The sequence below is a fragment of the Mustela nivalis genome (genome assembly GCF_964662115.1).
Source record: "Mustela nivalis genome assembly, chromosome: 8".
Taxonomy (NCBI): domain Eukaryota; kingdom Metazoa; phylum Chordata; class Mammalia; order Carnivora; family Mustelidae; genus Mustela; species Mustela nivalis.
The window spans coordinates 23,408,430-23,509,876 of NC_139027.1; the positions used below are offsets into that span (position 1 = coordinate 23,408,430).

At 46.5% G+C, this 101,447-nt stretch overlaps 3 protein-coding genes, 2 long non-coding RNA genes and 3 pseudogenes across 17 annotated transcripts; 4 read left to right on the top strand and 4 right to left on the bottom strand.

Annotated features, from left to right (window-relative positions):
- Positions 1–3,036: 3,036 nt before the first annotated feature.
- LOC309871817 lies at positions 3,037–5,529 on the bottom strand. 2 transcript variants are annotated; one of them, XR_014315493.1, is made up of 5 exons: positions 5,485–5,529; positions 4,508–4,663; positions 4,273–4,341; positions 3,870–4,006; positions 3,037–3,247 (listed from the first exon to the last, which is right to left on the bottom strand). It is a non-coding gene; the product is annotated as an uncharacterized lncRNA (long non-coding RNA). The 2 variants fall into 2 exon arrangements; XR_014315494.1 differs by lacking the exon at positions 5,485–5,529 and having other exon boundaries at positions 4,508–4,966.
- A 1,082-nt stretch (positions 5,530–6,611) lies between these two features.
- LOC309870610 (fibronectin type III domain-containing protein 4-like) lies at positions 6,612–8,989 on the top strand (the record flags this gene model as incomplete). The annotated part of the gene is made up of 6 exons (XM_082742995.1): positions 6,612–7,059; positions 7,252–7,396; positions 7,477–7,592; positions 7,829–8,033; positions 8,479–8,568; positions 8,859–8,989. The coding sequence occupies exons 1-6, from the start codon at positions 6,964–6,966 to the stop codon at positions 8,987–8,989; spliced, it is 783 nt and encodes a 260-aa protein (XP_082599121.1). The 5' UTR covers positions 6,612–6,963.
- A 2,677-nt stretch (positions 8,990–11,666) lies between these two features.
- LOC309870611 (intraflagellar transport protein 172 homolog) lies at positions 11,667–101,181 on the top strand (annotated as a pseudogene). Its single transcript, XR_014316507.1, has 31 exons — positions 11,667–11,751; positions 14,408–14,550; positions 74,319–74,430; positions 74,866–74,905; positions 75,194–75,262; positions 75,472–75,551; positions 75,757–75,844; positions 76,894–77,108; positions 78,006–78,129; positions 78,527–78,620; positions 79,958–80,119; positions 80,755–80,858; positions 81,034–81,119; positions 81,488–81,506; positions 84,670–84,744; positions 85,580–85,747; positions 88,994–89,130; positions 89,297–89,404; positions 90,792–90,868; positions 91,156–91,248; positions 91,765–91,842; positions 92,065–92,313; positions 92,494–92,572; positions 92,766–92,886; positions 93,062–93,197; positions 93,955–94,044; positions 94,632–94,729; positions 94,857–94,993; positions 95,078–95,193; positions 95,511–95,653; positions 96,504–101,181. The product of XR_014316507.1 is annotated as an intraflagellar transport protein 172 homolog (transcript).
- On the top strand, positions 14,844–17,901 carry LOC309871798 (intraflagellar transport protein 172 homolog). The gene is made up of 5 exons (XM_082745246.1): positions 14,844–14,887; positions 15,333–15,569; positions 15,671–15,739; positions 15,951–16,030; positions 17,717–17,901. The coding sequence occupies exons 2-5, from the start codon at positions 15,501–15,503 to the stop codon at positions 17,853–17,855; spliced, it is 357 nt and encodes a 118-aa protein (XP_082601372.1). The 5' UTR covers positions 14,844–14,887; positions 15,333–15,500; the 3' UTR covers positions 17,856–17,901.
- LOC309871751 (elongation factor 1-alpha 1 pseudogene) lies at positions 22,357–23,980 on the bottom strand (annotated as a pseudogene). The gene has a single exon. The product of its transcript is annotated as an elongation factor 1-alpha 1 pseudogene (transcript).
- LOC309871787 (intraflagellar transport protein 172 homolog) lies at positions 26,653–47,261 on the top strand. Of its 6 annotated transcripts, none has more exons than XM_082745227.1 (6): positions 26,653–26,782; positions 27,496–27,589; positions 27,702–27,766; positions 27,893–28,022; positions 28,132–28,315; positions 41,656–43,684. In XM_082745227.1, the coding sequence occupies exons 1-5, from the start codon at positions 26,775–26,777 to the stop codon at positions 28,147–28,149; spliced, it is 315 nt and encodes a 104-aa protein (XP_082601353.1). In that variant the 5' UTR covers positions 26,653–26,774; the 3' UTR covers positions 28,150–28,315; positions 41,656–43,684. The 6 variants fall into 6 exon arrangements, with proteins under 6 accessions (XP_082601353.1, XP_082601348.1, XP_082601350.1 ...); XM_082745222.1 differs by lacking the exons at positions 28,132–28,315; positions 41,656–43,684 and adding exons at positions 29,991–30,310; positions 32,862–32,952; XM_082745224.1 differs by lacking the exons at positions 28,132–28,315; positions 41,656–43,684 and adding an exon at positions 46,996–47,261.
- On the bottom strand, positions 61,441–63,524 carry LOC309871924 (glucokinase regulatory protein-like; annotated as a pseudogene). The gene is made up of 6 exons (XR_014316508.1): positions 63,479–63,524; positions 62,858–62,925; positions 62,380–62,476; positions 62,103–62,200; positions 61,923–62,005; positions 61,441–61,452 (listed from the first exon to the last, which is right to left on the bottom strand). The product of XR_014316508.1 is annotated as a glucokinase regulatory protein-like (transcript).
- LOC309871818 lies at positions 66,931–70,779 on the bottom strand. 4 transcript variants are annotated; one of them, XR_014315496.1, is made up of 4 exons: positions 70,489–70,779; positions 68,787–68,942; positions 67,454–68,619; positions 66,931–67,031 (listed from the first exon to the last, which is right to left on the bottom strand). It is a non-coding gene; the product is annotated as an uncharacterized lncRNA (long non-coding RNA). The 4 variants fall into 4 exon arrangements; XR_014315497.1 differs by having other exon boundaries at positions 67,454–67,525; positions 67,892–68,942; XR_014315495.1 differs by having other exon boundaries at positions 67,454–68,942; positions 70,668–70,779.
- Positions 101,182–101,447: the final 266 nt, after the last annotated feature.

Sequence of the window (101,447 nt, forward strand, 5' to 3'; positions counted from 1 at the left end):
GAGCATTTTTTCATGTTTCTGTTGGCCATTCCGATGTCTTTTTTGCAGAAATGTCTGTCCATGTCTTCTGCCCATTTCTTGATTGGATTCTTTGTTCTTTGGGTGTTGAGTTTGTTAAGTTCTTTATAGATTTTAGATACTAGCCCTTTATCTGCTATGTCATTTGCAAATATCTTCTAACATTTTGTCAGTTGTCTTTTGGTTTTGTTGACAGTTTCCTTTGCTGTGCAAAAGCTTTTGATCTTGATAAAGTCCCAGGAGTTCATTTTTGCCCTTGCTTCCCTTGCCTTTGCAGATGTGTCTAACAAAAAGTTGCGTGGTCAAGGTTGAAGAGGTTGCTGCCTGTGTTCTCCTTAAGGATTTTTATGGATTCTTATCTCACAGTTAGGTCTTTCATCCATTTTAAGTATTTTTGTGTGTGGTGTAAGAAAAGGGTCCAGTTTCCTTCTTCTGCATATGGCTGTCCAATTTTCCCAACACCATCGGTCGAAGAGACTGTTTTTTTTTTTCCCCATTGGACATTCTTTCCTGCTTTGTTGAAGATTAGTTGACCATAGAGTTGAGAGTCCATTTCTGTGTTCTCTCTTCTGTTCCATTGATCTATGTGTCTGTGTTTGTGCCAGTACCATACTGTCTTGATGATGACATCTTTGTAATAGAGCTTTAAGTCTGGAGTCGTGATGCCACCAGCTTTAGTTTTCTTTTTCAACATTCTTTTGGCTATTGGGTTTTTTTTTTTTCTGGCTCCATACAAGGAAGGATTTAGGATTATTTGTTCTAGGTCTGTGAAAAGAGTTGTTGGTATTTTGAGAAGGACTGCATTGAATGTGTAGATTGATCTGGGTAGCATAGACATTTTATCAGTATTTGCTCTTCCAATCCATGAACATGGAATGTTTTTCCATTTCTTCATGTCTTCCTTGATTTCTTTCATGAATGTTCTATACTTTCCTGAGTACAGATCCTTTGCCTCTTTGGTGAGGTTTATTTCCAGGTATCTTATGGTTTGGGGTCCAATTGTAAATGGGATCGACTCCTTAATGTCTCTTCTGTCTCATTGTTGGTGTATAGAAATGCAACTGATTTCTGTGCACTGATTTTATATTCTGCCACTTTACTGAATTCCTATATGAGTTCTAGGAGTTTTGGGGTTTCTGCATAGAGTGTCATGTTATTTGTCAAACCTTTTATTTCTTTTCATTGTCTGACTGCTGAGGCTGGGGCTTCTGGTACTATGTTGAAAAGCAGTGGTGAGAGTGATTTTCCCTCATTCTGACAAAGGTAGTTGGAAGAAAGGCAGGCCTTCAACGGCCTCATACCCTAAGAAGAAACCACCCTTAAAAGGATTTTACACCACCCTGGAAGGAGCCCTCCACCCTTTCCCACCTGATAGGTGGATGACAAAAACCTGATGGAGTGATGGGCACAGTGAAGGTTAATCAGATTGTAACAGGCAGTGAATAAGCTCATAAAAACCCCTAAGTCTAAACACTAAATGAGCAAACCTCTCAGATCCCCTCCTTCTTTGGGAGCTTTGTACTATCACTACTGAAAGTTTGCTTGGCCGCCGCCACTCCTCTGGTCTACCTCTTCCTTCTTTGAAGCGGTGCCACTGAGAGCCATGGGCACTGAAGGAAGAAGGAAATCCGGTAACAGTTTTGGCCCAGCCTCCCTCCAGCTGCCCTGGCCCTACCCCCCTCCCCAACCCCCTGCCCCGGGGCCTCAGCTTCTTCCTCTGAAATGATGCAGATAATAATACTTACCTGGCAGGCCTCATAGGGTTGATGTGACAAATAAATAGAGGACATGACAAACTACTGAAACGGAAACAGTGGAAATTCAGTCAGCAGTAGTGTGGAGGCCCGGGCAGTTACAGAGGTGGCTTTGTCTGATTTAAAGGTCCCGAGAGGCTGCTGGCCATTCCTTTGTCTTCATCTGCTCTTCAGTTGGGCCCTGGAGCTCTGCCTTTATTTATCCTAATCTTTTTTCTTCTCTCTGGCCATTTAGCTCACAGTGATTATCTGCACAATTAACATAATAAAGCAAGTCAGCGAGGCTCTTTCGGGTCCCTGGAAACAAAGACTGGGGGTTATTACTTGAGGCCCAGTGCAGTGAGCAGGACTGAGCTCCAAAAGCAATCAATGCTATGCCCCACCCACCCCTGGAGCACGGAACAAGGGCTCCTTGTACTTTGGGGACCAATGCTATCCTGGTGACCTGGGGTTCTTATCCACACCCCCACAAGTGGGTGCCCCTAGAGTTCCCCCATGATAGCCTTGAGTAAGGGATAGGCGGGGCTTGGTAAGGAGAGACCAGGGGGTGGGGGGTTGGGGGGGGCATGGGATCCGGCTCACAAAATTCCAAAAATGCAGAGGTGGAAGGAAGCCAGAGATAAGGAAACAAATAAGACCATCCTGTCTCAGGTGTCCAAGGTGGGGTCTTGCTGTGACAGCTACTTGAGACCAACAAAAAATTACCTGACCCTTGGCTATTGTGGACAGGCTGTCTTCACACTCACAGAGAGTCCCACCGAAATGCCAATGACAATCACCCTCTTCTTCCCAGCGGCCACCTACAAAAGGAGGGTGGGTGAGACAGTGCCACCAGGATGATTCTAGGATACAAACCTATTGCATGGAGATGTCAGGGTCAGGACTGGGGAAGAGAACGGGCTTTGGCTGGAAGGGGACTTTTGTGTCCTCGTGAGAAGGAACAGACAGAGACGTCTGGTTGACTATCAGGGGAAAACACAGACCTTCTTCAGTTCTTCAATCCCGTGCAGGGCACTATCTTCTGTCCCCTCCCTAGATGCCACCACAGACCCAGGAGGACAGACTCAAAGTCAGTGGCACTGGTTGGAAAGCAGAAGATTATGGTATACAAGGAAAGAAAAGGGAATGCTTTAAGAGAAGGGAATGATGGAAAGATATCATTGACTGAAACACCTACTATTTGCTAAACACCATGATAGACGCTTTCTAGAGCTAAAAAATTCCAATTCCTACAAGGGCCAGTCAGGTGACATGAGTATGTGAAGTGGGCCAAGGTTAAGGCAATAAGAAATGATGGGGACCAAATCAAACTGGGCACGATCTCCACCTGAAAGCCTTAAAATTCTATTTCTAGAAAACACTATCCAGGCCAAAGAAAATATTCACGGGCCAACTTGGCTTACCTGTCACTGCTTGCAATGAGGTAGGTGTAGAGGTTTCTGTCCTAGACCTTTCATCAGCTGGTTGAAGGAGACCTGTCAGCGGGGAAGGACACGGGTTAGTGATGAAAGTGAAGGGAGCGGTAACCTTGGAGTGTGAGGATTCTCTCAGGCCAGCGCTTAAGCCAGTCCTGCTTGGAATCTGGCACGTCGAAAGCTACTTGCAGATGACGGCTTGGGGTGCATGGGATGTAGAGACACCCTCAATAGATGGAGTGGGGCCCAGGTGGGTTCCGAAGATACGGGGTTCCGTGGTGAGGTCTAACTTTGAGAAGAGAGGGAGCCAGGCCTCAAGAGGGCCACCTAGGAGCTTAGCTATGATGAGCTTTATGGTCCTGAGGGTTACCCCGAGAAGGCAGAGGAAGGAAAATCGGGGACCAGGGTACTCACCGACATGAGGAACGCCATCCTGCCAGAGTTGCCCCCTCCACTCAGCACCACCAGCTCCCCCTCAGGTTCCTGAGAAAGAAAAATTCCCAGTGTCGCCAGGGCCTAGCTCCTAGCTCAGCTTGGGGGAAGCACATTCCTTCTTTGTCAGCAGCAGAAGAACTCCTGGGGAGACTCCTTAACCCTCCTTAACCACAAAAGGGAACACAAAGATGCCTGGATTTGAGAACGAAACTTCAGTCTGACTCCCAACTCTGGCTGAGCTACTTACTCCAACCTTACTCATTCCAGAAAGAACCAAGAGCAGCTTTGTCATCCACCAATCACTCAATAAAAAGCAGAGCTACCCAGCAATTATTAGCTGGATATATTTGGGCCAGCTACTGTGATTGTCCTTTGTTTTCCTATCTGGGAAAAAAAAAATGGAGACAATCACACTCATTTCACAGGTTTTTGCAAAGGTAATGAGAGTGAAAGCACAATGTCAATTACAGAGTGTGATGTAGATAATAGTTATTATAATTACTGTTGATTAATAAGATGACAATAAAGAGGCCAGAGGGAGGACTGGGAGAAAGGAGAATGGAGATGGAGTAAAATGAGAAGTGGAAGCCAAGAAAAGAGAAAGGGGGGAGGGAGAGAAGTTAGGAGGGGAGCAGACAGAGAGACTGTACCTTCAGCACTTCCTGCACTTTGCCAGCCACTTGGACCATGGTGGTCAGAACTGATTCACTATACAGTCTCTGTAGGGAACAGGTGGGAATCAGAAGCCAAGAAAAGGACATGGATTTGGGGGAGGGGGAGGAATGAATGGTGTGGTGGAGGGGCTCTCAGGTCTCAAACACGAAGGACCATTGGCATGGAGCTGGCATCTTTATTTTCAGTATCCAGGGGATGAGTCTGGGTTACCTAGTCTGTGGGCATGACTTGCCCCTCCTCCTGGAAGATCTCAGTATCACATTGTCCCAGCAATGGAACAGTTTGCTCGGCATCTGCTTTGTCGAGGTCCTGGGTCAGTGGGTTTGACTCCTCTGTGATTGGCAGGGCTGCCTCATACCCAGACCTCTAGAGGGAAGGGGCACAAGGATGCAGACAGGAAGCCCAGGCCTCGCTCACGCCTCTGGATCTGGAGGTGGGAGCGGCAGCAGGCACAAGGTTTGGGGACACACACACACACACACACACACCATCCAAGGATTTAGCCTGAACTTGGTACTCTGGGCCTAATAGGGGAAGGTCAGGAAGGAAGATGGGAAGGAGGAGAGGGAAAACAGAAACCCAGGGTGGAGGGAAGTCCAGAAGAGAAATGATTCTAGGAATCAGTGCAGAAGACCAACATGGAGAAGTGGGGGGGTGTCTCACCTCCCACTTGCCAGGCTCTGGGGTCTCAATCACCTGTTGAACTGTTTTGTGCCCGGCATGGTCGCACGCTGTGGACACCATCGTGCCTGCGTCTTTAGCCACACAAACCCTCTGTCACGCTAACTCTGCTTCCAGCTGGCGGGGCCTTATCTGAGCCACAGTGATGATTAACCCAGGTACCCTGGCCTCTCAGAGCACCGCCCCCTCTGAGTATCTCTCCACACCCTTTCCTGATCAGTTGGCCCCCAGCCCTCGGGGCACCCCAGGGAAGCTCCAGGGGTCCCTCTTTGCATGCATGCACACTACCCAGCCTCTGCTTTGCCCCATGAAGGGGGAAACCTGAGGTTCATTACTCTTAACCTTTGGACACAATGACCTCTTCTCTGGAGGGCCTGGAGCTCAGAAGTGCAGGGTAATACCCAGTCCCAGGACAAGGAGAATCCCTGAGCAGAGGATTCTTCTGGGACCAGGATGTAACAGGAGGCCAGAGATCAGGGTCCTCAGGGACAGCAGAGGCAGAGGACCTGAGCCGTGGCTTGATCACATGTCCAGAACACACAGTACTCCGGGCCCCTCTTGCTCCATTTTACTCTTTCATCTCAGAAGGAAGGTAACAGAAGCTTTGGAGCCCCAGGGGGGACACACGCTGAACTGAATATTACAGGAAAAAAGTGCCACGGAAATAGAAATGCTGCAATGAGAATTAGAAACCAAAGTATCTGCCCTAAATACAACATGAGCCAACAGTTATTTACACTGAACCATGCACTTCTCACATGCAGTATCTCACTGGGTGCATTCCCACTAAGGAGACCACACTGACACCCTCGTTTTGCAGATGGTAAAGCAGAGGCTCAGAGAAGTTAGGTCATTGCTGAAGATCACACAGTTGACAGAAAGGGGACTCACACCAGGTTTTTACTCCAGATCTCATGAAATAGTTTAAGGATTTATGTGTGTTAAACGAATGAAGTAACTAAAAGATTGGTGCAAATAATGATAATCCCTCGCTCACACAGTGTCATAAGATTTATAAAGACATTCCCCAACATTATCTCACTGGATCCTGCCAACAGCCCTATGAGGTTCTGGACGCTCTGGTTTTAGGAAACCTGACACTTAGACGACCAATTTCTGCACACCAGGCAGGAAGAAGAGCTAAAAACCATAGGTTGCTGCTCTTTATTTAGACTTCCGCCGCTATAAACCCAGCCTGCTGTCTTAACCGCTGGACTCCAGCTCTTCCCGTGCCCAGACACCTAGGTGACGCTCAATAAATATTTGTTTAATAAATTAAAGAATGAATGAGAGCGAAGAGAACCAATATCAGATTATGAATGGGGAAGAGATTTAAAAGTTGACGCAGTGTACAAGTGGAGATTTTACATCAATTATCTCGCCACTACGTCCCCTCTGGCAGGGGAAGTGGGATTCCTCCTCCCAACTTGGCTAATTCTACCCGGGCAGGGAAGGGGCCCTCCCGGGAGCCCGAGACCCTCGCACCTGCGCCTCTCTCTACGGCCCCCCCGCCCCCCGCAGGCTCCTTGGACCGAGCCAGGATCAGAGGCAAGGGGACCGGGGAGGCCGCCAATGGGAGGGTCGTGGGAGGAGCCCCGGGAGAACGGGGTCAGAGGAGGGGGGTGGGGGATGACGGCGGCGAGAACCCCGGCGGGGCGGGGCGGGCCGGCACGTCCCGGTTCGGCTGCGGCGGAGCGAGCGGGGCCAGCTCTGCAGAAGGCGGCGGCTAGCTAGCCGGGACGGTCACATCCCGCTGCAGGGGCCGGCGGAGCAGCCGCACTGCCTCCCGCACCGGGACTCCGGCCAGCGGCCAGGCCGCGCCGGCACCGCTCCCCCCCCCCCCCCCCCCGCTCAGGGACAGACTAGGCGGCCCGTCCGAGCTCTGGGGTCCCCCGCAGCCCCGCGGCCCGCTCCCGCTGCGCCTCCACCTGCCCTCTGTCCGCAGCCCGGTCCCGCGCTGCCCGCCGCGCCGGGCCCGCGTCGGGATGGGGCAGGGGCAGCGCCACGGAGCCGGGCGATGGGCCGCCCTCTGGGCACCGAGCAGCCCCCGGAGGCCTGACCCACCGCGAGGACCGGCGCAGGTGGGTGTGGGCCCGGCAGAGCGGCGCACTGGGGAAGTCCGGGTGATGCAGGGATGGGGAAGGCGTGGGGAGAACGGGGCGGGGGGATCCGGGGCTGCTGTGGGCGGTGGGGAGCCGGGGAGAGCTGCTGCCACGCGTGCGTTCTGGGCAGTCCTAGACAACCCCCCCGCCAACAACTCCTGCCACCTCCAGGAGCCCCGCCTGGATGTCAAGCGGATGCCCCAGTGCCTCCCAGCGGACTCGGTGGGGACCATGGCTTCGCTGATGCTCCTCTCCCCATATTTAAGCCCTATGGTCCTCCTGCTGGTCAGTTGTGACCTGGGCTTTGTGCGAGCAGGTGAGTAAAGGGGTAGTGGGGTCGAGCAGAGCTAGTCCGTACCTGGGACCTGTTAACCTATTCACTCTGGCAGCCAGCAGACCGACCTCGGTCTCCTGTGAATGTGACAGTCACTCACCTTAGAGCCAACTCGGCCACTGTGTCCTGGGACGTCCCAGAAGGCAACATCGTCATTGGCTACTCCATTTCCCAGCAAGTACGAATCACCCTTCTGCTCCCCAGCCTGTGTTCCCGCCTGTGTTCTTGGAACTCTGAGCCTTCCTTCTGTTAACCCCATCGGGGACCAAAGCTCCCCTCCCCGTGGTGGGGGAATCTGGGAGCTGGTGTCCCCTGGCTCAAGCTGCCCTTGTCATCCTACTCCGTGGAGTGCTTGGATGTTTGAGTCCTGGGACTGGTGTGAGACCACCCTCCTGTCCCATCATCTTCCCGCAGCAACAGAATGGCCCTGGGCAGCGTGTGATCCAGAAGGTGAACACCACCACCAGGGCCTGTGCCCTCTGGGGATTGGCTGAAGATAGCGACTACACCGTGCAGGTGCGGAGCATCGGCCTTTGGGGAGAGAGCCCCCCAGGGCCTCGGGTGCACTTCCGAACTCTCAAGGGTTCTGACCAGCAACCCTCCAACAGCTCAAGCCCAGGTGAGAGGCTCAGCTATCCTCCACTCCTGAAAGCTTTCGATTCTCTGGCTTTTTACCTGCCCTTCAGCCTCTTAATTTACTTCCCCCCAAACAAGCCACAGTCTAGCTTAGATGAATAAAAGGATGACTTAATTCAACATACTGCCAAGAAATGAGGAAAAAGGTTGGCAGGGGACTAGGTATAAACAGGCTGATAATGAATCGTTTGGGAGAAGGGCTTTCAAGCTTCCTTTTCCCCACCCTCTGTTCCCAGCCGCTGCAGTTTGCAGGAATACTTGCCCGCAACAGTCCTGCTTTTTTGGTCTCTAACTATCTGTCCACTGACAGCTTCCTAGAGAGGGGCTCTCAGGGGCAATCCTGGCACCAGACTCTCCATCCTTACGGGTCTGCATAGAAGAGCTCTGTGGCTGCTCCCCATAACCTAGAGTCTACTCTTTCTTCTCAGGTGACATCACAGTGGAGGGTCTGGAGGGAGAGCGACCATTGCAGACAGGGGAAGTGGTTATCATTGTGGTGGCGTTGCTCATGTGGGCCGGTGAGTGCGCAGCTGCACGGGGGACCAAGGATTGGGGGAGTGGGGGCTCAGTGAAGGTGGGAGGTCGTGAAGGCTCAGGAGAAAAGGCAGGGAGGGAAATGCAGTGGGGAGATGCTTAATTGGGGGTGAGCAGAAGTTTGAGGAGAGGAAGGCTAAGAGGGTGGTGCTCACATATGAGCACCAGAAATTCAAAGGTATTCTTCTAGAAATCATGTGGGTATCTCACTGTCCTTCAAGGCTGTGAGTGGGGAGGTCAAGATCAAGGTGCAGATTGTGTTGTTGTGTTTCAGCTGTCATTGGGCTCTTCTGCCGTCAGTATGATATCATCAAGGACAACGACTCCAACAACAACCCCAAGGAGAAGGGGAAGGGGCCGGAACAGAGTCCTCAAGGAAGGCTGGGGATGAGACAGGTGATGTGATGTGAGGCCGGTGAGGGAGGGAAGGGTGATTTTGCTTCTAGAAGCAGTCAGGGAAAGGGAGAAGGCCAGAGAGGGGCAGGAAGAGAGGGGAAATGGATATTTGGGATGGAGGAGGCTCTTACATTCCTGACATGAGACTCAAGACATTTTTTTTTTTAACAGAAAAAGTCACTATCCATCAACACCATGGATGTATGAGTGAAGAAACCAAACTCAAAAACAAATGCACTAACAACCTGGGGATGGGGATAGGATCAGGGAGAGCCTCAGTTGGTGATCTGCCCAAGACTGAAGGATACCATAATCTCCTAGAGGGTAATGACACTCCCACAATCTCAGGCCTGGTACCCATCCTCTTTCCACTGTGAGCAGGGCCAGAATGTAGGTCTCTTAGGGTCTGTGCCCCTGGGCCTGGGGAATGGCTATCAGATGGGAAATGTCCTTCCATTCCCCAGGTCCGGGGGAGAGACACTTGTTCAACTGTATCCCACTAGGTCCCAGATGGGCCCCCATTGCACCTGCATCAGGACTCTCGGCATCCCCAGGTGCCCTCACATCTTGCCTCTGGGTCTCAGAGGGGGGGTTTCTTTGGGTACTCCCCCTCCCCCAGCAACTCAAAGGAATTGTCTGGGTCTGGAGGCAGATGCTGCACCGCACTACCCCACTGTCTTCCATGGAGTCTCAGGGGCTCCCCCTCTCACCTGGTAGCCCCCCCAGCTGCTGGTGACCTCATCCCTTGGACATTTTTCCAATAAATGTTCTTGGACAAACTGGAGATGACTGTATGGAATCCTGTACAGTATACTGAAGACACTTCCCCACTGACCACAAGGGCCTCTCACACCACTACAAACTCGACAGGAGCACTCTCATTATTTTAAGGTGTTTGTTTTGATTCTATAGCTTGGAATGGGGGGGAGAGGACAGAAATGGGTGTAGAAAACTAGAGCCCTAGTTCCTTTTGTTTTGTTCAGTGAGAAGTGGGGGGAGAAGGAAAAGAACGGGGGGGGGGGATATAAATTCTCCTGCATCCGTGGAAACAAAGGTCATACCACATGAGAGGGGCCGGTAACCTTTTTAAGTTCACTGCCCATTTTGACACCCAAGCTTTTCACCATTGATTCCTCTGACTCCTCCATCAACCTCGAGTTAATTTCCAGAAAAGGACTGAACGGTGTTTTGGGACAAATGAAAGAGCAGCTCCACTAATGGATCCTTCAGTGCCACGTGCTCCTATCCTGTGCACTCCTGTACTCCTAGTCTTCCCCGCACTCACTTTTACTTTTGTTTCTGTCTGCCTCTGTCTCGCTGATTCGGTCAAAGTCCATAATAACTGTAAAGTGTAAATGACTTTATATTCACTCTCTGCCACTATATCCAGAGGAGGAGGATGGAAATAAAACTGAAGGGCTGGAACTCCCCTGTCAAAAGACTTATACTTTGGGCTCTGGGGCTACTTTCTTCCTGTGAAAATAGAGGCCTTCCTCTACTGTTTCCTAAATTCCAAGGGTGGGAAGATGGTGCCAGTGAGAGAAATACCTGTTGACGTCTGCAACCACTGTGGGGGGAACGCTGCAGAACCCAGAATCTGGACATCATATGCTATACTCTCTGAAGAATTATAGGTCTTCTCAACTTTGGATCTTTCCAGAGGAGGTGTATGAATGCTCCTTTTCTGCATGTCAGTCTCTCTGGCATGTTCCAAGAATTTAGACCAGTAATTCTGAAAGGGACCCCAATCCAAACAGATCAAGAAGTCATCATCCTTTCTACCTCACCAAGCTCCAACCCCAGGTATCACAAGACTTAACTTCATCCTATCAGATAAGCCCAGTTCTCATTTGCCCTCTGCCTTGAACCACAAAAGCATCCAGATCTGGGCAGCAGTCTTTGATCCACTGCTACCCAGTTCTGAAGTAGTACCTCTCACTGGCCACTGGCGCGGAAACACTCACATCTCGGACTCTGGACACCTCATCTCTTGGGATGGAAGTGGCACGGGGTATAGAAGCATGGCATAGATATAGGGAGCTACGAGTTCAGGCTGTTTCAATGCATCAGCTCTGGGTTGATTCCCAGTTACATCGTTTACTGTTCATTTGTTAAGGGACCCCTCTAATCCCGAGTCTCCTGGCATGTGAAATGGAACTAATAGTACCATCCCCTTCAAAAGCTGTCTTTGAGATTAAATGAGATAATGCATCTACAACCTTTTGCACGGTACCTGGCAGACGCATCCTGAGTATTCGGTTAGCTATCATTACTAGCCTTGTGATACCCCGTGCACATCATAGAGCCTATCTGGGTTCAACCCGGGCTGCTGCAAAACGTATGAAAGCAACCGCCCCGCCTTCCTCAAGGGTTGTAAGGATTAAAAGAAGTATTCAGCCACACTTTACTCACAATTCAGGAAGGAGTAAGACCGTGATTACTTAGGGCCTCGAGTTTGCTGAGGGCTTGTGGGCGTGGCTTGAGCTTGGGTTTGCAAGCAACGACAGGATTGGTTGAAGAGAGGAATCCAGTCCTCTCGGTCCGCCCTAGGCCTCACTGGGCCTGCGCATATTCTGTTTGCCTCACTGCCAAGCTAAGTGGTGACCTTGCGAAGTGTGTCGCGTAGTAGTCGCCTCTGCGTCAGCTGCAGTTGCTGCCATTGCGTGGCGGGTTGTCCAGTTAACGACGGGAGCTGTCGCTGACTGGTGGCATCCGAGAGACAGGTGTTCGTCATGCAGTTGAAGCACCTGAGGACCCTGCTGAGCCCTCAGGTGAGGAGTTGCGTGCCTCTTCCCTCCCCCGCCAGCCTTAACGTTCCCAGAGAAGTGGGGGGAACTGAAATCTCACGATGGTGAGCGCCTACTGTATGCGGAATCTCTGCTCGGTCGGTAGTGTGCAGTAGCAGGACGGACCGCTAACCGGGGTAGCTTTCATCCGTTTCCTTTAACATCAGTTGTGTACGAGGCCCCGTGCTGGGCGCACATGGAAACAGCGAGCCTAAGTCTGCGCCCGGATAAACAAGCGCTTTAGGTAAAAGCCCCAAAGACGGAGTGCGGAAGACCTCACGTTCGTTCTGATGATGGAGATCTCAGATTCGGAAAAGGCTGGGCACCGGGAGAGGAACCATGCTGAAGACAGGCTGGGTTTTGGAGCTAGGAGACCAGCACTCAAGTCCTAGTGCCAGCTGCACTTTCAATAAATGGTCCAATCCCGCTGACCTGAAGCCCTTGGCACACAGTCTCTGAGCGCCCACCCAGCGGCTTCATTTGGAAAATGGGAGTAACAATAATAGCAACCTGAGGGGTTTGGGGGAAGAGTTCGCAAAAGCCTTCGTGAACTAAAAAGCCCTGTAGAATCTGATAGACGAGAGAGAACATCCAAAATTCAAAGGATAGACTCAGACAAAGCTAATGATAGTATCTGCCATTAGTGAATGTTTGCTATGTAGCCAGACAGCATCATTTAAAGAGTTAGGATTGTGGTTTGTGGAGTCAGACATACGGGGATATAAATCTTGGTTCCACCCCCTTACGAACTGTGTATGTCAATTTGAGCCAATTACTTACCTTTTCTGAACCTCAGGTTCCCCATCTGTAAAATATGCATAATCATCTCTGTCTCAGCGTTATGATGTAAAAGGACAATGCATATTGAGCATCTATCAAACTGCCTAGTCTATGGAAAGATCTTGTTAAAGGTTAGTTTTTATTATTCTACTCCCGGCCCTCATTGAATCCTCAGGCAGTGCTATGAGGAATGAGGAAGGCTTCAGAGCGAATGTGGTATTAGGAGAATAGAGGGAAATTAGAACAAAAGAGAGAAGTGCTCATTGCTCAGGAAACTGCCCCCGAAATTGTAATTTAAAAATTCCTTTACCCTAATGGAATAGTTGGAAGTGAAAATTCCCTCAGTCTTTCAAAATAAGATGTCATGATGCAGGGTAGGGCAAAGGCCCAGGTTGGCAAAATGATGAAGGAAGATGATGAGCAAGGAAAACGAGGAACCCTCAGCCCTTCAAACCTAATTTAATCAAGCGGTGGATGGGGGGGGTAAAGGTGGTGGTGTGGCTATTTTCTGACTCTGAAGATTTTGATGGTCGGGAGAAAAAAATAAAGGCCTTTTAAACCTGGGACTTTGGAGGTAGGTGGATTAGGGGTGACAAGTAACAAAGTTTCAAACCAGAGCTCTGGAGCCCAAGTAATTAATCACACAATTGGAGCAGAGGCTAAATGTTTTATTTCAAGGAGGGAAGTCCCTAGTGCAGAACCGTTGATGACCAGGTGGTGGACAGACGTGGAAGAGAATAATCGACTGGGAGATGATCACTTCAAAATTGGACTTCAGAGCAGTGCGTAGTTTGGGGGGGTGATTAAAAAAAAATAAGCTGGTGGCAATTTCATCTTAAATCTCAACTCTGATTGTTTTACTCCCCATTCCAGAACTTTCACTGTCTTTTTCCTACCAAATAAGCCTAAACCCCTTGGCCTAATTTCAAAGTATTTTTGTACTGGCCTCCCTGTTTTTCCTGCCTTACTTCTTCTGTTCTATTTGCAAGATAGTTTCAGCTATATTAAATTACTGTCTCTTAATGAGATTTGCCTTTGCTCCTATCATTCCTTCTACTTCAGATAACTTCCCCCATTTAACTACATCCAATTCTTCAAACCTTAAAGTTGGTCATTTAAACATAAAACGATTTCAGATTTCAGGCTTTTCCAAACTATCATCTTGCTTTGTACAGGCCTCTCTAATGGGATTTTTCCTGTTTGCACATGTTATTAGTCTGGGGCCAGGGACCGTATTTTGCTCTTTGTCTTCCTCTCAGCCCCTGACTACATTCCTTTCTCAGTGTGGTATTCAAAAAATATTGAATGAGGAGTGCCTGGGTGGCTAACTCATGAAGTGTCTTCAGCTAGGTCATGATCCAGGGTCATGGGATTGAGTCCCACATTGGGCTCCCTGCTCACTGGGAAGCCTGCTTCTCCCTCTTGCTGCCCCTGATTGTGTTCCCTTTCTCGCTGTCTCTCTGTCAAATAAATAAATAAAACCTTTTAAAAATAATATTGAATGAAAAAAAAATGTATATATTGAATGAATGGCCGAAGACCAGAACCTATTAAAAAGAAAACTTATCAGACCAATTGAATTTATTTCAGTTGAGCTATGAAGGAGCAAGGCCATTGCAAGGGCACATTGGTACGCTTGATTCTGCGTGTCACCTCGAAGTGTATTTGCATTATGGGTTTCTAAAGCACCTTGTTCTCCTGGGCCAGAGTTTTATAGCCTTGGAGACCAGGATGCATCTTTTGTTTTAAGGACTATGATGTGGAGAATTGACCAAAGTCACAGTACAGCTAAAGGAACTAAAATGCTTTTGTCACTTTAGACGAACAGCTGCGCTTATTTTTGCCCCCTCTGCCTCTGCAGGATGGAGCTGCAAAGGTGACCTGCATGGCTTGGTCCCAGAACAATGCCAAGTTTGCCGTCTGCACAGTGGACCGAGTGGTGTTGCTCTACGATGACATGGGGAGCGGAGAGAGAAATTCTCCACCAAACCAGCTGACATGAAGGTGAAGAGAGTACTCTGTGTGTCAACCTGTTCATGGGGTCTTAGGAATCTGGAAAACTTCCTAACTAACTTCCCCAGCCATCTGCCCAGAAATGGCCTGCCCCATCTTTTCTCAGGATAAATCCCTCACGCTCAATACAGTCACACAAACATCTTTTCTCCTCTTTTCTCTCCCATGTGTGCTCATGACTTTTTTTTTTTTTCTTTTCCTTTTTTAACTCTTAGTATGGCAAGAAGAGATATATGGTGAAGGGCATGGCTTTTTCTCCCGATTCCACTAAAATTGTCATAGGACAGACCGACAACATCATCTATGTGTACAAGATTGGCGAAGATTGGTGAGGATAGAGACTTGGAGGTGGGGGTGACCTGGAAAAGAAGGGGAAGGCGGGAAGAAATGTCTCACTGGGGAAAGGGGAGAAGAGAAGATGATGGTCCAGGCTGGGACGTGGAGAGCAAAGGCCTTCCCGATTCTGTTGCTGCTTCCCTATCTGTGCCTGTCTTGTGTTGTGAGATCCCATCCCTGGGGGAATCAGCCTAAGGTCAGCATGAGGACCTGTGATAGGATCCCTTGGTGACACAGCATCTTTGTTCCTGTTCTAAAACTGCTCGGGCTCCATTTTATGCCTCCATTATGTTCCATTTTAAGCTCCTATGGAATAGAAGGTAACATTAGGGGGAGCAGGGAACGTATCTGGTCTTTCTTCCCTTCCCCCAGCATCACATGTGGCACTTTCTTTATGAAAGTGTTTTTAATGTGTTTTCCCTCCTTTTATTTGGCAGGGGTGACAAGAAAATCATCTGTAAGAAATTCATCCAGACAGTAAAGTTCAGACCTGTCTCGGGGAGATTTGGATGAGCAAACATATATCAATATAGCTACCTGTAAATGTAACCGGAAGTTGCATTTTTAACTTGTCCATCTGACCTTTCCAGCTGAGAGGATGGAGGATGGTGCTGCGTGGCTGCCCCTCCTCCTTGCTTTCCCCCCATGAACCCGGCTGTGTCCTCTTCTCCGCTGTAGGCGACTGGGGCGGTGGCATGTGGCGGGGGTTCAATTTGTTATAAATGCACTGGGCGACATGGACAGGGTTATCCTTTTCATGATTTCCTCCTTGCAGAGTACTGTCACCTGTCTGCAGTGGCCAGCAGAGCAGCACATCATTGTTTTTGGACTGGCTGAAGGGAAGGTAAAGGATGAAGAGAAACACAAGAGAGGTTGTGGTTGGGGATAACGGTTCTGGAGAGAGAAATACAGTTAAATGTCTCCCGTAGGGTCAAGTTATATATTGGGGGAGAAAATGGAAGGACCGGTTTTTTGTTATTTCTTTTTCTTTTCTTAGGATCTGGGTGGGATTGAAAGGAACCTAACCAGACTTGTATCCATTTTCCCATTTTCAGGTTTCTTTAGCAAACACTAAAACTAATAAATCATCTACCATCTATGGGACAGATTCTTACATGGTATCACTGACAACAAAGTGAGTAAGGAAGAGCAGTATCCCAAGCTGAGAGACATAGGAAGAAGCAATGGGGATGTCGGGGCTGGGAGACTATAATATGGAAGATGGGGAGGACTGGTAGCAGGGAGCCCAGGTAGGGTAATGTTTGACATAGAAGTGTGATTTCTTGGTGAGACAGAGTAATCTCTTTCTTCCTCTTCCTCTTCCTTTTAATTCACTCACTTGTTTAGTTCCTCTGGGAAAGGAATTCTCTGTGGTCATGCAGATGGCACCATTGTTAGGTATTTCTTCAATGATGAAGGCTCTTGAGAGTCACGGGTATGACTAAAGGATGCTGTGAGTTGGGGGTAAAGAAACACAAGATCGTTTTTAGGGGAGGTTGAACATTAAGATAGAGGTGGTTGGCCGGGTGCACATTTGGATGCAGCCACAGAGAGAATTTTTATTCAGGAGGCCACAGCCTAATATTTGTGGGCAAGGAGTTATGGAGGGGAAAGGATTCTGAGAGTAGGGGAAAGTGAAAATTATTCTTATCTATGTAAAAAGTGTATTTATATGTATAAATTTATTCAAAAAAGTCATTCTCAAGAGAGAAAAGGGAAAGGGTGGGGGATAAAAGGAATGTTTATGTTTTACTTTATGTAATTCTCTATTATCTGAATAACTTACCTTAAAAATTACTTGTAGAGGGGTGCCTGGATGGCTCAGTTGGTGGATCATGTGACTCTTGATCTCAGGGTTGTGAGTTTGAGTGCCACATTAGGTGTAGAGATTACTTAAATAACTAAAACTTTAAAAAAAAAAAAAAAGTAACCCCTTTCTCCTGAGTGACTTTCTCCAAACTAGGAGAAATCCAGCCTTAGCCTATAGCACTCTCCCCTGAAACTAGAGAATCTCTTCTTCCCTTTTGACTCCAAAATAAAAATATGACATTAAAGGCAGGAAAGAGAAATTCATACTTTATTGGGATCCAAAAGAGATTAAGAAAAAAAATTACTCATGTAATAATTGAATTTATTTCTTGTGTGAAGAAAGAGTTGTATGTTCCGTGTGTAGGACATGTCCCTTTTGGAGGCCTTAGAGGTGTTTACTAAAGAACTCAATATACAAGCCTTTTGAGGTTTCCTCTTGTGGACAATGTCAGACGTGTGTGTGTATGTCATACATACGTGTGTAAGAGTATAAAACCTAAAGACAGTTTGTGAACTTCTCTAGATTAGGATGTGTTGGGGTGGGAAAATGTTGGAAGATTTATACAGGGTATAAATTTTTCCTAGAAAGGAAGAATCCCTGACTGAGGCTGTCAGAGTCAGAGTGCCTGGAACCCTTTACTTCTGTCTTAGGGGAAGTCGGTTAGCCACCCATGCCCTCCCTATGCCTTGGCTTGGGCAACCAACAGCATCGTGGCTGCAGGCTGTGATCGCAGAATTGTAGCCTATGGAAAGGAAGGCCGCGTGCTACAAACTTTTGATTACAGCCGTGACCCTCAGGAGCGGGAGTTCATCACCGCTGCTGCAAGCCCTGGGGGCCAGGTTCCGTCCTTTGAACCTTTGTGTCCTCTCCTATGAGATTCCCTAGCATGTGTGTTCTCTCTCACTTCCTCTCTTCTCTACTACAGCGAGACTCATTGCCTTCTGTTACACACCCATTTCCACCCTTTTGCTCAGTCTCCATCTCTTCTGCAATCCACCTCCTCAATTTCAGACTTCGGGTACTCAACTGGAGCCCTCGAAGAAGCATCTGGGAAGAGGCAAAGCCCAAGGAGATTGCCAACTTATATACCCTCACTGCCTTGGCCTGGAAACGGGATGGCTCTCGACTGTACGGTGCGTTTTACAAGTAATCCCTTTCTGCCTGGGTGACTTTCTCCAAACTAGGAAAAATCCGGCCTTAGCCTAAAGCACTCTCCCTGAAATATAACATTAAAGGAAGGAAAGAGAAATTCACACTTTTTGGGAAGCCAAAAGAGACAAGGAATTCTGTAGGCAGGGCTGATTTCTCCCTTTCCTCCCATCACTATCCTGGCGTCCTGTGAGTGCCACCTCTTTCCATCTGGTACTTCCCAAAACTGCCAGCCCTTTTACTGCCAACTCTTTCCTAGATTCTAGAACGTGGGTTTCAAGGGTGTCTCCAGATATCCTTCCGATGCCTGTTACCATTTATGTTGTCGCTTTCCCTTCTAGGGCACACTCTGGTGGAGTGGAACAGTTTGACTGCTGCCTCCGGAGAAGCATTTACAAGAGTAAGTTTGAGTTGACATGTGTGGGACCTAGCCAGGTAAGCAGCTGATAGCCTGCTGCACCAAAATCTCCTTCTGGACACTGCCACAGTGCCAAATTGAACCCCTGGCAGAGCTGCTCTGGAGAACAGAGTGTATCAGGCAACTCTTTGGCAACTTTCCTGTTGTAGCCCTTCCAGCTTATTGTAAGAAAAGATTTAAACACCAAATTGAAGGGGTACAGAGATCGCCACTTCCATATTCCTGAATTAAAACTTTACTACCTGGGGCGCCTGGATAGCTCAGTCTTAAGTGTCGGACTCTTGATTTCAGCTCACGTCATGATCTCAGGCTTGTGAGATCAAGCACCCCGAGGGGCTCCACGCTGGGCATGGAGTCTGTTGAAGATTCTCTGTTTCCTGCTCCCTCTGCCCCACCCGTGTCTCCATCTCTCTCTAAAACAAAACAAAACAGAAAAAGCTTTATTACCTGTATGTTGTTAACTGGGGAGTTTAGAATTATGCAGGTGCATGACATTGCTTTAGGGCCTCTGAACTCACCGTGTATGACATTGCAAGGTAATTTCTTAGTTCCTGAGCCCACTTTTCTGTTTTCTCTCCCTCTGTCCTCTTTTCCTTCCATTTATTATTCATTGGTTCCTTCATTCTTTTTCTCTTTTTTATAATTTTGCTTACTTATTTGCCAGAGTGTCTGCACAGGATCAGGGGAACTCCAGAGGGAAAGGGAGCACTCGGACGTGGGGCTGAATATGGGGCTGATCCCTAGACCCCAAGATCATGACGTGAACTGAAGGCAGATGCTTAATCAGCTGAGCTACCCAGGCACCCCTCTTTTTTTTTTAAGATTTTATTTTTAAAATAACTCTACACCCCACATGGGGCTCAAACCCACAACTGAGATCAAGAGTTGCATGCTCCTCGACTGAGCCAGCCAGGCACCCCAGTTCTTTCATTTTCTGTCCATTCTCTATACATGAGCACTGTTAGGACCGAGAATACAAAGATAATTGTCTGTATTCTGTTGTTCCTTAATCAGGATCATTTTAGCAAAGAGGTATATGAAATGACAGTATGATCAGTATATACCACGATGAAGTAATCACAAAGATTTTCACAAGAGGTACTGGAAGTTAAGGAGAGTGATTAGTTTTACCCCGTATGTATTATATATTAGCATTGAAGGAGATAATCTCTGAAAACATTTTGTATATCGTAAAGCACTGTGTGAATGGGAGGTGTCATTTTTACCAACAATAGCCTAGGCTACGTGAGGAAACAAGAGACTAGCTTTGCTTAACCCTGTAGAGCTGGGCACGGCAGGTTCACCCCTCTTTGGGGTTGAGGGAAGCCTCAGGGAGCTCAGACTTGTACCTTACCAAGGTGATTGTGAAGAACCTGTCATCGGGGACCCGGGTGGTACTCAAGTCACACTATGGCTACGAGGTGGAAGAGGTGAAAATCCTCAGAAAGGAACGTTACCTGGTGGCCCACACGTCAGACACGCTGCTGCTGGGGGACCTGAACACTAATCGCCATAGTGAGGTAGGAACCCCAGGCAAAGGGGCGGGGAATGGAGCATCGTGAGCTGCTACTTCTGGGGAGCCCGGGTCCTTAAGGGGGAAGATCTCTAAGGAAAAGCTCTAAGATGCTGGCGTTGGGGACCTGGTGGACCTGGGAGTGAGACCCTGGAGATTTAGAATCCTGGAATGGGAATTCCCACTGTTGGACTGTTTTTACAGCATCTCTCAGAAGCCTAGAAGCCTAGGGCAGAATGTGACACAGCACCCCACTTGTGGAACATCAGGGCCTTCCTACACTCCTTCTCCCTGCTCCCTACCCCGCCCTTCTCTCAGTGTTGTCTTGGATACTTACCCACATTGTTCTTATGTCCTCTCCCTCTTTTACGGGTGGCTTGGCAGGGATCTGGTGGCAATGAGAAGTATTTCTTTGGAAATGAAAATGTGAGTAGAGCTTGATTGACTGACCATCACCATCTCAGTCAACCTCCTAGCTAAGAGAGAGCAGAGAAAGAAAGGAGGGCGAGATAGGCAGAGGAATAGAATAAAGAGAAAAGTGGGGGTCACTTTGCACTGACGAGACATCTCCCTCTACTACTGTTGCCCGTGCAGACTTCCTCATGCAAACTTCCCACCACGTGACAGTCCCTTCATCCCCAGGTGTGCATGATCTTCAATGCTGGAGAACTAACCCCGGTGGAATATGGGCGTCATGATACCTTGGGTTCTGTGCGTACTGAATTCATGAACCCCCACCTCATCAGGTAACCCCACAAGATTCTCTAAATTTTTGAAACCCAAAAGAAGTCCCTTCTAACCTCTAACTCCTGTATCCTCAAGATTAATCTAAAAACTTCATCCCCTATGGTACTTTGGGCCCTTGCTCAACATCCCGATGACCCAAGTCCATTCTGCCTTACCTCACCCTTCGTGTTTCAGTGTCCGTATTAATGAGCGGCGTCAACGAGGGATGGAAGACAATAAGAAATTGGCTTATCTTTTTGATGTTAAGACTATTGCTATAGGTAAGCCTCTCTCATAATTCTTTTTTTTTTTAACCATCCAAAATTTATTCTCCAAGAAGACAGCATCAGCAGGTAAAACTACAGGGTTTCTCCAAAGATTATACATTCACAAGGGCATTACTTAACTGTAAGAAAGGCTCTGGCGTGTTCTCTGTAACAATATCTACTTCACAGTGTAAACAGGTTACTAGCATTGTGTTCAACGTACAATTCCAGAAGGAAAGGCACAACGTGTCAAAAAAAATTTTTTTGGATCCTAAAAGACAGGTGCAATAACACAGACAAACTTTTGGTAACAGTCTTGATCTACTTCCCCACAAAGCAGGAGATTTCTCCACTCAGACATTATGGTCTTTCTCCTTCCTTTTTGAACCAGGAGAGCACGTTTCATCATTCCATATACAAAAAGGGTAAGGAGTTAGAAAACAAAAACAAACAAACAAACAAACAAAAAAAAAACCCAAAGAAACAAAAAAATATCTTAAATGTCTGGCGGCTCTCACCACATTAATCAATCAAGGTTTAAGACAGGGCATGAGAACACTTCAGCCGTCAGAAAATAGGAAAATAAATGCTATGGTTACAAAAATAAAAAAAATAAATGAGGTAGATAAAGCTTTTACACCCATGACTTGCCTGTTCCAACTTCGTAGCCTTCATGCAACACTCATAGTAACTTGGCATTAAGATGCACCAAGGACATTTTTGTACACATTAGTATGAGAACCTATGAGGAACATGCCCTTCTGTGACTTTCTTCTAGAACGAAAACCCAAGTTCTTCAATCGAGTAGGCACTGGCGAACCAAATGAAGTAACAGGAGGGTCCCTGCTCAGCTGCCCACCTCTCCTGGTGGCTCAGGAAGGAGGCATCTGGAAAGCAAGGCAGTACATTGGCACTCTTGGGGCTCTAACTGAACTGTACTTAAATAAGCAGCAACACACATCGAGTCCCTTCGGACTAAACGCAGTCCATTTGAGGGAATCCTATTTAAGGTTCCAAGGTTGAAGGAATTTTGTAATTCTACAACCTTAGTTTAAAAAACAAAAAGTACATTCAGGAAAAAAAGGAAGGAAGAATGGGTGAAGGAGGCTTGGTGGTCAAACACAGGTCCCTAAACAGCTCTCTCATAATTCTGATAACAAAACAGAGGTTTATAGATGCTTCCATATCACAGGGGTGTGTAGAGTGGAGAATGCAGAAATCTGAGAGGCACCAGGTAAATGTATGGCCCTGCTCTCACAGAGGATGTGGGAAGTGTTCTAATCCACGTGTGCTAGTCTGTGTCTAGCTGTAGAGATACAGATACACTGTTAGGCATATCAGCTTGTCCCTGTAATTATTCATGTTCTTTAGACATGTATCTTAGGGCTAGGAATTGTGAACTGTAGAGCAGAACCATCAGTAAATTTTTTTTTTTCTCATTAAACTTTTGTTTTAATGGGTCTCAAAATTCTGTGACAGATTTTTGGTCAAGTTGTTTCCATTAAAAAATACTGATTTTAAAAACTAATAACTTAAAACTGTCACACACACACAAAAAAACAAATGGTCCACAAAACATTCTCCTTTCCTTCTGAAGGTTTTACGATGCATTGTTATCATTAACCAGTCTTTTATTATTAAACTTAAATGGCCAATTGACACAAACAGTTCTGAGACCGTTCTTCCACCACTGATTAAGACTGGGGTGGCAGGTATTGGGGATAATATTCATTTAGCCTTCTGAGCTTTCTGGGCAGACTTGGTGACCTTGCCAGCTCCAGCTGCCTTCTTGTCCACTGCTTTGATGACACCCACAGCAACCGTCTGTCTCATGTCACGAACAGCGAAACGGCCCAGAGGAGGATAGTCAGAGAAGCTCTCAACACACATAGGCTTGCCAGGAACCATATCAACAATGGCAGCGTCACCAGATTTCAAGAACTTGGGACCATCTTCCAGCTTTTTTCCAGAACGACAATCTATCTTCTCCTTCAGCTCAGCAAACTTGCAAGCAATGTGAGCTGTGTGACAATCCAGCACAGGTGCATATCCAGCACTAATTTGGCCTGGATGGTTCAGGATAATCACCTGAGCTGTGAAGCCAGCTGCTTCCATTGGTGGGTCATTTTTGCTGTCGCCAGCCACATTGCCACGACGAACATCTTTGACAGATACGTTCTTGACATTGAAGCCCACATTGTCCCCAGGAAGAGCTTCACTCAAAGCTTCATGGTGCATTTCAACAGACTTGACTTCAGTTGTAACGTTGACTGGAGCAAAAGTGACCACCGTGCCAGGCTTAAGAACACCAGTCTCCACTCGGCCCACAGGGACAGTACCAATACCACCAATTTTGTAGACATCCTGGAGAGGCAGACGCAAGGGCTTGTCAGTTGGACGAGTTGGTGGCAGAATGCAATCCAGAGCTTCAAGCAGTGTGGTTCCACTGGCATTCCCATCTTTACGGGTGACTTTCCATCCCTTGAACCAAGGCATATTAGCACTTGGCTCCAGCATGTTGTCACCATTCCAACCAGAAACTGGCACAAATGCTACTGTGTCGGGGTTGTAGCCAATTTTCTTAATGTAGGTGCTGACTTCCTTAACGATTTCCTCGTATCTCTTCTGGCTGTAGGGTGGCTCAGTGGAATCCATTTTGTTAACACCAACAATTAGTTGTTTTACACCCAGTGTGTAAGCCAGAAGGGCATGCTCACGGGTCTGCCCGTTCTTGGAGATACCGGCTTCAAATTCACCAACACCAGCAGCAACAATCAGGACAGCACAGTCAGCCTGGGATGTGCCTGTAATCATGTTTTTGATAAAGTCTCTGTGTCCTGGAGCATCAATGATGGTCACGTAATACTTGCTGGTCTCGAATTTCCACAGGGAGATATCAATGGTGATACCACGTTCACGTTCAGCTTTCAGTTTATCCAAGACCCAGGCATACTTGAAGGAGCCTTTTCCCATCTCAGCAGCCTCCTTCTCGAATTTTTCGATAGTTCTTTTGTCGATCCCACCACATTTGTAGATCAGATGACCAGTAGTGGTAGACTTGCCTGAATCTACGTGTCCGATGACAACAATGTTGATATGAGTCTTTTCCTTCCCCATTCTGGTTTAGGATGAGCGGTGGTTTTCACGACACCTGTGTTCTGGCGGCAAACCTGTTGCGAAAAAGCCCATCAGTAAATTTTTGAACTTTCCTGTTTAGACTTAGGACATAGGATAATGGACTGTTTGAACCGGAAGGGGACTTATTTTCTGTAGAGTTTGACACTGGTAGCCAGTGAGGACAAAATTTATTTGAATTTCACAAGTGTTCACATAAATAAATAGATTTTATTTTACATATTAATAATTAACTCTGGGGACACCTGGGTGGCTCAGTCAGTTAAGAGCCTGCCTCTGGCTCAGGTCATGATCCCAGAGTCCTGGGATCAAGTCCCACATCAGGCTTCTTGCTCAGCAGGGAGCCTGCTTGTCCCTCTGCTTTCTGCTCTTCCTGCTTGTGCACTCACTCTCTCTGACAAATAAGTAAAATCTTAAAAAAAAATTAACTGTATCATGAAATGTTTCAAGCATAGAAAAATGTATTTAGAGCAGCACAGTATTCCCTATGATGTATAGAGAATAGCATATCTATATAGCGTCATTAAGAACAAGGGTCTAGAGTCAAACGTCCCCACTTCTGCAATTATACCTGTGCGATCTTAGGTCAGTTTCTTAACCTTTCTGTATCTCAATTTCCTCATCCACAAAATGGGGATAAAAATCGTACCTACCTTATATGAAAAGCACTTAGACTAATGTCTGGCAAATAATAAGCACTTAATAAATGTTAGCTATTAATAATATTATTATTACTTGTGTACCCATTCCTAGTTTTTTTTTTCTTAAGATTTTATTCATTTATTTGACAGATGAAGATATCAAGTAGGCAGAAAGGCAGGCAGAGAGAGGAGGAAGCAGGCTCCCCACTGAGCAGAGAGCCTGATTCAGGGCCCGATCTCAGGACCCTGAGATCATGACCTTAGCCAAAAGCAGAGGCTTAAACCCACTGAGCCACCCAGGTGCTCCTAGTTTGTGATTTTTGAGGTCTCGTTTAAGAAGTTTCCCTGGGGCACCTGACTGACTGAGCCAGAGGAGCATGTGACTCTTGATCTCAGGATCGTGAGTTTGAGCCCCATGATGGGTGTAGAGTTAAAGAAAGAAAAATTTTAAAACAGAAAAGGTTTCCTACTCCCTCCTATATTTTAATATTTTTAGATTTTGTTTTTCACTTGGAATTATATTTGTGCATAATGTGGGTGTGGCTCATATTTTACTTTTTCCACGTTGAACCATTTATTGGAAATACGTTCTGTACTCACAGATTCGTAATGTCCCCTCTTATAAATCAAGTTTCCAGATACATATGGGTCTGTTCTTAAGATACTTTTACAGTTCATGAGCTTTATGTTTCACTTCCAACTGTTGAGTTGTAATGGAAATGGTGTAGTGTGGCGGCCCATGTTCCAGGGGCAGTAATGAGCTGTGAGACTTTGGACAAGTCATCCCACTACACAGGGCTCGTCTTCAAATAGTATATAAAATAACAGAGTTCTTCTCTTACCTTTTTTCATTAGTGACCCCTATGAGGATCTAATTAAAATCATAGATCCAGGGGTGCCTGGGTGGCTCAGTTGGTTAGGCGACAAGTGGGGCAAGTACCAGGAGGTGGAAAGGTGAGCCGTGTCCCCAGAGGCGGCGTGCGGGGAGAGGGGTGCGTCTGAGGATGCGCGCCGTCTGCCTAGAGGGCAGTGATGCGGGAATCTGGGTCAGGAGGCCCCGGTGTCTCTCCCCTCCCCAGGCTCTACGTGACAGTGGAAGAGCCTGATCTTGCCATTACCATGTTCAAAAAGCACAAGCTGGATGATGATATGATCCACCTGGTAGGGAAGCACCACCCAGATCTCAGTGACACACACCTACACCTGGGCAAGGTGAGCCCTTCTCCGGTCTCGGCCATCTCTTCCCCGAACAGGCCCCACGTCCCCCTCGCCCCATCCTGACCCTCCTTTCCCCAGGAGCTGGAGGCTGAAGGCCGACTGCAGGAGGCCGAGTCTCACTACCTCGAGGCTCAGGAGTGGAAGGCAACAGTGAACATGGACCGGTCAATGGGCTTTGGGAGGAGGCTTACCGGGTAAGGAGTCCAGGTCACTCTGGGGACACGCCCGTGCCTCTTTCCCACTCTCAAGTGACACATTCTGAACTGGTCGTGGGTCTCTTTGAAAAATGTCCATACTGGGGCACCTGGGTGGCTCAGTGGGTTAAGCCGCTGCCTTCGGCTTGGGTCATGATCTCAGGGTCTGGGATCGAGTCCCGCATGGGGCTCTCTGCTCAGCGGGGAGCCTGCTTCCCCCTCTCTCTGCCTGCCTCTCTGTCTACTGTGATCTCTCTCTGTCAAATAAATAAATAAAATCTAAAAAAAAAAAAAAAAAAAAAAAGAAAGAAAAAAAAAAGAAAAATGTCCATACCGACAGGCAAAATTTCACATGCGGTAGGAGGGGTCTGTGGACTACCTAAAGTCCATCCTTGGACCCTGAGCAGGCTAACAGACCCCAAAACTGAGCCGTCTCCCTGTTCTAGTAGAAAGACCTGACCCTTGTCAAAGCTGCAGTCCGGTCAGCGGGGGAAGGGAGCAGCCCTGTGGCCCTGTGTGGGAGGATTGCCAAATGGCTTTGCTTCACAGGTGGCCCAGGGTCACAGAGGAGCTGATGCCCACAAGCACGTGGCCTATCTGTGGGCAAAGAGCCTGGGAGGAGCATCCTCAGTGAGACTGCTCACTAAGCTCGGACTCCAGGCAGCTGCCGTGGACCACGCTGCCCCACGGCTTCTCTCCACTGGCCGCTTTCGAGACAGAGCCTCTACATAGACAAGGAAAATGGCTGTATAGCTGAGAAGTGTTTCTGAAAATGGAGGCAGGAGTGAAGAAATCCTTGGAAGAACGTGATGGAGAGGCAAGGAATGAATCAGTAGCTCTGCCCCTGTTCCCCGGGGGCTCAGAACAGTGTTGAGCTGTTCTAAGAAGATGGAAAGTGATCCGCGTTTTTCCTTCTTTTTCAAAAAGACCTTTTTAAGCAATTACTATAGCCAGTGTGGGGCTTGAACTCAACCCCAGATCAAGGGTCCCTCATTCTACAGACTGAGTCAGGCAGGTGCCCCACAGAGAGGAGCTTTTAAAGTGAAGGTGCACTAAGCCAGTAATTGACTTCTGAGTAAGAGAAGTGGGCTTCTGTTAAATGCAAAAAGAGCTTTTCTTAGCAAATGTTACAAAGACCAGTAATAATCCTGCATGGAGTCAGATGGCTGAGGGTAGTCAATGTTTTAGAGAGACAGTTTTTCTGCTAGTATAAATGTGGCTCAGGAGGAGCCCTCGCTCCCGAGGCAGAGTAGTGCTGTGAGGCTCACTGCGGTCCCCTGCCTTGCGCCCATCCCATTCCTTTATGCCCACTGGTCGCAGGAAGCACAGGCTTTTCCAAGTGTCCCCTGACCCCCGTCCTCCTTTACGTGTCTGTGTGCTTCTGCGTCACTTCACATGGGTTGTCTTCTCAGTCTGTCCTTTCCCTCCCCTGGCCCCGTCTCTACCCTATTTGTTTTCTCTTGCCCTGCTCCCCCTCTCATAAAATGAAAGTACTGAGTAGGCAGACCTTACCTACACCTTCCATTTCAGCTCATTTGAATTTGCTTTTGAACTCTCCCGGCTGGCCCTCAAGCACAAAACCCCTGAGATGCATCTCCCATATGCTCTGTACCTGGAGGATGAGGTATGGATGTGCTCCTCCTCCCTTGCTTTTAACCTGGACCTCCTCCTGTCTCCCGGCTGCCATGATGGCAATCTGCTTCTGATCGTGTGCGGCTGCCCTTCTGTCCCTACAGGGTAAATTTGAAGAGGCCGAAGCTGAATTCATCAGGGCTGGTAAGCCCAAGGAAGCAGTCCTCATGTGAGTTACCCGTCAATTCCTTACACCCGTCCGCCCAGCCTACAGGGCTGGAGGTTGGGTCACAAGGTGTGCACGGGATAGGCCACGCTGCCCAGCCTGTCCTGGTCACGTGTACTCTCATCTCAGGGGCATGGAGGGGCTCGTGGACCAAGCTCACCAGTGGGAGCAGGCTGGAGAGTATAGCCGTGCCGTCGACTGCTACCTCAAGGTGCGGGGCTCAGGCAGCAGCAGCCTGGAGGAAAAGTGCTGGATGAAGGTGAGGCAGGCTCCACCCTTCCTGGCCGCCCACTTCCCGGACCGCCCTCACAGCCAACATTCCTCCTCAGAAATTGCTTTTTCCTCCTGGGCCTCTCATTTTCGCTCAGGCGGCAGGTACCTGCTGAGTGCTTGCTAGATGCTAGAGCCAGAACTATGAAAACTATAAAAGGGGATCTGAGGCAGAACGCCTAACAGCCTGAAATTGGGGGAAGTTGGACACCACTGTGGCTCAGCTAACTGAGTACCTCGGTGAAGATCAAGGACGTGATTTGAAGTGGAGTTCAGAGGCGGGTGAGGTCCCGACTGAGAGGGAGGGAGGCTCTGTGAGGGAGGGGGCAGACCCGGGACCAGAGCTGGAAGGGCAAATCCAGAGGCCAGAGCTGGGGCCAGAAGGAAGCCAGGAAGAAAGCAGAGCCTCCTCCTCTACACAGAAGCTCCTAAAGAGAAGAATCTAGCCGGCTAAGCCAAGTCAGTAGGTTTCATCAATTCCTAAACATATATATAATCACATTTTATTATCTTAGAATTTGGGTGGCATATAAAGTTTTATATATTTTTTTAAAATTTTATTTATTTGACACAGAGAGAGAGATCACAAGTAGGCAGAGAGGCAGGCAGAGAGACAGGGGGAAGCAGGCTCCCTGCTGAGGAGAGAGCCTGATGCAGGGCTCCATCCCAGGACCCTGAGATCATGACCCAAGCTGAAGGCAGAGGGTTAACCCGCTGAGCCATTCAGGCGCCCCTGCATGTGAAGTTTTAAATGATGTATCTGGGGTACCTGGGGGACTTGGTGGGTAAAGCATCTGACTCTTATTAATTTTCGGCTCAGCACATGATCTAGGATTGTGAGATCAAGTTCTGCATTGGGCTCTGCACTGGGTGCGGAATCTGCCTTAGATTCGCTCTTCTTCTCCCTCTGCCCCACCCCACTCGTGCTATCTAAAACAAAGTAAATGATGCATCTTTGATTCAGAGAAATACGGTATTAGGAGTTTGAGGGGGATGTGGAGTCAGAGCTGCAGATCCTAGGTCTCAAGGTCTGCATCTGCCTGGCAGCTTCAGAGGGGGCTGTGGCTGGAGTGAGTCACGTGACAGGACTCCCTCCTCTGAGACCCCGCCACGGGAAGCTGTAGGTGGGGTTTAGAGCCCCAAACATGGCTTCAGGGCCCCTTCCTCCCGTTCCATCCCTTTGCGTGACACCCAATATCCCTTCACCCTCCGTTCCCCGCTGCAGCACGACGAGTGGGCTTTCTAGGTGGAGATGAATTATCGCCCCTTTATTTACTTAGAGAAATTACAGACCCATTCCCGCCCTCCCTTCCCCCAGGTAGAGCGGCATTGAGGCTCTGATTGCTGAGGGTGCTGGTATCAAAGGCAGTGGCCAAGCAGGAAAGAAGCCACAAAAGGGGCAGGTCCGTGAAGGCTTGATCCAGTCAGTGAATAATGGGGACAAATCTCTTCTCATCTCTTAGCTTCAGGCCTCTAAACTTGGCCTCTTTTGGAGTATTTTGTGTGTGGTCCCTAGGAGATGTGTTTGAGGAGCCCTTGCAATCTTCAGACAGAGCATGTCTGAGCCTCTCCCTGGGGCAGCTGTGTTGGAGTCTCTCCTTAGCGGGACTGTGATGGGTTCTCGCAGAGAGATGCGTTTTCCCACACCAACTGTACTGGCCCCTTTCTAACTGGTTCTGTTGGTTCTGCTTAGAATGACTGTGTCTGTTCCTCTCAGAGGGACTGCGTCCATTTCTTTCAGAGGGACTACAGTGAGTTCTCTCTGAGGAACTGCGACCACTCTTCTCAGAGTGCCTGTGCTGTCTTCTCTCAACAGGGCTGTGTCCTCTCACCTCCAAGACACGGAAATGGGTTTTCCCACACAAACTGTACTGGCCCATTTCAAATTGGTTCTGTTGGCACTGCTCAGAATGACTGTGTCTGTTTCTCGCAGAGGGACTGTGTCCATGTCTTTCAGAGGGACTACAGTGAGTTCTATCTGAGGAACTGCGACCACTCCTCTCAGCGGGCCTGTGCTGTCTTTTCTCAGAAGGGCTGAATCCTCTCACCTCTAAGGGACTGTGATGTGTTTTCTGAAAGAGACTGCGACATCTCCTCTCACAAGGACTGCGACATCTCCTCTCACAGGGATTCTGATGGCTCCTTTCAGAGGAACTGTGATGTCTCCTCCGAGGACGACTTCGATGGCGCTTCTCAGAGGGACTGCGATAGCTCCTTTCTGCGGAATTACATGGGGTTCTCTCCCTTACGACGCTATGGTGGTTTTGCTTCGTGGGTGTGAGTTTCTCTGTAAGGTGATGGTGTGAGGTTCTCTTAAGGGAACCGTGTAGATTTCTCCCTCTGGCCTGAACTCTGGTTCCTGTTTTGGAGCTCTTGCACTCCTGGCTAGAGATTTCACATCTGGAAGAGTTTTTGTTACCTTTGCTGCTGTTGTCGTTTTGAACAATGACCACAGCCTGTCCAACTGAAGTGGTTTTGAAAATAGCACTTCTTTGGGAAACTATGGTCTTGGGTCGTTGGGTATGTCTATGTTGGAAAGAGCTACCTCTTTTTGGTTGATGAGCTGATGTGAATTGCTCTATTTCTTCCCATAACATCTTCTCCTGCTTAGTGGTTATGTCTTTTCGCTTTAGCTTACCTACTGACATCCTATCTCTTTTGATATCTCTTGATGAGGAATAATCTCTGGCTTTTCGTTTTGGATGGTGGTTTTTGCTTGAACACAAATGGTCTGGCCTTGACGTGTCCTCAGGCTTCTGTCCAGCAAAAGCCATAGTTCTGCGTGCTCTCTGGAATGCTTGTTTTAGACCTTGAAAAAGCCGTTGAATGAATTTGGGTTTGGAGGATTTCTTAGGTTGTCTTTTTGAAGAGGCAGTAGTTGTCTGAGATGCTCCATGCCTCTTCCTTCTTAACTGGTCTGGTAAATCCCGAGAAGAACTCCGTATTGTGGTTCTACCATTTCTGTAGAACTTTGTGTTTTGTGTTCTGCCTCCCGTAGTGATTCTTTTCTTTGGGTATATTGAACTATGGGTCTTTTTGGTTCTCCTTTTAGCCCATGTTTCATCCTGATCGGTTTCAGAGTCACTCTCTCGTAGAGAGTGAACTGGAGTAAACTCATAGTGCCCTGGCCCTCCAATTATCGTCTTTCCTGCTAGGGCAGGGCTTCTAGACTGTCTTTGCCTGATGTGGACTTGTACAGGAGCAGGAGACTGGGAAGATACAGACCGGAAATCCATTGTAGAAGTAGGACTCTTGGAAGCTCGAGTATAGGCTTTACCTTTCCTTAGTGGTAGTGATATAGAACTCCTTGGTGTGATGGATCTGTCTCTTCTGTGGTACTTTGGGACTTGGGATCTTTTCCTAGTTTGCAACCTAAAGCCAAAACTCACCTTAATCTCTCCATGGTTTTTGGGAGTACTTACAAGGTGGAGCTGTGGGTAGATAAGAAGGTAAGACCCCAAAGTGCCCTGTAATTGATGATGGCAATTAAGTCCTGCACATAGGCCACACTGTAGGCAGAAAGGGTATTTTAAAACCACACCTGAAGTTAGAGGTGGAGGTACATCGGGGGGTATCTGACTCCTTAACAGTTTTGCTGCTATTTTTAGCCGCAGATCTTGTAGCAACTGGAACTGTTCTGACAAGTCAGTCTTGGCCTGGGGAAGATAACTTGGCTTGAGACAGTGTTGGGGCTCAAAAATCCTTGTCTGTGAACTCTGTGAGGTCTTACTCTCTTCCATTGGAACAGAATCTTTCCTAGTAAAAGGTATATTGAAGGAAGACTCTAAATTTACTGGGACAGGAGGCTGGCCCTCTGTACATGAAACAGGCATGTGCTGAATGACTTCCTGGGATATATCACTAAGCTTCGAACTTTTCTTTATTTTCGCACTAGCCCCAGAGTGTTGCTGTATTATGGAGGACATGGAGCTACGTGTCCACATCCTTAAGGCTCTTCTTTGTTCGTGACCATGATAGGAAGTGTGTCTCTGAATGTAGTTTTCGGGCACTGAAGTCTGAGAAATACTACTTCGACTCTTCTCTAGTAGGCTCTTGGAAAGTTCCATCAGTTCCGCAGGAACCCCAAATAAATTCTGAATAGATTGACAGATATCTGCAGTGGCTCTTTCCGGTAAAGATGTTTGAGAACAAAGGTTCCTTTCCATGGTGGTTCCCAAGACTTTCCCTAACACTAGCATCTTGGAGAGGTATTTTCTGGGTAATCGCTGTCTCCAGGAGTGATTCTCCCAGACATTCTGTTGTCTGCTCAAGACAGACCCGTTCAGGCCTCTTTGAGTTCCTGATCCTGACTGGAAGGTCCTAGATGGTAATCTCCAGCTTTGCAGTGGATGTTGGGATAGGCGCTGGAGTGAATTCTCTAGCTTCTCCACCTGCTTCTTATCAGTCCTCTTAGATACGACACCCACTCCTGGGATCTCCAAATGTGGCATTTCTACAATGTGACCTATCTCATCAGAGGGTTGATTGTGAAGGGACAAGGGAAAGGTTGAAGTTTGTATCATAGTAGGGTCTATAAAGTATTCTTCAGACTGCAAAATATCTGTCCCAAAGTTATTTATATCCAAGGCCCTTGACACTTCTGGCATCTCCAGATCACAAAGGCTTCCTAATTCAGATGCTTCGACAGAGCTTGAGATGAGCGAGTTTGAAGAGTTCTGTAGAAATCTAGAGAAATAATTCCCTATTTGTAACTCCTCTCTTGACATAAAATCCTCAGATTCCCTATTCTGATATATCTGTACTAGATTCAAATCCTCACATTCCATGATTTGAGGAGGCCCTATTTTTACCCCCATTCCTTTCACAGCCTGAAGCCCTTGTTCATGAGTGAACACTGTCGATTCCTCCAAAGAAAATGCTGGCTGTGAGAGTGATTCTGACGATTTCTCTTCGATATTTGGCCTCACCATTAGTTCTACCATTTCTTGAAGATGTGGCCTTGGGAAGAAATCCAAACAATCCATTACTTCAGTAGCTGATCCTAAGGAGACTCCTATTGGTTCTACAATCTGAGGAATTGGTGGTGGTGCTAATTCCTCAGATTTTACAATTTGAAGTGGTGGCCGTGGGATTAAAAGAGTCTTTACAATTTGAAAGCCTGTCAGCTTCATTCTATCCAAAATCTGGTGTGTTGGCTCTGTGGTTAATTCCTTTGATTTTACACTTTGCAACCATAGCCCTGAGGTAAACTCAGAAGGCCTCACATCTTGTACTTTTGGAGTCAGTTTAACATAGTCTACCATTTGAGAGGTTCCCCCTGATGTTAATGGTACAGACTTTACAGCATGAAGTGGTGGCCCAGGAGACACTTTCACATATTCAACAACTTTTGGGGGGCTTCTTGAGGTTATTCCTATTGGTTGAGCAGCTTGAAGCTGTGTCTTTGTACATCCTGTGACTTGATGGAGCAGCTTTGGACTAATCCTCATAAGCTCTGTAATTTGACCCTGTAGTCCTGGAGCTATCTGTGAATATTTCATACTTTGATTCTGTGACTGTGTCAGCCCCATTGGTCCATCCCCTTGCTGCCGTGTTTCAGATGTGAGCTCTACAGATTCTGCATGTCCTGTAGCTTGATCTGTCTGCCTTGGGGACAAATCTAAAGATTCTTCCCATTGAAGCCACTGCTTAGAGGTTGAACCCACAGATTCAGGAACTGGATATCTTAGCCTTGGTGTCATCTCTGAAGATTCTGGGACATGATGTAATGACTCTGTAGTCAGTGCTTCTGATCCTTCCCTTTGCAGTCTTTTCTCGGAGATCGCCTCCACAAATTCTAGTGCTTGAGGATAGGGCCTTGGAGCGCTCTCTGTATATCCAGTGGTTTTACTTATTGGCTTTGGAGTCATGCCAAGGAATTCCTTCTCTGTTGGCCTTGCTTTGGGGGCCAACCCTATAGTTTCTGTAGTGTGATGCTTGGGCTCTAGTGTCATCTCTTCAGATCCTGTAACTTCCTGCACTGGCCTTGTATAGGATTCCCCCGAGTCCTTAACTTGAGGCCATGACTGAGAGAGCAACTCGAGAGTTTCTGGGATTTTCTTTAAGGTTAATTCTAAGGTTTCAGAGCCTTGATTCCTTAGCACAGGAGTCAGATCAACAGATTCTGGGACTTGAAGATCTAGCCTTAGAGGCACTCCTGAAGATTCCATGGTTTTACTTGTTGACTTTGGGGCCAACTCCACAGATTTTTCTACAGCTTCATTGCCTTGATAGGCCAACCTTTCTGTGGTATGATAAATTGGTACTGAAATCACATTTACAGATTTGGAGACTTGATGCTTTGGTGTTGGGATCACCAAATTCACAGATTTAGGGACTTGAGGCTTTGGTGTTGGGATCATCTCTGCACCTTCTACAAACTGATGCCCTGGCCTAGGGATTATCTCCGAGGAATCTGTGATTTGATAGCTCCTCTTTGGAGTTAGTCCCTCAGATTTTGTTCTTGGAAGCAGTGACCCCGGTAGTAACTCTACAGATTTCATATCTTGTTGCAGAGATGCTGAAGACAATGCCACATGTTTTGTACTTTGCAACTTTGCTTCTGGAGTAAACTCCAAAGGTTTCTCACCTTGTCGCTGTGATTCTGGAGACAAACTTGAAAATTTAACACTACGCACCATGGGTCCTGGTATGAACTTCTTAGTTGGCTCTGGTGCCAACACTGTTGGTTTCATACTTTGCCATCCTGAAGTCAACTCTTGGCAATTCATACCTTGCTGTGGGGACCCTGGTGTCAACCCCACCGATTTCACATCTTGAAAACATAGTTCCGGTGCAAAGACCTCAGAATTAACACTTGGTGACCTTAGGCATGAGGGAAACCCTGAAGAATTAGAACTCGGAGGCTGTAGCTGTAGCTTTGACTTCAAAGATGTCACATCTTGAGAACATGGCTCTGATTCAAACACCATAGATTTCTGCCTGAGGCAAGAAATCAAATCCTTAGAATTCACATCTTGAGGTTGTGGCCCTGGCTTCAACGCCAGAGATTTCACATCTTGAAAACACACCTTTGGTGCAAACACCACAGATCTCTCACTGTGCTGCCTGAGGTGTGAGGGCAACTCCCCAGAATTCATACCTTGAGCATGTGGCCCTGGATTTAATGCCACAGGTTTCACTTTTGTAAAACCTGGCTCTAGTGCAAACATCTCACATTTCAAGTCCTGCAGCTCAGAGCCTGAAGCCAGTTTCACAGAATTTCCACCACAAGACACTGGCTCTTTGTTGGTCTTCACAGACTTTACATCTTCAAGCAGTGGCTTTGGTAAAAACAACACAGATTTCATACCATTCAGCGAAGAGCCTAAAGTGAACACTGAGTGCACAACTTGTTGCTGGGACCCACAGTGATTCTCCAAAAACTGGATTTCTGGAAACTTTGTCCCTGGAATTAACTCAGAAGATTTTATACCTTGCAAATGTGGTCCAGGGCTGAACAGAATAGATTTTGTACCTTGATATTGTGACGTAGGATCCAAGTCAGAGGGTTTCATGCCTTGCATCTCTGGGTCTGGATTAAACTTTATAGCATTTATGCATTGAAGTTCTGACCCAAAATTCAAATCAGAAGAATTCACACCTTGTAGCTGTGGGCCACAGTTTAATTCTTGTGATGTTATACCTTGAAACTTTGTCCCTGGACTCAATTCGCGTTTCACATTTTGTAAATGTTGCACAGGGTCGAACACAAGAGATTTTATACCTAGAACTTCTGACCCCAGATTCAAATCAAAAGATCCCATACCTTGACATTTAACCCCTGAAGTCAACTCAAAAGACTGTATACCTTGCAAAGGTGGCCCAAGTTCATACCCCATAGAATTAGCACATTGTACTTTCGGCTCTGGATCCAACTCCAAAGAATTTACACACTTTGTCTGTGGCCCAGGGTTGCATTCCATAGGTGCTACAGCAAGAAACTTTGACCCTGGAATCAATTCAGATTTCAAATCTTGTAAATGTGGTTCAGCGCTGAACACCATAGATGTCTCACTTTGATTCTTGGACCCCGGATTCCCCTGAGATCCTGGACCTTGACCTTTTGTCCCTGAAGTCAATTCAAAGGACTGTACACCTTGCAAAGGTGGCCCAGGTTTGCACCCCATAGAATTTGCACATTGTAATTTTGGCTCTGGATTCAACTTAGAAGAATTTACACACTTCCTCTGTGGCTCAGGGTTGCATTCCATGAGTGCTATAGCAAGAAACTTTGACCCTGGAATCAATTCAGATTTCAAATCTTGCAAATGTGGATCAGGGTTGAACACCATAGTTGTCTCCCTAGGGGTCTCTGACCTCAACTCAGAAGACTTTGTACCTTGAAGTTTGGAAACTGAAGTTAATTCAGAAGGGTTTATACCTTGCAAGGGTGGCTCAGATTTGCATTTAACAGAATTTACACACTGAAGTTTTGGTTTTGAAATAAATGCAGAAGAATTCACATCCTGCAAAGGTGGCCCAGGGCAGAACACCTGGGGTTTTATACCTCGAGGCTCTGATCCAGAATTCAACTCAGATTTTACACCATTCAATGGTGGTCCGGTACTGAATGCCCTAACATTTCTACACTGAAGCTGTGGGGCTAGATTAAATTCAGAGGATTTCCTACCTTGTAATTTAGGATGATGCTTCGTTTCCAGAACTGGCTCATATGGAAGCTTCCTGTCTGTGCACAACTCAGGTTTTATCTCTTGTAACTGTGGCCCTGGATTGAACTTGAAGGATGGCAAACCTTGAAGCCTTGATCCCTGGCATAACTCAGAGGATTTAACATCTTGCCACTGTTGCTCAGGATTGGATTCCTCAGATTTCACATCTTGGAGCTTTGTCTCTTTGCACAATTCTGAAGATTTTATATGTTGCCAATGTGGTCCAGGGTTGTGTAGCACAAATTTCACACTTTGAAGCTCTGGCCATGGTTTCAACGTAAAAGACTTCTCTTCTTGCCGCTGCGTCCCAGCATTGAACTCGGAAGATCTCACATTGCCAATCTTTGATTCCAAGGCTAACTCATAGGGTTTTGCGACCTGGAACTCTAGGTCCTGGTTGACCTCTGTGGTTTTCATTATTTGAAGCTTTACAGACTCAGGAGATTTTGCACCTTGCAATGTTGCCCCAGGGCTGAATTTCAGAGATTTCATGCCTTGAATGTGTGATCCTGGTGTCAACATAGGCAGTTTCCTATTTTGTAACCGTGGGACTGACTCAAACCCCAAAGATTTCACATCTTGGGTATTTGCACCTAGAGTCAATTCAAGAGGTTTCATGTCTTGCCACGTGGGTCTGATAAGGAACTCCACAGATTCTCCACTTTGAAGCTTTGTTTTTGGTGTTAACTCCGAAGATGGCACACCTTGTAACTGCAGAACCGGTTTTAAGTCAACAGATTTCAAATCTTGGAGCCTGCCCTCTAGCATCAAATCAGATTTCTCACCTTGTCTCTGTGGTCCAGGTTTGAACTCCACAGATTTCACACCTTGAAGCTTCCTCCTCTGAATTAAATCAGATTTCCCACCTTGTAGCTTTGGACCGTGGTTGAACTCAGAGGGTTTCACTTGTTGAAGTTTTGACCCTGGGATCACTTCAGAAGATCTCATACCTCGCAAGTGCGATCTAGAACCAAATCCTGCCGATTTTTTATCTTGAAGTTTTATACCCATGATCAATTCAGAACATGGCACGTCTTGTAACTGTCGGCCTGCTTTCATACCTGAGAACTTCCTCTCCAGCGTCAGATCAGAAGATTTCTCCCCTTGTAACTTTGGATTAGCTTTCAGTTCTGCAGATTTCACACCTCCAAGCTTTTCCCTTGGGATCACTTGTGAAGATTTCCCATCCTTCAAGTGTGGTCCAGACTTGAAATTCATAGATTTTACATCTCGAAGCTTTATACCCATGATCAACATAGAAGATGTCACATCTTCCAACTGGGGGCCCGACTTGAAGTCCATGGACTTCACTTTTTGAAGCTTTGTCCCCTGTATCAATTCAGAAGATTTCACACCTCTCAGCTGTGGCCCAGGTTTGACATTCACAGATTCCACATCTTGAAACTTTGTTTTTGAGATTAATTTAGAACATTTCTCTCCTTGAAACTGTGAGTCAGGGTTGAACACCACCTGCACATTTTGAAGCTTTGGTCCAAGGGGCAGGTCAGAAGATTTCACAACTTGCACCTGGGGACTGGGACAGCTTTCTTTATGTTTTACATTTTGAAGCTTTGTCTTTGAGGTCCTTTTGGAAGAATTCACATGTTGTAACAATGGCCCAAGGTTGAAATCTGTACATTTGGTACCTTGAATCTTTGTTCCTGTGATCAGTGTAGAAAATGTTATACCATTCAACTGTGAACTTGGATTTAACTCAGTAAATGTCTTATCTTGGGACTTTATCTCAGGTGACAACTTAGAAGGTTTTAGATCATGCCACTGTGACCCAGAGTTGAAATTCTCAGATTTCATACCTTGAGGCTTTGTCTGAAGAGTCAATTCAGAAGACTTTGTGCTTGTCAAGTGAGGTGGGGAGTTCAATTCTCTACTTGTATTGCTTTGTAATTGTGACCCTTGGCTTAATAGCCCAGATTTCACACCAGGAAGCTGTGGACCTTCCATAAGCACCAGAGACTTCACACCCTGAAGCTGTGCTCCTGGGGATGACTGTAAGGGTTTCACTGCTTGAAGCTTTGGTTTTGCAGGCAGTTTAGTAGATTTCCTATCATGCATGCAAAGCCTAGATTCCAGTGGTATAAATTTTATATCCCAGAGCTTTGAACTTGAAGTCAGCTCACATGATTTCACACTTCTAAGCTGTCGACAAGGTTTCAAATCACAGTCTTGAAGCTCATATTCCTGGAGTGATGCCGAAGATTGTGTATCTTGGAGCTTTGGCCTTGGAGTTAATGTAGATGACTTTCTATCTCTGAACTGTATTAAAGGTTTCAACCCTAGAGACTTAACACCTTGAGACTGTAACCCTATAGACTTCACACCTTGGAAATCAGGTCCTGGTATCCACTGGATACACCTCACTCTTTCCAGCTGTGGCTCTTTTTTGAACTCAGTAGTTTTGACATCTTGAAGCTGTGGCTCTGAGGTTGATGCCCAAACCTTCCCTTTTTGCAGCTGTGTTCCTGCGCGCACCCCAGAGGTTTTCATGTTCTGCAACCGTGGCACAAGGTTGAACTCTGTATATATCACACCTTGAGATTTGGACCCGAGAGTCAATTCAGATGACTTCACATCTCTTAACTGTGTCGAAGATTTCAACCCTACAAATTTAACACCTGGAGACTGTGACCTGAGATTGAACTCTACAGATTTCACAGCTTGGAACTTAGGACCTGGGATCCACTGAATGCATCTCGTACTTTCAAGCAGTGGCTCTTGTTTCAACTCAACGGTTTTTACACAAAGCTGTGGCTCTGAAGCTAACTCTGAGCCTTCAATCTGGTGCAGTGGTGCCCCTGGGGTCAACTTAGGAGACTTTGTGCTTTGCAGCTGTGGTTCAAGTGGTTCAGGCTTGAATTCTTTAGGTTTTAAACCTTGAATATTTGATTCTGGAGTCAAGCCTGATCTCACACTTTCCAACTGTGACTCAAAATTGAGGTCTACTAATTTTTTACCTTTAGATTTTAGCTCTGGAGTTAACTCCAAAGACAGCCCATCATCTGACTTAGCCCCTCTCTGCAACTGCTCTGAATTCACACATTGATGCTCTGGAGAGATTACAGATAGCGTGCCATCCTGTTCTGGCCCAGACGTTAAATTCATGAGTGCCGTCTCTGGAAACTGTTGCCTTGGGGCTAAATCCACAGTTGTTACTCCTTCAAACTTTGATCTTCTGGTCGCTTTCACTGATTTTACTTCCTGCTTGTTTAGCCTCGGGGTCAACTTTACAGATTTTGCACAGTGTGGCTCTGAATCTGGAGTTTCCTCCACAGATTGTAAACTTTGATGCTTTAAACACGGGGTACTGTCGACCACTTTACTATCTTGGGTTTGTGGCTCTAAAGTCGGTTCCTTGGGTTTCACACCTTGCAGTTCAGACCCTTGGAGCAATGGCCCTGGTGCAAAAGGCACAGCTTTCTCACCTTCCATCTTGGGCTCAAATTTCAATTCCACAGTTTGCGCATCTTGCAGTTGGGTTCTTTGGACCAACTCCACAGCTTTGGAGTCTTGAATTCTTGCATGCAGAATCCTGTCAGAAGTTGTACCTTGAAGCTTGGTATCGTGGGTGCTTTTCACAGGTTTGGCATATTCTATCCATGGCACTGTGGTTATCTCCATAGATTTCTCACCTTCCAGCTGTGGACTGGGGGTTAACAAAGTAGATTCCGTACACTTTAGACCCTGTCCTGTAGTTAAGACCACGGGTTTCACATCTTTCAGCTCCGAGGTCAACAACTCAGATTTGACACCTTGAAGTTTTGAGTCTGGGGTCAGCTCCATTGGTTTCATACCCTCCTCTTGTGGCCAGGTCTCAGAAGCTAACTTTACGGATGCCGTGTCTGGACGCCGTGGTCTCGAAGTTGGACCCAAAGACGCCGTTGCTTGTAAATGTGGTTCCAAGCTTAGTTTCCTCGATTCAACATGTACGTGTGTTTCAGGAACCAACCTCTTAGATACTACCAGTGGTACACTTAAATCCACAACTTTATTGCCATGCATTAACGGACCTAGAGTTAACTCCTCAGGGTTTGTACTTTGGGGCTGCGGTTCTGGGTTCAGCAGCCCAGATTTCACACCTTGATATTGAGGTTCTGGGGCCAACTTCTTATAGTTCATAAATTCTGAATACGGTCCTAGATCCAGATGAACAAACTTCCTACTTTGGGACTCTGGGTTCAACACTTCTGGATTCATTCCTTGCATCTCTGATCCTGGTACTAACTCTGGAGATTCTTTTATTATGTGTTGAGGCATTCGAGTCTCCAAGGCCTTTATGCCTTGGAGCATTGTCTCAAGAGCACCTTGGAATGGCACTGATTTCGCCTGCATAGATTCTGAAGTCTGGTTCAATGGCCCTGGAGTACTTAAAGATGATTGTGTCAACTCCAGAGATTCTTTCCTGTGGTGACAAGGGTCGGAAGGCAACTCTACTTCTGCTCCTTGATATCCTGGCTCTGGGATCATTCCTGAAGATTCCAAAGCTTGATGCCATGGGGTTAATCCTTCAGGTTCTGTGGCTTGATGATTTGACTTGAGGTTCAGCTCTGCAGATATTACTGCTTGAATGTGTGCCCTTGAGATCGGCTCCTCATATTTCATACTTTCCACCTGTGTTCCAGGAATCACATTTCTACATTCTACCATTTGAGGAAATTTCACACCTTTAAGCAATAGTACTGGGGCTGTCTCCTTAGATCTTTCATCTTGTAACCATGGCTTTGGGGCAAACTCCATGGATTTCTTCTCTCCCTGGGTTGGTCTTAGGATCAGCTCCACAGCTTTTGTATCGGAAAACTTCGGCGGTAGGGCCAAATGAACATATTCCAGACCTTGCAACTGTGGATTGTGGGTCAAATCTAGGGATTTCCTATTTTGCAACTGTGGTGCCTGGGCTAACTCAGCAGATTTTCGACTTTGTTGTTGTGTTCCTAGGGTAAAATGAATAGATTTCACACCTTGAAGCTGAGACCCTGGTGCTAACTGTACAGAATTCCCACTTTCCAGCTGTGAAATAGGAGCCAACTCATTAGATGTTACAATCTGCAGTTGAAGTTCTGGGGCCAATTCTCTAGGGCTCACAGTTGGGATCAGCTGTCCATATTTCACCATCTGTGGGACCGAACCTGGAGTCATGTCTACAGATGTTACATTGTGCAGTGCTGGGGGTAACGTCATAGAATCCACAGTCGTAAGTTGTGGCATTGGCTTCTCCCCCAAATAATCTGCACCTGGAAGTAGAGACATGGTGGTCATTACTGCAGATTTTGTGACTTGATGCAGTGGCTTTTGGCTCATTTCCTTAGATGCTGTTCTTTGACCCAGTGATCTTGGGACTGTCCCTAAATGTTCCATTATTTGATGATGGGACAGTTTTGAATCAGTCAGATTTCTGGTTATGGGGTCAGAAGCCGACCCCATAGTTTCCATCATTTGATGGCTTTGCCTTGGACTCATCTCGGAAGATGCTAAGATCTGATGCCATGGGGTCAAACTTGGAGATTCCATGACTTGATGAGGTAGCCCTGGTGTTAATGCTGCAGTCTTTGTACCTTGAACATATGGTTGTGGAGTCAACTCCACAGAGTCTCGCACTTGAATCCATGACCCAGGAGTCAACTCCAGAGGTTTCCTGACTTGAGATACTGGCCTCGAGGTCAAATCCTGAGTTTCTGCAACTTGTGATTGTGGTCTTATGATCATTCCCATGGATGACCCCAGTGCTACTGGACTTACCTTTAAAGAACGTATGGATTGATGTGATGACATTGGAATCGTCCCTACTGATTCTGTGACTTTAAGTGGTCGCTTTGGAGGTAAACCCACAGATCCTACAACTCCAGGTGGACCAATAGTAGGAGGAGAGCTAGAAGATGTCAAACCAACTGATCGAGCTGCTCCTGGGGCCAAAGTTGCAATTTCAGACTGTGAATCTCCAGATTCTATAACATGTGACCGTGCTGGTGGAATTATTCCCACGAAATCCATAGCTTGTAATAGTGCCACTGGACTATGACTTGAATCCATGACTTGAAGCAATGCTGCAGGATTTACCGTCACATTATCTGTGACTTGATTCAGTGGACTGGAGGTCATCTTGGATTCCATAACTTGATGCTGAGCACTTGGTTTAGTGACTTGATATGATGGTTTAGTGCTGACACTCACCTTTTTTGTCGTTTCCATTGGTTTCCCAACTTTGTCTGGTGGCTGTGTGAACAAGCCCACAGATTCTATCACTTCTGAATGTGATTCTGGAATCATCCCCATTGCATCCATGACTTGAAGTAATGCTAAAGGAGTTACCTTTATGCTCTCTGTAACTTGACATGGTAGCCCTGGGGTCAATTCCACATTAGTCATGTGGGACTTATGCTGCTGAATCCCTTTTTCCAGAAGACCTAGGACCCTCTGTTCTATATTAAGTTCTAGAACGTGTTTTGGCTGCTCCTGCAGTCCAGTGGTCTTCTCTGGAATTACGTCAGCTCCTAAACTTTTGGGAAGCGGAGTGCCCAATGATGTAGCTAAGGGCCTGGATTCAAGGATTTGCGGGCCATCCCCAAGTTGTGACTGCTTACCTGGGATAAGTGACTGTGAAATTTTTGTTTCTGTTCGATTTAATCCAGATTCCACTCCAATATTCACATGGAGCTGAAATGATGGACAGTTTGGGAATTTATTGTAGAGACTTTGTTCAGTGCTTTGATGAATGGGCATAGATACCCGGATTTGAGGTTTCTGTGGTTCGGGAACTCCTCCTTGTGCCTCAGTTAAATAATTCAGCATTGCCCATGACTCCCTCACCGGCAGAGGCACTGTTTGTTCCCTCAAAGTATAAACCTTCCAAGCCATATGTCCCTCTAACTCCCACCTAGCCAAAGGAGAGAGCAGGATTGGAGCCCACCCCGAGAATCGTGGTCTTGCCTTGGTGAAAATAAAATCTGGCCCATGATCCAATGTCAAATGACTCTTGCTCTCTCCTCCACTCTTTGTTTTTTCTTGTTGGCAGAGATCTGGGGATTCGAACACAGAGTTGATCAAAGAGTTTTGGGATCTTAAGGGCGAAAGAGCTGCCAAATTCTGTAAAAGTTTTGATTTCCCAAACTCTGAGAGCTGAAAAGGAGGCAGGGCTGTGCCCTGGTTCCTGAACATGGAAGACTGGTTTCTGGGTAAAATAGGTAAACTATGGCTCTGGATTTGCCGGGTTGTTCCTTTAGAAAAGACAGGAAGGTGGGACAGTCTGGAGTTGCTGCATAATGATCCGGAGGAGCTGCTGTCCTTAGGAGAATGTTTTGCTTTCTTACAGCCACAACAGGGTAGAACAGGCTCCTGAGGCACAAGCACAGAGGAGGTGGAGGAAGAAATCGTGTCCTGTGATTCAGGCAAACAGAATTCCTTAAGAGCTGATCTAGGAAATAAAGAAAAGTTTCCATTTGCTTTGGGGCAGGAAAAAGTAGGAAAAGGGAAAGGTAATGGCTATTTCATATGTGAAATATTTTGTCCTGAGGGAGAACAATAACAACAAAAGAGGTTGTCTTCCCCAATCTCAATTACTTAAGTAAAGAATTCCTCTACGAGGAGAGGAAGGTATGGGTCTCCATTCCAATCAGAAATGATCCATGGACTAAACCTTTGGACCCCGAATTTATGCCCACTGCCCAAACTAAATAAATAAGCAACCAACTAACAATCTCTCTTTTCCCTCTCTTTTTCCCTCCCTCTTTCCCTCTTTCCCACCTCCCTTCTTCGGTCTCTTCCTCCCTCCCTCTTAAAAGTTCTACCACCTTTGGGGCATCTGGCTAGCTCGGTTGGTAGAGCATGTAATTCTTGATCTCAAGAATTCAATTCAATTCAAGTAGAGTTTACTTAAGACAAAAACAAAAACTTCCACCACCCAACCTCCTCCCAGAAACGACCTTCCCTGACCTTGCACATTCCAGATGTTGGAAGATCTGTTGAAGACTTCTCTCCATTGACCAGAATGCGTACTCCTGGGCCCATCCCATAGGGAGACCTGAAAATCTGGATACAAGAGTAGGTCAATGTCACTGAAGTGATATTAAAGTACTAGTAAGGAAACCAGTAAGAATAGTGACTTAACTTAGAAAAGGAACAGCTATCATTCTGAAGGAAGTAAAACAGTACTAGGTACCTTTCTCTTAATTACTACAGAGTTTATCAGTAGAGTAAGCTGAAGAGAGGAGGAATAGATAGTGAAGGTCAACTCTACTCACTGTGTCTCATTAGCTTCGGAGCAGCTCATCCTAAGATTTTCTTCCCACTGGGAAGCTGGGAGCAGAGATAAAGAAGCTTTTAGCACCCTAATTGTTGATACCACCTCTACCCTGTTCCACCCCCTTGTTGTACACATAAGAAAACAAAGGTGAAACCATGCCTAGGATCATTAAGTTAATTAGAGGTAGAGCTCAGACTTAACCCACGGCTCAAGTTTTTATATTTTGAACTCTACTATGCTGCCTTCACCGTGGAGTAGATGAAGCTGTTAAAAAGAGCAGGAACAATCATGCGAGTAGGGAGTTGGAGTAGGGGAACCAAAGTTCATAACACATATTATTTTCCCCCAAAGGATTCTATCCAGTGCCTATGACAGGGGAAAAAGTTATCGGAACTTCCTGCACCAAACATTAATCTCACCCAATTTCTTTCCTGATACTTTGAGTTCTACACAAAAGGAAAATTAGGCAAGAAAGCATGGGGAAAGGAAGCATAGGAAGAATTATCAATCTGTTTACATCTCTTTGGAAGTTGCTCAAAAGAATCTAGCATCTTTGGAGATGCTAGAAAGAATAAGCACATTTCTTTCATTTACATAATCTTTTTCAAAAGATTTTTCCTGCCCCAAAGCAAATGGAAACTTTTCTTTATTTCCTAGATCAGCTCTTAAGGAATTCTGTTTCATCTACTCCACTGTTATTAAAGTCTGGAGTCTTAAGGCAGACCCACAGTTGATTTGTCAGTAGCCTTGAGCTGAAGAATCAAGGATAGGATCTTTCTGACCTGTGAGTTTCTGGATCTTTTTGAATTTATGCTTCTTTGAAGTCTAGAGAGGCACAAAGAGAAAAGAATAAAATCAGAGAAAAGAATAAAATCAGAAAATGTTCTAGGTTAGAGAATCAAGAGCACATTTCCTCTTACAGACACAAATATTGATCCAGTTGGTGTCCATAACCACAGCACAACTGGCATCCCATTCATGTATTCATAGATCATTTAATGAGTGCTTACTAAGTTCTAGGCAGTAGCTTGGGTGCTGGGACTACAAAGGTAAATATGACCCCTGTATTCTGGGAATTCACATTAATAGGGAAAACAGATGTCTAAACACCTAAGTTATAATACAGTGTGGTAAATATAGAGCACATAAACCACATGCAAATAAATATAGAACAGAAACATCTAAATATATTAATAAATAAATTTATAACAGAAATATAAGCATCAGAGAATAAAAGCAGGGATTCACTGCCTGGGAGAGATGGGAAAAGTTACTCAAGAAGTGGCCATTTGTACTGGAGTCTGAAGAATCAGCAGAAAGTTTTTAGGTGAAAAAGGAGCATTCCAGGCAAGTCCAAGGCAACATCCCCAAGAAGATTATAAAGTCATGAGTGTCAGGTGCACATTTGCTAAGACAAAAGCTGAAAATAGAAGTGGAAGCCAGATTTTGCCAAATGATGGAATTTTTATTTTATCCTTTAGGGCAGAATTTCCCGATCAGTAACGTAAATTCCTGAGCTTTATGCAAGCACGTTTCAAGTCACTTTATTATTTATTTATTTATTTTTAAAGTATTTTTTAAAGATTATTTATTTATTTATTTGACAGATCATAAGTAGGCAGAGAGGCAGGCAGAGAGAGGGGAGGAAGCAGGCTCCCCGCTGAGCAGAGAGCCCAATGCGGGGCTTGATCCCAGGACCCTGGGATCATGACCTGAGCCGAAGGCAGAGGCTTGAAACCACTGAGCCACCCAGGTGCCCCTTCACTACTTTTCTTTAACATTGTGCTAGAAACGCCAACCAGAGCAATTAGGTAAGAAAAGTAAAACCATCCTTTCCTTTGAAGAGGAAAAGTTAAACAATCTCTATCTCTATTCACAGATGACATAATCTTATTTACAGGATATCATAAAGAATACACACGCGCACACACACACACACACACACACACACACACAAACCCAATTAGAACTAATAAATGAATTTAGCAAAGTTACAGAATGCAGTATCAACACACAAAAATCAGTTGTTTTTTTTTTAGTTGGCTCCATACTGGGCCCAATGGAGAGCTTGACCTCATGACCTAAGATCAAGATAAAGATCAATATCAAGACCTAAGCTGAGATCAAGAGTTGGATGCTTAGGGGTACCTAGGTGGTTCAGTCATCAAGCATCTGCCTTCTACTCAGGTCATGATCCCAGGGTCCTGGGATCAAGCCCCACATCTGGCTCCCTGCTCAGCTGGAAGCCTGCTTCTCCCTCTCCCACTCCCCCTGCTTGTGTTCCCTCTCTCACTGTCTCTCTCTCTCTGTCAAATAAATAAAATATTTTTAAAAATAAATAATTGAATTTAATTTTTTTTTTTAAAGATTTTATTTATTTATTTGACAGAGATCACAAGCAGGTAGAGCGGCAGGTAGAGAGAAAGAGAGGAGGAAACAGGCTCCCTGCTGAGCAGAGAGCCCGATGTGGGACTCGATCCCAGGACCCTGAGATCATGACCTGAGCCGAAGGCAGAGGCTTAACCCTCTGAGCCACCCAGGCGCCCCTGAATTTAATTTTTTTTTAAAAAGATTGAAAATAGAAACCCTGCCTAAGTTTACAGCCTGCCTCAAGAAGTTGGGGTTTATCAGCCTCCAGAAATATATTAATATCAGCTAATTTTTCAATCTCCCCCCCCAACTCTGTGTGTGTGTGTGTGTCTATATATGTGTGTGTCTATGTGGTGTTATAATAACACATCTGGTGTTTGTCCCAGACTCCTGACACATAGCTTCAAAAACACTGGGGGGGGGGGGCACCTGGGTGGCTCAGTGGGTTAAAGCCTCTGCCTTCGGCTCAGGTCATGATCTCGGGGGTCCTGGGATCGAGCCCCACATCAGCTCTCTGCTCAGCAGGTTCCTCCTCTCTCTCTGCCTGCCTCTCTGCCTGCTTTTGATCTGTCTGTCTCTGTCAAGTAAATAAATAAAATCTATTAAAAAAAAAAAAAAAGCAGCCTGGTCAGACACTTGTCTGGTGCTTTGTTTAAAAAAAAAAAAACACACTGGGAATTTCCTGAGTGATAGGAATGTCTTGGTTATGCTAATGAGGTAGAAAAGAAAAGTTACTTCTCCCTTTACTTTGGGAGGCTGAATTAACCTTGATTCTAGAATCTGATCAAGACATTATTAGAAAGGAAAACTCACAGGTCAGCCTCTTTCATGGAAACAGACACAAAATTCCTAAACTTAGTATCGGCAAACTTGATCCAACAATATATAAAAAGGATCATGAATAGTGTCACAAACATGTTATATCTGTTTCAGGAATTCACAGTTGGTTTAATACTTTAAAAATTGTCTTTCAGCACTTTAATAGAATAAACAAGAAAAATCATATGAACATCTCAATAGAGGCAGAAAAAGTGCTTGATAAAATTCAACACCCATTCATGCTAAAATTCTTAGCAACCAGAAGTAAAAGGGAGCTTTCTTCATCTGCTAAATAATATTTACAAAAGCCACACAGCAAACATTATGCATAAATGGTAAGTTAAAGAAAACCTTCCTCTACATAAAGAAAGAAGATAAAAATCCCCACTATCTACTCAACACAGTACTGAAATCTTACTCCATGCAATAAAGCAAGGAAAAGAAATAGAAGTCATAGGATTAGAAAAGAAGAAATAAAGTTATCATATGCAGACAATGGGACTGTGTAGGGAATCACAAAATGCCTTTGGAAAAGCATCTACCGATCCATTTTCAGGATTGATAAGCAAATTAAGCAAGATTTTTAGATAAAAGGTCAATATAGGAAACCTCCCCCCCTTTTTTTGAAAAGTCCATTTTATTTTGAGGTATTTATTATTATTTTTTAAAGATTTTATTTATGGGTGCCTGGGTGGCTCAGTGGGTTAAGCCTCTGCCTTCAGCTCAGGTCATGATCTCAGGATCCTGGGATGGTGGCCCACGTCGGGCTCTCTGCTCGGCAGGGAGCCTGCTTCTCCTCTTTCTCTCCCTCTGCCTGCCTCTCTGCCTAATTGTGATCTCTGTCTGTCAAATAAATGAATAAAAAGAAATCTTTAAAGATTTTATTTATTTATTTGAGATAGAGACAGTGAGAGAGAACATGAGAGGAGAGAAGATCAGAGGGAGAAGCAGACTCCCCATGGAGCTGGTAGCCTGATGAGGGACTCAATTCCAGAACTCCAGGATCATGACCTGAGCCAAATGCAGTTGCTTAACCAACTGAGCCACCCACGCACTCTATTTTGAAGTGTTGACATAATTTAGAAAATGCCTTTTTTTTTTTTTTAAGATTTTTTTTGAAATAATCTCTACACCCAGTGTGGGGCTCAAACTTACTATCCTTAGATCAAGAATCACATGCTCTACTGACTGAGCCAGGCAGGTGCCCCTAGAAAATGGCATTTAAAAGACCAGACCTGGGTGGCTCAGTGTGTTAAAGCCTCTGCCTTCGGCTCAGGTCATGATCCCAGGGTCCTGGGATCGAGCCCCGCATTGGGCTCTCTGCTCAGCGGGGACCCTGCTTCCCCCTCTCTCTCTGTCTGCCTCTCTGCCTACTTGTGATCTCTGTCTGCCAAATAAATAAATAAAATCTTTTAAAAAGTAATAATAATAATAAAATAAAATACCAGAATTGTGTCCCTCCTAATAATCATCATGACCTTTGAAATTGTCTCCCATCCCTCCAAAGTAATTCTGATAAGTCTTAGATCCAACTTCCCCATTTAAAGAAATAGAGAAGAAAAATGGAACATATTAAATAACAACATGGGTATTTAATCAGTAAAATCTTGCCTGCAAAACCCTAGAGGACAAATGATCCATTTGTTTAACATATAAATGGAAAGAATAAAAGAAAGATATGGAGGTAGGGAATCTACAAATTATAAGGAAATTAAACACACCATCCAATCTCAATATGTGAACCTTATTTAGATCTTGAGTCAAACAGACTGTAAAAAATGATTTTTATCATTTATGATACATTTGGTATTTGAATACTGATGGATATTTGATGGTACTCAAAGATTATTGTTAAATTTTTAGGCATATAATGATACTGTGATTAAGTATTTTCTCTTAAAAGAGTCTTTACCTTTTAGAAACACATATTTAATTAGGAATGAAATTATGTTACCCGACATTTGCCTTGTCAAAACAATGTCAGAGTTGAAGCTGGGTTATGGAATCACGAAGATTCATTATGCACTTTTTTTAAATATTTATTTTTTTATTTATTTGACAGAGATCACAAGTAGGCAGAGAGGCAGGCGGGGGTCAGGGGGGTGGGGAGCAGGCTCACTGCTGAGCAGACAGTCCGATGCAAGGTTCGATCCCAGGACCCTGAGATCATGACCTGAGCCAAAGGCAGAGGCTTAACCCACTGAGCTACCCAGGTGCCCCTGAGCCACCGTTTTTACCTTCAGATGCCCAAGATGAAAAGCAACAGTTACTCCCATGGTTTAAGAACCTAACCATCTAGGCACTTGGGTGGGTCAGTTGGTTGAGTGTCTCTTGATTTGGGCTCGTGTCCTGATCTGAGAGTCATGGGATCAAGCCCCACATTGGGCTCCATGCTCAGTGGGAAACCGACTTGAGGTTTCTCTCTCTCTCTCTCCCCTCACTGCCCCTCCTCACTGCTTGTGCACACGCTCTCCCTAAATAAATAAAAATAAAATCTTTTGTTTTTTAAAAAAGGACATGACCTTCCACCATTTTGGAAAAACTGTAAAAGCTCCAGAATTCCCATACAGTACAAAGGTTGGGGGAGGAAAAACGGACCCTGGGCTTTTTAGACAACCTAAAAGGCTTAAAGCAGATTATACTCAATGTAGACAAGGAACTATATTTGCCCTTTCTTATATCTAAGTGTTCTGGAACAATGCACACCTGTTAAAGTCAATGAACGTTCATGCCTCACCTGTTACATGGGGGAAAGTGGGCATTCGTCTTTTCCTCTTAAAAATGTTAAAATGAACTTTGCAACTTTAAAAAACATGCTGCTTTAAAATGAAAATATTATATATAATGTCACTTATCATGTATTATGAAAAAGAGATAAAGCGATGTATTAACTCCCAAGGGGTTGACAAATTTTGACAACGAACGTTTTGAGGGTCCAAACAGGCTGGGAAAAGCTGCTGCAGGTGGTGGGGTGCTGAGAGATTTTGTTTGTTGGCTCAGTCAGTTTTGGCGGAGTGACACAGTCAGCCCCGGGAAGCTCTGTGCGTGTGGTTTCTCTTCCATAAAGCCAGGTCTATGTTCTACGCTCTAGGCTGGAAAAAGTTGGTAGGAGACCAGCCAGCATACCATAAATAGATGAAGTCCTAGTGAGGACAGTAATACTCAAGTGGGATTGCTGTGTTTGAGAGATGTTTATGAGAAGAAAAAACACTGAAAGGAACTTTGTGGCCAAATATGTTGATAACTAGATCTACCTCCAAGATCTAGAGTATAGGCTAATGCTGTCCAATAGAATTTTCTATGATGATGGAAATATCCAAGATCTGCTCTGTCCAGTGTGATAGCCTCTAGCCACATGTGATACTTGAAACGTCCACAGTGCGAGTAAGGAACTGAATTTTAAATTGTATGTAATTTTGGTTAATTTAAATTTGAATGGCCCCACGTGGCCAGTGGATACCGGACTGGGTAGCACAGGTCTAGACAATTAATTTGAGCGGCAAGGTGAACATCTCCGCATAGATTTTATAAGCACTTCAAATGGCATAGTTCATTTTCAGCCTCCGACCACACAACTTCTGCCTAATGTTTCCTATGTTGTTCAGAATACCATCATCTTGTCAGTCACCCAGGGTTAAAATTGAAAAGTCATTTATTCATTTCATTTCACAAACACCCAGGGAGCACTTACTAAATGTCAGGGAACATTTTTCATGGAACTAGAACAATCATAAAATTTGTACAGAACCACAAAAGATCCCAAACTGCCAAAACAATCTTGGGGGAGGAAAAAAACACATCTGGAGGGGTCACAATCCCAGATTTCAAGGTATACTACTACAAAGCTATAACAATCAAAATAGTATGGTACTGGCACAAAAACAGGCACACAGATCAATGGAACAGAATAGAAAGTCAGAAATAAACCCATGATGATATGGTCAATTAATCTTTGACAAAGGAGGAAATATGTGATGGGAAAAAGTCTCTTCAAGAAATGGTGTTAAGAACACTGACTAGCTACATGCAAAAGGATGAGATTGGACCATTTTCTTACAAAATACACAAAAATAAACTCAAAACAGGTAAAGGACCTCTATGTGAGACCTGAAACCATAAAAATCCTGGAAGAGAGCGCAGGGAGTAAGTTCTCTGACATTGGCCACAGCAACATATTTCTAGATATGTCTCCTGAGGCAAGGGAAAGAAAAGCAGAAATAAACTGTTAGGACTACACCAAAACAAAAAGCTTCTGCACAGCACAGGAAGCAACCAACAAAACCAAACAACAACTTACTGAGTGGGAGAAGATATTTGCTAATGACATATCTGATAAAGGGTTAGTATCCAATATAGAGAGAGAAATTCCACAATTCAACACCCCAAAAACCAAGTAATCCAATTAGAAATGGGCCGAAGAGAGGTGCCTGGTTGGCTCAGTCAGCAAAGTGTCCGACTCCCTATTTCAGCTCAGGTCGTGATCTCAGAATCATGAGATCAAACCCCATGTTGGGCTCCACACTCAGGGCTGAGTCTCCTTGAGATTCTCTCCCTCGCCTTCTGCCCATCCCCCACACTCATGTTCTCTCTCTCTCTAAAATAAATAAGTAAAATATTTTTAAATATTTAAAATAAAGTTATATTATCCAGTAATTGCATTATTGGATATTTACCCAGAAACGTTGAAAACACTAATTCAAAAGGATATAGTACCACTATATATATAGCAGCATTATTTTTTTAAAAGATTTTATTTATTCAATTGAGAGAGAGAATGGATGAGTGAGGCGGAGGGACAGAGGGAGGGAGAGAAGCAGGCTCCCCCTGAGCAAGGAGCCTGACAGGGGGCTTGATCCAGGACCCCAGATTCATAATCTGAGCCGAAGGCGGACACTTAACCAACTAAGTCACCCAGGTGTCCCCAGAGTAGCATTATTTACAACAGCTAAATTATGGAAGGACTCCAAGTGTCCACTGATAGATGAATAAATAAAGAATATGTGATACACACACACGCACACACACACAATGGAATATTGTTCAGTCATAAAAATGAATGAAATCTTGAAAAAAATGAGCGAAACCTTGTCATTTGCAACAACGTGCATGGATCTAGAGAGTATAACGCGAGGTGAAATAAGCTGGTCAGAGGAAGACAAATTCCTCGTGATTTCACTCACATGCGGAATTTAAGAAACAAAACAAATGAATAAAGGAAAAACAAAGAGAGAAATCAAAAGAGAGACTCAAGTACAGAGAACAAACATGGTTCCCAGAGGTGGGGGGTGGGGGATGGGTGCACGGGATTAAGAGTACACTTATCTGGATAAGCACTGAGTGATGTATAGAATTGTTGATTTACTATACTGTACACCTGCAACTAATATAACACTGTATGTTAACTATACGGCAATTAAAATTTTAAAATAATAAAATAATATAAAAATTTCCTGTCTTAAAAAAAAAATGTGACGGGGCACCTGGGTGGCTCAGTGGGATAAAGCTCTGCCTTCAGCTCAGGGCATGATCCCAGGGTCAGGGGATCAAGCCCTGCATGGGTCTCTCTGCTCAGCAGGGAGCCTGCTTCCTCCTCTCTCCCTGCCTGCCTCTCTGCCTGCTTGTGATCTCTGTCAAATAAATAAATAAAATCGTAAAAAAAAAACAAACCTCGGACATCTTTTTTTTTTTTTTTTTTAAGATTTATTTATATCTGAGAGAGAGAGAGCTTGGAGCAGGGGGAGGGGAGGGAGAAAGGAGGAAGGGAGAGAGCCAGACTCCCTGCTGAGCGCAAGGCAGGACACAGGGCTTGATCTCACAATCCTGAGATTATGACCTGAGCCTAAATCAAGAGTCACAGACCAACTGAGCCACCCAGGAGCCCCCACATCTTCCCATTATATATAGAATGAATATATATATATGTATATATACATACATATATTTATGTATGTATGAACTCTTCAGCCTGGCATTGAAAGCCCTCTACAATGTCACCTCTGTCAATTTTCCAGATTTTTTCTCTCACTGACCTCCCTATACTTCTACATTCCAACCACATAGGTGTCCTCTCTTCAAACATATCCAACACTCTTCAGTTTCCCCTGCTTTTCCCCAATCCATTCCTTCCAACTGGAAAGTCGTCCCTACTGTCTTCCATCCACCCTATCCATGTCCAAAGCCCTTCTCTTCTTCTGAAGCACAATTCAATCCTGAGCTCCCTCAGAGGCATTTTCTAGATCCCCCTGCTTCAAAAGACTGCCTCCAACCTCTTCAGCAATATTTATACTTCTATTAACTCTTATCATTTTCTCTTTCATTATGTATATATCCATCTGTCTCCCCAGGTTCGCCTAGAGCTCCTAGAGGGTACTGTTGGGGTTTTATTTTTCTTCAATGTCTAGTGCGCCACCATACATAATGGGAGCTCAAGGTTTGCTGAAATAAACCGAAAGGAACAGGACTGAGCATGATTGACACTTCTAGGAAGACATCCATAGGCACTGTCTCAACTCCCCTCTTCCCCCACCCAGTTCCTCCCCTGGCCCAAGAGGTAGGCGTTTCCAGTGCTTCAGAGGCAGGGACGGGGAGCAGGGGATTTCCAGGGAAGGTTGCATCACATACCTCTGAGGCTCTCTTGGCTGCCACCTGTTCCCTGCTCTGTCTTCCAGAGAAGAGCAGCCAAAGCCTCCAAAGGAATAAACCAAGTAGTAGTAGAAGGCTGACACATGACGGAGGAGGTATGGCCAGCCGCCAAATCGGTGCCATTTCTCAACCCCCTGCCTCTCTCAGCCAAACAATATTACCCCTCAAGGCTGTGACTCCATATGACAGCACAATGGTCATTGCAATGTCAACCTGACAGGGCCCAGCCAATGTGCGAGCTGCTTGGGTCTCTTCTCTGAGATGTGTCCATCAGAGGCCCCTTCCTGCAGCTGCCCATGGGCTCTGCCTTGGCAGCCAATGCTCAGGGAAGACCTCCTTTAGCATTCTACTAGGATTGGGTTGGCCAAGTTGGCATAGAGAGTATGGAGGGAAGATTTCAAAGGAGCAGCCCCTCCAAAGGGCTTATCTTGTCCTATAAGCATCTTCTCTGGAACCTTTCACTCTCTAGAGGTCCAGGTCTGCTGTCCTATGTTCCCAACCACAAATTAGAATACTGAGGCAAGTACATTTAGGAAAGCTAGGCTATCATAAGAACAGATACTCTCAGGAAATGTGATTATACATGGTTTCCTAACTCCAAAGATTGACACATTTCTTAGTTGCTATAGTATTGAAACAGAGATGAGATGTCACTTAGGGAAATTAAATGATCTTAGAGGAACACTCAGCTCTAAAATCCATAGTCTCATTTTCTAGAAGATTTATTATGTCATTACACCCAGAGCTAACTGGATTCTCTATGGTTAATTCCCTATAAACAACATTTACAAAGAATCAAATTATGCTATAGTAAAGATTAATAAAATTGACCAGGCTTTTTTTTTTTTCTTGTAGGAATGCTAATTGGAAGATCAATTCAATTAAATAGCTATTGAATAGCAGGCACTGTTTTTGAAAAAGACAATGATGGTATCTCACCTCACAGAATTTTCAACCCACTGGGGCAGCCAAAGTAATATTCTCAGGAAGCCCATTATCAAGGAAGTGGTTAAAAAACACATGATATGTCCATATTATGAAAGACTTTGCAGTCATATAAAGATTATAAAGAATGATACTTGATAGGCTGAGCACACCTTCCGTGGCAGATTACTAGTATATGCCAGCCTGATGTTCTAAGGTTAAGGGTCAAGGTACAGCTTTGGTTCTTAGAACACGTGTGTACAATTTGACAAACACTTATAAAAGGATTTTATTTATTTATTGACAGAGTGAGAGAGAGAGGAGTCTCTAAGCAGGGAGAGGCGTAAAGGGAGAGGGAGAAGCAGGCTTCCCATTGAGCAGAGAGCCAGACACAGGGCTTAATCCCAGGACCCCAGGATGGTGACCTGACTCAAAGTCAGATGCTTAAGCACCTGAGCCACCCAGGTGCCCCACTTTTTTCTCTATGTGTTTAAAAATGTATTTTTTCAGGGTATCTGGGTGGCTCAATGCATTAAGCCTCTGCCTTCAGTTCAAGTCATGATCTCAGGGTCCGGGGATCGAGCCCCGCATTGGGCTCTCTGCTCAGCAGGAAGCATGCTTCCCCCTCTATCTCTGCCTGTCTCTCTGCCTGCTTGTGATCTCTGTCTGTGAAATAAATAAATAAAATCTTAAAAAAAAAACCCCAAAAACACCTTGGACATCTTTTTTTTTTTTTTTTTTAAGATTTATTTATATTTGAGAGAGAGAGAGAGAGTGTGGAACAGGGGGAAGGGAGGGAGAAAGGAGGAAGGGAGAGAGCCAGACTCCCTGCTGAGCGCAAGGCAGGACACAGGGCTTGATCTCACAATCCTGAGATTATGACCTGAGCCTAAATCAAGAGTCACAGACCAACTGAGCCACCCAGGAGCCCCCTGACATCTTCCCATTGCATATAGAATGAATATATATATATATATATATATATTTATGTATGTATGAACTCTTCAGCCTGGCATTGAAAGCCCTCTACAATGTCACCTCTGTCAATTTTCCAGATTTTTTCTCTCACTGACCTCCCTATACTTCTACATTCCAACCACATAGGTGTCCTCTCTTCAAACATATCCAACACTCTTCAGTTTCCCTTGCTTTTCCCCAATCCATTCCTTCCAACTGGAAAGTCGTCCCTACTGTCTTCCATCCACCCTATCCATGTCCAAAGCCCTTCCCTTCTTCTGAAGCACAATTCAATCCTGAGCTCCCCCAGAGGCATTTTCTAGATCCCCCTACTTCAAAAGACTGCCTCCAACCTCTTCAGCAATATTTATACTTCTACTAACTTTTATCATTTTCTCTTTCATTATGTATATATCCATCTGTCTCCCCAGGTTCGCCTAGAGTTCCTAGAGGGTGGGGTTGGGGTTTTATTTTTCTTCAATGTCTAGTGTGCCACCATACATAATTGGAGCTCAAGGTTTGCTGAAATAAACCGAAAGGAACAGGACTGAGCATGATTGACACTTCTAGGAAGACATCCATAGGCACTGTCTCAACTCCCCTCTTCCCCCACCCAGTTCCTCCCCTGGCCCAAGAGGTAGGCGTTTCCAGTGCTTCAGAGGCAGGGACGGGGAGCAGGGGATTTCCAGGGAAGGTTGCATCACATACCTCTGAGGCTCTCTTGGCTGCCACCTGTTCCCTGCTCTGTCTTCCAGAGAAGAGCAGCCAAAGCCTCCAAAGGAATAAACCAAGTAGTAGTAGAAGGCTGACACATGACGGAGGAGGTATGGCCAGCCGCCAAATCGGTGCCATTTCTCAACCCCCTGCCTCTCTCAGCCAAACAATATTACCCCTCAAGGCTGTGACTCCATATGACAGCACAATGGTCATTGCAATGTCAACCTGACAGGGCCCAGCCAATGTGCGAGCTGCTTGGGTCTCTTCTCTGAGATGTGTCCATCAGAGGCCCCTTCCTGCAGCTGCCCATGGGCTCTGCCTTGGCAGCCAATGCTCAGGGAAGACCTCCTTTAGCATTCTACTAGGATTGGGTTGGCCAAGTTGGCATAGAGAGTATGGAGGGAAGATTTCAAAGGAGCAGCCCCTCCAAAGGGCTTATCTTGTCCTATAAGCATCTTCTCTGGAACCTTTCACTCTCTAGAGGTCCAGGTCTGCTGTCCTATGTTCCCAACCACAAATTAGAATACTGAGGCAAGTACATTTAGGAAAGCTAGGCTATCATAAGAACAGATACTCTCAGGAAATGTGATTATACATGGTTTCCTAACTCCAAAGATTGACACATTTCTTAGTTGCTATAGTATTGAAACAGAGATGAGATGTCACTTAGGGAAATTAAATGATCTTAGAGGAACACTCAGCTCTAAAATCCATAGTCTCATTTTCTAGAAGATTTATTATGTCATTACACCCAGAGCTAACTGGATTCTCTATGGTTAATTCCCTATAAACAACATTTACAAAGAATCAACTTGTGCTATACTATAAAACTCGCCAGGTTTTTTTTTCTTGTAGGAATGCTAATTGGAAGATCAATTCAATTAAATAGCTATTGAATAGCAGGCACTGTTTTTGAAAAAGACAATGATGGTATCTCACCTCACAGAATTTTCAACCCACTGGGGCAGCCAAAGTAATATTCTCAGGAAGCCCATTATCAAGGAAGTGGTTAAAAAACACATGATAGGGCGCCTGGGTGGCTCAGTGGGTTAAGCCCCTGCCTTCAGCTCAGGTCATGATCTCAGGGTCCTGGGATCGAGGCCCGCATCGGGCTCTCTGCTCAGCAGGGAGCCTGCTTCCCTCCCTCTCTCTCTGCCTGCCTCTCTGTCTACTTGTGATCTCTCTCTGTCAAATAAATAAATAAATAAATCTTTAAAAAAAAAAAACAAAACACATGATATGTCCATATTATGAAAGACTTTGCAGTCATATAAAGATTATAAAGAATGATACTTGATAGGCTGAGCACACCTTCCGTGGCAGATTACTAGTATATGCCAGCCTGATATTCTAAGGTTAAGGGTCAAGGTACAGCTTTGGTTCTTAGAACACGTGTGTACAATTTGACAAACACTTATAAAAAGGATTTTATTTATTTATTGACAGAGTGAGAGAGAGAGGAGTCTCTAAGCAGGGAGAGGGGTAAAGGGAGAGGGAGAAGCAGGCTTCCCATTGAGCAGAGAGCCAGACACAGGGCTTAATCCCAGGACCCCAGGATGGTGACCTGACTCAAAGTCAGATGCTTAAGTACCTGAGCCACCCAGGTGCCCCACTTTTTTCTCTATGTGTTTAAAAATGTATTTTTTCAGGGTATCTGGGTGGCTCAATGCATTAAGCCTCTGCCTTCAGTTCAGGTCATGATCTCAGGGTCCGGGGATCGATCCCCGCACCAAGCTCCCTGCTCACTGGGGAGCCTGCTTCCCTCCCTCTCTCCCTGCCTCTCTGCCTACTTGTGATCTCTTTCAAATAAAGAAATAAAATCTTTTTTAAAAATATATTCCTTGTTGGGACGCCTGAGTGGCTCAGTTGGTTAAGCAGCTGCCTTCGGCTCAGGTCATGATCCCAGCGTCCTGGGATCGAGTCCCACATTGGGCTCCTTGCTCGGCAGGGAGCCTGCTTCTCCCTCTGCCTCTGCCTGCCATTCTGTCTGCCTGTGCTCGCTCTCTCCCCATCTCTCTCTCTCTGATAAATAAAATCTTTAAAAATATATATATATATATATTCCTTGTGTCTTGAATATTCACTCACCATTATGTTTGAGTTTTGTGATCTCTGTCAAATAAATAAATAAAATATTTTTTAAAAATGATGATATGGATATATTTATACTGAAAAGTGTTCTTATTTTTCAGTGAAGAGAAGCAAGTTACAAACAGCATGGCAAGGATGGTCCTATTTTTGTATAAGTATATTTACACACTTACACATGCATAAAAAAGCCTAGAGGGACGTTCTCCAAAATTTGTCTGAGTGGCTTTTTGGAAGAAGGGTGGGTTTTTTTCTTTTTTGTTTTAAACAGGTTTTATTTATTTATTTGACAGAGAGATCACAGGTATGCAGGGAGGCAGCAGAGAGAGAGAGGAGGAAGCAGGCTCCCTGTGGAGCAGAGAGCCAGATGCCGGACTCTATCCCAGGACCCTGAGATCATGACCTGAGCCAAAGGCAGAGGCTTTAACCCACTCAGCCATCCAGGCAGCCCATTCTAAGGATATGTTTTTAAAAAGGGAAACTGGGTGTTTTGTTTTCGTAACACTACAAAAAAAAAAAAAAAAGCATTTGTATCTGAGATTTATTCTTTTCCTTGGCACAGTCAAGGTCGAATTTAAGGAATATAAGCGATCCCTTAGATCCTTTAGTCTCCTGAGAACACTGGGGCTCAGTGAGCCCACTGAGCCACCCAGACGCCCCTGGAAGAAGGTTCTTATGGATGCTTTTCTCCTTTTGATTTCTGTATTTTCCAAAGTGTTTACAATAAAAATATTGCTACTATAATTATAATTTTCTTTAAAAACACAGATCTTTTTCAAAGATCACAGGTTAACATTCCCTACTATATCCCCTATCCCTGGAATAGGACTTGGCACGTGATAGGTACATAATGAATGAATGAGTAAAAGAATCTGGCTCAATTCATGGATATGGTTGAAATTTGTACTGTAAAGTGAAATAAACCGCGGACGCTACTGTAAAGTGAAATAAACCGCGGACGTTACTGTAAAGTGAAATAAACCGTGGACGTAGAGTCACCAGGCCAGGGTTCGAGTCCTGGCTCCTGCTTTAGCCACGTGGCTGTGATTACAATGCTTTAATCTCTTAGTTTCAGCTTCTTTATCTGAGATGGGGGGAATAACCTACATCCTACATCCCTTATGAACCCATTATGAGAAATGATATTATAAATGAAATAGTTTGTAAAGTACAGAGTCCTACGTGTGTATTAGGTATGATGACGGCACAGTGGAAGCTGGAAGAAGCATCTCACATCAAGGAGGGTTCTAGACAATGTGGGTTTCATCGGAGAGGACTTCTCAGAAGATGCAAGATGTCAAAGGAGACAACGAATGTGGAAAGTATGCCAAAAAAGTAGAGCTGTGACCAATGAACACCATTTGGAAGGGAAGACAAAGGTACGCACTGGAAGGAGCATGGACCCCCTGGCTCAGGGGGAAGGGCTTCCTTTGAGTTCTGAGTGAAGGTAAAAAAGCATGGCAGCTGTTTGGTCAAGTCAGGAAGCTTCCTGGAAGAGGTGATCTGCATAATGGATGAGACCACATCTCTCCAGCGCAACCCTTCAGGGTCCTGACGGTGCCCTTGGATGGTGGGCAGGAGTTAGGTGAGAAAACCGAGGAACCACAAATGCAAAGCTGCCTTCTTTCTTGGGCCACAAAGCACAGCTGAACTAATATTCAGATGTCCCAGTGCCCTCTCCAGATCAAAATGCAAAGTATATCCAAATTGATAATTATTTCTATGATTATTTTCAGTGCTTGTGCTGATAATGTATTGCTAAAGCATTATCAGTGCTTCAGTAGTGAAATTATAATTAGTAAAATTATAATTACAAATATAATCAATTATAATTAGTGAAAACTAGTGAAATTATCATTTCATTATATTACAGAGAATATCTGTATTTTGTCTGCAGTGAATTCAGCATAGTGACCTTGCAAGGATATAACCTTAAAGACTTTTGTATGGTGAGGATGACTATAACATCAACAATGAACCTGAAACAAGGGACAAATGAGTATCTGTCAGGTGACTGGTGGCCTGGTCTGTCTTTTTCATATATTCATGGGGAGAACTGAGCCACTTCCTTGGAATCACTGACCAGTGACCCGGTAACACAAGAACTTGCCCAGCTGGCTTTCTGGGAGTCCAACAAAGCTTTCCACCCTCCAGCCTTGAGGTTTGTTTGGTTGTATTTTGTTGTTGTTTTGTTTTGTTTTTAGATTTTATTTATTTATTTGTCAGACAGAGATCACAAGTAGGTAGCAGTAGGGGGCAGCAGGCTCTCTGCTGAGCAGAGAGCCTGATACAGGACTCAATCCCAGGAGCCTAAGATCATGACCTGAGCCAAAGGCAGAGGCTTAACCCACGGAGCCACCCAGGCACCCCAGCCTTGAGTTTTCTAATTTCTGGAACCCTTCCCCCTCTGAGTCCCTCAGCACAGAGAACACCCTCTCATTCCCCATACCTGGATGAAGTTCCCTTCGTATTCGAAGAAAAGCAGTGGCCACGTGATGCTGATGATGGAGGGAAGAGCTTCCTCAGAGGGGTCTGGAGAAACAGAGAGAGAATGAGCCAGAGCAGCATCCCCAGGAAGGCCTTGCTGTAACTGCCACCCCAGGTTCCGTCCCCAAGGCTGGACCCTCACCGGCAGGGTCTGCCCCACGGTGCTATGCGCCAGGGCCTGGATGTGGGCCGTCTTCTCCTTCACCTGCTCCACCAGCGCCTGCACCTCCGTGAGGTTGTCTAGGAGAGGGGAGGGCGCCAGAGATGAAAGCTGATCCCGTTCCCTGCGGTCCTGTCAGGACACGCGCCCCTCTCCCTCCCTCGGAGCAGGTGCTTTAAGACCCAGAAAAATGACAGCTCCCCTGAGTCACTCCCCTGCCTCCCTCTGCTCACCCCACCGCTCCTGCCTTCCCTCTCACCATCCAGGGTGAAAATGAAGACCACGGTGCCGATTTCTGTGAGGGATGGCAAGATGCACGTCAGGAGGTCCTCTTGGGAGAAGGAGAACTGGGGACCCTGGGCACGAGAAGATGGGGGGCCCCTCCCATGAAAAACTCCCGCACACAGACCTGGGGACCACAGAGAGCCTCACAGGACCTCTCACACAGCGTGTTTGTACACAGATGGAAGAACCGAGGTTCAACGAGGTCAAGTGTTTTGCCCAAGATGATGCAGCAAGTTGAGGGCAGAGCCCTGGACTAGAGCCAGCTTTAGAGGGAGAATCGAGCCTCCCGCCCTCCCTGTGCTACCCCAAAGCCTCCTGACCTCTAACCCATATTCCCTTCCCTGGACTGTCTGCCTGCTCTCCTCCCCCACCTGTCCCCAGCGCCCCTCACCTCCCACTCCCTGCACACCTGTCACCTTCACAACCTGCCCCATGTCCCGTCATCCCCCCACCTGGTGGAGGAGCTCCGTCCTCTGGTTAAACTTGTCACTGTGATCACCAGTGAGAAAGCCGCGGACATCTCAGTAGTCTGGAACGTTTAAGGACAGGGAGAAAGGTGTCATGGGCTTTATAGGAAAGACTGAATCTAGGCTTGGGGGAACGTTCATGGTCTTAAAAGAATGTGCCAAGAGGGGTGTAGGGTGAGGTGTCACACACACGGGAGGCCACAGCTAAGCGGGGCTGGAAGTGGAGGAACCAAGGCCTGAGTAGGGGTTCACAGCAAGGAGCATTTGACTGAAATGTCTATTCTTTTTTTTTTAAGATTTTAATTATTTTTTGGACAGAGAGAGATCACAAGAACGCAGAAAGACAGGCAGAGAGAGAGAGAAGAGGAAGCAGACTCCCTGCTGAGCAGAGAGCCCAATGCGGGACTCGATCCCAGGACCCTGAGATCATGACCTTAGCCGAAGGCAGCGGCTTAACCCACTGAGCCACCCAGGCGCCCTGAAATGCCTATTCAAACAGGACAGTCTGGACATCGAATGAGGAACCCCCATGGGCTGGGGATAGGGGTAGGAAATCGGTTTGCATTCAGGAGGAGCCAGGAAGAAAGTCTGGAACTGGGGTCCCACCGGCACTAAAGGTGTAGATACACTCCACTCCATCCATGATGGCCATGATGCCCAGGGTCTGCCAGCCAACCAGGTACACACCACCTTTTTTCTCCAGGCTGAGCACAGGCCAGAAGTCAGGACACGAGAGGAAATACGAAAGTGAGAAAAGATCAGGGATCAGAGCAAGATGCACACGGCCAAGCACAGGTGCAAACCAACAGAAAGGTTACCGCGCCCTCCACCACGCAGACCTGCTCCCCTCACCGCGTTAAGGAGTCCTCAGGGTCTCCGCTGTTCTCAGGACAGTCCCCCATCCACGCGACCTCCCCACTCCTAACACGTTTCCACACACCTGGTGCTGGCTTGCATCGTCAGGGCAGCGATCTTCGGGCTTTGACTCTAGGTCACCTGATGAGCCCGCTCTAATGTCCGCAGGATTTCCAGAAGGCACCTGGGAGAAAGGCCACCAGCTCCCGGGGCGGGCCCAGGGCCCCCTCTAGACAGCATGGGTACCCAGCCCTGCCCAGGGGAAGGCACAATTCCCTGACAACTAACTTCTGCTGCTCCCTAGCGGAGGTGCAGGGAGTCCTGTCAGAACGCAGGGCAGAGGACAGAAAGGACTTCCGGGAGCAGAACACAAGACCCAACCGAGGCCGAAGGACACGAAGAGAGCGGGGCGAGGAGGACGGGCTCGGAGCGGACGCAGAGGTCAGCGGGGATTCTGGGAGCCAGGCCAGAGACACAGGCCCCCGCAGAAGGAGTTCTTCCTGCACGACCTGGGCCCTCCCCCAGCCAAAGACTCTCTGAAACGAGGTGAGCTTTCGTGTCCCAGGTGGGCTCAGGGATTAGGTGTCCCAGGTGAGCACAGAGATCAGTGGGACCTGAGGAGCCCAGGGTCCCCAGGAAACAAGTGAGACTTTGTGTGCTAAGAAACCCAGGCCAGCTCTTTTCCCAGGGCCCAGGGTGCGGTGGCGGTGGGACTGGCCCTGAAATGAGCATCCACTGCGGCACATACATTTTTGGTGAAGGAGACTCCTCCATTAAAAGGAGCAGGGCTAACAGTATCTCAGACTCATTTATATCGTCACTTGAATTACGCTACAAGCCTGGAATCTGGGAGTTGAGAAAAGGACCTCAGAAAGCACCCGGCCGCCCCGCCCCCCAGGACCACCACTGCATGTGCAGAGCCGCTCTTGAGGAATCCACAAGCCTTCCTTGGAACATTCCAGCGACAGAGCCTTCAGCTTCATCAAGAGGCCCACGCCAATGGTGAAGTCAGCAGAGCTCCCCGCACCTGGCCGGGCACCAGCATCTCCAGGGGTGGTCTCAAAAAACAAGGTATTTCAGGGCCTCACCCCAAAGTGACAACATCCGAGTTCTCGTACAAGGGTCTACGAATCTACTTTCTTCTTGCTTTAACACTCCTGAGGCTGAACATCCAGGGAACCACACCTGAGCACTATCGGTTTCACACGCTGACCTCTGGGATCAAAGCGGCCATCTACATAGAGAATAAGGCACAGAGTTCTCAGGAAAGGGGGACAGGGTGGGGTTTGAGTAGCCACAGGGGGACCCAAGAGGAGCCTAGGATGACAAAGGAGAATGGTTGCTACAATAAGGGAGCTGGGCAAAGGGGAATCAGAGGCCACTCAGCACCCACGGCTCCTTTGAACAGATGCTTCTCTTTGGGGTCCGCATCGTCCCAACCCTATTCTATCTCCTGGGCTTTGTTTTCCTTGTCTCTTCATTCCTGTTTTGAATGTCTGCTTTCTGGTATTTGATGTGGCCTCTGTAAGCTGCCTTCAGTCCTTCCCGAAACAAGAGACTACATCAACCAGTGGACCAAAAAAACGAAACAAAAACAGAAACAAAACAAAACAAAAACCCACCAAAAACAAAATCCTTATAAGCTCAGGGACAGTCCGCATTTACTCTAATGTTCTGAGATGTGGTGAGTAAGACCATAGCCACCATGTCCTCCTCTTCGTGGCTGTAATGTAGATTTTGGTTTTGGTTATTTGTTTGTTTGTTTTGTTTTGTCTTAAATATTTTTATTTATTTATTTGGCAGACAGAGATCACAAGCAGGCAGAGAGGCAGGTAGAGAGAGGGGAAGCAGGCTCTCTGCAGAGCAGAGAGCCCGATGCGGGGTTTGATCCGAGGACCCTGGGATCATAACCTGAGCCAAAGGCAGAGGCTTTAACCCGCTGAGCCACCCAGGAGCCCCTGTACTGTAGATTTTGACAGGTTTCCTCTCAGCCTCCCCCAGGGGCCTGGCCCGTCACTGCCTTTCATTACAGTGGGCTCACCTGACCATGTTCACGGGCTGAAACCAACCAGGACTGGTAAGAAGGTGCCTGGGCTGTCCATGCCGGAGTCCACCTGGCCTGCCACAAAGGGAGCCTGATGGCAGGGGGAGAAAAAGGGCATGATGAGAGCGCAGGGGTTACTCTAGTGTTTCCTGAGGTGCAGGAGCATCAGAATCCCCGCAGTCCTTGTTAGAAATGCAGAGTTCCAGCCCCAGGGAAGATTTACTGGATCTGCCTTGGAAGGGGAAAGCTCCAGGCCTGTATTTTTAACATGGTCCCCCAAGGAAAGCCTCTGCATGGTAAAGTTTCAAAACTACCGGACTAAATTGTATGCTCCTTAAGGTCGGTGTCCTGCCCTCCTTGTGTGTCTCCTTCCGCATCTAGCATTGCTCGACCTGTTTCTCTTAGTGAATTGTTAGAATCAGTACACTGCAGTGGTGAGAGAAAATTGGGGACACCAAATCCAGTGCTTGGAATCTTGTCAAAATGCAGATTCAGACTCAGTAGGTCTTGGTGGGGGGCGAGATTCTACATTACTAGCAAATCTTTGGAGATACAGATGTTGCTAAGCAAGGACCATGCTTAAGTAGCAAAGGACAGGTCCAGGGGTCAGCTTCTTATGTAAAGAGCAAGAGAGTAAATATTTTAGGCTTTGGGGCCCCTGTGGACTCTGCAATACTCAACCCTATCGTTGTAGCATGAAGTGGCCATAGATCTTATGTAAACACAAATGGCTGTGTCTGAATAAAACTTTATTTACATAAACAGGCAGCAGCATGATTGGCCACTGTGGTTTGCTGACCCTGGGACTAGTCCATCTACCTTGCTTGTTGAATGGAGTGATACACAGGTATTCTGGAATCGGATCCTTTCCCTGTCATTCCACATTCATGCAGCTGGGTCTCAATTAGTGAGAGTAAAATCAAAATTCCTTGTGCGAACCCTTTCTGTTTTCTAGTACCCACTTCCTCAATCTATTTTCCATGCTGTTCTGCCCCCACCCCCTTCCTCCCTGTAGAATGGATCCCCCCAGGCTGTCTTCACACTCACAGAGAGTCCCACAGAAATGCCAATGACAATCACCCTCTTCTTCCCAGCGACCACCTAGGAGAGGAGGGTGGGTGAGACAGTGCCACCAGGATTCTAGGATACAAATCTATTGCATGGAGATGTCAGGGTCAGGACTGGAGAAGAGAACGGGCTTTGGCTGAATGGGGACTGTAGTGTCTTCGTGAGAAGGAACAGACAGAGACGTCTGGTTGACTATCAGGGGAAAACACAGACCTTCTTCAGTTCTTCAATCCCGTGCAGGGCACTATCTTCTGTCCCCTCCCTAGATGCCACCACAGACCCAGGAGGACAGACTCAAAGTCAGTGGCACTGGTTGGAAAGCAGAAGATCATGGTATACTAGGGAAGAAAAGGGAATGATGGAAAGATATCATTGACTGAAACACCTACTAGTTGCTGAACACCACAACAGACACTTTCTAGAGCTGGACACTCCAATTCCAACAAGGGCCAGTCAGGTGACATGAGTATGTGAAATGGGCCGAGGATAAGGCAATAAGAAATAATGGGGACCAAATCAAACTGGGCACGATCTCCACCTGAAAGCCTTAAAATTCTATTTCTAGAAAACACTATCCAGGCCAAAGAAAATATTCACAGGCAAACGTGGCTTACCTGTCACTGCTTGCAATGAGGTAGGTGTAGAGGTTTCTGTCCTAGACCTTTCATCAGGTGGTTGAAGGAGACCTGTCAGCGGGGAAGGACACCAGTTAGTGATGAAAGTGAAGGGAGCGGTAACCTTGGATTTTGACAACGAGTGTGAGGATTCCCTCAGGCCAGCGCTTAAGCCAGTCCTGCTTGGAATTTGGCACATCGAAAGCTACTTGCAGATGACAGCTTGGGGTGCATGGGCTGTAGAGACACCCTCAATAGATGGAGTGGGGCCCAGATGGGTTCCGAAGATACGGGGTTCCGCGGTCAGATCTGTCTTTGAGAAGAGAGGGAGCCAGGCCTCAAGAGGGCCACCTAGGAGCTTAGCTATGATGAGCTTTATGGTCCTGAGGGTTACCCCGAGAAGGCAGAGGAAGGAAAATCAGGGATCAGGGTACTCACCGACATGAGAAACGCCACCCTGCCAGAGTTGCCCCCTCCACTCAGCACCACCAGCTCCCACAGAAAGAAAAATTCCCAGTGTCACCAAGGCCTAGCTCCTAGCTCAGCTTGGGGGATGCACATTCCTTCTTTGTCAGCAACAGAAGAACTCCTGGGGAGACTCCTTAACCCTCCTTAACCACAAAAGGGAACAGAAAGATGCCTGGATTTGAGAACGAAACTTCAGTCTGACTCCCAACTCTGGCTGAGCTACTTACTCCAACCTTACTCATTCCAGAAAGGACCAAGAGCAGCTTTGTCATCCACCAATCACTCAATAAAAAGCAGAGCTACCCAGCAATTATTAGCTGGATATATTTGGGCAAGCTACTGTGATTGTCCTTTGTTTTCCTATCTGGAAAAAAAAAATGGAGACAATCACACTCATTTCACAGGTTTTTGCAAAGGTAATGAGTGTGAAAGCACAATGTCAATTACAGAGTGTGATGTAGATAATAGTTATTATAATTACTGTTGATTAATAAGATGACAATAAAGACACCAGAGGGAGAACTGGGAGAAAGGAGAATGGAGATGGAGTAAAATGAGAAGTGGAAGCGAAGAAAAGAGAAAGGGGGGAGGGAGAGGAGTTAGGAGGGGAGGAGACAGAGAGACTGTACCTTCAGCACTTCCTGCACTTTGCCAGCCACTTGCACCATGGTGGTCAGAACTGATTCACTATACAGTCTCTGTAGGGAGCAGGTGGGAATCAGAAGCCAAGAAAAGGGCAGTGGATTTGGGGGAGGGGGAGGAATGAATGGTGTGGTGGAGGGGCTCTCAGGTCTCAAACACGAAGGACCATTGGCATGGAGCTGGCATCTTTATTTTCAGTATCCAGGGGATGGGTCTGGGTTACCTGGTCTGTGGGCATGACTTGCCCCTCCTCCTGGAAGATCTCAGTATCACATTGTCCCAGCAATGGAACAGTTTGCTCGGCATCTGCTTTGTCGAGGTCCTGGGTCAGTGGGTTTGACTCCTCTGTGATTGGCAGGGCTGCCTCATACCCAGACCTCTAGAGGGAAGGGGCACAAGGATGCAGACAGGAAGCCCAGGCCTCACTCACGCCTCTGGATCTGGAGGTGGGAGCCGCAGCAGGCACAAGGTTTGGGGACAGACACACACACACACACACACACACACACACACACACACAGCATCCAAGGATTTAGCCTGAACTTGGTACTCTGGGCCTAATAGGGGAAGGTCAGGAAGGAAGATGGGAAGGAGGAGAGGGAAAACAGAAACCCAGGGTGGAGGGAAGTCCAGAAGAGAAATAATTCTAGGAATCAGTGCCTAGAACTAGAGCCCTAGTTCCTTTTGTTTTGTTCAGTGGGAACGGGGGAGAAGGGAAAGAAGGGGAGGGATATAAATTCTCCTGCATCCGTGGAAACGAAAGTCATACCACATGAGAGGGGCCAGTAACCTTTTTAAGTTCACTGCCCACATTGACACCCACGCTTTTCACCATTGATTCCTCTGACTCCTCCATCAACCTCGAGTTAGTTTCCAGAAAGGGACTGAACGGTGTTTTGAGACAAATGAAAGAGAAGCTCCGCTAATGGATCCTTCAGTGCCACGTGCTCCTATCCTGTGCACTCCTGTACTCCTAGTCTTCCCCGCACTCACTTTTCCTTTTCTTTCTGTCTGCCTCTGTCTCGCTGATTCGGTCAAAGTCCATAATAACTGTAAAGTGTAAATGACTTTATATTCACTCTCTGCCACTATATCCAGAGGAGGAGGATGGAAATAAAACTGAAGGGTTGGAACTCCCCTGTCAAAAGACTTATACTTTGGGCTCTGGGGCTACTTCCTTCCTGTGAAAATAGAGGCTTTCCTCTACTGCTTCCTAAATTCCAAGGGTGGGGGGATGGTGCCAGTGAGAGAAAAGCCACAGTGGGGGAAAAGCTGCAGAACCCAGAATCTGGACATCATACTCTCTGGAGAATTACAGGTCTTCTCAACTTTGGATCTTTCCAGAGGAGGTGTATGAACGCTCCTTTTTTGCATCTCAGTGTCTTTGGCATGTTTCAAGAATTTAGACCAGTAATTCTGAAAGGGACTCCAATCCAAACAGATCAAGAGTCATCATCCTTTCTACCTCACCAAGCTCCAACCCCAGGTATCACAAGACTTAACTTCATCCTATCAGATAAGCCCCGTTCTCATTGGCCCTCTGCCTTGAACCACAAAAGCATCCAGATCTGGGCAGCAGCCTTTGATCCACTGCTACCCAGTTCTGAAGTAGTACCTCTCACTGGCCACTGGCGCGGAAACACTCACATCTCGGACTCTGGACACCTCATCTCTTGGGATGGAAGTGGCACGGGGTATAGAAGCATGGCATAGATATAGGGAGCTACGAGTTCAGAATATAAAGGCTGTTTCAATGCATCAGCTCCGGGTTGATTCCCAGTTACATCGTTTACTGTTCATTTGTTAAGGGACCCCTCTAATCCCGAGTCTCCTGGCATGTGAAATGGAACTAATAGTGCCATCCCCTTCTGAAGCTGTCTTTGAGATTAAATGAGATAATGCATCTACAACCTTTTGCACGGTACCTGGCAGACGCATCCTGAGGATTCGGTTAGCTATCATTACTAGCCTTGTGATACCCCGTGCACATCATAGGGCCTATCTGGGTTCAACCCGGGCTGCTGCAAAACGTATGAAAGCAACCGCCCTGCCTTCCTCCAGGGTTGTAAGGATTAAAAGAAGTGTTCAGCCACACTTTACTCACAATCCAGGCGGGAGGAATACCGCGATGCCATAGGACCTCGAGTTTGCGGAGGGCTCGTGGGCGTGGCTTGAGCTTGAGTTTGCAAGCGACGACAGGATTGGTTGAAGAGAGGATTCGCCTCCTCTCGGTCCCGCCCTAGACCTCACTGCGCCTGCGCACGTTCTCTCGGCTTCACAGCGAAGCTATGTGGTGACTTTGCGAAGTGTGTCTCGCTGTACTCGCGTCAGCGTTAGCGTCAGCGACAGCGCGTCAGCGGCAGTCGCTGCGGCAGCGTTACGGGTTGTCAAGGTAACCAGGGGAGTTGTCGCTGATTGGTGGCATCAGAGAGACAGGTGTTCCTCTGGCAATTGAAGCACCTGAGGACCCAGCTGAGCCCTCAGGTGAGGAGTTGCGTGCCTCTTCCCTCCCCCGCCAGCCTTAACGTTCCCAGAGAAGTGGGGGGAACTGAAATCTCACGATGGTGAGCGCCTACTGTATGCGGAATCTCTGCTCGGTCGGTAGTGTGCAGTAGCAGGACGGACCGCTAACCGCGGTAGCTTTCGTCCGTTTCCTTTAACATCAGTTGTGTACGAGGCCCCGTGCTGGGCGCACATGGAAACAGCGAGCCTAAGTCTGCGCCCGGATAAACAAGCGCTTTAGGTAAAAGCCCCAAAGACGGAGTGCGGAAGACCTCACGTTCGTTCTGATGATGAAGATCTCAGATTCGGAAAAGGCTGGGCACCGGGAGAGGAACCATGCTGAAGAGAGGCTGGGTTTTGGAGGTAGGAGACCAGCACTCAAGTCCCAGTGTCAGCTGCACTTTCAATAAATGGTCCAATCCCGCTGACCTGAAGCCCTCGGCACACAGTCTCTGAGCGCCCACCCAGCGGCTTCATTTGGAAAATGGGAGTAACAATAATAGCAACCTGAGGGGTTTGGGGGAAGAGTTCACAAAAGCCTTCGCGAACTAAAAAGCCCTGTAGAATCTGATAGACGAGAGAGAACATCCAAAATAAAAAGGATAGACTCAGACAAAACTAATGATAGTATCTGCCATTAGTGAATGTTTGCTATGTAGCCAGACAGCATCATTTAAAGAGTTAGGATTGTGGTTTGTGGAGTCAGACATACGGGGATATAAATCTTTTATTTTCTTGTGGTTAGAAAAGAGTATGACATTTATTTTCACTTAAGGATGTACAGTACATGAATTTAGAAATAAAATCACGGCAGGGCTCTGGATACGAACACTTTTAGGCGCTGACACACCGGTCTGGTCCCCCCGCTGCGGGGCAGCCACAGGAGCCACACGAGCAGAGCGGCTCTCAGTGGGTCTTTGCTGTGGTTGTGAAAATCAGTTCTTCATGGGAGATGCCAGGGGCCCCTGACTTAACTATATTACAGTAAACATGAACTGTGTATGTAAATTTGAGCCAATTACTTAACTTTTCTGAACCTCAGGTTCCCCATCTGTAAAATATGCATAATCATCTCTGTCTCAGCGTTATGAAGTAAAAGGACAATGCATATTGAGCATCTATCAAACTGCCTAGTCTATGGAAAGATCTTGTTAAAGGTTAGTTATTATTCTACTCTCGTTCCCCATTGAATCCTCAGGCAGTGCTATGAGGAATGAGGAAGGCTTCACAGCGAATGTGGTATTAGGAGAATAGAGGGAAATTAGAACAAAAGAGAGAAGTGCTCATTGCTCAGGAAACTGCCCCCGAAATTGTAATTTAAAAATTCCTTTACCCTAATGGAATAATTGGAATTGAAAATCCCCTTCAGTCTTTCAAAATAAGATGTCATGATGCAGGGTAGGGCAAAGGCCCAGGATTGGCAAAATGATGAAGGAAGATGATGAGCAAGGAAAATGAGGAATCTTCAGCCCTTCAAACCTAATTTAATCAAGCAGTGGATGGGGGGGTAAAGGTGGTGGTGAGGCTATTTTCTGACTCTGAAGATTTTGATGGAGGGGAGGGGGGGAAAAGGCCTTTTAAACCTGGGACTTTGGAGGTACCTGGGTTAGGAGTGACAAGTAACAAAGTTTCAAACCAGAGCTCTGGAGCCCAAGTAATTAATCACACAATTGGAGCAGAGGCTAAATATTTTATTTCAAGGAGGGAAGTCCCTAGTGCAGAACCGTTGAGGACCAGGTGGTGGACAGATGTGGAAGAGAATAATCGACTGGGAGATGATCACTTCAAAATTGGACTTCAGAGCAGTGCGTAGTTTGGGGGGGGGTGATTAAAAAAAAATAAGCTGGTGGCAATTTCATCTTAAATCTCAACTCTGATTGTTTTACTCCCCATTCCAGAACTTTCACTAACTTTTTGCTACCAAATAAGCCTAACCCCCTTGGCCAAATTTCAAAGTATTTTTGTACTGGCCTCCTTGTTTTTCCTGCCTTACTTCTTCTGTTCTAGTTGCAAGATAGTTTCAGCTGTATTAAATTACTGTCTCTTAATGAGATTTGCCTTTGCTCCTATCATTCCTTCTACTTCAGATAACTTCCCCCATTTAACTACATCCAATTCTTCAAACCTTAAAGTTGGTCATTTAAACATAAAACGATTTCAGATTTCAGGCTTCTCCAAACTATCATCGTGCTTTGTACAGGCCTCTCTAATGGAATTTTTCCTGTTTGCACATGTTATTAGTCTGGGGCCAGGGACCGTACTTTGCTCTTTGTCTTCCTCTCAGCCCCTGACTACATTCCTTTCTCAGTGTGGTATTCAAAAAATATTAAATGAGGAGTGCCTGGGTGGCTAACTCATGAAGTGTCTTCAGCTAGGTCATGATCCAGGGTCATGGGATTGAGTCCCACATTGGGCTCCCTGCTCACTGGGAAGCCTGCTTCTCCCTCTTGCTCCCCTGCTTGTGTTCCCTTTCTCGCTGTCTCTCTGTCAAATAAATAAATAAAACCTTTTAAAAATAATATTGAATGAAAAAAAATGTATATATTGAATGAATGGCCGAAGACCAGAACCTATTAAAAAAAAAACAAACTTATCAGACCAATTGATTTTATTTCAGTTGAGCTATGAGGGAGCAAGGCCATTGCAAGGGCACATCGGTACACTTGATTCTGCATGTCACCTACAAGTGTATTTGCATTATGGGTTTCTAAAGCACCTTGTTCTCCTGGGCCAGAGTTTTATAGCCTTGGAGACCAGGATGCATCTTTTGTTTTAAGGACTATGATGTGGAGAATTGACCAAAGTCAAAGTAGAGCTAAAGGAACTAAAATGCTTTTGTCACTCTAGACGAACAGCTGGGCTTATTTTCACCCCCTCTGCCTCTGCAGGATAGAGCTGCAAAGGTGACCTGCATGGCTTGGTCCCAGAACAATGCCAAGTTTGCGGTCTGCACAGTGGACTGAGTGGTGTTGCTATAGGATGACATGGAGAGCGGAGAGAGAAATTCTCCACCAAACCAGCTAACTTGAAGGTGAAGAGAGTACTCTGTGTGTCAAACTGTTCATGGGGTCTTAGGAATCTGGAAAACTTCCTAACTTCCCCAGCCATCTGCCTAGGAAATGGCCTGCCCCGTCTTTTCTCAGGATAAATCCCTCACGCTCAATACAGTCACACAAACATCTTTTCTTCTCTTTTCTCTCCCATGTGTGCTCATGACTTTTTTTTTTTTTTCATTTCCTTTTTTATCTCTTAGTATGGCAAGAAGAGCTATATGGTGAAGGCATGGCTTTTTCTCCCGATTCCACTAAAATTGCCATAGGACAGACCGACAGCATCATCTATGTGTACAAGATTGGTGAAGATTGGTGAGGATAGAGACTGGGAGGTGGGGGTGACCTGGAAAAGAAGGGGAAGGCAGGAAGAAATGTCTCACTGGGGAAAGGGGAGAAGAGAAGATGATGGTCCAGGCTGGGACGTGGAGAGCAAAGGCCTTCCCGAGTCTGTTGCTGCTTTCCTATCTGTGCCTGCCTCATGTTGTGAGATCCCATCCCTGGGGGAATCAGCCTAAGGTCAACATGAGGACCTGTGATGGGAGCCCTGGGTGACACAGCATCTTTGTTCCTGTTCTAAAACTGCTCGGGCTCCATTTTATGCCTCCTTTCAAGGCTCTTATGGCAGGGTAGGCAACATTAGGGGGAGCAGGGAACGTATCATGTCTTTCTTCCCTCCCCCCAGCATCACGTGTGGCACTTTCTATATGAAAGTGTTTTTAATGTGTTTTCCCTCCTTTTATTTGGCAGGGATGACAAGAAAGTCATCTGTACGAAATTCATCCAGACGGTAAAGTTCAGACCTGTCTTGGGGAGATTTGGATGAGCAAACCTATATCAATATAGCTACCTGTAAATGTAACCGGAAGTTGCATTTTTAACTTGTCCATCTGACCTTTCCAGCTGAGAGGATGGAGGATGGTGCTTCGAGGCGCCCCTCCTCCTTGCTTTCCCCCCATGAGCCCGGCTGTGTCCTCTTCTCCGCTGTAGGCGGTGGCATGTGGCAGGGGTTCAGTTTGTTATAAGTGTGCTGGGCGACATGGACAGGGTTATCCTTTTCATGATTTCCTCCTTGCAGAGTGCTGTCACCTGTCTGCAGTGGCCAGCAGAGCGGCACATCATTGTTTTTGGACTGGCTGAAGGGAAGGTAAAGTAGGAAGAGAAAACAGGAGAGGCTGTGGGTGGGGTAACGGTTCTGGAGAGAGAAATACAGTTAAATGTCTCCCTTAGGGTCAAGTTATATATTGGGGGAGAAAATGGAAGGACCGGTTTTTTGTTATTTCTTTTTCTTTCCTTAGGATCTGGGTGGGATTGAAAGGAACCTAACCAGACTTGTATCCATTTTCCCATTTTCAGGTTTCTTTAGCAAACACTAAAACTAATAAATCATCTACCATCTATGGGACAGATTCTTACGTGGTATCACTGACAACAAAGTGAGTAAGGAAGAGCAGTATCCCAAGCTTGGAGACGTAGGAAGAAGCGATGGGGATGTCGGGGCTGGGAGACTATAATATGGAAGATGGGGAGGACTGGTAGCAGGGAGCCCAGGTAGGGTAATGTTTGACACAGAAGTGTGATTTCTTGGTGAGACAGTCATCTCTTTCTTCTTCTTCCTCTTCAATTCACTCACTTGTTTAGTTCCTCTGGGAAAGGAATTCTCTGTGGTCATGCAGTTGGCACCATTGTTAGGTATTTCTTCGAAGATGAAGGCTCTGGAGAGTCACGGGTAGGACTAAAGGATGCTGTGAGATGGGGGTAAAGAAACCCAAGATCCCTCCTAGGGGAGGTTGAACATTAAGATTGAGGTGATTGGCGGGGGCACATTTAGATGCAGCCACAGAGAAGATTTTTATTCGGGAGGCCACAGCTTAATATTTGTGGGCAATGAGGAATCGAGGGGATAGGATTCTGAGAGTAAGGGAAAGTGAAAATTATTATCTATGTAAAAAGTGTGTTTATGTGTATAAATCATTTAAAAAAGTCATTCTCAAGAGAGAAAAGGGAAAGGGTGGGGGATACAAGGAATGTTTATGTTTTACTTTATGTAATTCTCTATTGTTTGAGTAACTTTCCTTAAGAATTACTCTTAGAGGGGTGCCTGGCTGGCTCAGTTGGTGGATCATGTGACTCTTGATCTCAGGGTTGTGAGTTTGAGTACCATATTAGGTGTAGAGATGCCTTAAATAACTAAAAATTTAAAAAAAAGAAAGAAAGAAAGAAAGAAAGTAACCCCTTTCTGCCTGGATGACTTTCTCCAAACTAGGAAAAATCCGGCCTTAGCCTAAAGCACTCTCCTCCTGAAACTAGGGACTCTCTTCTTCCCTTTTGACTCCAACCTAAAAATGTGACATTAAAGGCAGGAAAGAGAAATTCGTACTTTATTGGAAGCCAAAAGAGATTAAAAAAAAGAATTACTCATGTAATAATTAAATTTATTTCTTCTGTAAAGAAAGGTCCATGTGGACCTACCCAGTGTTAGATAATGTAGGATATGTCCCTTTGGGGGCCTTATAGGTTTTACTAAAGACCTCAACATACAAGCCTTTTCAGGTTTCCTCTTGCGGACAATGTCAGATGTGTGTGTGTGTATGTCATACATATGTGTGTAAGAGTATAAAACCTAAAAACAGTTTGTGAACTTCTCTAGATTAGGATGTGTTAGGGTGGGAAAATGTTGGAAGATTTATACAGGGTATAAATATTTCCTAGAATGGAAGAACCTCTGGCTGAGGCTGTCAGAGTCAGAGCGATTGGAACCCTTTACTTCTGTCTTAGGGGAAGTCGGTTATCCAGCCATGCCCGCCCTGTGCCTTTGCTTGGGCAACCAACAGCATCGTGGCTGCAGGCTGTGATCGCAGAATTGTAGCCTATGGAAAGGAAGGCCACGTGCTACAAACTTTTGATTACAGCCGTGACCCTCAGGAGCGGGAGTTCACCACTGCTGCTGCAAGCCCTGCGGGCCAGTCTGTTGTGTTGGGAAGTTATGACAGGTGGGTCCCTTTCCATGTGCATCTTCTGCCTACTTTCCCTGTGTACACCTTGCTCTAGCCCACTTATTTTCAACCAGAGTGGGAGAATGGTTGGAAAGCAAGTGTAGGTTGAAAGAGATCCTCAGGTTTTAATTCACTCACTTCCCTTTTCCTGCTCCCACCATCTGTTGGGACTCTGGCAGTTCCACAATACACCAGGATTTTGTGTCTCTGTGCCTCTGCCTGGGACTCCACAGTGGAATTCATCTCCACTCTCTTTGTATTACCGTTGCCTCTTTTCAGACCACTGGCTCAGTGTTTGTCGCATGATATTACACTTTGGTGTTTATAGTTACCTGGCTAAACTGAAATGCCCATGAGAAGAGGGCCTATTCGTTTTTGGGTTTTTTTTTTTTTTTTAACACTCCAGTGGCTAAATTAGCATCCAGTACATAATGTATGCTTAAGTGTTTGGTGAAGGAAGGAAGGAAGAAAGGGATGGATGATGGAAGGGTGAATTAAATAAATAAAATAAATAAAGGGCCCCGGTCCCCTCACATCAGCTTTATTAGTCCTGTCCTTTTATCCCCTTTGATGCCTTCTGGGTCTCTTCCTTCTGTTTTCTGTTTCTTTTTCCTTCTTTCTCCCTTGCTAACAGCTCATTTTTCTCACCAGCCATGATCTCCTTTTGTTTTCTCCACTCCTATCGCTCTCACCCCATTTTACTTTTGGCTTGATTTTCCCACCTTCCTTCCTTTGAACCTTTGAGTCCTCTCCTATGAGATTCCCTAGCATGTGTGTTCTCTCTCCCTTCCTCTCTTCTCTACTACAGCGAGACTCATTGCCTTCTGTTACACACCCATTTCCACCCTTTTGCTCAGTCTCCATCTCTTCTGAAATCCACCTCCTTAATTTCAGACTTCGGGTACTCAACTGGAGCCCTCGAAGAAGCATCTGGGAAGAGGCAAAGCCCAAGGAGATTGCCAACGTATATACCGTCACTGCCTTGGCCTGGAAACGGGATGGCTCATGACTCTGTGCGGTGCATTTTACTAGTAATCCCTTTCTGCCTGGGTGACTTTCTCCAAACTAGGAAAAATCCGGCCTTAGCCTAAAGCCCTCTCCCTGAAACTAGAGACTCTCCTCTTCCCTTTTGACTCCAACCTAAAAATATGACATTAACGGCAGGAAAGAGAAATTCACACTTTATGGGAAGCCAAAAGAGACAAAGAATTCTGTAGGCAGGGCTGATTTCTCCCTTTCCTCCCATCACTATCCTGGCGTCCTGTGAGTGCCACCTCTTTCCATCTGGTACTTCCCAAAACTGCCAGCCCTTTTACTGCTAACTCTTTCCTAGATTCTAGAACGTGGGTTTCAAGGGTGTCTCCAGATATCCTTCCGATGCCTGTTACCTTTTATGTTGTCGCTTTCCCTTCTAGGGCACACTCTGGTGGAGTGGAACAGTTTGACTGCTGCCTCCGGAGAAGCATTTACAAGAATAAGTTTGAGTTGACATGTGTGGGACCTAGCCAGGTAAGCAGCTGATAGCCTGCTGCACCAAAATCTCCTTCTGGACACTGCCACAGTGCCAAATTGAACCCCTGGCAGAGCTGCTCTGGAGAACAGAGTGTATCAGGCAACTCTTTGGCAACTTTCCTGTTGTAGCCCTTCCAGCTTATTGTAAGAAAAGATTTAAACACCAAATTGAAGGGGTACAGAGATCGCCACTTCCATCTTCCTGATTTAAAACATTACTACCTGGGGCGCCTGGATAGCTCAGTCTTAAGTGTCGGACTCTTGATTTCAGCTCACGTCATGATCTCAGGCTTGTGAGATCAAGCACCCCGAGGGGCTCCACGCTGGGCATGGAGTCAGTTGAAGATTTTCTCTTTCCCTCTCCCTCTGCCCCACCCATGTCTCCATCCCTCTCTAAAACAAAACAAAACAGAAAAAGCTTTATTACCTGTATGTTGTTAACTGGGGAGTTTAGAATTATGCAGGTGCATGACATTGCTTTAGGGCCTCTGAACTCACCGTGTATGACATTGCAAGGTAATTTCTTAGTTCCTGAGCCCACTTTTCTGTTTTCTCTCCCTCTGTCCTCTTTTCCTTCCTCTTTATTATTCATTGGTTCCTTCATTCTTTTTCTCTTTTTAAAATTTTGTTCACTTACTTGACAGAGTGTCCGCACAGGAGCAGGGGAACGCCAGAGGGAGAGGGAGCACCCGTCCGTGGGGCTGAATATGGGCCTGATCCCAAGACCCCAAGATCATGAACCGAAGGCAGATGCTTAATCAGCGGAGCTACCCAGGCGCCCCCTCTTTTTTTTTTTAAGATTTTATTTTTAAATAACTGTACACCCCACATGGGGCTCAAACCTACAACTGAGATCAAGAGTTGCATGCTCCTCGATTGAGCCAGCCAGGCACCCCAGTTCTTTCATTTTCTGTCCATTCTCTATACATGAGCACTATTAGGACCGAGAATACAAAGATAATTGTCTGTATTCTGTTGTTCCTTAATCAGGATCATTTTAGCAAAGAGGTATATGAAATGACAGTATGATCAGTATATACCACGATGAAGTAATCACAGAGATTTTCACAAGAGGTACAGGAAGGTAAGGAGAGTGATTAGTTTTACCCCGTATGTATTATATATTAGCATTGAAGGAGATAATCTCTGAAAACATTTTGTATATCGTAAAGCACTGTGTGAATGGGAGGTGTCATTTTTACCAACAATAGCCTAGGCTAGGTGAGGAAACAAGAGACTGCCTTTGTTTAACACTGTAGAGGTGGACACGGCAGGTTCACCCCTCTTTGGGGTTGAGGGAAGCCTCAGGGAGCTCAGACTTGTACCTTACCAAGGTGATTGTGAAGAACCTGTCATCAGGGACCCGGGTGGTACTCAATTCACACTATGGCTACGAGGTGGAAGAGGTGAAAATCCTCGGAAGGGAATGTTACCTGGTGGCCCACACGTCAGACACGCTGCTGCTGGGGGACCTGAACACTAATCGCCATAGTGAGGTAGGAACCCCAGGCGAAGGGGTGGGGAATGGAGCATCGTGAGCTGCTACTTCCGGGGAGCCCCGGTCCCTAAGGGGGAAGATCTCTAAGGAAAAGCTCTAAGATGCTGGCGTTGGGGACCTGGTGGACCTGGGAGTGAGACCCTGGAGATTTAGAATCCTGGAATGGGAATTCCCACTGTTGGACTGTTTTTACAGCATCTCTCAGAAGCCTAGAAGCCTAGGGCAGAATGTGACACAGCACCCCACTTGTGGAACATCAGGGCCTTCCTACACTCCTTCTCCCTGCTCCCTACCCCGCCCTTCTCTCAGCGCTGTCTTGGATACTTACCCACATTGTTCTTATGTCCTCTCCCTCTTTTACGGGTGGCTTGGCAGGGATCTGGTGGCAATGAGAAGTATTTCTTTGGAAATGAAAATGTGAGTAGAGCTTGATTGACTGACCATCACCATCTCAGTAAACCTCCTAGTTAAGAGAGAGCAGAGAAAGAAAGGAGGGCGAGATAGGCAGAGGAACAGAATAAAGAGAAAAGTGGGGGTCACTTTGCACTGACGAGACATCTCCCTCTACTACTGTTGCCCGTGCAGACTTCCTCATGCAAACTTCCCACCACGTGACAGTCCCTTCATCCCCAGGTGTGCATGATCTTCAATGCTGGAGAGCTAACCCCGGTGGAATATGGGCGTCATGATACCTTGAGTTCTGTGCGTACTGAATTCATGAACCCCCACCTCATCAGGTAACCCCACAAGGTTCTCTAAATTTTTGAAACCCAAAAGAAGTCCCTTCTAACCTCTAACTCCTGTATCCTCAAGACTAATCTAAAAACTTCATCCCCTATGGTACTTTGGGCCCTCACTCAACATCCTGATGACCCAAGTCCATTCTGCCTTACCTCACCCTTCGTGTTTCAGTGTCCGTAATAATGAGCGGCATCAAGGAGGCATAGAAGACAATAAGAAATTGGCTTATCTTTTTGATGTTAAGACTATTGCTATAGGTAAGCCTCTTATAATTTTGATAACAAAACAGATATTTATAGATGCTTCCATATCACAGGGGTGTGTAGAGTGGAGAATGCAGGAATCTGAGAGGCACCAGGTAAATGTATGGCCCTGCTCTCACAGAGGATGTGGGAAGTGTTCTAATCCACGTGTGCTAGTCTGTGTCTAGCTGTAGAGATACAGATACACTGTTAGGCATATCAGCTTGTCCCTGTAATTATTCATGTTCTTTAGACATGTATCTTAGGGCTAGGAATTGTGAACTGTAGAGCAGAACCATCAGTAAATTTTTGAACTTTCCTGTTTAGACTTAGGACATAGGATAATGGACTGTTTGAACCGGAAGGGGACTTATTTTCTGTAGAGTTTGACATTGGTAGCCAGTGAGGACAAAATTTATTTGAATTTCACAAGTGTTCACATAAATAAATAGATCTTATTTTACATATTAATAATTAACTCTGGGGACACCTGGGTGGCTCAGTCAGTTAAGAGCCTGCCTCTGGCTCAGGTCATGCTCCCAGAGTCCTGGGATCAAGTCCCACATCAGGCTTCTTGCTCAGCAGGGAGCCTGTTTGTCCCTCTGCTTTCTGCTCTTCCTGCTTGTGCACTCACTCTCTCTGACAAATAAGTAAAATCTTTAAAAAAAAATTAACTGTATCATGAAATGTTTCAAGCATAGAAAAATGTATTTAGAGCAGCACAGTATTCCCTATGATGTATAGAGAATAGCGTATCCATATAGCGTCGTTAAGAACAAGGGTGTAGAGTCAAACGTCCTCACTTCTGCAATTATACCTGTGCGATCTTAGGTCAGTTTCTTAACCTTTCTGTATCTCAATTTCCTCATCCACAAAATGGGGATAAAAATCGTACCTACCTTATATGAAAAGCACTTAGACTAATGTCTGGCAAATAATAAGCACTTAATAAATGTTAGCTATTAATAATATTATTATTACTTGTGTACCCATTCCTAGTTTTTTTTTTTAAGATTCTATTCATTTATTTGACAGATGAAGATATCAAGTAGGCTGAAAGGCAGGCAGAGAGAGGAGGAAGCAGTTTCCCCGCTGAACAGAGAGCCTGATGCAGGGCTCGATTTCAGGACCCTGAGATCATGACCTGAGCCGAAGGCAGAGGCTTTAACCCACTGAGCCACCCAGGTGCCCCTAGTTTGTGATTTTTGAGGTCTCGTTAAGAAGTTTCCCTGGGGTGGGGCGCCTGGGTGGCTCAGTGGGTTAAAGCCTCTGCTTTCGGCTCAGGTCATGGTCCCAGGGTCCTGGGATCAAGCCCCGCATTGGGCTCTCTATTCAGCAGGGGGCCTGCTTCCCCCTCTCTCTCTGCCTGCCTCTCTGCCTACTTGTGATTTCTGTCTGTCAAATAAATAAAAAAATAAAATCTTTAAAAAAAAAAAAGTTTCCCTGGGGCACCTGACTGACTGAGCCAGAGGAGCATGGGACTCTTGATCTCAGGATTGTGAGTTTGAGCCCCAAGCTGGGTGTAGAGTTAAAGAAAGAAAGAAAGAAAGAAAATTTTTAAAAAAGAAAAATTTTCCTACTCCCTCCAATATTTTAATATTTTTAGATTTTGCTTGTCACCTGAATTAATTTTTGTGCATTATGTGGTTGTGGCTCAAATTTTACTTTTTCCGTGTTTAACTGTTTATTGGAAATTCGTTCTGTACTCACTGATTCATAATGTCACATCTTATAAATCAAGTTTCCAAATACATATGGGTCTGTTCTTAAGATATTTATACGTTTCACAACCGATTGTTGAGTTGTAATGGAAATGGTGTAGTGTGGCGGCCCATGTTCCAGCGGCAGTAATGAGCTGTGAGACTTTGGACAAGTCATCCCACTACGCAGAGCTCATCTTCAATAGTATATAAAATGACAGAGTTCTTCTCTTAACCTTTTTCCTAGTGACCCCTTTGAGTATCTAATTAAAATGATAGATCCTGGGACACCTGGGTGGCTCAGTTAGTTAGGCGACTGCCTTCAGCTCCGGTTGTGATCCTCGAGTCCCACTTTGGGCTTCCTGCCTGGCAGGGAGTCTCCTTCTCCCTCTGACCCTCCCCCCTCTCATGCTCTGTCTCTCTCTCTCTTCATCTCAAATAAATAAATAAAATCTTTTTAAAAAAATCATAGATCCTTTCCCAGAAGAATATACATAAACATATAATTTTGTGTATAATTTCAAGGTGTCCACAGAGATAGGGTCCCACAGCTCTAGTATTCTGTGATTCTGCTTATAAATTGAGACATTGAAACATGGCTTTATCAAGTTGGCTTTTAATTAAAGGAAGTTTTATTTTTAAGTTGGTCTTCCCAGTTGTAGACATCAGCTGGCATTTGGTCTTGAGCTTCAGCACGGATCACGGCGGGACGTTGCGCATCGGTAATATATACAAATAAGAGCTGTGAATGCGCCGTGTTCAGGAGACTCCCTGAAAGCATCCTAGCCAGTTCTTAAGTGTGATCCTGTCTTACATTGTCTGCAAAATTCACACCAAACTAAAAGACTTATCCTCAGTACTCTCAGCCTGACTTTAATCAGAGGTTCCTTCTGTTTTGTCTTTGTGCCTTCTCTACTGTTTGCCCCTCAAGGCTCTTACAGCATTGACACTCAAAGTGCAGGGAGCTCCTTGCATGTTCATGGAGGTCATTTCATCCATCAGCTTTCTCTTCGTGGTTGTGCTGGAACTGGGGCTCTTCCTTAAAGTGCTCAGTGCTGCCTTCCAGAGGATTTCTTGAGTAACTGATGCCGGTTGCTCTGATGTGTTCTGATCTGCTATGAGACAACTCCCAAGATCCCAGAGAGGAATCTCATTTTTTTTTTAATTTTTTTTTATTTGACAGAGAGAAATCACAAGTAGATGGAGAGGCAGGCAGGCAGAGAGAGAGGGAAGCAGGCTCTCTGCTGAGCAGAAAGCCCGATGTGGGACTCGATTCCAGGACCCTGAGATCATGACCTGAACCGAAGGCAGCGGCTTAACCCACTGAGCCACCCAGGCACCCCCGGAATCTCATTTTTTGATGGATGTGGACCTTTTGAGTTAGCTACAGAGTTAAACAAATCTCTACAATTTTAGTAGAGATATAGTATTGTAAGCATCTTAGCAAAATTATGTCATATTCCTCATACTCTACACTGATGTAATAATTCTTTTTTTTTTTTTAAAGATTTTTATTTATTTATTTGTCAGAGAGAGAGCGAGTGAGAGCGAGCATAGGCAGACAGAGTGGAAGGCAGAGTCAGAGGGAGAAGCAGGCTCCCTGCGGAGCAAGGAGCCCGATGCAGGACTCGATCCCAGGACACTGGGATCATGACCTGAGCCGAAGGCAGCTGCTTAACCAACTGAGCCACCCAGGCGTCCCATGATGTAATAACATTCTTAAAGCCCAACGTAATCATCAAAGACAAGACTTTTGCAGGCTTCCTTTGTGTCCTGTATATGATTATGTGGAATCTGTCCTCTTAACCCTGTCTCCTTTACTCTGTCATGGATCTGACTGATGGCTACAACACTGGCACCATCAGCCACAAGAGCCGTGTGGATTGGCTGGAACTTAATGAAACGGGGCCAAGCTTCTCTTCAGGGACTGGAAACTTCGTGTAAGAAGAGTTACTAAGGCCTTAGCAATTGAGTAGTCCTTAGAGGATCTGGTACTACCTGCTGCCAGGGATTGCGGGGGCAGGATGGGCATAATTTCTTGGTTCAGTATGTCATTAACATAGCAAAAGGCACAGAAGAATCAACATTGTGTCTGATAATCACAGCCCATCTGTTACTGTAGCCCATACCTTAAGAAGATGGTATTGTGATGGCATCAAAGCCAAGAGGGAAATTTGGGAGCTGGTTTCTCTGTTACTGTTCACAAGTCTGTGCCCTCGTGAGACTGCCTCACCCCCACTTGCCTGGCTGAACTTTACCCACACCTGTTGCAGCATTCATCAGCTACATGTACCCCACAGCATACGGCTGGCTCGACAGTCTCCCCCGAACTCTTTATTGACTCTGATCTCAATATGGTATCACCAAAGAGCTCCACCTCGAGGGCAAAGAGACTGGTGATTTTTCATTTCATGTTCATTGTGATGTGAAAGCCACATCGCCGATTTCCAGACCATTTAATATGCGTGGTGGCCTTACTTTTGTGATCCAGTCTGGCAACTCTGGCCCTGAGTTAAACTCTAAGAACAAAAGTCTGACCTTCACCTAACTTAAATTTCTGGGTGTAGCTCTGGGTTTACTTGGTCATCTCTTAAGGCCAGAGTCAGGATGTACCAAGTCAGCATAAACATCGAGCATTGCAGGCTGGTGAGCTTTGAAATTCAGCATCTGCCTGACTGGTTGGTCAGCTCACCACATTTCGTTAGAAAAATGGTTGATATCAGAAGCCACCCCATAGCCCCCTCTGATTGCGCTGTCCACCTCTTCCTTCCGCAGTTGCATCTATATGATATCGAAAGCTGCTCTAAGACGATGATCCTCAACTTCTGCTCCTGCGTGCAGTGGGTCCCAGGAGGTGATGTGCTGGTGGCTCAGAACCGAAACAGCCTGTGTGTGTTGTACAACATTGAGGCACCCGAGAGGGTCACCACATCCTCTCTTAGGGTACGTCGGTGCCAGGGGACCTCAGACATAGTGTCCCACCACTCAGTTAGGACCCTGAGGAAAGTCCATAGGTTATTTGGTTTTCTCTGGCTCACCACACATCATCTCTGTGTTAGAGTAGACAAGTAAAACTTACATCCTTCCCTACAGTGCGCGAGGCCCCAGAACCGTCCTTGTTCAGATTCCTGACATTGTGTCCTGTCCTCTCTATTACAGTGGCCCTGGGAATTCACCAGGTCATAATGAGTTCTCTTGGGCTGGAAGACCCCCATAGTGGAGGCAGTTCTGTCAGTTCCTGGGTGAGGATTCTCTGTTGTAAGCTGTTCAGAGCCCTTTTTTAAAAATCAGTCTGAAGATCAGTCACCTGTCCCACCAGCATCACGTACATTCCAGTGACCTTCCAGAATCTGGGAGGGAAAACAAGAGAGGCCCCTGTGCTAGGCTAGGATGACTGGTGTGGGTACAGAGCGAGCATGTGATAGTTCTTTTTGCCTTTTTTCTATATCTCTTCTTTCCCTCCTTTCTTTCCTCATTTTAGAAATTAAGTTTGGCACTTGGGGGTTGTTTTGTCCTTTTTTAAAGACATTTTTCACATTTTTGCTTTGGAGGTCATACATTTGATTCCTATAGTGGTTTCCCTTGGAAGTTTACCATACCCTTAAATTATTCTGAATAGTTTCAACTTATTTAGCATCTGACCCCTGGCAAGTGCTACAAGGACCCGAACGTTGATTACCTCCCCTATGCCATTATTGCCCAGTATTTTTTTATCCCCAAAGTGAGACGTTATTCTTTTACACAGCTGGAATATGGTTACATTTGCCATCATGGTGCCAGTTTCTCTGCTCACTCTTTTTGCATTGCTGACCTTTGCTCTGGAGTTTCCTCCTTGAGAGAAAGTGTTTCGAAGATGAGCACTCCGTTTCTGAAAATTACCGAAATGGAATGATCTGAAAATGTTTTTATTTGGTGTGTTCTTGAAAGAACAGTTTGACAGTTTTTCTTAGTCTTTTGCAAATACTGTCGTCCCATTGACTGACCCTCTTAGTTCTGAGAAGTTTATTCACAGCTCCTTGTGTTGTCTTGTTGCTTTCTTTCTTTCTTTTTTTTTTTTTTAAAGATTTATTTATTTGTCAGAGAGAGAGCGAGCGAAAGCGAGCACAGGCAGACAGAGTGGAAGGCAGAGTCAGAGGGAGAAGCAGGCTCCCCGTGGAGCAAGGAGCCCGATGTGGGACTCGATCCCAGGACGCTGGGATCATGACCTGAGCCGAAGGCAGCTGCTTAACCAACTGAGCCACCCAGGCGTCCCATTGTTGCTTTCTTTTTTTAAATATTTTTATTTATTTATTTGACAGAGAGAGATCACAAGTAGGCAGAGAGGCAGGCAGAGAGAGAGGAGGAAGCAGGCTCCCCGCTGAGCAGAGAGTCTGATGTGGGGCTTGATTCCAGGACCCTGAGATCATGACCTGAGCCGAAGGCAGAGGCTTTAACCCACTGAGCCACACAGGCACCCTTCAAACTCTCTTTCTCATCCTCAGAACTCTAATTAGTATGTGTTCCCTTTCTTGTCCTGTCTTTGTGCCTCTATAACCTCTTATTCTTCCTTCCTCCTCACTCTGTGCTACATTCTGGATAATTCCTTAAGAAACATCTTGCAAGGGGTGCCTGGGTGGCTTGGCCCTTAAGTATCTGCCTTTGGCTCAGGTCATGATCCTGGGGTCCTGGGATCGAGCCCCTGCATGGGGCTCCTTGCTCAGCAGGAAGCCTGCTTCTCCCTCTCCCACTCTCCCATCCCCTTGCCTGTTTCTGTCTCTCTTTGTCAAATAAATAAATACAATTTTTAAAAAATTATTGAAAAAAAAAGAAACATCTTGCAAGTCAGGGGTTCACTTTCACCATTGTCTCATCTGCTATTGAAATCACCAACTGAGTTTTCTTCAAATATTGAATTTTTCATACGGTTTTATTTGGTTCTTTCTCTAGTCTGCCTGGTCATTTTTTCTAGTATATTTGCTGCTGAAGTGAAACAACCTGGCCATTTTTTATAGTCTCTTGTCTCTTGCTTAATTTTTCATTCCATCTCTTAGGTCTTTAAACATTTTACAGTTCTTTCATATTCCATAACTGGTTTCTTCCGTAATTATTTTTTAAAGATTTTATTTATTTATTTGACAGAGAGAGAGAGAGAGAGATCACTTGTAGGCAGAGAGGCAGGCAGAGAGAGAGGGAGAAGCAGGCTCCCTGCCAAGCAGAGAGCCCGATGTGGGGCTCGAACCCAGGACCCTGAGATCATGACTTGAGCCGAAGGCAGAGGCTTAACCCACTAAGCCTCCCAGGTGCCCCTCTTCCGTAACTGTTACTTTTAATATTGGAAATCCTTGGAGGGCCACAAGTGCTGTAGTTCTTGTTATTGTTTACTCCTTTATGGTGGTTAACTTCTATGTTGGTACCTTTTTTTATTGGGGGGCTGACGTTACATTGGATATAATTTTTAGAATCCCAAGGGCCTAACATGAGCATGTTTTCCTCTAGAGATGATCAGTGTTTGCTTTTGCAGGAATCGGGCATACTAATGGCTTTTGTTCCCTTTCCTGAAGAGAGGATCCCAGATTTCATGACTAACACATTCTCAGAATCGCCCCCTCATCCTGCTGGAGGACCCCTGCTTTATTCACCCGCTGCTGTGTTTGCATCAGGGCAACTGTACCCTTTCCGCTTGCTCCCCTGTTTTTTCCTGCTCGGGTTTTAGCTTACTGGCCTTTTCCTTTTTATGTTTTCCTTTCCTTTTCTGTTTTTCTCCTTTTCTTTCTCTTCTTCCCTTCCTTCCTTTTCTTCCCTCCCTCCTGCTTTTCCTTTCCTTTCCTCCCCGCGGGAGACTAGGAAGCAAGCCTAGCGATTTCTTCAGGTGACCTAAGCAACGAAGGTATGCAAAAGTACGGCCCAGGTTAAAGTTGTATTTTAACAGGACTCAAGCCGGAAGCAGAAGTGGTTGCCCACTTTGTCAGTTTACCTGCAGGCATTAGTGCGGGCACAGCTCTGAGTGTCCCGGAAGCTGAGGGCGTCCGTGTAGATAAGGGCTTCTTACCTGCTTGAAGGAAACGAAACGCCGGGCAAACAAGGGCCACTGGGATTCCCTCAGCGTGTACACGTTGGGGTGGGGGGGGTAAGGCCTGTCCGTTCTGCAGTGGAGTCGGTGGAGACACTAACCTGGAATTCGGGTGGGGTGGGGGGACTGAAATTTTACAGGGTGATGTGGTAGGTCTGGAGCGGGGCGGTGGGAAGACCGAGGTGATGGTGACCGAAGGTGTGACGACTGTTGCCTACACGCTGGATGAGGGCCTGATCGAGTTTGGAATGGCCATTGATGACGGCAACTACACCCGGTGAGGGGCTGGGCTGACAGCCCCGGGAGGTGGTGGGAGAGGCTGGTTCTGAGGCTGGAGGAGCTGGGATGGGCCCGACAACTGGCCCCGCCACCCCTGCCCATCGCCAGTACTCCTCTGCGCCCTGCTGCGCCTGCACTGTTGCTTTCCTTCCTTCTCTCTTCAGGGCCACAGCCTTCTTGGACACTCTGGAAATGACCCCAGAAACAGAGGCAATGTGGAAAACCTTGAGCAAACTGGCACTCGAGGCAAGGCAGCTCCGCATCGCGGAGAGGTGAGGCAGACCAGAAGTGAGGTGCGGGCAGCTAGGAAGGATGGCCAGAGGCCATTTTCGGTGTGGGGGGGCGGGGTGTGTGTGTGTGTGTGAGACGCTCCTCCCAGTGCTGAGGCACCAGTCCCCTGCCCTTACAACCAGTAATACCTTCCAGGTAGTTATTCCAAACATTCTTCCATCCCAGTTTATAAGATTTTTTTTTGCTTTTGCTTCCCCTATGTAGGTCCCCCTTCAGAGTTTTCACACCCATGCCCTCCAGTCCAGGTGTTGACGTGTATTTCCGAATGCAGCATAGGGGTATAGTTAGTAGGACAGTCTTGGGATTTTAGACTCTTTCGAGTTATCTGGCTCCATTTAACAGCTTGTATAACCGTGGGTTAAGTGAGCCTTGCTAAACCTTGGTTTCTCAATTTCCTCTCTGTAAATGGGAGGAATGATAGCATTTACCTCCTGGGGTGGTAAAGAAGAATCATAGGGGCAGTGAAGAAAGTAGGAGAATTCTCAGTGCTCAGTAAATGTCAGCTGCTGCTGTTTTGCCAGGAGTCCTTTTGGGTGCTTCCTTTCCCATGGCCCTACAGCTAGACGACCAGCTCGTCATAGGGCCCTGACCCAGTGTCTTCAGAACACATCCTGAAGCTCTTACTGTCCAGCCCAGAACAGACCACACCTCTCCATGCAGTGTAACAAAAGCCTCTTAGTCTCACGGATCCTGTTCTTACACACCTACCATCCATTCATCCCACAATAGCTGAAATCATGTGTTATACCATAAATCAGATTGTGTCCTTTATTTGCTCAAACCTTCCAGTAGCTTACTGTTCTACTTAGTATAAGATCCACAGCCCATGGCATGTCCTAACTCCTTACAATATTTGGCCTCTGCCCCCTTCATCTTCCAGGTACCCACGTGCCCGTTAGTCTCCAGCCACACTGGCACCCCTTGGGCCCTTTGAGTGTCTCAGACTCATTCCTGCCATGGCACCTTACATGTGCTCTTCCCTCTGCCTGGAATAATTTTTCCCCATCTTGCGCGACTGACTTTTTCTTGTACTTAGGTCTTGGCACAAATGTCATCTCCTCAGATAGGCCTTCTCTGAGTTCCAGCTGAACTAGCCCCCTCCGTTACAGTTTATATGTACTATCACGCTATTCCATTTCACTCTTCTTTCTCTGGAATATCTTTGTTTGCGTACTAACTACTTGTGTCCCCCAGAAAGTAAGTTCCCTGAGAGTGAGGCCCTCATCCGCCGCCGTATCCCCTTGTGTCTCTAGGGGCAGAAATGGCGCGCGGCACTTCACCGAGGCTCAGTGTTCGGCTGCTGGGCCGGCGCGTCCACACTGATCCTGCAGTGATGCTGCTGTTACTATGATTGCTTCCGCCCTGTAGGTGCTTTTCTGCTTTGGGCCATAGAGCAATTCCTGCATGAGACCAGTGAGATTGCAGACCAAGTGTCTCGGGAATATGCAAGTATTATCCTCCTGAATTATTCAGTCTCTCAAGCTGAGATTTCTCTTCACGCCCAGCCCCACCACCCCTGGCTTTCCAGCCATGGCTTGCGCGCCTCCACCTTCGAGTCAGACCGCTCTGGAATGGCTTGCCAGACCTCATCCTTTAAGCCCCATGAAGGTTTTCAGCTTTCTGGTCCTTTAGCTTCGTCGTCTCTGTGGCCTTCCTGTCTAATAAGCTCACATAGTCAGAATGGCTCCTGCAGTGCTGACAGGATAACCAGAGCCTTCTTCCTCTCCCACAGGGTGGAGAAGGAATGGACTTTTACCAGGTCCGAGCACGCCTAACTGTGCTGGAGAAGAACTACAAGAAGGCTGAGATCATCTTCTTGAAGCAGGTGATGGGAGCAGAGGGGCCAGATTCAAGAGGGGAGCTGGGCGGGAGGGGGAGTGAGGCAGCCTGAGGGGAGGAGAGAGCTCTGGGGGAGAGCTTCTAGAAAGGTTGCAGCTAAAATGTCACTCCTTCCTTCTGGCTCTGCTCTGCATTAGTCCTTACAGTTATGTCTTTATAAGCTGTCTGCTGCCTCCCCATCTGCCGCCTCCCCCACCCCAGAGCCTGCCCTGGCCGTGCTTGTGCACACAGGCAAATCCAGGGTTTGTGGGGCCCGAAGCGGATAGAATTTGAGGAGCCCTCCTTAAGAAATAATGCCTTGGAAGGGGCCTATGCAAATAAGGTGCCCTGGGGCTTAACCTCCTTCTGCTTTCACGATAAATCCACTGCTTGTGCATAGGTCAAGGGTGAGGCTTTCAGTCCCCTAGGGCTGGCATCATACCCGGGCTGAGGACAGCCTGCCGATCCCTGATGCTCCTCTCACTTCTTGGTGTCCCTCTCTCCTCTGCCCGGGTTCCCCTAGAGTGCCGTTGAGGAGGCTATAGATATGTAGCATGAGCTGCACCGTTGGGATGAGTGTATCGCTGTGGCTCAGGCCAAGGTACTAGCAGTTCTGTCTTCTCCATGGGGCTCGCAGCTCAGTTCCACCAATATCCGAAGCCTCTTCTTACCAACGAGGCTATAGGAACTGAAACAGGGTTGGTCTGGGAGTTGGCACGTTGGTGACCAGGAGGCTTTCTGTTGTTACAGTGGGATTGGAGAAGCTTGGGAAACAGCACAGGAAGGAGGGAGGTGACTTGTCTTGCCTCTCTTGCATGTCCAGGGGCACCCAGCCCTGGAGAAGCTGCGCCGCAGTTACTACCAGTGGCTGATGGACACATAGCAAGAGGAGCGAGCCGGTGAGCTACAGGAGAGCCAGGGGGATGGACTAGCAGCCATCAGCCTCTACCTCAAAGCCGGGCTCCCTGCCAAAGCTGCCCAACTGGTGCTGGCCCAGGAGGAACTGCTAGCTAACACCGAGCTGGTAGAAAACATCACTGCAGCCCTAATCAAGGGGGAGCTGTATGAAAGGGTATGGCTGGCTTCCTGTTCCTGTCCCTCCTCTCCAGGACTCAGCGCTCCCTCCTACCCAGCGGAGTCCTGGAGTGCATAGCCCCCCAGAACTGGTGGCTGAGTCTCCACCTTTGGGGGCTGCTACTTGATTCTCAGTGTAGTAGGGTTGTTGTTGTAGTCACGTGGTATGTGTCAACAGGCAGGTGATCTCTTTGAGAAGATTCGAAACCCAGAGCGGGCCCTGGAGTGCTACTGTAAAGGCAACACATTCATGAAAGGTACTGCCCCGGACAACCCAGCCTTCCTTGTTAGAGTCTTGCCCGAATAGTCCCCCTGCACCAATTTTGTGCACCTGTTCTGGTGGATCAGCTCAGTTCTCCATCCCTCCACTTGTTACTTATTTTCCACACCCCATTTCCCGGAGTCCCATCCCTGGAAGGCTTAGCTGAGTGCCCTCTCTGTCCCTGGCAGCGGTGGAGCTGGCTCGGTTGGCATTCCCAGTGGAGGTGGTGAGACTGGAAGAGGCCTGGGGGGATCATTTGGTGCAGCAGAAGCAGCTCGATGCAGCCATTCATCACTACATTGAAGCCAGGTAGAGGGGTGCAAAGGCGACTGGGTGTGAGGTCCAAAGTGATGGGGCAAGTAAGGGCACCGAGGCTCCGAGAGAGATGGCACCATGTAGGTTGGAGTAGGCTTGAAGTGTCTCCCTACCTCTACCTGTCTTCCTCTTGCCTCATATGCACGGATGCCTTTCCCCGCTCTGCCAGGTGCTCCATTAAGGCAATTGAAGCTGCCCTGGAAGAAGGCCATTTATGTATTAGATCTACCGGACCGGAACACTGTCGGACCACCACATACTATCCCCGTGGGGCCCAACACTATGCGTCTCTGCAGGAGTATGAGGTGAGGAAAGTCCCTTGCTGGAGCTGGAGGCAACGCAGTACCGAATGAGAAGAGAACCCAGAACCGGAAGTGGGGGCCCCTCACCAAATCCTTCTTTCTTTCTTTTTTTTTTTTTTTAAAGATTTTATTTATTTATTTGACAGACAGAGATCACAAGTAGGCAGAGAGCAGGCAGAGAGAGAGGAGGAGAGGAAGCAGGTTCCCTGCAGAGCAGACAGCCCAATGCGGGGCTCGATCCCAGGACCCTGGGATCATGACCTGAGCCGAAGGCAGCGGCTTTAACCCACTGAGCCACCCAGGCGCCCCCAAATCCTTCTTTCTGAGTCCAGCAGCACCAGCCACCCTGAGCAAGAAGAAAGCAGTTTACTTCCCTTATTTTATTCCAACATAACATAGAGCCCTCTCCCAGACCTCTCCCAGAACAGCTATGGAGCTGTTCCAATGTGGAATTGCCCTGTGTTGCAAAGTACGAGGACCTTTTCGGTCCTTTTAAACTGCCTGTTGTATTGTCCCCATTCTGGTTTTGGCTGTATTGTCCCCATTCTGGTTTTGGCTGTTTTTTTGTTTTTGTTTTTGTTTTCAAAACAGTGGAGGGTGTGAGACACCATAGCCCTCTTTTCTTCTGTGTTGTGGACTAAGGACCCGTCCCCTCCCCACCACCCCAGCTGAGGTTTGCTCTGCCCCCTGCAGGCCACTCTAACGCTCTTGCTCTAATGCTCTTGCTCCCGGCCTTTTGTATCTGCTGTCTCGAGCACAGATTGCGGAGGAGCTCTACGTTAAGGGAGACCGAACAGAAGATGCAGTAGACATGTACACTCGGGCCGGCAGCTGGGAGCAAGCCCACAAGGTAGAGAGCAGGGCGCGGTTCGTCCAAGGGCTCCACCTCTCTGGGGCCATCCCCACTTTCCTTGGGCTCTGATGTCCCCTCTTCACCGGCCTCCTTGAAAGCTGAGAAAGAGCACCAAAATAGAAAAGTCTGGAGCACTTGGATACCTAGCCACAGGGAAAGGCAAGGATGAAGAGGCCCTTGTTCCAAACCCGTAATTCCGAAGCGAGCAAAAGGGTTTGGGAGCTGGGGAGCCCCAAATGCCCCTCCCCAAGCTGTAGTCACAGTGGCAACTTCGTTCCCTGCCTGCGCCCAGAACCCGGTAGGTACAGCGGGAGCACGGGAGTGGGAACACGTGCCCCAGCACAGGTTGTCTCTAGCCTTTCTGCCTCAGCAGAATATAGTCCTGACTCTGCTCCTTATGGTCTTGGAATTCCCTGGACTGACCAGGAAAGCATCCGTACACAAACCCCTGTGGTTGTTGGGAAGGTTCAGAGTTGCTGGGAACACAGGTCACCCCCGAGTCGCGCTTCCCTGACCACTCCGCAGCCCCCCCGCTTCCCTCGGAAGCGCGCCCGAGGCTACTGGGGCTCTGTGTGTCTGCACAGCTGGCGATGAAGTGCATGAGGCCGGAAGACATGTCGGTGCTGTACATCAGCCAGGCTCAGGAGACGAAGAAGCAGGGCAAGTACCTGGAGGCGGAAAGGTGAGCCGCGGCCCCAGAGGAGGCATGCAGGGAGAGGGGTGCGTCTGAGGATGCGCGCCGTCTGCCTAGAGTGCAGTGATGCGGGAATCTGGGTCGAGGAGACCCTGGGTGTCTCTCCCCTCCCCAGGCTCTACGTGACAGTGGAAGAGCCTGATCTTGCCATCACCATGTTCAAAAAAGCACAAGCTGGATGATGATATGATCCGCCTGGTAGGGAAGCACCACCCAGATCTCCTCAGTGACACACACCTACACCTGGGCAAGGTGAGCCCTTCTCCGGTCTCGGCCATCTCTTCCCCAAACTGGCCCCACATCCCCCTCGCCCCATCCTGACCCTCCTTTCCCCAGGAGCTGGAGTCTGAAGGCCGACTGCAGGAGGCCGAGTCTCACTACCTCGAGGCTCAGGAGTGGAAGGCAACAGTGAACATGGACCAGTCCAATGGGCTTTTGGAGGAACCTACCGGGTAAGGAGTCCAGGTCACTCTGGGGACATGCCCGTCCCTCTTCCCCACTCTCAAGTGACGCATTCTGAACTGGTCGTGGGTCTCTTTGAAAAATGTCCATACCAACAGGCAAAATTTCACATGCGGTAGGAGGGGTCTGTGGACTACCTGAAGTCCATTCTTGGACCCTGAGCAGGCTAACAGACCCCAAAACTGAGCCGTCTCCCTGTTCTAGTAGAAAGACCTGACCCTTGTCAAAGCTGCAGTCCGGTCAGTGGGGGAAGGGAGCAGCCCTGTGGCCCTGCATGGGAGGATTGCCAAATGGCTTTGCTTCACAGGTAGCCCAGGCTCACGGAGGAGCTGATGCCCACAAGCACGTGGCCTATCTGTGGGCAAAGAGCCTGGGAGGAGTGTCCAAAGTGAGACTGCTCACTAAGCTCGGACTCCTGGAAGCTGCCGTGGACCACGCCGCCGACAACTGGTGAGGCCCCACGGCTTCTCTCCACTGGCCCCTTTCGAGACAGAGACTCTACATAGACAAGGAAAATGGCTGTATAGCTGAGAAGTGTTTCTGAAAACGGAGGCAGGAGTGAAGAAATCCTTGGAAGAACGTGATGGAGAGGCAAGGAATGAATCAGTAGCTCTGCCCCTGTTCCCCGGGGGCTCAGAACAGTGTTGAGCTGTTCTAAGAAGATGGAAAGTGATCAGCTTTTTTTCTTCTTTTTTAAAAAGACCTTTTAAGTAATTACTATACCCAGTGTGCGACTTGAACTCAACCCAAGATCAAGGGTCATTTATTCTACAGACTGAGCCAGGCAGGTGCCCCAGAGAGAAGAGCTTTTAAAGCGAAGGTGCACTAAGCCAGTAATTGACTTCTGAGTAAAGGAAGTGGGCTTCTGTTAAATGCAAAAAGAGCTTTTCTTAAGCAAATGTTGTAAAGATCAGTAGTAATCCTGCATTGACTCAGATGGCTGAGGATAGTCTTAATGTTTTAGAGAGACAGTTTTTCTGCTAGTATAAATGCGGCTCAGGAGGAAGTGGTGGAGGCAGAGTAGTGCTGTGAGGCTCACTGCGGTCCCCTGCCTCACGCCCATCCCATTCCTTTATGCCCAGTGGTCGCAGGAAGCACAGGCTTTTCCAAGTGTCCCCTGACCCCCGTCCTCCTTTACGTGTCTGTGTGCTTCTGTGTCACTTCACATGGGTTGTCTTCTCAGTCTGTCCTTTCCATCCCCTGGCCCTGTCTCTACCCTTTGGTTTTCTCTTGCCCTGTTCCCCCTCTTATAAAATGAAGGTACTGAGTAGGCAGACCTTACCTACACCTTCCATTTCAGCTCATTTGAATTTGCTTTTGAACTCTCCCGGCTGGCCCTCAAGCACAAAACCCCTAAGATGCATCTCCGATATAAATACAGCAATACAGATCAGCACAACAACCAAAAAGAGTTAGCTCTTTCCAACTTAGACATTCCCAACTACCCAAGCCCATAGTTTCCTAAAGCAGTGCTATTGTCATAACCACTTCAGTCGGACAGCCTGTGGTTATTGTTCAAAAAGACAATAGCAGGTAAGAGAAACTCCTACAGAAAGAACATCTCTAGCCAGGAGTCCAAGAGCTCCAAAATAGGAACCAGAGTTCAAGCCAAGGGGGAAATCTAAATGGTTGCTTAAGAGAACCTCACACAGTCACATTAAAGAGAAACTCACACCCAGAAGCAAACCCACCATAACTTCATAAGGGAGAGAAACCCCTGTAATTCCTCTGAAAGGAGCCACCACAGTCCCTCTGAGAGGAGCCTTAGAAGTCGATCTCTAAAGAGCCATCACAGTCCGTCTAAGCGGAGCCACCGAAGCTGCCTTCAGAGAGCCGTCACTTTCCCTCTGAGAGAAGCTACTAAATTTTTCCTAGGATGACACATCTCAGGCCCTCTAAGCGGAACCAATGAAACCTTCTTCAGAAGAGCCATCACAGTCCCTCTGATAGGAGCCATTGAAGTCTTCCTTGGAAGAGCCATACAGTAACTCTGAGAGTAGCCATCGAAGTCTTCCTCGGAAGAGCCATCACAGTCCCTCTGAGAGGAGCCATCGAAGTCTTCTGCGGCAGAGACATCACAGTCGTTCTAAGAGGAGCCACTGAAGCCTTCTTCAGAAGAGCCACCACAGTCCCTCTGAGAGGAGCCATCGAAGTGCTTCTCAGAGGAGCCATCACAGTCCCTCTGAAAGGAACCGTCAGAGTCCCTGTGAAAGGAGATGTTGCAGTCCTTGTGAGAGTAGATGTCACACGCCCTGTGAGAGCAGATGTCACAGTCCCCTTGAAAGGAGCAGTCGCAGTCTCTTTCAGGAAACTCATCACAGTCTTTTTGAGGTGAGAGGACATAGCCCTTTTGAGGGAAGACAGCACAGGCCCTCTGAGAGAAGCCATTGAAGTCTTCCTTGGAAGAAACATCACAGTCCCTCTAAGGGGAGCTATTGAAGCCTTCCTCAGAGGAAACATCACAGTCCCTCTGAGAGGAGCCACCAAAACCTTCCACAGAAGAGCCATCACAGCCTCTCTGAGAGTAGCCATCGAAGTCTTTCTCTAAAGAGTCCTCCAAGTCCCTCTGAGAGGAGCCCCCGACGTCATTCTCAGAAGAGACATCACAGTCTCTCTGAGAGGAGCCACCAAATCCTTCCACAGAAGAGCCATCACAGTCTCTCTGAGAGTAGCCATCAAAGTCCTTCTCTAAAGAGTCCTCAGAGTCCCTCTGAGAGGAGCCCCTGACGTCGTTCTCAGAAGAGACATCACAGTCTCTCTGAGCGGAACCACCGAAGTGTTCCTCAGAAGAGCCATCGCAATCCCTCTGAGAGGAGCCATCGAAGTCCTTTAAAGAGCCTTCAGAGTTTCTGTGAGAGGAGCCACTGAAGTCTTCCTCACAGTCGCTCTAAGAAGAGCCACCGAAACCTTCTTCAGAAGAGACATCACAGTCCCTCTGAGAGGAGCCACCAAAGTCTTTCTCAGAAGATCCATCACAGTCCCTCTGAGAGGAGCAATCGAAATCTTCCTCAGAGGAGATATCACAGTCCCTAGAAGAGGAGCCACTGAAGCCTTCTTCAGAGAAGACATCACAGTCCCTCTTGAGAGGAGCCATTGAAGTCTTCCTTGGACATCACAGTCCCTTTAAGGGGAACCACCAAAGCCTTTTTCACAAGAGCCATCATAGTCCTTCTGAGAGGAGCCATTGAAGTCTTCCTCGGATGAGACATCACAGACCCTCTAAGGGGAGTCACCAAAGCCTTCTTCCGAAAAGCCCTTACAGTTCTTCTGAGAGGTGTCACCAAAATCTTCCTCAGAAGAGCCATCACAGACTATCTGAGAGCAGCCATGAAGTCCTTCTCCAAAGAGCCATCAGAGTCCCTGTGAGAGGAGCCATCGAAGTCTTTCTTGGAAGAGACAACATAGTCCCTCTAAGCAGAGCCACTGAACCCTTCTTCAGAATAGACATCACAGTCCCTCCGAGAGGAGCCATCAACGTCCTCCTCAGAGGAGCCATCACAGTCCCTCTGAAAGGAGCCGCCAGAGTCCCTGTGAGAGGAGATGTCACATTCCCTCTGAGAGGATATTTCACAGTCCCTTTAAGAGGAGATGTCGCAGTCCCCTTGAGAGGAGCAGTCGCAGTCTCTTTCAGAAAACTCATCACAGTCCTTTCAAGGTGAGAGGACATAGCCCTTTTGAGGGAAGACAGCACAGACCCTCTGAGAGGAGCCATCAAAGTCCTTCTCCAAAGAGCCATCACAGTCCCTCTAAGGGGAGCCACTGAAGCCTTCCTCAGAAGAGACATCACAGTCCCTCTGAGAGGAGCCATTGAAGGCCTTCACTAAAAACCCATCACCATCTCTCTGAGAGGAGCCTTCAAAATCCTTACCTAAAGAGCCATCACAGTCCCTCTGAGAGGAGCCATCGAAGTCCTTCCCTATAAAGCCTTCACAGTCCCTCTGAGAGGAGCCACCGAAGTCTTTCCCTAAAAAGCCATTATCGTCTCTCTGAAAGGACCCTTCGAAGTCCTTCCCTAAAAAGCCATCAGAGTCCCTCTGAAAGGAGCAATCAAAGTCCTTCTCTAAAGATCCATCACAGTCCCTCTGAGAGGAGCCATCAAATTTCTTCCTTAAAGAGCCGTCACAGACACTGTGAGAGGAGCTTTCAAAGTCCTTCTCTAAAGAGCCATCATGGTCCCTCTGAGAGGACCCACCAAAGTCTTTCTCAGACGAACCATCATGTTACTCTGAGAGGAGCCATCAAAGTCTTCCTCTAAAGAGACATCAGAGTCCTCTGATAAGAGCCACCGAAGCCTTCTTCAGAAGAGGCATCACAGTCCCTCTGACGGGAGCCATTGAAGTCCTTCTCTAAAGAGCCATCAATGCCCCATTGAGAGGAGCCATCAAAGTCCTTCCCTAAAACCCATCACCGTCTTTCTGAGAGGAGCCTTCAAAGTCCTTCCATAAAGAGCCATCACAGTCCCTTTGAGATGAGCCATCTCAAAAATTCAAAATTTCTTTAAGATTTTGGTATTTTTTTCATCGTATATTTTCCACATTAATATTATTTTAAATAATATTGTATTAAATATTACCTTGTTTACTAAGCTTTTTGATGCCCCTTAAATTTTGTGTCCAAGTTGAATGGCTCTCTAATTTTACCCAATCCCTGCCTTCCTGGAGGGATTGGATAATTCTATGGGAGGAAAAAAGAACTTTGATCCCTACCTTATACCATACAGAAAAAAGTAATTTGAGATGGATCAAAGGCTTTAATGTAAATGAAAAAAAAAGGTGGTGGGTGGGCTTCTAGAAGAAACATAGAAGACTATTATCACAGCCTGGGGGCAGGAAAAAATTTCTTACATTAGAAACGACAAAAAAAACCCTGAGCATAAAAGCAAAAACTGATACATTGGATTTCATTAAAATTAAGAACTTCTGTTCATTAGCACACCACTGCGAGTGAAAAGATAAGCCACAGTGGGAAAATTTATTTTTAGTACCTATATCTGACACACAATTCATGTCCATAATATTTAAAGAGTGCCTACACACACACACACACACAAAGAGTTCCTACAAATTAGTAAGTAAAAGATTGACAATGCAACCGTTAAAAATAGGCCCAAACATTGAACAGGAAGGTCACAAAAGAGGATTTTCAAATGACCAAGAAACATAAGAAGTTTCTCAATATCATTAGTAAACATGGAAATGCACATTAAAAACCACAACGTAATGCCAAACATACTACCTAGAGTAGCTAAAATTAAAAAGATGGTCATTGTCAAGTGTTAAGAAGAATGTGGAGAAACTAGAATTCTCATACTCTACTAATGGAAGTATGAATTGGTAGAATTACTTTAGAGTATGTTTGGTATCATCTACTAAAATTAAACATACATAGCACATGGCCAGGCATATTTCCAATGGAAACAGGGTTCCACATCAACAATGTATCATTTACAATTAACATCTTGAAACTTTATCTTACATTTTATAGACACTTTATATACATTTTAACTATAAAAAATAACTGACTTTTTGAAATTCAATATGCAAAAAGGAAAAATTTTTTTTTATTTCTTAAATTTTAACTCCTGCATAGTTAACATACAGTGTTATGTTCAGTTTCAGGTATATAATACAGTGACTCAACAGTTCTATAGATTACTCGGAGCTCATCAAGATACTCTTATGGTGCCTGGCTGGCTCAGTTGGTAGAGTGTGCCACACTTGATCTTGGGATTATAGGTTTGACCGCCATGTTGGGTATAAAGATTACTTTAAAAAAATAATCTTCAGGGGCGCCTGGGTGGCTCAGTGGGTTGAAGCCTCTGCCTTCTGCTCAGGTCGTGATTCCAGGGTCCTGGGATCAAGCCCCGCATCGGGCTCTTTGCTCAGCAGAGAGCCAGCTTCCTCCTCTCTCTCTTCCTGCTTCTCTGCCTACTTGTGATCTCTCTCTGTCAAATAAATAAATAAAATCTTTAAAAAAAATCTTCAAAAGAATAAAGATAGTATACTCTTAATCTCCTTCACCTATTTCATTCTTCCTCCCACCCACCTCCCTTCTGGTAACCATCTGTTTTCTCTAGCTAAGAGTCTGTATTTTGGTTTGTCTTTCTCATTTTTTTCTTTTGTTCCTTTGTTTTGTTTCTTAAATGGCACATATGAGTGAAATCGTATGGAATTTGTCATTCTCTGACTGGCTTATTTTGCTTAGCATTATACTCTCCTGATCCACCTGTGCTGTTGCAAATGGC

Coding starts and splice junctions, on each gene's coding strand:
- LOC309871798 (XM_082745246.1), top strand. CDS start 15,501: ATGGTGCTGCGTGGCTGCCCCTCCTCCTTGCTTTCCCCCCATGAACCC. Junction 15,570..15,670: donor GCTGTGTCCTCTTCTCCGCT/GTAGGCGACTGG, acceptor TCCTCCTTGCAG/AGTACTGTCACCTGTCTGCA. Junction 15,740..15,950: donor TTGGACTGGCTGAAGGGAAG/GTAAAGGATGAA, acceptor TCCCATTTTCAG/GTTTCTTTAGCAAACACTAA.
- LOC309871787 (XM_082745222.1), top strand. Junction 27,590..27,701: donor CTCTGTACCTGGAGGATGAG/GTATGGATGTGC, acceptor CTGTCCCTACAG/GGTAAATTTGAAGAGGCCGA. Junction 27,767..27,892: donor CCCAAGGAAGCAGTCCTCAT/GTGAGTTACCCG, acceptor CTCTCATCTCAG/GGGCATGGAGGGGCTCGTGG.